At 50.0% G+C, this 141511-nt stretch overlaps 9 protein-coding genes across 12 annotated transcripts; 4 read left to right on the top strand and 5 right to left on the bottom strand.

Moving 5' to 3' along the window:
- Positions 1–280: 280 nt before the first annotated feature.
- On the bottom strand, positions 281–3159 carry LOC131210937 (uncharacterized). Its single transcript, XM_058204262.1, has 9 exons — positions 3102–3159; positions 2498–3024; positions 2260–2434; positions 2041–2195; positions 1872–1969; positions 1637–1782; positions 1440–1549; positions 845–1368; positions 281–764 (listed from the first exon to the last, which is right to left on the bottom strand). The coding sequence occupies exons 1-9, from the start codon at positions 3157–3159 to the stop codon at positions 281–283; spliced, it is 2277 nt and encodes a 758-aa protein (XP_058060245.1).
- Positions 3160–40530: 37371 nt separating this feature from the next.
- LOC131209100 (DNA excision repair protein ERCC-5) lies at positions 40531–45027 on the top strand. Its single transcript, XM_058202088.1, has 4 exons — positions 40531–40618; positions 40691–40866; positions 40932–42776; positions 42841–45027. The coding sequence occupies exons 1-4, from the start codon at positions 40531–40533 to the stop codon at positions 44863–44865; spliced, it is 4134 nt and encodes a 1377-aa protein (XP_058058071.1). The 3' UTR covers positions 44866–45027.
- Positions 45028–46590: 1563 nt separating this feature from the next.
- On the top strand, positions 46591–60946 carry LOC131212325 (sodium- and chloride-dependent GABA transporter ine). 4 transcript variants are annotated; one of them, XM_058206143.1, is made up of 11 exons: positions 46591–46726; positions 51471–52080; positions 52152–52380; positions 56368–56558; positions 56646–56780; positions 58465–58690; positions 58762–59029; positions 59100–59441; positions 59508–59849; positions 59922–60098; positions 60170–60946. In XM_058206143.1, exons 2-11 carry the CDS (start codon positions 51624–51626, stop codon positions 60443–60445), a joined length of 2643 nt encoding a protein of 880 aa, XP_058062126.1. In that variant the 5' UTR covers positions 46591–46726; positions 51471–51623; the 3' UTR covers positions 60446–60946. The 4 variants fall into 4 exon arrangements, with proteins under 4 accessions (XP_058062126.1, XP_058062125.1, XP_058062127.1 ...); XM_058206142.1 differs by having other exon boundaries at positions 51410–52080; XM_058206144.1 differs by lacking the exon at positions 46591–46726 and adding an exon at positions 47178–47292 and having other exon boundaries at positions 51410–52080.
- Positions 60947–61154: 208 nt separating this feature from the next.
- On the bottom strand, positions 61155–62725 carry LOC131208203 (sodium- and chloride-dependent GABA transporter ine-like). Its single transcript, XM_058200855.1, is given in 6 exon segments — positions 61155–61352; positions 61425–61766; positions 61833–61937; positions 61939–62181; positions 62252–62400; positions 62716–62725. Coding segments are annotated over 6 exon segments (1047 nt in total).
- On the top strand, positions 62666–64760 carry LOC131210111 (uncharacterized). Its single transcript, XM_058203311.1, has 4 exons — positions 62666–62848; positions 62962–63468; positions 63540–63977; positions 64048–64760. The coding sequence occupies exons 1-4, from the start codon at positions 62750–62752 to the stop codon at positions 64174–64176; spliced, it is 1173 nt and encodes a 390-aa protein (XP_058059294.1). The 5' UTR covers positions 62666–62749; the 3' UTR covers positions 64177–64760.
- Positions 64761–65021: 261 nt separating this feature from the next.
- Positions 65022–67243, bottom strand: LOC131209393 (voltage-gated purine nucleotide uniporter SLC17A9). Its single transcript, XM_058202450.1, has 4 exons — positions 66885–67243; positions 66033–66813; positions 65726–65942; positions 65022–65652 (listed from the first exon to the last, which is right to left on the bottom strand). The coding sequence occupies exons 1-4, from the start codon at positions 66950–66952 to the stop codon at positions 65405–65407; spliced, it is 1314 nt and encodes a 437-aa protein (XP_058058433.1). The 5' UTR covers positions 66953–67243; the 3' UTR covers positions 65022–65404.
- A 342-nt stretch (positions 67244–67585) lies between these two features.
- On the top strand, positions 67586–69455 carry LOC131210056 (elongator complex protein 3). The gene is made up of 3 exons (XM_058203247.1): positions 67586–67682; positions 67746–67987; positions 68066–69455. Exons 1-3 carry the CDS (start codon positions 67661–67663, stop codon positions 69449–69451), a joined length of 1650 nt encoding a protein of 549 aa, XP_058059230.1. The 5' UTR covers positions 67586–67660; the 3' UTR covers positions 69452–69455.
- Positions 69456–69523: 68 nt separating this feature from the next.
- On the bottom strand, positions 69524–70768 carry LOC131210583 (uncharacterized). The gene is made up of 2 exons (XM_058203852.1): positions 70124–70768; positions 69524–70053 (listed from the first exon to the last, which is right to left on the bottom strand). Exons 1-2 carry the CDS (start codon positions 70762–70764, stop codon positions 69582–69584), a joined length of 1113 nt encoding a protein of 370 aa, XP_058059835.1. The 5' UTR covers positions 70765–70768; the 3' UTR covers positions 69524–69581.
- A 7102-nt stretch (positions 70769–77870) lies between these two features.
- On the bottom strand, positions 77871–83768 carry LOC131211188 (uncharacterized). Its single transcript, XM_058204561.1, is given in 5 exon segments — positions 77871–79358; positions 79432–79881; positions 80616–80874; positions 81209–81248; positions 83288–83768. Coding segments are annotated over 5 exon segments (2718 nt in total).
- Between the last annotated feature and the right edge of the window lie 57743 nt (positions 83769–141511).

Genomic DNA, 141511 nt, shown 5'->3' with positions numbered 1-141511 from the left:
GCGGCATATAACTACATGAAATATCCTACAATGTTTTCCTAAAGTCAGCCTCCTCCATCCCGGGGGAACGTGGGGTGCCACCGTCCGAATGGCTAACGAAACCAAAAAAACTCCACCCGGCTTGCGGTGGCCCCTTTCTTCCAACGAGCTTCCACTGAGACGTTTCGACAAGTCTCTGCGGAGCACGATGGAGATTTACAATTACAAAAGTTCCGTTCCTAACGGGGCACGTTCCAATTCAGCTAAGCGTTGGCTCCCGCGGACCTATCGTGCGCCCTCGTCAATGGGACGAGGTCATGATGATGACGTCCGGGGCAGACTTCCGGATGTCGGCCCCCATTGGCCTCACCGATTCGAGCACGATTTTCTGCCCGTGCGGATGCTGGTGGCCGTGGCCACCGTGCGTATGCGTGTGGGAATGCGAGTGACCCCCGTGCAGCTGATGGTGATCCTCGTCGTGACGGTCGTCGAACCCGGGCTCGTGGACGCCCGGCGAGTGGTCCTCCAGCTCGAGCCGGTTCAGCTTGATGCTTTTGCCCTCGAGCGTTCCACCGCCGTGATGGTGGTGGTGATGGTGATGATGGTGTTTCACCCGCGGCGGCGGAGGTGTGACCGCCGGAAGCTGCTGAGGCTGATGCTCCTGCGGTGGCTGCTGCTGCTGCTGCTGACTCTCGTACCCGAAGGTGGAAAATCGTATGCTGTTCGGTAGCTGGTTGGGCGCTTGGTTAACTTTATTCTTAAAAACTGGCTGAAAGAGTGACTCCCTGCGGAACGGAAGAACGGAGAGAACATCATTAAACGTACGGAAGTACGGTGCAGCGGACTCGGACAACCGGAACCGTACCTTGTCTGACAGGCCATATCACACATCCCGCCGCTACCGTCACGGCCCAGTGTCCCGGACCGCGACAGGGGGTCCTCGAGGTAGCTGCCACCTCGCAGGATATCCTGCGGCTCAGCCTTGATGTCTATCCTACTGCTAAACATGGGTCCTCCACTTCCGGCGCTACCTCCGCCACTCATCTCGCGGTAGTAACCGCCGGAGACGTTCGTGTTACCAGCTCCCACTCCGCCACCGCCGCCCCCACTCCCGTTGAGGCTAGTCTCGAGGATGTTGATCGGTTCCTTGTCGAAGGCGGGCGGTGGCAGCTTGGTGATGTCCAGGTCGACCAGCTTCTTCGTCGAATGGCGGCCGAGTTCGTTCAGTTTGCTTTCGCGCGACTGCCGTATGTGCTCGCGAATGATTTTGTGATCGCGGATGATCTTCCGGCTGCAGTTGAATAGGAACAGCAGTATCATCCCGCCCAGGATCAGCCCGAACACGATCACGATGATGATGACGTGCTCCGACTGGGCAGCGGCCGCTTTCTGTCCAGCCCAAGGAGGAAGGGTTCGCATTAGAGATTGGCCGATTCGGGACGATCACCACTTGCGCTCACCTGACACTCATCCTCGTCCCAGCGAAACCGACAGTTGATGCGGCCGTTGCAGCGCAAGTCGCCCGAGATGCACGTCGCATCCTCGCAGTCGTACTCGGTGTCTTCGCAAGCTGTGGCAACGGGAATGCAAGGGATGGCAAAGTGTAAGTGATACCGGCGATTGGCGTGGCCGCAGGGGGATCCTTCGCTTGACTTACTCTCGCCGGCCGCCTTCTCGCGGAACGCGGTGAACAGAATGGAGAACGTGGAGTTGACGGCGGCCGCTTCGGCGAAGAACCGGATGTGAACTACGTTCGAGCGCGAAACGACCGAATCCGCAATGGAACCGCAAAAGTTTTTCAGTCTACCGAAGAAGGCGAGTGGAGAGAAGGGAAAGTGGAGCCATTATTGGGTTTCGCAAAAGTTTCGGGCGCGTTCCGTCTCGGGGTGTACCTCGAGGGTAGATCCGTGCGCTCGGTGAACACGTCGACGAAGTTGCTTTCGCAATCGTTCGGTCGCTCGAGCTTAAACTTCAGGAACGACAATTGAATCTGCAATGGAACGCAAGTTTTGGGATCAGCGCGGGTTGTATTTTCGGAGGGCGGGAGCTGCCCGGGCTTACCTTCCAGCCATCGGCCACCGTGACAACCCACATGCAGTCGAGCGAGAGGCCGTGCTCGATCACGGTTAGCTGCTTTTCGCGTGGCACATCGGACCGATTGACGAAACCCTCCATGCCGGACACTTCCATGCGGCAGCTTTCGTCATCGTAGATGGCTGCAATCGGGAAGGGACGTAAGAGGTCAATCATTTAGCTGAAAGGATGCCGGCGATCACATACATGACGTCGGCCGTGGGACGTAATCGTACACCACGACGAACCCGTTGTACTCGATGTTTTCGTCCGAGTGGAAGTGGAGCCACAGGAACCGCTCCCTGGAGGTGATCATCGGTGGGTACGTTTGGCCACAGTACTTGCCGATGAGCGTCGAGAATCCGTGCGCTCCGTCGCGAATCTGGAACGAAGATACGGTCAGCTTTCTGGGAGATGGTGCTGGGCCAACCGCTGAAAGCCGTACCTCCAGAAAGTCGTACTTGCACTCCTCGGACGGTTCGACGTAGAAGTGGTCCCGAAAGTCCAGCCGGACCAGGAACCCGATCGGTGCCTCCAGCACCACGACGCAGTCACTGTTGTTCGGGTAGTTGCCGGGCCACCCCGGGTTGTAGAGCGTTTTGGAGTCGGGATCGCCCATCGTGAACGTTTCGCAGTGCGGCAGGGCGGACGCCCCTGCGTACTCCGGCGGCACTGCCCGCTGGTAGCGTATGTCGCGGCGCGGGATAAAGCTAACGGCCCCGTCCCGGTCGAGGTTAATGATGTCGGCCGCCACGAACGCGTTCACGTCGGCCACTTCCGCCCGGGATGCCGGGTGGTGGGCCGGTGGGCCCAAACCGAAACCACCGGAAGCTTCTCGGTAGGCCGGTGTGGCGACCGTCGGAAGCGATACAAACGCCGGCGGCAGCTTGCTGCTGCTGTGGAGCTCTTCCGCGCCGCCGCCGTCGCCCTCGGGGCCGTGTCCGGTTTCGGTCGCTGACGTCAGCAGAATACCTAGAACACCGGGCCGGGGATGGAATTAAATTAAAATCTTCACCGGTCCGCTCCCCCCCCGTAACCGACGAGCTCACCTGCCAATACGTTGGCACCGAACAGGAACAGGAGCCGCAGGCAGCCATGGGCACTCATCGTTGCGCTCTTTCTTGCACGCGCCGCGCCGCTTCTTGTCGAACATAAAACGGAACTCCGAAAGAAATCACCTTCCTAGCGCTCCTTACCGGCGGCGGTCAATCTTTTTTCGCGTCCTTCTTCATGAACGTTCCTTCGCTGCCGCTTTCCGGTGGCCGTTTTACCCACTTCTGCCGTCCGTTCCCGCGCACACACACAGAGAGTTTGTGTTCCGCTCAGCTTGAGCCCGCGCCACTAAATTAGCTTCGATAATTTGGTAAAGCTAAATTCTATCGAACCCACCGCGCACCGCGGCCCGCACCGGAAGTGGCGCTTTTTCGCACTTCGGCGCTAATCCCTAAAGAACAGGAAATTGTTCTCCATTCATTCTGCCACCGCTAGGGGGAGATGGTGGTGGCCTGCGACGCTCGCCTAGGACATCCACCGGGTAAATCTATTTATTTGCTCGCACAGCTGGGGCGGGCTTCGGGAGCGCCAATTGAGGTTGGGATCCTTGGGCTGAGCCGGGGCTGGGCTTTTTGTTCGCTGTTTTCCCGTGGTGTTTACGGGCAGGAACCCACGGGGAAAGTGAACTTGGTGGAAAAGCGCCACTCGCTGGCCGCTCCGACACGGATGTCCCTGGGCGTGCCGGGCCTTTAACGATTTTGTTTCGAGCTTCTGAAAAATGCGAAAAGGAACAGCGATACCAATGTTAGTGTTTGTTGCAACTGGCAAACATAATGTGACACACTCAAAGTTTGTGCCCAAACTCGATTAAGTTATGCGGTCGGGAGCTGGGCGGTGTTCTTTTCTACTGTCCGCGGGACACTTTGTCACCCGGCGCCCTGTCATTTCCAACCAGCACTACGACGGAACGGTTTTTCTTTGGCGAAAACGACGGCAGGCTCGAGTGAGGCGATGGATTTTGAATATTTGGTCAATCGCTATACAGTTCTATATATTCTTGTTATTACTCCATGCGAACCATGCCAATTGAAAATCGTTATATCTTGATTCTAATTGAAGGACGATCACACTGATTTGCCGATGGACTTGGTATTGTTGGAAAGATACTTTATTGGCATTCATATTAAAAACTGTCTCTGACTGTGAAAACGCTGACGTGGTTAGCTTAATGAAGGGGGTAAATTGACACTATATTAAACGGAATTGTTGCGGTCTCGGAACACCATAACAACCTAAAATTCCTGATAGCTGTTGAAAAATGATGCCGATCGCTATGGCAATTTGTAGTCAAACTCAATCGATCTCGACCAAAACCACTTCATTTCTATTCCAGTTCAATTCGATTCCAATTCGATGCACAACGCATTTTACCGGCAGCATTTTCTCCAATTACCGTATTTTTCCGTGTATAACGCGCACTTTTTCCCCAATTTTTTTAGCTCTAAAATCTGGGTGCGCGTTATACAAGGGTAGTAAACATTTTGTCTCCTCCAAGCATACAAATGTGCCCTTTTAGGTACATATTCTATAGTATTATTGAATAAATTATAAAATGAAACACTTGTTAGGAATATAATTATCCATACAATATCGTTTTTAAGTCATGGCAGGGAGTTAAAACAGAAGTTGTTGTGAAATCATTTAAAAAATGTGGCATCAGCATGGATCTGAAGATGTCGCAATTTATGAGGACTCTTCAGAGAGTGACAATGAGGAGTACATTGAACAGCAATAGGAGAATATCAATTTGTCAGACAGCAGTGAATCTGAGTTTGAAGATTATTCCGAAATATAAAATACTAGTATGTCTTTTGCAATGTATACGCATTTTATCTTTAGTCTACTTTAGAATATTTATAGAGTATTTAGAGTAATACATTATTATCATTTGATATTTGTTGGATATCACATATCTGAAAAATGTAAAGTAAAAAATTTGTTTTCCAATTTTGTTCTCGTAAAATATGGGTGCGCGTTATACACGGGTGCGCGTTATACACGGAAAAATACGGTAATTAATAATTGTTCAACTTTGTTACATGGTTCCAATTCCAGGTCATAATTGGAACCTTCATTGGTCGAAATGGTTCCCATCCCGGGTGCAGATGGTCGGCGTGAAAGCGTCGCCCAAAAAAAGGCGAAGCTACCCATCGGTTCCCGAAAGTGAATCAGGCAAGCGAACTGACAGTCGGCCAACGGCCATCTAGAATCCGCGTTCCACTGATCGATGGGCGCCGCCGCCGATGCGAAATGATAAATGGCCGTAGAACGCAAAGATGAAGCGCCCCAGCATTAGCAGTAAATTGGAATAACGGCGAAACCGTGGTCGGCCGTCACCCGGCCCGGCGGTCGCAAACACGGACGACACGGCTGCCAGCCGTTCACGGCGACATGTGACACCGTGGCGCGTCGTGTGCCGAGCCCGCTAACGAATCCTTCCGCCGGCCGACGAAAAAAGAAGGGGCGCGCTCGGCATCACCGACGACGGTGTCCGGTGAAGCGCGTTTTTCGTGGAAGGACCCAAAACGCGGAACGAAAATTAGTGCGATAAATCAATTTTACGCCGTTCGGTCCCCGGTGCCATCGTTGCGTTCGGTCCGGGGCCGGGGTTCACGTGGAATCTGGAAGCTGCCCGCTGTGTACTTTGTCGATTGTCGACAGTTCTTGGAGTGTTTCCGATTATTCGACATCCGGCTTGCGTCGGCACCTCGGGGTGCTCTGGTACCAGCACCGGCGGGGCCAGCGGGGGGCAAAGTACAAACAGGATAAAGCTCGCCGGATTCGCCGATAGGCTGTGCGAGAACACTTTTCCACCATCGGGGGAAGGGTGAACCGAAAAAAAAGAAAAAACATGTTCCACAATTTCACGCCAAAGCGAGTCGCAGGCAACCGTCTGTCCATTCGGCCATCGGAAGGACCGAAACCGGAGAATGGTCTTTGCTTGTTTTTTTCCTCTTCTGTGTGTGTCTATTTGGACCTGGATCGTCTAAGCCGATTTGATGATGGGCCTTCATCGGCTCCCGGAAGTCGGTGACGGGAAGCACGTGGAAACACGCAAGCGGGGCTGACCGAGAAACCGAATCCTGCGCCGTTCGACGTGTAATAAAATTAGAACATCGAATTCCTACCCGATGGTGCCCGATGGCTACCGAACGCTGTGCCCAACTCCTGGCCCAACTTTGCCTGGCCCAACGGTGGCGGTTCGCCCGTTGATGTGGTCGATGTTTTGTGTCGTCGAAGTGCTTTGTGCCGTCCCGGAACCGGTTGCGGTGCCGGCGAGTGTGGTCGACTTTTGAAATATCGTTACAGGGGAGTTACGGCCGCAGAACCCGAGCAGCCTTTGTGGCAAGGGTGCAAGCTAATCCTATCCAGGGCTGTTTGCTGAACCAACAGCTTCGATAGAGTGCGGTATTGATACGGTGGATAAGGTTCTCCTTGGGTTTCGGGAGCAAGACGAACTCGCTCCGAACTGCCAGCTGGCTCACGGTGCGCCCAGCTCGAGAAGCGGCATCACCGATGGGGCTGACCTCTGATGGACTGACCGTACGAGACCACGGGGTGCATTGCATTGACCGAGGCCAATCATTAGCTGCCAGGTACTTCTTCGACTCGGAAACGACTTCAGAGCAGCACTCCCGCACGACGGACGAAGATTTAGGGCAGACGATAAAAATGTCATGAGCGTGATTGCTTTTCAAATAAATTTCCATAAAAAAGATATTATTAATTTTCTTCCAACACCCGGGCGGGGCCAGACAGTGCAAACACTTCCGGCCAGGTCCGGCTCGGCGTGGGTACGAAGATGCAAACCGAAACGATACCACTCACGGGACGGTCGGAATTTATTGTTCCGACAATCGGGACGGAAAATTATGTAAAACTATCACCCGAAGCTCGCCCGCCGGTCTAACGGTTCTGCTTCGGCGAGGGTGCTTTTCCCCAAAGCGGTACAAACATGATCCGTGCTCTCGGGTGTCCCCGGGACCATTCACCAGCACCCGGGTCCGACCGCAACCCGGATCGCTCGATTGGAAAATTGAATAAATATTAATCGAAATGTATTATTCGGGGGCCCAAATCTGCACCGTCGAGAAGTCCCGAGGGGGCCAAGGCACTGAGGCAGAACGCGACCTCCGAGAACCTTTCGGGACCGGTGTCCCGGTGGCGGGTAATGATGTTTGCCGAGGTTTTCCGGGTCCCACAATGGGTCCGGAAAGGCCTCCTCCCCGCACTAGAATTCTTGGAAAGATTTCTGACTCCTCGGCCGGCCGGTTCCGGTTTAAAGATAATAACTCACCCATCGACGCACTCTCGGTTGAGCTGGCTTCAAGCACCCGTGTCATCGGCGGCTACCAGACGGCTCTGAGGTAGCCGGCCAGAAGGTGCGAATAAGCTCTTTGACAGGTTCGGTCCACCCGGTGGGTTTTCCGGTGGGCGAACCCGTAGGGGTCGCGCCAGCAGGCGGCCGTAATTATACAAATGAATCACACATCGTTCGGCCCGAAACGGGACGGATATCCTCGCCGTAGGCGCCATGGCGGGTGGTTTGCGAGAGCATCAAATTAATTTAGCTCCATCGCTTCGGGCGGCGTTCGAACGAAGCGGCCGAAGCAGTCGTTCGGAACTCGGCCCCACCAGCCAGAAAGGGTGTGGTGCTCCTTTAGCGGGCATGATGGGCTTTGATTGAAACGGCAAACGAGCTTCAATTAGGCATTCGGACCCATTCGTTACAGCGTCGGGCGGCCGGCGCTAAGTGGCCAACGGAACAGACAATGGGTTGCGTTGTTCCTCCGGTTGATTTCATAAACTCACCACGACCAGCCCTGACCCTGGTGGGTGCCAAGCTAAACAAAGGGCCAATTAGGGTTGACCTCATGTGTGAGGCTCTTCTTTTCGAAGCTGTTGAGGGCTTCAATTAAAAAAAATGCTGATTTACTAGGTGCGGAGAAACCCTTGCCCGAAAGTTGCTCAAAACGGATTAACGAGTGTATATTAAAAAAAAAAATTGGATCTTTCCTGTAGTTCGACGCAAAAGGTGGTTTGTTGAAATTTGAAGGAATGAATTAATTTCATTGAATAGGCCAGCGTTGGACCAGAAATCAAACTGTCAACAATAATCAACTCAAGAAGCGAGGAGCTAGGGAACTCGGAGTGCTGCTGCATAATTTGCTGGACATCATTAATTCAATAACATTTTCCCGCTCATTGATTAATGTCCTGATTGATGGGCGTCTAGAGACGTTGAATATCTTGTGTCACTGTTCGGAGCCTGAAATGAACGTAGGAAATGGATGAGAGCCAGTCTTTAAGTGGTACAATAAGGATTCGCTGCCCGGCAATGGCATACAATAGTTGGTGGAGCTTTTGGGCCCATTCTTGTGCCACAGGCGGCAATTTTACTTCGAGTCTTGGATGCCCGTCTCAATGCCCGAAGTACTGCATCATTTGAGAGCACTGTAACTTTGCTTTAAATAGTCCAACTTTCGAGATTAATTTTATTGCGAATTTCATTTGATTTTATACGAAAACGAAGCGAAAATTCCATCCTGTTCAGCTGTGCGAAGACAGACGCCGGGTGCGCAATAAATGCGAACTTTCGGAGCGGCAACTCCTTGTTGCTGCACATTCCGGGGATAAAGTTTATTGTCGCCGTTCGGGGCTCAAATGAACCGCTCTCGGGTGGGTCGTTTCAAAATAGATTTAGGGTTCGATCGCCGATACCGCCACTGTGTACACCGGATTACGACGGCTTTACGAAACCATCGTTCATTTCAAGATCAGCCCGTTATCCTTTAGCGGCCTTTTACGTCGAAGGATATCGCGCCAAATCCCGGTCTAACGGCCACGTAAGCACAGCGAAGCGCGCGAGGATCCACCGGCCACGAGTTTGCAGCGCGCAAATTTCCTTTCACCCGTTCCCGGGCGTTAGTGCACCGAAAGTTGCTCGTTATGCGGACAATTTGAAACTAAAGTGTTGCGGCCCGTATCCTGCCCGCAATTCAGCGAGAGCGCAAATGAAAGAGAAACAATTCGATGGCGGAGTGGCCAAAAGGACGAAAAGTGCCGACGGAAACCACGACGACGACGACGAGAAAATAAGCCACGCAGTGCACGCCCGATGGAATTGTATCTTTCGATGAAAATCAATCCGCGAGAAAGGGGGGTTTCTCGGGAGCGCCTACACATGACGGAGCCGTGTCGCCATTTCCGCCATCCGCACCGCTCGTTACATGAAAATAAATCGCCAGAAAGGCAGCTCTGATCGATGATTTTCCGCAAGGGCGTACGCTTTTCTTCCGCGCCACCGCCGGCACCGGTCTAACCGAGCTTTAATGCCCATTTTCGTGCGCGGTCCGGGTTGTCGATTGCGAATCAATGGCGTTCGGGTGAAAAACTGACGATATCATCATCGTGCGCCCACATTCCGGGCGTACTTTCCTCTGGGCCCTCCCGGGGGCATCCCGGTACCCGTGTCTTTGTTTCTCCCGAGAATGGCTTCTCCCGTTCTGCGTTGGCAACGGTGGGGAATTTTCCCGGCCATCCCATCTCGACCGTTTTCATCTCGCTATCGGGAAAATTCGGCGGAAATCTCGGGGCGAGAGGGGATAGAAAAAATGCCCTCCCTTTTTCGGTACCGATCGGTCACAACATTCGACAGTCAGGTTGTGGTGAGAACTTTTCCCCCACGGTGGACACCGTCCCCGGGCAACGGAGGCTCTACAGACGAGTGACTTCCGTTCGGGGGCACGATTCTTAAACTTTGATCGAAAAGAATTCTAAGAAGTGTTCCACTTGAGGCTCTTTCGTGTATTGTTTGAATCTATTGATTGCCAGCGACCGACAGCGCTTACGTGTTGTGTTTTGTGGTGCAACAAACCGTTTAATTTTGGGCAAAGTAGGCCCTGCTTTTTTGACGTATTCAAACTGGGGCTTTTGGGTGGGGAGTTTGGTGTTTTCCTGAAAACATTTCTGGTAACTTTTTAACTATCCTCTGCTCGTTTTGGTTTTGTGACTTGTCCGTTGACAGAGGTGAACTGAACTGTCGGTATCTTAAAAGCCAAGCGATCAATTAACGGAATAGGGAACGAAAATGTACTTCAACACCCTTCCGGTTGAGGGTGACAGCTTACGGCTTTATTTAGGAAGCATCGGACAGCGGACCCTTACTCTTATCTCGTTAATATGACCATCCGCCGGCAACAACTGAAACGTAATGTTTCATCCTCCTTTAACAAGCCCCGGCATCGGGGAGCAAAGTCTTACCGTCTACCGTGAGCAGCGTTCCGCTTTTCCGGTGGTTCCCCATTCTTATTGCGTTTGAAATAAGATGTTGCCCAAGATAAAAAGGCCTTCGGAGGGTTGTGGAAAATAAATTTACTCCATCCAACGATAGAACAACGGGCACACATTCTGGAGAGTACGAGTCGGTTGAGAATCGAAGGCACGGCAACAGTCACTTCTTCAGAGCGGCGTTGTAAAAAACGGGTCCAACCGTTGGGCTACCGGCAGCCTACTGTTTGAAGCCCAGAATTTTAGCGCGTTTTTAAAGCGACGCAAAGTTAACTTTTCTTGCTATATCGGCTAATTTAAGGGTTGAGCTATTTTGCCAGCAAAACTTTGTACACCTTTTAAATGGGAGAACAAATACATAGGCTAATTAGGCTTCAAAGAAAATTACTCGATCGGGGCATCTCATAATGGACTGCATAATGCAATCATTGAAAAATCTAATGACTAACAATCGTTGCCACCTTCCTTCCAGGACCGAATCTAGGGCCGAAAGTCGTTTCTGTGTTCGCCTCGAGTTAGGAGGACGCAAAGTTTTGTTGGAAAAGGAGCACTTCAAGCGACAGCAACTCACTACACTGCACAGACCGTGTACCATCTGTGTACTTTCTGCTGTAATTATGAGTGTTCAAGTGGCCGTTTGAGGTTGAAGTAGGCGAGCATAGGCAGACTCGTCGAGTTTTCTCTGTTTCGCACTCTGTGCTGTGCAGTAGTTATCAGAAACATTTGTTTCGAATCACTGTTTGACACTTTGACTGCACGTTAAAGCGTCGAAAAACAATATAAACAAGTAGCTGTTGTGTTGATTGTTATTTGTTGTGCTCGGAGATGGTTCCGTATTTCCAGAAACATGGAGCGTTCCCGTTGGTGAGACTTTTTTATAATGTTTCTAGGAAGGGCTCAACCAACAACGCGATGAGTTTAGTAAAGTTATTACTTGGCGGGTCAAGTGAAGTTTCAGAACCATTTCAGTGGTTTGTAACCGATTTACCGTGCTTTAACAGGCTATCGGTTGCGGATTGGCAGCAAAAGCGGAAGCTACCTTTAAGTGCCGGAGCACTGCGAGCCAATCCGAGTTCCGATCACTGCGCGCCCGCGTAGCGAACTCATTTCCTTTGCAAACAAACAAAACTTGGTGCCAAATAGCTTCTCGGTTCTTGGAAATTAAAACCCAACCGGAGACCGGCTCGGCTCATTTTATGGCCCTCGAGTGCGCTCGCAAACAACCTTCAGGGTTTGCTCTCTGCACAGGAAAAAGACAAAACAAAACATTAATACATTTTGAATGCGGCACCGTACGCAATTTTCATCGCAATCCCCGAACCGGACCACGGAACCCGAAGCCTCGAACCTCCCCGGTGTGGGTGCCTGGTTTTGCTGAAAAGTGGCAGCGAAAAAAATCGTGCGAAAAATATGAATTGCGTGGGGTAATAAAATGTCGGTTTAATAAAAACAAGGCGAAGAAAAAGGCGAAAGAAGAAAAATGGGAAAAACCGGAAGCATTATTTATTGGAACGCGCATAAACAGCAGCGCGCAGGAAGCGGCAGGGAGAAGCCCGTTTCGAAGCCTCTGTCTCTAGTCCGGCGGTTGGCCGGGCCCGCCGCACACAAGGACTTCTGACCGGTCGGGGCCGTGAGCTTCAAACTGTGGATCATTTTCCGTTGGCCGCTTCCAAATTCAGTCACGTGCAGCCAGTGCGAACGTTTATGCGCTCCCCGTACCGTGGTCTGGCCGCGGGCCCCGTGTCTGCCCGCCTTTATGCTCTCTGTGTGGCTGTGTGGTGTATGTGCACGTATGGTGTTTGCCAGTGGCTACCGGAGCACTGGCTGACCAGGAAGTAGTAATTTTCTGCCTTCAGGCGAGTGAGAGGAGCGAATTTTCGCAAGCTTCAGAGAGTCCGGGAGGAATGCCTGTGCCCCGGAGGTGGATGATGTCAGCAAAACGGATCTTCTCTGCTTTTCTCGGCCGCACACATACAAATGGGCACATGGACACATGAGACTCGCAGAATGTCGCCTGTAGCGTCGTCTCCTCTCCTAAAATGACAGTTCCTTCGCTTACGCTGGCGTTCGTTTACTTTGGTCAACCTCTTGGTGGCCGTCGGAGGCAGTGCCTTACGGTGACCGGAAATCACTGGGCCGGCGGTCGGCCGCTTGGTGCAAAAACAACGGCCATGCACACGGCCGCCCTGACAGCCAACGAGGAGCCCTGACGTCAGCGGACTGCTGGTGGCAGGCGGCCCGAGCGCCATCGAGTCAAGCCGACCGAAACGGAGTGGAACGAAAATGCAATCAAACCGAATGGGTTGTGTGGGCCACGGGAGCGTGAGCGGAAAACACATTCCACCTCGAACACCACGGAGTCGGCCACGGAACCGGAGTTGGCACAAATGGCGAAAGTTCTTCGGAGTGTCGCTCGATCCCAGCAATCCGGACCGGAAGTCAAATCGAAAGCGAATGCCACCGGATGATGATGTCCCCGGGAGTGGTCGTGAACACAACACAGAGATAGAGCGGGCGAGAGCGAGCGAGAGAACGCAGGTGAGCGAGCGAGAGGCGCAACGGGAAAGTTCAGAAAACTTGTTATCGGTGGCATAATTATGAGTGAAAACTATTTTCATCCGACCGGCGGCTTGGATGAGGCCACGATCGACCGCCGACGAGGCACAATGTAAGGCATGGCCCAGTTGGTTTTTTTCTTTTACTTCTGCATTCCAGGACCAACCAGCCAGCAGGATTCGGTCGTGGCTCGGGAAACTCCCCGAATTCCAGTTGACCGCGACACGCCAAATGACTCCATTTTGTCCACCGTAGTCGCAGTGCGAAATATTGGACAAGTTCCCAAGTGGAAATGGGAAGGCAAAAAGCACTCACCAACACAACGACGTGCACTCGTGCACATTCGGATGCGATCATCTAATCGAAGTGGACACGGCCGCAAGAAATGCTTCATCGTTTGCCCTCTCGTTCCCGCTCACGGCCCCAGAATGCTGTGCCCATCTCGCTTGACCCTTGCAGGCAACCATTGTTTTCTTTCGGCCCATCATCAGCTATCTATTACTCTTGATTATTCCGTCGCTCGGTGGTGGCGGCCTGCGATGGAGGCGCCTGGTCGGCCAGCGCAGCGCGTACCGATGGAGGCGCCGGGTGCCCCATGCAATGGCATCCGCGCGTTCGATAGAGCGACAATTCATTTTTACGGGACACGATGATTTAGCGGTCCCAGCTAACGACACTAAGGGCCTTCCGGAAGCGGGCGAAGCAACAAACCTTCTGCGCGTTACGGATAGAGAAAACACCAAACGATAGAAATCACTCCTTTTACGAGAATAAATAAGGCTGATAGAGCCGGAAGGGCGGCGCTAGTGTAGCGCTACGGTTGGCCTTGGCTTGGATAAATCAGTTCGATCAACAAAACCTACCCGATTGGGCTGGAGTCAGCAGAATTTAGCGCGCGCTCGCTCGTGCTGGTGTTGGCGGCCACAGCTAAGCGGCAATTTGTGTCAATTTCCCAGTCCAATCGCGAGAAGATGGAAATGTCCCAAAAATTGGTTACTTTTACAATGGTGGTCGGGGTGTCCTGGGCCGGGAAGTGTTCATCAAAACTTTCGCAGGTTCGCAAAACCGAAACATGAGCCCGATAATGATATCAAATTGCAAACACTGTGCGCACGTGAAAAGCAATTTCCTACTTTTTTCCCAAAACGGTGACGGTGATATTGTTGCTGGTACTGGTGCCATCTTTTATCCTCAATCTATTATTGTTATTATTATCATTTTTCGCCGTGTCGGCCGCCCGATCTTCGCACGCCACCCCGTTGGCAATTTCGACACTTTACCCTGGAAACGCTTGGGTTTGGAGAAAGTTATCGCCGGGGAAAGTGCCGCGACTGCCACGTTGCCGACTTTCTCGATTAAATTTATGAAATGAAATAAAGGGCCCTCGGGGGAGGGCGGAGGCGAGCGTAGCACAACGAAGGACTCGCCTGACGAAACCCCGGGATCGCCGGGGTTCCCGGGAGAACGATAGTGAGCAGGGTCCCTAAACTGCGTTTCACTCCGTTTCGGCAGAACTAATTTCAACTAAACACACCCAGCACACTGCCGACTGCCGGTCTCTTCGCGTGGCGTTACGAGTTGCTGCGGATTGTTTAGTTGAGCGAGTGTTGTTTTTGGTGCCTGGGCAGGCAGGCAGGCAGGCAGGACGGCAAGGTGCTGCTTAACCACTTGGCGAGGATGTTTACGTACGTAAGGCGTTAGGAAAAAAAATCCCTCGAAGGAAACCCTCGCCAGTCGAGGCGAAGATCATGAAGATCTTGCACGTTTTGATGTAAACATTAACTGGCGCGGCGAATGGTGGAAAAACACAAACGTTCAGACCGGATGCTGTGGGGGGACCCCGGAGGAGGAGGATCTCAATCAACGGGGCGCATACCGGCAGGCCGGCAGGCAGACAGTGGTCGGAACTGCCCCTGTTTGTACCGTTTGTGCGCTTTGTTGTTATTCCTCCGCGGTACGGTCCGCAAATGGGGGGCCGTGCGTGTCAGGAGAGTGGTCTGGCCCGGATCCTCGGGTGGGGTGCGATTTGGTAGTGTAAACAATACGGCTTATCGACAAATTGGCAGCGGGAAGCGGTGGGTCCCTGGGAGCCTATCGCCGAGCGCGTGTTGGTTCCGATAGCGCAGATAGCCCGTGCATTTCATTCGCCCGTCGCCCGCCCGCAGAGGGAGGCGGCTTTTCCGCGAACCCATTTCCCACCCCGGTACCATTCGCCGGAACACGCGACTCGAAATTGCGGTAATAACAGGAATGGATAAATAAGTGTATGTTGGTGAGAGAGACAGAGAGAGAGAGAGAGAGTGAAATCGAGAGGACGAGTGGTATATCGTAAAAGTGTTAGCAAAACGAGGATCAGATAAAAAAGCTCCAAATTTTGTGACTTCCGCGCGAAAACTCAGGAGGGTGACAGGAGGCTCGAGGTTTTAGTAGTATTTACTTTGCCAACAATTTTATGACCACAAGCGTGCGCGTGTGCGACGTACGCTTTTCTGGTTTTAATTTTTAGTTGTGCAATGATGTGAGCAAAAAGAAGAAAACAATGGAAAACGAGGTAAAATGTCGAGACATCAACCCTTACAGGCTTGCGATGGGTTGTGAGCGGTTTTTTTTATCGGCACCGAAAAGCACAGTTTCTGATTCGGGTGAATTCTTTTACGATAAATATATGAGCTGCCGATTCCATCGAATTATCTCGCAAATCGTTTTTTTGTGACCCTACGATAATGATTTATTGATGTGCTTTTACTGACTTCCTTGCATTTTCACCTCAACATTCTGGTATATTTGTTGGAGCTTCACAATCGAGGAGCAAAGAGAAAACCAATTTTTTATTTATACCTATATTTAGATTTAAGTGGCGTTTAGTGAATTTTGTGAACAATTGGCTGAAGTTTTGGTGAGTAATTGTCAGCAAATTGACCCTCTTACTCGCACTTGTAACAGAGTAAAATATCTTGCCCCTCTGGATTGCTCCTAATTTAGCATAAATCCTAGGAAAGCTAATGAGTTACTGTTGGTAGTTTTGGAAAAACTGTATCAAAATCAACTTGGGCTGTTGATCATGGCACCGTTTCAACTTCGTTTAACCTACACCCTCAGTCTGATGGTAATCAGGTTAAGTTTGGCCAACATAAATACAGCCCAGACCGAACCAGTCTGATTGCGAGTGCATAAAAACCGGCCAAGAATTGCACTCAGTTGCGTCTACCACCTCGGCCCTGTTAAATTGCTCTCAGGCCCCTCCCGTGAGGTGTCTAAATTACGGCAGGAAAACAAGTGGATCGGGCATAAGATAATTGTTGCTAACCGTGTCCGCTGTCTGGCCGAGCTGAGCGCCCGTACGATGAAACTAAAATGCTCCGCACCCAAGGGTTTGGGTCGCCGGACTTCCGCGGATCGCGGAATGCATCCTGCGCGGACAAGCCGAGTGGAGCCTGCGGAAACCTGGCTGTCAGAGAAGCAACACTCCTCGGCCCCGGGGCCGATCAGAACGAAACGCAATTTTGCGAAGGAAGCAACGCACACCATTGGCGGCGACAGGGCGGAGGACAAACAGAGCTGTGCAAGGTGTGCGTGTTTGGCGAGGGCACTCCGAGGGTCCGAGGCCCCGGGGGGTGGCGGGGGTTTTCGGTGTCGCTTATGGTTCGCCCGCCCGCCCGTTTTACAGAACGCGGCAGCGGGCTGGTGCAGTGACGACACCGTCGGTGATGACGGTGAGTGAGAGAATGATGCTTTTGAAAATTTAATTTCGCAATTTAATGGGCCCCGACACGGCGCTGCGGTGGCGGTGCGGTGACTCTGCGTCACTAGCTCGAGGTGCCCCGCCCGCGTTAGTCCTGAATGTGCGAAAAAATGCAAACAAAATATGACGATGGCTCGCTCGCCACCCCGGCCGGTTCCGCCCAGTTCGTGCGCGTGACCATACGTTTTACAATTTTAATACCAGCGCTGGTCCCGGTCCAAATTATGCTGAGGTTTTTATTCCACTGGGTCGCCGCAGGGGAATGTCCGAGGAGCGGGTGAAAAAAAGGCAGCAGCGTGTCCTGCCCCCCCTGGGTCCTGGGAACTGGACGTCCTTCCGGGTTGGCGTGTGTTTGATTTGTAAGAAAGCGACGTCTTCACCGTTAAACGGATTAAGGATTCGGCGGACAGCGCTCGGCGCGGCCTTTGGGGCGGGCGATGTAGGACCCGATTAACACGAAATGGTGCGAATTAATTAGATGCCCGTGTCGCGGGGCCCCGGCCCCCCCTCCGCGGAACATAATCCGTTTCCGTGGCCGCCCCGAGCGACAATCGGTGCCGTGTGAAATAATAATAACATCTTGGAAATCGTGCGCCAAGGCGCGGCCGGTAGGCGGTTTTCTATTATTCATTTCACGCCGGGTTCACCGGATCGAAGGCGCGCCCTGGAACGCTAACCCCGGCGGCGGCCCTAGCATCGGAGGTGGCCGAAGATTAAGGGTGTGAGTCGAATGATTAAGTGAAACAATTCACAAACACTCGTCCCATCACCGCAGCGGCGCCTCGAGCACCGTTTGGCCGATGGAGCTGGGCTTTGATCTCCGCCGAAAAGCTCGCGCGCCGCGCTCTTCATTAAGGTGTATATGTGTATGTGTCTGAGTGTGGCTTGGTGTGAATAGCGGCAGCTAATCGAAAACCGGAGCGAGATGGTGAGGCGACTTGGGCCTGGCCGCCGCCGCCGATGGCTCGAGGTTTAAAATATCCATCGAGCAATCCTGCCCAAACCGGTCCTGATACCGATCCCACACCGCAGGAGTTTGATGGCGCCATTTTGTTCCTCTGCTGCGCCTGCTTCTTCGGTGGCCACCGAGAGGCCGAGTTCGGGTAGCGCAACAGGACCGAGGATTTAACACCGAAGCGGGTTATGATAATATGGCTGATGATGGTAATCTATATGCCTACCGAACGCCGTCCGCCAGCAGCCGGGTTCGTTGGAGGGTTCGTTTTTTTTCTTCTTCAAATATTATTTTGCACCAACCGCGAAACCGGGGAACACGGTGGGCACGGTGTTACGAGCGGCCAGAGCGGCGACTTCTTGCGCCGGTGATGGGTGTTATAATTTTTCGACATAATTCCGCATCGCGTTCGGAATCTCAGGCTGCGGATGCCGAAGGTGTGCCGGAAGCCAGTGGTGACCAAGTTTGCGGTGAGTTCGCAGTGCAACCAACTTTTTGGGTGAAACTTAAAACGAAGTCAGAGCTCGGAAGTCTTCCGCCATTTTTTTTTTCTTCTGTTATTAAACATTCCTTCTGAAGGCCAAATTGGGACCAAATTTTTAGTTGCTTCCCGTCAATGCTCATTATCTGGATTATCGCTGGCGCGACCTTTATCACGTTCACGGGTTTGTCACGAGCCTTCCACGGGGTCGATCTGTTTGATCGTTGGCCGTCAACATTGATCATAACCAATTCGACGGTGGGCAATTAATGATTTTGTTTTGCAAGAGCTAAATTAGAATTTACTGTTCCTAGAAGTGCACACAATCATTATTAATTTTGTCGCTTCATTTCTGGGCCAATGTTTGTGCCAATCAATGGCTGTTTTAATGCACACTATTGATTTTGAGCGGTAAGTAACTAGTGTTGGGATTATTTGCTGACTTTACACAACAACCGTTGCGTACGGTGACTGATTCACTAAAAACACAGTAAACTGTATTCCCGGAAAAAGCGGAGCGGAGCAGAACGGAATTCATGGCGTGCATTGTTTGGAAGTTTATTCGCGCGGACACAATGCACGGTTGGTCAGCACATCCAAATGCCGATCACAAGAATCACATCGTCCACCCCTTCGGCCGGCTGATGTGAATTTTAATTTGCACCACTGCCGATTGGGCCTCCGATAAGCCGCGGTTAGTGCCGGACCGGACGGACGGCGCGAAACATGCTTAATTTTATTTTACTCTCGGCATGTATCCTTGCACCGAACACGGAAGCGAAAAAGCGACAAACTAAACGGGAACGCCTGAGAACCGCTGTTTCCACGCATGCCAAGCGTTTATTGCCCTCGATGCCAACAACGGCACTCGTGGGGTCGGGCGAGGCATTAAAAAACGGCGAACAGATGGAGGGAGAAAATTAAACATCCCGCTTCGGAGCGAGCGCCAGACCAGCCCCAGCCCAGCCCAGCCAAGAAGGATGATGTGTTGACAACGAATTTTAAGTGGGCGCTTTTCGGAGCGGGAGCATTTTTAGCGCACTGCCACGCTCGGACCGGAATTATTACGGGCAATGAAACATGGAACATGCTCGGCCGCAGCGCCGAGTGACAGTCTGTGTTTGCTAAGCTGCACTTGATGCTGCCGTCGCGCATAAGTGCCTGCCAAAAGATTAGATGATGGCGCGCCCGGGCAGTCCTTTTGGGGCTCTTTACACCGCACGAGTGTGTCTGTATTTATATTGCCCTGTTGCAGTGGCGGGTCTCGGTGCGGACAGCGCTCGTGACGGGCACTCTGTTGCGATTTGACGGTTTACGACACCTTCCACTGGGGGCCAGTGAAACTGAAGCGATAACTCAATTTTTGTTTCCACCGCACAGTGAAATGATCGATTGACTTGTCCGGTCATGCCACGCATTGGTAGCTCCTCCCCACGGCACCCGCCCGACATGTGCTGACCGCGCGATCGATCGGTTTTCCCGGTCCATCATCATCGTCCTCATCATCGGCGGGCGAGCCACAACGGTCCCAGCCCCCCAACCGGTGTGTGGTCACACTTCTTCACGCACCAATAAACAGACTCTCAGGAATTTGTGACGACACCGCAGCCCACACGTGTCCCGTGCCCCGCGCAGCGTTTCGGGCCACTGCTGAACCATCATTTTCGGTGTCGGTATCGGTTTTCACACGACGAACAACCTCACACCGCCGGCGGTTCCGCACGCGCGCGCCGCCATGACACGGTCCCGGTGTCAGTCTATCGGGAGTGTCGGTTGTGTGGTTGATAAAGTGGAGTCCGTGATGTTTGCGCTTCGTGGAAACAAACAATTAATGTTCTGCGAACCTCTAAACATTAAATATTAGGGCCCACGTTCGAGAGCGCTCCGTCGCTCCGTCTCTCTCTCTCTCTCTGTCTCATTCTCGGGCCATTACATCCCGCTCGTCGGTTGCAGGAACTTTCAACATCTCAGCGCCGAGTGCTTTCCACTTTGGAAGAGTAAACGAAAAGGGATCTCCCAACGGGAGTGTCCTTCAGCCTTTGGCATATGAAGGCGTAGGGTCGTCTCGCAAATCTATATAAAGATCGCTGGATGGCACATCAAACACAATCAGTTGACCGGTTCGTCCGGAGAGGCTGTCTCGAGATGCCGCTGCCCGCCTACGAGGAGAAAGCCCCGTCGCGTGTTGCCGTGGAAAAACTTTTTTCTATCAACTTTAAGGACATCTACATTATTTCATCAGACAACACAGGTTCAGGCATTCCGAGCCGTAAAAAGAAGTCTCAAACTCTGGGGGGTTTGAGGGTCAGCAAAATAAAATATCGACTGCGAGAATCAAAAGGTACACGAAATATGTGCGAACAGTGCAGTTCAACGTTTGCTTATTAAATTTTGTTATTATTTTTCCATTTAAATTGCGTTGTATTTCGCTACCTGTCGGGTGGAATAAAATTCACGAGATTCCATGGAATTGAAAAATGGCGACACCCGCTGAAACGCGTCAGCGTCAGATGGGATGAAATGACATTCCCACGGTACGGAGGTACCCTGGAGGTATTTTTTGTAAATTACCAATATTGCTTCTCACAAAAATACCGAGACAAAATACCGAGTCACTGCACGGATTTATGAATCAGCAACTATTATCAAAATAGTTTGTATCGCTCTCCCAAAACATCCGCAACAAAAAAAACCTACTAAACTAAAACGAAGTTATCATTGATTTAGTTACCAACCAGTGAATGCCGGAACTCGGTTGTTGACAGTTTTCAACCTGTTAGTGGAAACATAATCATTTTAGCTTGATGAAGCTTGCTGGTCGCTGGAGATTCAGCGAAGGCTTTTATCACCCTCCCTATAGAAGGGCGTAGTAAATGTTACAGATAAAAACAGATACGTAAATCCTCAAAAATTATAACTCCAAGCGAACGTGGGTTGAACGGCGCCAACCTTCCATCGCCCATTAGCCGCCGGCACCGCCGTAGAGAGAAGGTTCGTTTTCCGAAAAGAGTCACTGCAACTGAAGGCTCGCTAATAGGACTCACACGCTCTTTCGCTGGCTCTAGCTCCCGAAAAAAAAACTAATGGCCACCAGGTTTTTGTCCCGACCGTTTTCGGTTCATCTTTCGCTACATTATGCTGCCGCCGAGCAAATTGATTTCACTCATTAGAGGTCGGCCGGGGAAGCACTTTCACCATGCCTGGTTCCGCCATGGAAAGGAGAGAAACAGAGAGCGAGAGAGAGAAGAAGAGAAACCCAGAATAACCCCGGATGTGGGAGTGGGATGTGGCAGTCGAAACTAAGTGTGTAAGCCGAGAAAACAAATCCCCGGCTCAGGCGGCACTAGCTCAGTGGGCCTCAGCCTGGCAAATCCTACTCCCAATCCACCGTCGGTGGCACAGATAAGCAACTTAGCGGCGACCCGATGGGCTCGTGAAATGCGATCCCGGGAATGGGGCGATCCTAGGGCGCAGCCTCCCGTCGGCTGGCCTCGAGTTTTCGCCGAGATTTAAGCCAACTGCTAAAGTTGAGGCTAAAAAACGGCCCCCGATAAACCGGCGGCAGCAAGCAGCCTGCATCGATTTTTCCGCTCGAGTGTGTTTACACGCGCCACAGCAGGCGCCGTGTAGCATAGAATGGCGTGCGACGAAAAAGTCCTTGACTCGAACACCCGGCGACGGCGACGGCGACGACGAAAACAGCAAACAAACGCCCCGGACCAAACGCCGTTGCATAAACAAATCTGCCATAAATCTCAATTCAATGAAGATCTTTGACCATCGCTTTGGACACGCCATCATTTATGGCGGGGTTCAGGCCCGATTATTCGCGTACGCCGTTGTCCTGGCAACGAACAACGTCCGAAGGTGTTGTTGCTCAGTCGCTCCGACATGCGGTGCTGCCGTCGGAAAAGAAAATGCGAAAATGGAAATGGATATTAACCGACAGCCGACGGGGACGACAGTTGGGGGCCCCCGTTTCTAGAGCGGTTTCCTAGAGGGGTCACGAGGGGTCGTAATCATGAGTATGGTTGAGCAGAACCAACCATTAACATCCTTCCTGACATCCTTCCCCTCACCGTCGGCCAACCGGAACGCAAATTATAAAGCGAAAGCGAACACGAAAAGGAAAAATAAATCTGGCACCCATTTTTCCGCCTACTTTGATCCCATTCTGTTTTTCTTTCTCCCTCTCTCTCTCTCTCCCTTTTGTTCCGTTCTGCGGTTCGAACCCGAGCAAGTGGAAAATCGCTTCGGTTTTCCCGGAGCCCCGGGGACGTTGATGTGTTCGCCCTTTGGGTGGGGGTTCCCTTTTTGGGGGCCGGGAAAAATAAATAAAAACCCTTGCGAAGGAGTCTGATTAAGTAATTTCTCCCGGCCCGGGCGGTGGGTTTTCCGTTTTTAGTGAATCATAATTTTGCCAGCGGTCTGGCGCCATGTAAAGATGGAAATGATCGAGCACTGACCGTCCGGCGATGGCTTCAAAGGGCGTCCTTTTTCAGGAGCGCGCACGTTGGCAAATTATTACAAAAACCATGCCACGCGTCCCGTTCGTAGCCGGGACGAATTCAGCCACAATCTGCAGCCGGCCAAGATCTGCAAAGCTGATTACGGGCATTTAAATTAATTTTCAAACGAGTTGCTCGTGTGTGTCGGGGATGGACCACACTCAACCGATTTGCATATGTATGGCCAGCTAGAGCTCACTTTGTCGAGAGAGTAAAAAAAAAAATGCCGTACGCTTGACATTCGCTCACTTCCGGTTGGCTTCACCGACTCGGACGAGCCGTCGCGTGGAATGCTGCTCAGAGTCCGCCCGTCCGGTGATAATCGGTCCAAAAGTGGGCTAGAAAAGGAGAGAAAGAATATGTTTTTCGGCATCATGCTAGGAAGAGGACCCTAGGCCAAGCATTTATCGGCGCAGCCCTAACCATGGTGCTGGACTGTCGCTTCCTTTTTTTGTTGGTTGGCTGCCACCGTGATTGGCATCCGTTCTTGGGGCTGGTGGCGCTCTCCTGTTGCTATGGTACGGTGGTCGTTAGACTTCATAATTACGCTCATCAGACCCGAGAAAAACAATACGAAGGGAACGCCCCGGGCAGATGAATTTGATCGACTGCAAACTGCAGACACCCCGAGTGGGGCCAAAGGCCGATTGACAGGACCCATCAGGGGTAGCATATCAATCACTGCAGTCGGTCGGTCGGCGTAGCAGGCTAAAGTTGACATAAATTATTTCAAGCCTCGACCCGGCCGAACCGGGGCCGGGTAAATCCAAACATTCAATTTCCGCTCCAAACCGGCCCAATATACGGGCGATGGGGTGTTGTTTTTTTAATCAATTTTATTTAGCGTATGATTGTGCAAAATTAATGCAAATTGCGTGGGTCCGATTTATTCATCCGCACACACAGGCACACACGCGCGGGCACAGTGCGCTTCCGTTGGCGTGAAATGGCCGTGAGCAAATAGAAGCAGCGTAATAATCGTAAAAAATCAAGGCACACTTCCAACAGCTCGTGTGCCACGCGTGTGCGGCTTCGGGACCGCAAACCACGTGGCCGAGAGCCTGGAGCCTGTGGTGCGGGCGACAACGACCTCCCAAAAAAAGGGCTTCACGGAGGAGCACGGAGGACGAAATGACAAAAGCCAACACCGTGCGTGCGACGCGCCGACAATGGAGGCCGTCAGTCAGCCAGCCAACCAGCCGGCCAACCGAAGGACAGCAGCTGTGCCGTGCCGTTTTATTGGGGGGCATTTCGAAGATTTGCGGTTAGTCAGTGAACCTTTTGGCCCCTTGGAAGTGGGAACCAAAAGTGGAGAAACCGAAAAGAGTAAAATCGACAAAAGTCGTCGGATGAAAGTGTAGCGCCGCAGAAAAAGCCAGGCGCCCGGCGCTGTCAGCTGCAAACGACCACACCCTGTAGGGATTGATTAAAGTTGTAAAAAAAACGGAGAAGCTTGTATACGCCACATACACCATAACTTCTGACGAGGACGAGCCGGCCTCGGAGAGAGCGGCTTTTTTTTGACGTCACCTCAAAGCAACGGGAAACCATTGTGCGGTCGCCGAATGTTGGAAGTTTGCTCGTCTTGCGTTAAGCAATTTCGATTCTCCGTCTGATAGAAAACACCTGCGCCACATGGCACAGGATGTGGATGTGCATTATGCCGGCACCGGAGCGTATGCAGAATCGGCAGCAGTCTCGGCCCCGTACCGTGGCGGCGTTGGCGTTGGGATGCGTTGCAAAGTTCTAATTCTATGGCCCCGTCGGTCGCCTGCGGTACGGATCGGGCTTTGTTGATCCACAGCGAAGCAATATATCGTGGGGAGGCCCTAATCGGTTTCTGAAGAACCGTGGCGTAATTGAGCACTGGAATGCATGGACCGGCTGCTGGGAACGGTCCATGCTTCGAGAGTCCGCTGCTCGCCAACGCTGCATATTATATGCCGAAGCCAAACATCTGCGTTCGACAGCATACACAATCCTTGACATTAATAACATTTCCCGTTCCGTTCGGGACCAGTTCGAGAGCGGTCTAAGAAAGCGGCTCGACCCTCCACCGGCACCGGCCTCCAACAACTAAAAAGCGAATAACATGGAAAAAAACAACAAAGAAAACCAAAAAAAAAACACGGCAGCATCGCGAGCACGGCACACGGTTCTGGCTCTCGAGGGCGGCGCGAAGGAACACCGACCGGTGCCGCTTCCGGTGTACACTTTGGGGCTTCCGAGATGTTTCGGGGAATTTGAATATTGACGACGGGGATATTTTGAGCGCAGGGCACCGGGACAGAAGCATTTTACGTGTAAGGTAGCGGCCGGTCGCCCGAAGGCCAAGTGGCAAATCTCGGCATCAATTTTTCCGCATTGATTCCGGCAATCGCTTTATGCCCTTGCCGCAGGTTTGGCTAAATAAGCCCTGCCATCGTCCGGGGGAGGGGAGCAGCCGGTCTTGTTTGCAAGTTAATGTCCTCCGTCGCCTGTGGAATACGTACATCCAGAGGGGCTTCCCAGTCCATTGTAAAACGTTTCTGTTTTGTGATCCCTTCCCGGAATAAACTCCTCTGAAACAACCTATCTTTAGCATCCATTAGTGGGTCGACTTGGAAAAATATAGACAATGGTTCCGGTTCCGGTTGCATGCAGTGCACAATAATTGAACCCTTTCAAACTTCAAATCTCATTGATGATCATTTTAAAAGTGCAGATGTCTCCATTCCACTGATTCTTTTCATTCCAAGGGATCCGCCATTTTAAATTATGATACTGTCACTTTCCTGCTCGACCTCTGCCCCTAGGATGTCACAACCGTGGGAATGCATTTGGAATTCAAATCATGTTCTGATACATCAAGATTTTCCGGCTAGAGCAAGACTTGCAAATTCGGTCATGTTATTAATGCAGCAGCGGAAAAATCGGAATGACTTTTCGAAACTTTTTATTTTAAATCATATTTTGTCCCACGGAATGGCCAAACTGTGCCACCCCGGAGTGTGTGAAGCAAACGGGGCCTCTCTCGCTCGAATTACCGATTTCCCGAGAGTCATGTCGACACCAGTCGGGGGAAAGGGTCACGTTAGGCGGTGGGCTCTTAAAAAAATTGAATAAAATAAGAAACACGGCGTGGAAAGCGGGCAAAACTTTCCCCACACGTACCCGGCACGGAACGGCACGGGCCGGGACGGGAGGCGGAAGACATCAGAAAGTGAACGAACGGGTCACGGAGATCGTGAGCCGCCGGTGGTCGGCAGCCGGAGCAAGAAATAAGTTCAAGTTACGTGAAAGTAGGTCAGCGCCGCGCCACCAGCGTCGGTGCTGAGCGGAAGGAACGAATCGTCAACCGACGCTGTTGACTCGGTTCCTGCTCGGTTCCCCGAGGCCGGTTCTCACCACTTCCGGGGCGAGTTTTTCACGTCGCAGCACGGGGAGCGATTTTGCTGCATCTCTCGTGTTTTGGAATCGATAACGAATATGTTAGCCATTGTTCCACGCTGCTGCTGCTGCTGCTGCTGACTTTTCTGCTTTCGGGAGCCAAACGCCGGTGCCAAGGATTTCGGTGGCACCGCGAACCGAAGCCCAACTCTAACCAATTGATCGATGAACATTGTACCGCCGGGAGGGGAAACTTATAAACACACGCGATGGAAGAACACAAAATGACTGCTTTTCGGCCAGGGGACTCCGTGGAGCTTAAGTTTGCTTTACTAATCAAGGCTGTTTGGCTTGGAGCCTGCGGAACAAATAAGCCGAGCCGAGTGTGCCTGTGTGCCGGGAACTTGGGGATGGTGTTTTATTGTGGGGCTTTTCTAAGACCAACACCATTCCCGGAAACTATGCTCAGTTCCAGTTCGCCGTCAAACACCTAACGAATGTGGAGTGCAGTGGGAACGGATGTTTGGGAATTTGCTTTGGGTCCTGAGTGATGGTGATGCCGTGGTGAGAGTAATGCCTTCGCGTCACAACGATTTAAATTACTTACAGCCAAACAAAACCTCCCGAGTGGTGGAAAATCGCAGCTGATTGCATTATTGTGAGACATATTTGGGCGAAGTCAAACGATGGCGTCCAATATGGCGTCTGCGAACGTCTGCGTTCTGCAAACCGACGGTGACGACTTCTTGGAAAATCCCAACACAAACACAGCATTCGAAGTCTAGGGCCACCTTGAGCACGCTGAGTGAGAGTTTGCTTGATTCCATGAAGCGCCTTTTGAAATGAAGAGAATCTTTTTATAATACTTAGAATTTTTGAAACATTGCAGTGCCATTTAGTTGGATATTTCACAGCAAAACAAAAAGGGTGGTTTAGGAATCTGGAATCTGGAGGAATCTGGAGGAATCGGTCCGAGAAGTGATTGAACTACCGATAAATGTCAATGATTGTTGAAACATCATTTTAAAGGAGTCTCAGCACTGATAATATCAGACCTCAGAGTGGAAACTCAAACCAAACCACAGAATGTGGCGGAAAATTTGCCAAAAATTAAATAAAACCGAAATTTACGACACATTTCATCGGTATTCAACAGGGTGGGCGGCAGAAATCGACCACCTTTTGCCCCGAAATGTTAACCCCCCAACGAGCGCGAAAAAAAAACATATTTGACCCGGGCCCCGGTGCTTTCTTATGGAGATGTGCCCAACCCATTGTGCGGGTTCGGCGGGTGGCACAACAATCAGGCACAACACACAAACATACTGTTCCGCTTTTTCCCCACCCACACCCCACACCCGTCCCACGTGGGGGAGGCCGCCCGCTGGTAGCGTGCGTGATCGGTTGGTATAAATAGGGCCGGGATGGCGGGAAAAACTGGTATAAAGAACCTGGGAGAGCGGTGTGGCGGCATCGGCCGAAGAATACTTCGTTAGAGAAGGTCCTCGGCGCCACCACACATACAAATAGCGGCGTAGATTTGGGGATCAAAAAATAAACCACGCCATTGAACACCGGCCCCTGCAACCATGAACGCAAAACATTGACAAACGTCTCTCACGCGCTCTCTCTCTCTCTCCTTCTCTCTTTCTCTCTCTGAAGAACGCACCTAGCTCAACGAAAAAGATCGCTCTGCTGCTGGGGTATTTGGGACTATATTTATCCACCATCAGCATCGCCATCACCACCAGCAGCGGCCAGGCTGCCTGTGGCCAGAATACGCACCCTGTCGGTGGTAGCCCCCGGGGCGCGGCCCTAGTGTCCGCTGACACCAATTTTCACGTTTTACGGTCCCAATGCACCGAGCGAGCGGCGTCCAGCAAATGGGCCGAGACACGTTTTCGTGATCGTGCCCGTTCGTGTTCGAAGTGAATGAACAACGGCCACGGACCGGACCGGACCGACCGTCCACTTCACGTCTAATTTTCCGAGAACTCCGGCGACGGTGGGCGCGACCCACCCGGGAATTACTAGTAACGGCGGCGTTGGTGGGGGCAGCGTCGGACATTCCTCAACAACATCATCATCAACATCGTCGTCGCCGGCGTCGTCGTCTTCGTGAGACCGCCCGTGGCCGGTGCGAGCGTGAACGAGACGGAGCTTGGGGAATTTGAAAAATAGCACACGCGGCGCTCACGGTCAACGCGATTCGTGTATGTTTTGGTGTGGCTACGTCAACGCGCTGCATGGCCCACGGTCGCAGCCGCTGCAAGCCTTGGCTTCCCTGACCTTTTTAGACTTCGTTCTGCTCGGTGCACACTGCCCCGTCTCTCTCTCTCTTTCTCTCTCTCGCGCGCTCTCTCTCCTTGTCCGGATCGGCCACTCGGCAACGTTGTCCCTGTGACGGACCAGCCCGCCAAGGACTGCCAGCGAAAGGTGTGATCCTTGCACCGACGCCGCGCGGATCGATTGCAAAGGTCAGTCGGGCCTCGGGACGGGGCGGCGGTGGTGAGGTGGCGCGACGGCGATGACGACGGCAGACATTTGCCATTCGGTGGCCTCGCGTCTCAGGTTTAGCGAAGCGAGCCACAGCGAGTTTCCTGTTTGACGCTGATCACCTCGATCGTTACCGACCGTGAACCGGTCCGGTGCTCTACTTCGCTATTCCGCCACCACCACACCACAACGTGCATCGCAGCCCCACTCACACAGAGGCGGGGCGTACAATTTCTCTAAATTATTATTATCCATTTCGCGCTCAATTTGCCACCATTTTGTTATCGAGTTTTCCCCTGGGGGCGAGGGGACAACGACCAAAGAACCGGGAAGGAACCGGTGCTGGCGGGCGGCTTTTATTAGCCAGCGTATGTTTTTGCTCCTTTTTCCTTTCCGTGGTTCATATTTTTATTTCGGCATTTATATTACCACGCGCGCGGAAGGTAGCAGGAATCTCGGTCCAAATGTCTGTCCGGCACGGTTATCGGGTCCGGATCGGAGTGAAAGAGGGAGCGAGAGAGAGAGAGTGAGCGAGACCAAAGGCGAATAAAACATAAAAATAAAAATAATCCTAAAACCGGTGGCGAGAGTAACGGCAGCACGCCATCAAGGAGAAGTGAAAAAAAAACGGAAGATGAACGAAGGTCCGGTGTAATGGGTGGGTCAATAAGTAGCTAGGCTTCCAAGTTTTTTTCCGTTTATTTTGTGCGAAAAGTCTACTATTTGAAGAACACAACAGGACTACAAAGTCTGCTTCAATTGCTGTTTCGAGCTTCGATCGAACTACAAAAAACGGTAGCAAAATACTAGCGACTAATTTCAAATTAGGACTAGCTGTAATACTCATTGACCCACCTGGTACAGTTCGCACAAAGATCCCCGTCAACGTGCCGTATGGCAATAGGACAAACCGACCATACCTAGCACTCCGACACCCCTTCACACCGCCGATGGCCGGGGCGTAGTAAAATTAGTATTCAGCCGAATTATTAGCCGTGTGATTGTGGCCTTAACGGTGGTGGCCCCACTAGCAGACGCCAAGATGACGCGATGCTGGCCACCATCTCCAACTGCTAGCCCACCAGACGACGGCGCGACAATTCACATTGTCAAACATGTTAACATTTTGTCTGACACTTGAGCTGGTGCTGGTACGTCCTAGAACCTACGTCCGACGTGGTACGCCCGAAGGAACAATGGTTGCTTGCAGAAGGATAATCCACGGCGGGGATTCGGGATCAATATTAATCATCGTCCACATCGTCCGCGGCCGGAGCGAGCGGACCAGGAGGAGCAGCTTTTGGACCTCGGTGATGGACTTGGACCGGACCCGGCACACTGCCGGTGTACAGTGCGGGGCAAACAAAACGAGTGACAAATCTATTTGCCCAAGTCAAACAGTGCCACTGCCACCGAACCACTCGGTCGTCGAGTGTCGAGAGAAGCTGCAGTTCCAGTTCCGACGCCGTGCTCCGCCATCACCGCCGGTAATCGATTGCTTCGGCCATCGAAGCGGAATAATCGATCACGTTTAAGTGTGTCCCCGGCACAAGGGGACCAAGACCAGCTGACATCCGCGTGGCTACAGTCTTGGCCAATAAATCAGTTCGATTTGTGGAATAATTTCCAACGAATGGGTTCAAATGGCGTAACCGCGACTTGGTGGATCGTTCGCTTTCCACAGTCAGCCAACGGCCACCGTTCACCGTTTGCCAATTGGTTCGGTGACGGAACCTGCGCTCGAGAAGAGCTGCCGTTTCGTGTGGCGTGGGAATATTGAAGATTGGTTAACATTCGAGTGCCTCGAGCTGGTCAATTGTCAAAAGGATTCCACCTTTCGACTGCAGAAACGGGCACGAGTCGCTGGCAATGTAGCGCAGTAGTGCTTAGCAACTATGGGTCCGGGGTTTGTAAATTGGAACGAAGAGATTTGTTGGTAAAAAAATAGATCAAAACGTTGTAAGAAGTCCCGCTAAAGACCGGCGTTTGGCAGCCCTGGGTTCACTCTTTCCTGTAGGTTTATACAATTGAACAACTCTTCGAGTTAATGAGCTGATGAAAATGAAAACAAGTGGAATACTTATCAAATGTTTATTAACTCAACCGGGTTGAAAAAGCGTATCCAAAATATAAATCAAACGTAAATTAACGAAGCGCGAGTTGCGAGAAGCATCCATTGAAACTTTGGTAATTTGGTAGAATTTGCAGACGAAAAGGCCAAAGAATGCGTAAACGAAGCGTAACATTTTGTTTTCCCATTTTATCACCGGTCCAAAAGGACCTCAATGGAGAAAAGCGGTTCCATAACACAAGTAAAGAAAGCCCTACGTAATCTTCTTAAAAAAAGCGTGGCGAAACCAAATTGGTAGCAGAATGGACCGGCAGCGTGCAAAGTGCGCAGGGAAGGGATTGCGTTGGGGGCCCTTTTGTCTATGGAGCAGGCGTTTTGATACTTTTCCCCGGCACGTCAACGGCCTTTCGTCTACCTGTCGCCCGAAAGGACACGCCGATCATGCCACCCGCTGGCTGGCATCGGCGGGCCTAAGCAACAGTTGAAAAGAGCAAAAATGACGACGGCGATGAGTGCCAAAAACCAAAGAAAAAAGAAACGCCAAAAACGCTCAGCGCCATACTTTGATCCGACGGAAGCCTCTTGCCGAAGGGAGCGGGGCTGACCGTGACCGCGGGCGCTGGTGGAAGGCTGGGGGGGCGGTCTTCAACCCATCCATCTGGTGGGCGCTTAGAGCGCCTTTCCCCGTCCTGCCATCCCGCCCATCCCGTCAGAAAGAGGTGCGCTAATGAGCATATTACGCGCGACCGCAAATAACCGAAGCAGGTGGAAGCCACACCACACGCTGTGAAGAAATTATTTTTGTTTCCCGATCGTGCCACGCCGCCAGTGTCGGTGGGTGGGTGGCCAACATAGCCCCGCCGCCGGCCGCCCCAACCAGCCTGCCACAGGCCACATGCTCAATATTTTGCTGCTCCACACGCAACGGTGCGTGCGTTTTGAGGATTCACTGAACCGAAGCAGCTCGGGCAAGGAGCGGCCTTTTCTAGTCGTGCGAATGCGAGTGTCCCTGTGTCCCCGGGACACACCTATCTTGATGCCACGGACACGGACACAAACACGCACGCTCATTCGTTGCGTTCGATATTTGCAAGCTAATGCTACGCGCCGAAGCCTCTGGCCCGTCGGTCGGTCGGCCGTCGGCCAATTGGTCACGGTTTGCTTACTGACTGACTGGCGGCTCACCCCGCAGGATCCACCGCCTGCGGCCTGTTGAGCGATGGAATTAGCGCAACAGCCCCGTACTCCGGGGCCCAATCATCAAGACGGAGCGCCGTCAGCCGGCCAACCGTCATGGCTATGATTTTCGATCGACCACAGTGAGATTAAACAGGCTCCCTGGCTGGCCGTCCTGCTTCGTCTTTCGTTCGCTTTTGCCCGTCCCAATCATCAATCTACGTTCGACCCATCATCTGGGCCCAGCTGGTGGCCGACGAACGAATCCAGCGCCGGAATTCGTACTCTCCAAAGTGCCATTTGCTGGGGGTACCACTGGGACCGAGACCTTCGATAGGAAACCTGAACCGGTTGGCATGCGGTGAAAAAAATATAGTTAAATCTTGAACCACTCCCGGTCGCACATCACCTGCTGCCCGATCAGGCTGGCCAGTCCGCCGGCGAAAGGCGCGAGGCAATGTGTGATGTGCGGCCAGCAGCATAAAGTTTAATAATAGATGGCCATAATGCGGATGATGAAAGGATATTTATTAACTTTTATTACAGCTGTTACGACGGCGACGACGACGATGAGGCCCACTTCATGAGGGTTTCAGGGCCCGAGCATGTGTGTAGATGGGCCTGAATGCAATGAAATTATCCCTTCAAATTTCCGGTTCCCCATCGTCGTCGTCGTCGTCGTCGGCTCGACCCAATTCCAGCAAACGGCTCGCCACGCCTCGTCTGTGGACATCATCACCATGGCTGGCGTTGATGGCTTTCCCGGCGGCTTCGGGATTCGTTTTTCGACCCCCACAGCCCTCACAGCTCCATCCGCTTCCGGGAGACCGGGGTGGGCCCGGAAACGGAGTGGGATAACCTTTTGCTACGCTCCGGATGATTGCGCCGGAAGCGCACACTCGCAGCGAGCGAGCGAGTGAAGGGGTCTGGAAGGGGCCAGCTTAACGACAAACAGCGCCTTTATATGATAATTCTGAACAACCGAGGGGAACTGGGGCACGGGGCATCCGCGGGAAGGAACAGCTGGCCGGGGTCAGCCGGCCGGTGAAATGTGGAAAATTATTGCTTCCGTGCGGCCGAAGCGATGCGTCCCTCTTATGGTGCCAGCGAGGTAAATTAATTAAGATGTAAAGCCACCGCACCGGAATGGGTGAAGTGGTGATTATGCGAGCGAGATAAAACGGTTGACGAATGCTCCAAACTGCAAGCTGACAATCGAATCATCGCCCACCGGCGGGCGGTTAAAGTGGATGTTCCGTTTGCCAGTTCACCGCCGCCACCAGATAAGGGTGAGCGATGCGTGCCAAGCGCCAATGCCGACGCTGCTGCTGATGATGATGATGATGGTGGTGGTGGTGGTGGTGGTGCTGGTGGTGATGCAAGTGCACTTCCGCCCCGGCTATCTCGCGTTCGGATGCCCTTCACTTTCATTAGCCGGATTGCCTTTGTCGAGACCGGAGCCCAGCATAATGAATCATAGCAGGGGCGATGGGTGAAGCGATGGGCTTACGGGGTGAAGTGAACATCTGTCAGGATAATAGCCAGAGACCGCCAGAGGTTCGCTCGCTGGCTGGGGTCCTTCCCCCCCGGAAACTCCACTCCGGAGCCAGGACCCGAAAGGGGTTCAGAACGTGTGTGGAGTGTGGTGGATGATGCTAATGTTTCAGTGGCGCTGCCGGCATGTGCACGTTATAATTCATCCATTTCATGAGCAACATTCCGACCGGGTCCGCGGAGGGCTGATCCGTGACACAGACCGGGGAGCGAGCGGGCGTTTTTTTCCCTCGCCGCCACCTAGTGGTCGTGAACCACCAGGCGGCTCCATCGGTTAATTGAGGAACATTTTTGCGCTCCCTGGGTACGCGCGCACCGTACTCTCGACCCGGTGCTCTTCTTCGGCTTTCCCATGATTTATTAGCATAATTTATGGCCCCAGCGGACACGCTTTCCTCAATTCGGTGCCATTGGCTCCCAGTTGTGTTTTTTTTATGCAGCAAATCGAGCACCGCCGGTCAACGGAGGGAAAGTGGCGGTAGCCCAACGGTGGGATCATTGAGTTTTGCGAAAGTGCTTTTTTAATTGTTGTTGATAAATAAAATGCAACTCGTGTTCGCGAATCAACCGAGCGCAGTGGGAGCTTGGACGTTTGGAACCGACAGCAACGAGCAGGGAAATACTTTTCCAGCAAATCTATTCACAGCCCCATCTAGGAAAACCGTTCCCGAGGTCTTCATTATTCGAAAACAGCGAAACCAACTGAAACCCAATATTTCGACGGCGAGATTGGGGCCGTTTCAAACACATCAACTTCAACGGTCGTTCGGGGAAGTGTTTTTGGCTCACAATCGCAAGGTTTTTTCGCTCGTCTCTTCATTCGTTTACGGTGCTTAATTTTGTAGCTGATTTTGCAACGGTAAAGTTTTCCAGAATGCGGAATGGCACGCCTATTGAAGCGTATTCCAAACCCATCAGTACTGTGGTCGGGGATGATAATGCCCTAATGCGGTGGCCCAAATATTGACAATAGCCATTTTAATTGTTCATTTAAAGTTTAATAGGAACACACTTTTGGCATAGATCGACGGACAATAGTAAATTGCAGTCACCGCCGATCAATCGTGTGTAATGAACAGTCTGTTTACTCCTCATTAGGCCTCCAATGGCCTCTACTAAAGCTACACAAAGTTGGATTTTCATCTGTGTTTGAACAGGATGGGTCACTAATCCAGACTTTCCCATGCATTCGATGAATTCTAAACGCATCTGCGAGTTGCCTTCCACGACGTTTTCTTTGATCACCCGGAAACGATATGCTAACAAACACGGACCCTGGGAGCTGGGCGAACCCGGGGTAGAAGCTTAGCTTGGCTGATAAATAAATGCGGTGCATGATCCAGCTCTCTTCCGGTTCGCACGGGTAAAAAAAGGCCCCAAAGCGAAACTAAAGCCATTCTTGCGCTGCAACAATCGTCGCACACAAAAACGAGGTGAACTGTTATGTAAAATTGTGCGATTCAGAAAACTGTAACATTGAAAAATGGGTATTGCCTTCTGCAGTGCCGGTGTGGAAACGGTGCTGGCAAAAACCGCTCGCTAAATAATACCCGGCAACCCGCTTACTTCCCGCGCGAGTGTTTTCTCATCCTTCAGCGCTCGAGAGTCGGCGAGTGGAGTTTAAGTCTGAAGGGCCACTTAAGGGTAGCGAGTTTTCTGAGCGAGCACTAGAGCTACGTACATCACTGTGTCCGTCCGTCCCTCTCGCTCTCGCTCCTGCTCTCTCTCTCTCCCGCGGTCTTGCTTTTCTGTTTTTCTCCATCTGCCAGCCAGCCTGGTGCGCTATTGTTTCGTCGCTAGCACCACCACTACGGCCAGCAGCAGCCAGGAGCCATTGTTCCACGGCAACGGCTGCCAGTGGCTGGCTGTTGCCCCCGGAGCCAGAAGCCATAATGCACGGGCACGTAACTCCGCGGAACGGTCTCGCAAGTGCACTAAAGCGTTGCAAATGCACAGCAATCGACGCCATTCTTTGCGAAAATCTGAACCATTTTTTTCCCCGGTCTCCTTCGCCCGTTGTTGTCGAATCGTTCCGAAACCTTCGTCCCGGACCTCCCCCCCGGTTTCTCCTCTCCGACCGGAGCAGCTAAAACGATTATTGCACCCCGATCCGGTACAATACCGTACCACGGTACGGTTCATTAATTTTAAATCCCTTCTCTCACTCTCGGGGGGAGAGAGGCTGGGCGGTGTTATGCTGCTTGAGCGGCCACCAAGAAACAGTAGTCACCGCGCTCGGCGTACGACCGTCACCACGTGTCCTGTCTTCGGCGGCGAGGCATTATGCTATCAGATTAATTGAAAGTAAACAGCTCCTTTCGAGTTCCGCGGCACTTAACCACATCCTGCGATCAGTGGTTCACATTTCCGGGCACACCCCAGCCCCGGCCAAATTTATAGCGCCGTTAGGTGGCGGGACACTACTTACGGCGCAGCGGTGACGGTCGGACGACCCCCCGCAATTAGAAGCGTTGATGAATGGAAGTCAAGCGCCTGATGTCAGCAGCGTCACTTGCGTCGGTATGCCGCTCCGACACCGACTTTGTTCTTGGAACCGATTTTCCTGTTATTGCTGCTGCTGCGGCCACCGCACTTCCCCGGGACCACTTTATTGCACCATTTACACGCACACAGACACACACTAATGTAACCGTCGTGGGGCGAGCGAGTGTCGTGACTTTTCACCGGAAACTGGAAGCTGACTACAAACCGAGAACCGCCACGCAATTAAATTTTCCGCAAAACAGGCAGAACATGCCCACGTACACAAGTACACACCCGAAGGGACGCGATTTGACGAAAATCGTAATTATTATTCTATTTCATGTGAACTTGATTGAATTTCCACTTTCGAAGGGGTACCGACGTCGTTAACGACTTTCCATCGGTGGGCCCGGCTGGGGGTCCCCCCTAATGGGCTGTCGAATGGAGTGTGCTGTAAAATGTGCGTACGCACACAGTGATTGTCGCCGTGGGCGCACGGGGACGATACGGCCCGATACGGCCCGGAACTTCACGGCAACTTGGTGGGTTTTCTTCCCGAGCGAACGCCACACGCGCGCACTTGCCACGTCACTGAAATTGTAAATTAGATTTTTTCTTAAATTTCATTCCGTTGTTAACTGGGGAGCGAAATTGTGTTAGCGGCCGAATCCCTCCGGTGGGACGCGCTGCGAGCTAAAGGGGCGCCCCTGGTCCTGGTGTGGACCGCCGCCGCGGACGGTGACGGATACCTACATTAGTTACATAATAATAATCCAAACATTTCAGGGACCTCTCGCACTCGCCCGTTCTGGCGCTCTGGTGGTGAGTCGAAACTATTTTAGAAATCGCACGCCGCCGCACGTCGAGGACGTCTGGCGACGGCGTGCGGCCGACGCCATCGTTTGGCGCGCTCGAGGACGAGATCATTTGTCAACTGTTGTTACCTGCCCCTGCGCCACGCCACGCCACCGGGCGGCCGGTGGTCTCCAAAACAGATCCCGATCCGCGCCGACGTCGATGTCGATGTTTGTTTTATTTTCTAAATTGCCTCTAGCGGCGGCCCTCGCTCAGAGCTTAGTTAGTTAGGCAGCTAGTTACCCGTCTGTCGTCGTTTTATTTTTGTTACCCCTTCTCGAGCATAGCGGGAAGTCGGTTCCCGTCGGTGACCAACAACACCAACACAGCAACATGTTTTTTGTCGAGCATGAAAAATGAACTTTCTGGCCTGGTCGGTCCGATCGTTTGCTTTGATTTTGGACGCTTCTACCCCACCATCAGTCATCTACGGGCGGTCTGGCCCATGTTGCTGGGCAGCAGAAAAAACATATTGACCGCCTGTCCGGCGCGGGGTTACTAATAACGGTCACCTTCGCCATCATCGGCATCGTTCCATCGAACGTGAGACGATCGGCAACGAAAGAAAGCACAAGGGCCGGGTGCCGCCTGTCAGCAGCCTCGACTTCAGCTGTCTCGCCCGGCCATCGTGTGCGGGATTGTTTCATCCGGGTCCACTCACTCGGAACGGGTAAACTTCCGCTTGTCACCTTCGGTACACACTCCGGCCAACGCCTTCGAGGGCGACCCACCCAGAGACAAAGTGGAAGGTGCCATCTGACGCGTTCCGTTTACTTTAAATCATGACAAGTTCATCTCACGTCCAACCACCGAGGCTCGGGTTGGCCGTGAGGCGGAGTGCAAGGGTCGATGCAAGGGTAAAGGATGCGGACGGCAGCGGAAGGCCAAGTTCCAAGAAGTGAAGCGCGAAACCCCAAAAAGGCTGCGGGCGAAATAATGAGAAACGGTCACTTCTTGGACCTTGGAGAAGGCCGTGGAAGCACACAAAGCCAAAACGGGCAAAGAGAAGAAGTGAAAACTATCACTTAAGGCGATTGTTTGCCAGCCGGTACCGCGGTCCACGGGGGGAAAAAAACGGCCGCTGTAAAAAGTGAAAATGAAGTATGAAGTCCGGGTGCTCGCCGACCCGGCCGGACCGGGTACGAGTTGGGCAAGTTATTTCGTGTGCTTTCTGGGGTTATGCTTGCCAACTTTTAATCTTGCCGCGCTGCGCTGTGCAAAGTTCTTCCGCCCCGAACGGAAGGGTGGCCGCGGTTTCGACATGGAACGTAGTATTTTATCTTTTCGGCCAAACCGCGTGGCGAGCTTCGCGCTCCTTGTTCCGGCGAGGGGCGAAAGCCACGATACCGCAGCCGTTTTGCCGATGCAACTCCCCGAAACTGGGCGCAACAACAAAACGCGGAACCACACCACCGGTCACGTTGTTGGCGGAATATTTGGAAGGGGAATTAACAAAAAAACAGATGAACCATCGAGCCGGAAACGGAGCAGGATCGGTAGTGGTGGCGCTGGCGAAACACGCCGCTACATAGAGTCATTCATCCGCACTCTATGCTCCGAAATTAACGAACAGAATATCCGATTATGTTGGCCCCACCGCACCATGAGTCTGTTGGGAGCTTGCCACGCTGGGCCAAAAAAAAAGGGTCCGTTCCTGGTCGTGCCGTATTTTCCCGCTGTGTTTGTGTTTTCAAAAACATTCTTTTCCGGGCGAAAACAGATCGACAGCCGCCGAGATATGGTGCGATAAAAAAGGGGCCCAGCCCAAAAGCGGGGCGAGAAATGGAAAGAAAAGTCAGAACGCCCCCGACTGGGTGGCGGAAAATCACCATTATCATTAGGATTAAAGCCGGGCTCTCTTGTTGGCGGGTGGACCCCAACCTATAGGGACTGGCCGCCTGGGCCATTCATTCGCTGTACCGGTCGCCCGTTATGTGGTGCGAAAAGTCGTTGGCTTTTGGTGTGTTTTTCTGTTTTGTTTTTCCTTTGCCATTCATTTCCTCGGTCACCGTGCGTTCGGCAGTCCAGTCCAGTCCGGTGGGGCCGTTCACCCGCGCGGCGGGGGGTTTGATTTGAATAAACGGTCGATGTGTTTTGCTTTTGGGGCTCCGGACGGAGTGGAGTTCGCGTTCCCTGGTCATCAACAACAAACCGCACGTCCGACGCGAATCGTGCCGAATGCCCCATTTTCTCCGCTCCGGTCACTCACTCGTCTCACTCTCGCTCGCTTCATCGCGCCGCTTTTCTCACGCTGTGAGCAGCGGGCAGCATCCGAATTCCCCCTCTTCACTTGCGCTTGATTGGGCCAAGGAATTTTCACTCCGTCGCTTTCGCGGACGCACAATCACGGCGACGGTACCCGGGGGGTGCTCTCGGTGGGTAATGTCCGATTTGTATTCCTCGCCGTCGGAATGTCGACGGGACGTATATCATAATTTTTCATTCGTCCCAAACCTTCTGTAGGGCCACAGTTCGAGAGAATGGCCGAAGGAAATAATGATGGCATTCGCAGTGACGGCGAGGGACGTCGGGAATGTTTGGGACGTCGTCGGCCCCGAAACGGCCACCGACGAACCGAAAAAAAGCAACCCAACGATGAACGAACGGTTCAGAATGACACTCATTTTAACACTCTCATTAATCTCATCTCGCGCACCTCTCCGAACTTCGTTCTCGCTCGCGCACGGCTCGCTTACAATGGGATTTAGAAGAAGGAACGCACAGAAAAGGGGGGATACGTTTGCACGCACGAAACCGATTTTGACACATCAGCCCCACCACCGTGACTGTGGGATAGAGGGTCGCAGTACGGAACCCTTTCCCTGTCGCTCGTCCGCGCCAGTCAGTGCCGTGTGCGGGACAGGAAAAAGGGTCGAATTTTCACTCTCCCCACAAACGCGGTTCGCGCACCAACAACACGAAGATCTAACATGACCCAAAACGGGCTAGCTTTGTCATGGCACGAACACCTGCTCCACCGACCATGTGGTCGGAAGAGCACAATCCGCGCGACACCGCAACCACATCCGTTCACCGAGATTCACCTTGCACACAGCGCGAAAAGCGACCGCGACCTCGACGATGGTGGCGGTTCCGCGTTTTCCCAGGACGACGGGACGACGGGAGGATCGACTTATCAGACGACGACCGGACCGAGGATGATGATAATGAATTGTCGCCGGCGACAGCACACCGCGTCCGCCGTTGCAGAGAGCTCGTTGACGTCTGGCGCTGGTCTTGCTACGGACGGTGGGCCTGCTAACCCGCTAATGTGTTCGAAAGGATGCTGCGAGAGAGTGAGCTCCACCGTGGAAATGAGCGGTACAAGAGAGACCCCAACAAAAAACAGTTTTCTCAAGTTTCATTCTCTTAGCCGCCGATCTCACTATGCCCGTTTTCCATTTGAAATGTTTTTTCGTACTATTATATCGCAATATTGTGCTGTGATTTCCTTAAAACACAATTTCTTAACGTAATAATTCTGGTGAGCTGAGCGTGAATTTCTATGTGAGATTTTCATCTCATGTGTATAGTAAAAAGGAGCGAATCAAGCGAAATTCATCTCTTTTACGCGACAATGAGAAGGTCCCAACCGCTATTTAGGTGTGTTAAGAGACTATGGTAAATACTTTTCTCACATAACCATTATTTGCAATACGAAAAACATTTTAAAATCCCATTTTTTGAAACTAACAGTGATCTCACTTGCCTTCTCGCTGCTCACCGATCACATCTCACCGACGCTTGCACCGTACACTATAAACGCTCGCGGTCTCATCAGTTTGTTTTCGTTCGAAACCGGCACGCCAGCTGTCAGACAGGAATATTCGCGTTCTCTGTGCAACAAATTCGGTGAAGCGCGCGAATGATCTTAAAAACGATTTTACGATGGGAGTTTTAGGGTTGTGGAAGCTGATTGAGCAATCTGGCAAACCGGTTCCATTGGAAACGCTCGAGAACAAAGTGCTGGCCGTGGGTAAGTAAGGCAGCGTGCCAGCGTTCCGCTTCATTCACTCACTCGATTCTGGGTTTTGTTTTCCGCCTTCAGATGTGTCGATATGGTTGCATCAGGTTATAAAAGGATTCCAGGACTCGAAGGGCAGCGCTTTGCCGAACGCGCACGTTTTGGGCTTATTCCATCGGTTGTGCAAGCTGATGTACTATCGCATTAGGCCGATCTTCGTGTTTGACGGTGGCGTTCCGGTGTTGAAGAAACAAACGATTGTAGGTTTCAAACGAGCGATTGAAGGTTCCAGGATTGCTGACAAGGTTTGCTATCTTTGTTGCAGGCAAAGCGTAATCAGAGCCGAAATAACTACCAAAATGAAGCGGATCGTATACAACAGTTGCTGCTGGAAACACTCGCCAAGGAGAAGGTTGTTCAGCAGGCCCTCGGGTCAGCCACGAACATCCTCATTACACCGGGCAAAAAATCCGTACCGGCGAGTGGTGGCAGCACCAGTAAACAACAGACAATCGAGGAGCAGGATGAAATGTTTAAGCTGCCCCCCATGAAGGCCCCCGAAGAGCCAATCGAGCTGGACAAAAGCGACAGTTCGATGGACGAAAAATCGTCGCGCAACTACTACCACCTGAATCTGAACGCCATCGACGTGACGAGTGTGTACTTTAAGAATCTTCCGGCCGACGTGAGGCACGAGATTCTGAACGATATTAAGGAAACGCGCAAACAGTCGTCCTGGGGCCGTCTGCACGAACTGCCCGTCCAGAGCGATTCTTTTTCATCGTTTCAGATGAACCGGCTTCTTAAGCGTCGCCAGGTACAGGTGGAGCTGGAAGAAGCCGAAAAGGAAATGGGTGGAAAGTGTCTGTCGCTGGCCGAGCTAGAATCGCTACTCAACGAGGAAGGTGTCGAAACATCGTCCAGTCGAGCCGCCCAACAGATTGCGTCGGATGAAAACACGCGCTTTCTGCTCGTCCGGGACGTGCAGAAAGCGATCGAGAAAGCGAAGGCACGCGAGGAGGAGGAAAAACTAGCGCCAAAGGTTCCCAAACTTCCGAAACTGGCGCGCCAGACAAGCGGTTCGATGGATGATGACAAAGAAATGGATGCGGAGCTACAGATGGCGATAAAAATGTCTCTTATGCAAGACGAAACTCCAAACGCGGTTATCGAGCTGGATGAAGACGATGTCCGGATGTCGCGGCAGCAGAAGCAAGTATTGGGAAGTGCTGCTCGCACCTTAGCCCGTGGCTTTATGCTCGAGTACGGAAGGCTTACGAATGAGGAGTTTAACGAGTTGTTGCACCAAACGCAGGATGTCGATTGTGGAGACGTAAGCGATTCGATGTCCGAAATGTTCATCCTTAATGGTGCTTCAATGTTGGAGCCAACAAACGAACGGGTTAGTGAGCATCCACAGCTACCAGAGTCTGAAGAAGAAACACCAATCGAGGTGAAAAATAGTAGCGCGTCGGAAACTGAATCCGATTCCGATTTCATCGATGTTCAGACGGACAACTTGAGCGATTCAGTGTCCGGCTCCGCTGTGTCGCTGCCACTCAACCAATCCAATCATCTCAAGCCGCACTACAATCCGATTGTGGACTTTACGATTGATGACCTTAAACAACTCGGTGGAAAGCAAAGCAAGAATCTACAGAAAGGCGTAGAATTTTTCATCAAACAGGAAGAGATGGGAGTTTGCGATCAAGACGACATTTTTGCGGATGTTTTCAAGAAGGAACACATCGGCGATGAACAGAGAAAAGTAGAGACACCACTTGCGATGTGCACTATACCGGTGGAAGCTATGAAAAATGGCATAAGCGAGCGCGAAACCTCCAAAGAAAGTATACCGCCCGCTGAGGCTCCTGTACTGCAACCGGCTGTAGGTTTAAAGATAAAAAAGGTTGATGATATCAATGCGCAGCTGAAAGAACAACTTGAACAGCTCCGGAAGGGCCTTCCGAACATGGAGCTCGATGGCATCGGCGCTCTCGGACTACCACCTTTGGAGGGTGTTTTGCCAATGGGAAAGGCAGCAAAACCCGTAGAGGACTTAAAGAGCATAAATGACACATTAAAACAACAACTGGAAAACTTGAAGACCAGTTCCATCGCATTAGATTTGAATGTCATAAGTGTGGATGATGTGGAGCAAGGAAAAAAGGTAATTGGAAGGGAAGCAGATGTAAAAAGTTAGTAATATCATTGTGCAACAACAATAATTTTAGGTTGCCGCTGAAGAGGATGTTGACAGCGATGCCACAATCATCAACGATGCTGAATCCCTGTGCACTTCAATGATATCTCCCTTGAAGCCAACCGCTTCTGAGTCAACGGTAAAGGAGTCGCACAACGCAGACGTGTCGCAGAACGATGTTGACATTGTTGAGCAGACGGTGCCAGTGATCGAAATTCTCAATAGCCCCTCCAGGAAGGGTACACTGGAACACCTGGTCGTTGCTCGCACACCGGGAAAAGACTCCAAAAAGCAAGATCAACCCGAAGAGCAGTTACCGAATGTACCGAAACCTTTCTTTGTCAACAAAACACCTCCCTCGGTATCGCCATCGAAGAGCGGGGTGTCGACCGAAAACGCGCCCATACATGCTTCACCCAGTGTTGTAAAGCAACTGTTTCCGAAGATTGTAGAACCGGAACCACAGCCATCGACTAGCAAGCGCTCAGCACCTGCACAACCATCGGTTAGCGCTGATGCGATGATTTCTGAAATGGCTTCCAACCTTAAGGATACCACAACTACGGGCGAACTCAAGCAGATGGCGCTCGATTTGGCCCAGAACGAGCGTGAGCTCGAACGGGAAAAGAACAAACAGAATCGGCTTGGAATTTCGATTACCGATCAAATGCGTAACGATTGCATGGAGCTGCTGCAACTCTTCGGTGTACCGTACATCGTGGCACCGATGGAAGCCGAGGCACAGTGTGCATTTCTGAACCAGATCGAACAGACGGACGGCACAATCACGGACGATAGCGATATCTGGCTGTTTGGTGGTCAGAGGGTGTATAAGAACTTTTTCAACCAGCAAAAGTTGGTGCTTGAGTTTACCATCGACGGTATCGAGCAAACGTTCCAGATGGACCGAAAGAAGCTAATTCAGCTGGCGTTGCTAGTGGGAAGCGACTACACGACGGGTATACACGGTATCGGGGCCGTAACTGCGCTCGAGATACTGGCTTCGTTCCCAGCGACTCCGGAACAGACGGGGGAAACATCGGAGATGATGTCGATGCTGTCCGGATTGCGAAAGTTCCGGGACTGGTGGCAACACAGTCGCACCGGAACCACCACAAGCGGCACGCGCATTGCACTAAAATCAAAGCTTAAGAACATCGACATCGGAGAGAGTTTCCCCAGTTCGGGTGTTGTCGAAGCGTACCTGCAGCCAACGGTAGATTGTAGTGATGAAGAGTTTACGTGGGGCTATCCGGATGCGGACCGTCTACGGGATTACGCCCGACAAAAATTTGGCTGGACGCGTTCGAAGACGGACGACATATTGTTACCGGTGTTGAAGCGAATCGATGAGCGAAAATCGCAAACATCCATTAAGAACTACTTCAAGGTTCATAGCGCCATAGCGCAAACCCGGTTAAAGGTCAGTAAACGCGTGCAGCATGCGGTTGATACGATGGCTGGAAAGATTGAAACCAAAGCCGACGAAGCCGGTTCGGGTAAAAAGAAAAGCCCCGGGAAGAAAGGAGGTCGTAAAAAGAAGGTTGCAGCTGAAGAGGCAGTAGAATCGACAGCAAGGGTTGATCAGGAGTCGAATGATGTGAATATTGTAACGGAAGCACCCAAAGATTTTGCTGAAAAAACTACCAAAAGATTGGCTGCACGCAAAAAAGTTGGTAACGGTGGTGCAGTGGGAGCTTCGGATAAACCGAAACGTGGTCGCAAGAAGGCTACAACGGCACCTCAAGACGATACGAATCAGGCCACGCAATCTTCGTCCGCCAACCCAACTCAACCGGTTCACTCGTTAGCGAACATAGGGGGGATCATTGCCAATATCAATCAACAGTCGGCAGGAAGTTTGGCGTCGGATAAGGACAGTGCCGTCGGACGGCGGAAGCGAGCGGCAAATAAAATCCCCGACTTTAATCCAGCCATTCCGCAGCGTGTGAAAGATGAAGAGGAGATGGCCAACCGGAAGCAGAAGGCAGCGGAACTGTTCAAAAAGCTTCGAGCGGAGGGAACGATAAAGAGTAAGAAAGGAAGAGACCAATGAATCAGCGTAATGAAACACACCATTTTTTAAAATCTGAATTAAAATTGAAAATCTCGATATAATCGTGTTTTGAAAGTTGTGAATCGTTCTTATAATAGAATGCGATTGAAATTGTAATGCATTATTATTTTGATTAATAGTTTTTTTTAGTTTCGAGTGGGTAGCACGTTAAACGTATTTCTAAAACATCCAAACCAGGGTACAATGGTACAGCATCACAAATTCAATAAAGGCTCCCTTCTGGTTATATTCGAAATGCCTTTTGGTGTCTTTTTGTCATGAAACGATGAAACCTCAGGATAGGAAAGAAATGTCTCTTGTCTCTTGGATGCATTGTTACAATAAAAGATCAAAGGGGTACACTGCGTTCCCGGGCCGTTCTGTTGCTTTATCGAGCACCAAGCGTCTCCATGTCCAAGTAAGAAAGGAAGGGATCAATTTGTCTTAAACGGACAAGAAAAGGAGCCTGCCGTGTTCCCACCGTGCAAATTGGTATGACTTTAAGTGGCCGCGCAACCCTTCACATCACGGTGACATTGTGGTCAGCCCCACGGATCACCGGCTTCATCGACCGAGTGACGATTTGAATTGTAGATTGCAGAAAATGAGCAACATCCCGAGGTCCGATCGAGCACAACGGTGACGATGATGGTTTTATTTCGTGGGACTATTTCTTGACCGACGGTGAGCGATGAACGATGCGTCGAAAGCCGTAAGTCCGCCCCCAGAGCGGACGTATGCTAATCGTTCGCTGTACTCTGCGCGCATCTGCGGCGTCCGGGAGGAAAATGGCAATTAAGTCATTTAGAGTCGACAGAAAACTGCTGCTGTCTTCCACGTTTCAAACGCCGTCCCGGACCCGGAATATGCAGCTGGCTCGCTGGTGATTAGGGCACTGCTTGTCGGACAGGTGGGCCAGCGAGAGAGATTCATTTCCTCTGACTTGTTTATTAGTCATCCGGTGGATAATGGAGATTAATGCTTTTCTGTTATGTAGCGCTTTGGAAACATTGCTCTCAGTGCCATTTCGTTCACCTTCGGAGCGGTTGAGGAACATGTTTCGAACGATGGTTGCATCTAATTTTCATCATAGGGCAGCAGATTCCATTGAATGTTCTTTAAGGGAGCGCAAGGGAACGCACAGAAATGTAGGCAACGGAAAAACCAAACATGAACCGAAAACGTGATTATATGAGTTCATTAATTACTAATATCGCCATGAGGGTGATAGTGAGGTTCTAATTACTTGTTGCTTATTTAAATCAATAGAACGTTGTCCGAAGAAATGCGCTATGATAACCCCTGGGTCAGAGTGTGCGTATAGGTCAGATAAGCGGATAATGTACACAATTAATATTTGGTTCATAGAAAATATCAATTAATTTATATTTGCTTCCTATGCTGATAACATCACAATAAAGCTATTGTTAATAAATAAGTGCAAGAATGCACATGTGTAAATTATATTAATGCTAAATAAAAGGTTTCTATTTAGCCATCGCCCGCTTCTGGAGTGTGAAGTTTACCGATGTTCGCTTGGACTCTAACAACTCCGGTCCGTGAAAGAACTCACAAACAATAAAAATAACAGAATAAGAGAGAAAATAGAGAGAGAGAGAGGTGCGAGATCTGGCGAGAGTGTGATCTCCTGGTCCGCGAACCCGCGCATGGTTAGCGATGCGCTAGTGGCGGTTAGTCGCTAGTAGCTGCTAGTAGCGATAGCACGAATCGGCCAGCGGATCGCGCTGGTTCCGCGTCTCTCCATCTCACTCTACATTTTCCCATTCTCTCTCGTGATCGTTCCGTGTAGTATGTGAAATCGCGAAAGGCGTCCGGTTAGCGCAGAATGCTGATCGTTCCGGTAACTTACGCTCGATCCAGTTTCGCAAGGAACTGGAATTCTGTCCCACTAGCTGTGAATTTTGGACATCATCTGCTTTGTTCGCACATTTCGTGCGGCTATCGGTTCGGTCCGCCAGTGCTCACGGAAGCGCTCCTCTTACGCTTTCAGTCTTGAGTCTTGGTTAGTACTGATAAGAGAATCTCCAGTCAAAACAGATACGGCCGTTTGACGGACGTGCGGTTGCGTCTGAGGTACACACCTGGGGGAGGGTATAGGTGACCATGGCTAAGGCTGGAGGCCATCTTCGACTTGCGGTATTGGTTCGAGGTTGATTACCACCATCCTTGGGTAGCCCAACACGGAGAAGTGTGCGTGAAACGGTCGTGCGATAAGGAATATGTGACCGACTAAGACGGTGCACGATTAGATAGCCGTGTTTTGCAGTCGCTTTGGAGTCTTCCGTTTCGCGTAGTGCGCCGGGTTCAGTCGCAGTCTTGCTGGAGGACACCGAAATCCCGGTTGTTGATTTCGTCAGTGCGTGAAGGGGTGTACAGTCGATCATGCCCGCACAGGATCACCAGCGTGTGAGTATGATCGTGCAGCAACAGGTTGCCCGAGGATCACCAACCCCGGGGGTGGCCCCCGTGGGTTTTTTTAAATCCGTCAAATAACATCAACTCAACTCTCATTGTGTGGCGTGCGTTGCGTGCGATAGTGTCACGTTTGGGCCACGCCGGATGGTTTGTCTGTTTTTGTGAATGCGTAGGGACGACCACAGTGGAAGACACAACGGGTTTTACGGTGTCGGCCCCCGGCCGGCTGTGTGGCGCGAGTGGCTGCTCACACCCATCACCCGTCGTTGGTCAGTGGCCGGTCGTAATGGACAGCGGTCGTGATGCGATCATAAAAGTGGTGTCATCCGGGCGACCGGCTCGTGAGTGAGATCTAGAGTGACCCCCGACGACCTGACGATATCCGGGCCCGGCAGACGAGCTCACGCGAGACGATTTTTATTTTGTCAAATCGTTTCGAGAAGATGGGTGGGAATTTAAATACCAGCCAAAGAGAGTGAAAATGTCGCGTAAAAATAGTAAACCGAAAGTGTTGATGAAAAAGCCGATCGTAGACCAAGGGGTGAGAATTATGTTGGCGACAATACTCTCCAAGAGTGATACTAAATCTACGAAATCGGAAGCGAATATTTTCGTCATTCAAAATGTGCTGTTTGAAGATGAAATTTGAGTGTGTAGCTACGGTATCCCAGGTCCGGGTTAAACCACCGCCGGCTGTGAACCGTGTTGTGATCTGTAAATTAATGTCAATTACGGCATTAGAATGACCGGTGGCCAGTGCCTATTCGTTGGTAGTGTTGCAAAGCCGCGGTTGGCGATCCGCACGCCCTACGCCACGCTGAACCTTGTTAATCGATCGTACGCGAATTAATGTGGGACTTTACCGTTCCGTCATGGAGAAGATTCCCTGGCCATGCCGCAGCAAGTCATCGGATGCGCCGATATGCTAGTGTACGATGCGGCATGGTCGACTAGTAGTGTGGCAGTTACACTGTGTGTTAAACAGCATTGTCATGTCATTGCTGACGAAGCTCTAATTAACTATCTTCAATGGAGAGATTCGTCTTGCCTCATGTCGTCGTGTGCGCCTGCCCATACCTGTAAGAGTGCGATTATTGGCCGATGTCCGACAAGTTTCTCCGTATGAAATGATCACGAGAAAAGAAGATACCGGCCAAAGCTTCGTTTTGGTGTGCGACGTGCGTGACTAGTTAAAAGTGAGATTCCTGCATACTCATCGGATCTGTGATTGATAGAGAGGTCACCCTTACACGCGCTTCCGATTAGGATGATTTATGGCCTTCAAGTCCCTCTGGGAAGCTCTGACACATCCTTCACAATGTTCGAATGATTTGTTCATCCGATTGCCATCGATAACGGGCGGATTACTAACAGGAGGTTAGCGAAACCAGCCTGAGCAGCCAAAAGCTTTGAACCAGTTATGGATACCAACTGGCCAGCTGATTAACGTTCTCCTTAGTCCCAGGTGCTAGATACGGTCCGCTTATCGGCTAGCAGGAAGGCTCAAACACACCCAGCACGAGAGTTGCGGTGTGACTTGTGACAAACCTCGCAGGGTGGGTCAATATCACGGGCAAGTCGCGTCAAGTGTGAAACGCCGCCCCGAACCCGTTCGGGAGGCGAAAAACAGATGCGTCCTGGCATTGGCAGGATGAATTGTTTAGTCTGGTACGGTAGCGTAGTATTCTTCGCCGTGAGGGTCTTGTATTTCACTCGAGTTTTTGTTTCAAGTTGGCGATACGCGCCGTTTCGGGGTTTTTTGTTTTGCTCAAGACATTCTAAATTTAGACCCAATCTTCGGCTGCCCAGTGGGGCGTTTGCCGTTCGGCGTATCGGACTTGACACCGATCCCTGATGGATCTGACTGGCGAATGGTTCTAGAACCGAGTGAGCTTGGCCACGGTCGCACCTTCCCTTTCCGGAAGGGTTACGGTTTCTCTTGGTTTGGCACGGAAGTGAACCGTTTGGGAAATTCTTATCATTTACGACATGACACCACACGTGTGATAACTATGATCGGCAGACGGTGTTCTGTCCCGGTCTCAGTTTTACATCACTACAATATTCCCCGTAGCGAGTTGGTAAATTTTATGAATCATTTTGTTTTAACTCGTGACAAAGATAAGACTTATCAGCAGGTGGAACTCAGTCGAACTTTGAATCTGACTTTTTCTGATTTCGCGGGAGGCACATGGCGATTGATTTGAATCACCATAGGATGACGTAATTTAGCTATCAATGCAACTGAGCCATTGTTTCAGCACTTGATTCTTCTCTCTTTAGATGACCGAAGTCCTAATCATTTAATGGAACCCCCGTTGCAAGGCGAGTGTAATAAACAGTACCGCTTTATGACCAGTTGTACCTTAGCAAGTGTGAATAACGGACAGGCTTAGCAGAGATAGTGCATAACCTAAACAAATGATCACAAGCCGCCAAAGGTGATAAGCTGACCATGCACGCTGACCGTAGTAGTTCCCTCTAAAAGTGGGCCAACCGCCTTGGAACTATTAAGTACGCTCGTTAAACTTACAGCTGTCCATCAAACGACTTGAGACCGCTCGCCAAACCATTACGCAGGAATGTGTGATAGGGCCGCCCCGCATTCACGTGCGGGCCATTGGACCTGCCTTATCAGTGCTTCTACTACCGCGCCAGGAATCGATCAGCTTGGGTGCGAAACCTTGCCGAAGATCAAAAAAACAAAAGCAGGGCGATATGAGCGAAGAATCAGGTCCAATGCTGTAAAACAACCCATTCCGTAGTGTAGTGTGTTGGGCGCATGTAAATATTGAGCTACGAAACACGCGACACGAGATGTCACTTCCGAGCGGAGTTCCCGGACGGGCGCGATTTGTTTGGTTTGTTGGTTCTTGATTTGTTTTCACAAACACTTCGCCGTCGTTGAGCCATCATGTTTGGCATTTGTTCAACAGCAACCTCCAACGTCCACTTCCACCGAGTGCGTGATCAAGGAGCGATCGTTTCGGCGCGCCAGATGGTAGTCAATGATCGTTGCTCCGAATTTCCTTTATTTTCCGACCATCTTGTATCTCGGCCGATCTGTTAGGTGGACAAACACTGTGTTCGTAGACATCTTAAATATATTGTTCTATGTGTTGAGCAAAAGTGTGTCTACTACAAAACCGATCTAAGAGAGAGAGAGAGAGAGGCGAGACAAAGGCATACGTATATCGGAGCGAAACACAACGTAGTGGTGCGATCTTCGACTGTGCAGTTGGAGCAACGAGCGAAGTGCGAACTCGACGATCGCACGCCTGCGATCGTAAAAACGAAGACATTTTATAGTCCTGTGTCACCTCCTACGCACCGGCGGATCGCGTGACAATCTGTTTACATGTGGCACCCCTGGTGACCAAACGTTTGTAGAAGAGGACGATGACAAAACATGATGTGGTGAGCTCTGGAGAGAGTTTCTGTAGGTCGTAGGTTAGACCGAGCTGTTAGAAAGATCAGCTAGATGGTTTGCGGTGCGAGAAATGCGTTAAATTCAAGAAGCGATGAACACGTGATCGTACGATCTTTTAACTGGTTACTCCAACGCTAATTGTCGCGGGTATCATTAACGGTGGATCTTCGGCTTATGGTAACATAGTCGGTGTAACATCACAGCGTCTTCGTGATCACCCTGGCCACCGAGAGGCTTGATCGGCGCGATCTTTATCGGTTGATACAGGGGATTTGCACGCTGATTTACGATCACCACAGAGGACGGAATTTTATGTACTAGTAAAAGTGCGTTAGCGCCAACGGGGGTGAACACACCCACCCGGCGGCACTCGCTTACCGACGGATGGTGTGTAGCATATGCAGACGGCTCCTGTTTCTATCCTTCTTTTCTTGTCGGTTTCGAAGTACAGAAAAAAGGGTAGCATGACGATTTATGTTGTGTTATTTTTAACACTGACGCGTACCGTGACAATAAAATTTCCGAGAACTTATTGCTTCGAATGCGAGTTAAAAATATTTGCGCTACCATCTTCCCCAATTTTATCACCGTGGGTTGCGGTTATACTTTATGAAACTGGCTCTCATTAATTGTTGCAAAAGGTCACCATTGTTACAAAGAAGAATTCGGTGTTTACAGATTACATGCTCTAGACATAATGAATAACTTCGTTCAAACGATTCGGATCGGTCGAAAACAGGAAACAAAGACATCCGTGCGTGGTGTGAAGAAAGTACTTGAGTTGTGTAAGTGAGCTTTAGTGAGTGCCATTGAAACCGGAACCAGCGTGGTTCCGTGTCCGGTATAGAGTAGCAGCGCTTGGGAAATCGATTCCCGAGCCGAAGGCAATGTCATGGATGCACAGGAGCAAAATCAGCTGGAAATCCAATCGGTAAACCCGATCCCGAACAGGCGTCCCATAAACGATCTCCATTTCACCGCGATCAACACCAACTACCGGCAGCAGAACAAACTGAGCGGCAACAGCAATGCCAGCACATCGTCCGCTTCCGGGGGCGAGGAAACGAGAGCGCTTCTGCCAATGACGGGACCGAGTGGCCGTAAATTTGTGATCATACCCTGTCAGACCAACGTAGCGATCGGTGATCCCGGTGGAACACCATCTGGAAATGGTGGGGTTGTGGCAACAGCAGCAACTGCTGGCACGAGTGGAACCTCCGCTGGAAAGATGGAACCAGGTGAAGGTTCCACATCTAGCGGGGTCCCAAGTCCCATTACGGTACCAACGGCACCGGTAGGGTCCTACATTAAGCCAAAATATTTTAACAGTCTGCGATCGGTACGATCAGGTTAGTCCGGGTCCTAGAAAGCGTGAGTCTTGGTAGTCTAAGTTTGGTTCCTTTCTTTCCACTTTCTTCAGCAAATGATCCGCACTCGCTGGCGATCGCACAGCAGCATCAGGCGACGATCGCCCGAAGCGGTTCGTACATCTTCAGTGACGTCGGTGGATCACCTCGGCTGTTCTCCGATGCCACCTCCATCCGGTCGCTGGCATCCATCGGTATGGGTTCGACCGACGGCCGAAGGATGGTCATTAGGCGGGTGCCGAACTCCCCGAACGAGCTGCTGACCATGATCAACCCTCCGACGTAAGTTGGCTCCATGCTACGACGGAAAATCATTCCCTTTGCAGCATAGATCTTATCGCACATGGCACACATTATTCAATTGAAAACATCTCGTGAATTTCGGGTAATGTCCACGGTCTTTGAGGTCGAAAAGATTCAAACGGCACCGATTAAAGGCCGGACACGCGATCGCGTGGCGACATGTACAGGCATAATGCATACATTGATCCGATTCAGAGTATGATGTGTGTCACAATGGGCAATAAACTGGATATCATTTGGCCTAGAAGGCCAGCCATATTTACTGTGTAATTAGCTTATGCAAGCGTTTCCGATAAAGAGAACTAATTGAGCTGATCAGACCACATAATGGTACGACGACAGCATCCTATTCTGCTCACTTTCGATCACATGGCGAGAGTAACGCGAGACTCAGAGCTAGCCATGTTCGCGTCACATCCGTTCTCGGATTACATTTACTGCAAATGATCGCTACAGTAACTTCGTTTTCGGGCCGTGAAGCCTTCAACGCGATCAACGGTTGATTGCGGTTTTCACCGCCATTATGCGCCGTGTGCATCAATGCCGGCTGCACTGCAATTATCCTCCTCGTCGTTGGTGGTTCACCGCAAGTCCATTTACGTAAACGTTGATGAAGTGTCCAATCCGCCGACAGATGCACCTTCCGTGCGCCCGTAACCGATAGGACCGTTGGGAGCCCCTCCACGCACAGGGCCATGTGGGTTCGACCTGGTTCCGACAACTTGATCTGCCTGACAGCGTCACGAACCACTGTCTCCAGAGTCTCTCTGCTTTGAATGCTTAAATTCACGTCAGCCCACATTTGAGCAGAGGTTACGCTGAAGTCACTGACCAGTGCGGATTGAGGTCAGCCGTACGGGAATTAAATTGGCACAAAAGTGCGGTCTGCCTCTCGGGGCTCTTCGGATGAACAGATTTAGCTATTTCTACATTCTAATAGCGCTACACGGCAGGGGAACGTTTCGACAGCGGGCGGACGTGACCTCACTGAACATGATGCTCCATTCAGGGCCCACGGTACACTTGATGGGCCTTTGTTGTCCCCTGTCGTTCCAGACCGCTCGGTAACGATAATTCTCAATTGAGGAAGTTGTTATCAATGTGGACTTCAGCTGTAGGAGCAGACGTAGAATTACGTTCGATTAGCTTCCACGGATAATAGTTCTGTCCTTTCGTTTGCACTTTGCATAAGCTGAATTTACATGAGTGGAAAAGGTGCATTCACTGCGATTTGATAATTAATTGACGAATTCCCGACCCAAAATCGCATTTTCAATAGGGCGATACGAACTCTTACCGTTGCGTTTCTTGGGCTGGCTTCCAGTATGCGTTAATAAAGTTTTCTTAATGTAGTGTTTTGCACTTTCAGTTTCGGCAATGGTTTATCTCTTATCTTTATGGCCGGAAACAATGCGAATTCGTTCCACTTGGACAGACGGTATAAATCAATTTAACATATTAAGATTACTGTGAGGAGTCGGCGAAAAAGAAGAAGTTTAATCCATTCAAACCAATTTTTATTTGACCGCTTCGTTATTTGGTGAGGTCTCGACAAACAAATCACGGCGATTAGCCTGCAATAAACAAAACATGCGAATTTTATGGTCGGTATAAAATGTAAATTTGTGTTATAAAAAGTATATTGAAGCCCAGTTCACCCCACACTAATTACGAAAGGGTTAATAAAGCGAAATTAGGCTTCCATTCGGTGCATAAAACACTAAACTCCCTATCACGACAGCCAATGACGTCGCGCGGCGAATCCGGTGGAATGCTGATGGCCGACCGGTGTTTAATGTTCTATAAATTGTCCAGAAAGAAGAACAGCATTCAACTGGTACGGTCTCCCTGAGACTAGGTCGTGAATTGGTTGGTCAAATATTTACTAGATGGCCATAAACTCACCGTGCTGTTTAGCGCGTTCAGTGCTCCTCCGGTGGCCACGGGCTCTCGGCGCCGGTGTTAAAAGCGGCCGTTACGTCGCTTACGATTAAAGTGTCTGGATGCGATGATAAATATCGGATACGAAGAGTGAGCCTCGGCGAGTCGACAACAGCTCGGCTAGGAGATGCAGGGTTTTACCGGACTGTCTTCTTATTAGAATGGAAGTAAATTAATATGTGATCATATTGTTAAAAAAATGAATATAATCTGACAAATTTTCGTGGATTGGGCTGCTCTTTCGTAACTGTATGAACTTTGAAAAATTTTAACATTCAAACCCATGGACCCCCTTTGGTCCAGGCGGGACTTCCTTCCCGGCGGGCCTTGGCCTCCGGAGCACGAAATGTTGCCTCAAACCATTATCACCTGCGAGGATGTGACGTAGAGTTGACGGACAGGTTGCTGCATCGTTGGGCCTGCGTGGGCGGATGTTGCCACGGGCTATCAGAGCAAACTTTAGTACGATCGGGAACGTGAAACGGAACAAACCGTCACCGTGGTTGATCCACTTTCGGATCAACGATATCAGTTGAAATCCTCATACCTGCCAGTCGCCAGTCAAAGGCTCACCGTTGACCAGTCAGTTCGGTCAGTCATAGTGGATATGCTCCCGGATCAGTAAGGAGCCGTTTGGAAGTGTTTTGTGTTCAACCTGACACCAAAGCTATGAGTACAACGAACCAGAAGCACGAACCTGTTCCCACCGGTGATGATCCTACGGATCATCGGGCGAAACGGTTGCAAGCGAACGGCACGTTGCCGGCTACCACGGATCGGACTCCGCTCATGACGACGATGCCGAGCTACCCGAACAGCCCGGTTCTGATGAGGCGTTTCGGAGGAGAGTAAGTGTGTTGGCGAATTTTTCGTTGCATAACGAGCGCTTCACGTGGCCACAGTGCGGTCGTGATTGGATGGAACAGTGGATTACAACTTTATAACCTAGCAAAGTGCAACAGTTTCGTTGGCAGAGTGATTCTAAGTTGTGTGATGTAATCTTCAGGCCCCGTGCAAGCTGGATCAAGTCACGCCATGGCGTAATTAGTTTGATACGTTTCTAATGATGCAGGGCAATACTGGTAGCAGTGGTTGTGGTCCTACGCTGTGACTAAGTGTAAACAAAAGATTGTACCCGTATTTCATACACTTTTAACAAATGTCATGATCTAGGAGAAGATGAAGGTAGAAAGATTACTATTCTCGCTCTCATACGATCCGATGGCGTAGCGCGGACATTCGTCACGTGCTAATATCAGTTTGCATGCTGTCGTGAAATCTGGAGCTCGAAGCATAGCGAACTACACGATCCACATTCGGCAAGAATACTTCCGGTAATTCGAACTCGAAACCGATCGAGGAAGCCTTGGACGGAAGTGCTAATTGTGAATGATCTTTTAAGAATTTCGTACACTCAGGTTTGAGGACTAAATAAACAACCGAAAAATGATCCCTCGAGTCGGAAGGGACTACGGTTGGTTGAGAAGGGCATAAAAATACTTCAGCAAACATGGATTGAACGTGCTACAAATTGAACTATTATCACTCACCTGGTGGGTTTGTTTGTTTATCACCGAATGTCGCAGTTGTAAGGCCAAAATAATAAAAACGATCGATTAGGACTGAAGAATGGTGATAATTATTTTGCCAACAGTATCATACCACAAACACTCGAGTGGACTGATACTCTGAATATTTTTATTTATTTGATTAACAGTTAGCATGTGATACCGTAACGTAACGCTCGTCACTATCACGCAGCTGGGCTGGGTTCGAATCTCGTACCGGGAGTTTTAGAAAATCACTTAAATGCAGCGATAGGAAGTGAAAGAAGAATATTTAGGACTACTCCGCTAACTCCCAGTCAGCGTGAACCCAATTTGTAAAGATGCAAGGAAATGGAACCTCTGCCGAAATAAAGCACTTTGCCGCCCAATTGGCACATTGTGAATATCTGTTGCTAGTGTCTAAACTGACGATCGACTGACTTTTGTCACCTTCCTTCCTTGAATCCTTCCTTTGCAGACCACCGGCAGAAGAGACGTACGACAATGAGAGTTACGGGGGCCTGTCGGATGACTCCGATCTCGATAATCTCAAGCCCCGCGCGCAGCATTGGTCCAACAAAATGCAATTCGTGCTCGCTTGCATCGGCTACTCGGTGGGGCTCGGCAACGTGTGGCGATTTCCGTATCTGTGTTACAAGAGTGGTGGAGGTAAAGCTGCCAACCTACTCGCCAGAGGGCACCTCAGAAAAAGTGTACTAAATCCGATCTCTCCCGTTTTCTAACCATCACCCACAGGAGTGTTTCTGGTGCCTTACTTCATCATTCTGCTGATCTGTGGAATTCCAATGTTGTTCATGGAGCTGGCCGTCGGGCAGTACACGGGCCGGGGTCCGATCGGTGCCCTTGGGCAGCTGTGTCCATTGTTTAAAGGTACGTGAACTTGAAACACAAACTGTCGCCGCCAAGAGAGCAGTTCGTCGCTTACGGCTCACACCAAATCGTTCGTTGGTTGGGAGCGAACGAAATTTCCCCGAAAATTTATTCATGTGCCTTCTAATTGGGCCTTCCAATTAGAGAGATGAAAAGTTCGCCTATCCGCTCCGGCGGGACAAAAATCAGACAAATCTGGCATGAATGAAGCTCGCTCATGGCAAGAATGATCGTGTCGAGATCTGATCATGAATGGAACACTTGGACACGCGGGCGCTCGGGATTTCGACGGTGCAAGCCCCTGACAGTGCGACCGAGGTCAGTGGGGCCATAAATCTCTGCCTCTGCTCTCTGCATTTCGATTCGCTGACGGTGGGCAAATGCGAACTACTGCCAAGATAGTTCACAGCTTCCTGCTTCGTGGAGTCGGCGTTGGCAGACATGTTAATGGATTATAATTAGATATCAGTGAGATGAGAATCGCACATCGGAATGTTGTTCCACTATGTAATGCTATTACTCCATTTAATTCTACAATGATTTTTGACAAGTCTGAGTCTGATTGCTGAGCAAACTTTGTCAACACATGCCGTATTGATTGATGATTCGCTAATGGAGCTCCACAAATTAACGTCGATAACATCAAATGTGTTCTTAAAGCTTGCAGTTGCATTCCCTTAAAAGCACCAGTAGCTAGCGCTTGCGTATGCTAATGAGGAACCGGCGTGTTGATGGGTGCGCAAACAGCAAGCCCTCCGCTCCGGCTACCTGTCCTCGTTTTCCGCAACTAATGAAGTGTCAATCATCAATCATCGCCCCATTCACGACACAGGCCGGGTAGTTCGTTGAGGCATTTTAACATAATTGTCGCTTAATCAACCCGACCATTAAAGAGGGGTCTTAATCGTTGGGTAGTCACAGTAGACAACGTGGCACCCCGGGCACACCGGTACTGCTTACTCTCAGGAACCCTGCTGATCAGATCCTGGATTCTGTTTCTCCTGACACACAGGAGCGCACGACTTGGACCGCCCTATTTTTCTGCTTCGTTTTTTTTCTAACTGTTTGCCTTGCAAAATGGCGATCAACGGTTGATGAATAAGTAATGCCAGGCGACAATACGTAGCCGATCGTGTGCCGCGGTTTCGATAAATAATGCATAACATAAAACGGCGAAGGGACGGCACGCAGTACGCGCTCTGGACTTCATTCATTGTGTGGGCTGGTGGGCATATTTGCATTGTTTCTCATAGGGTACGACTTAACGGGGAAAACTGTCACTATAAATCATGAAAATTTAAATATCACTTAAGTCATAACAGTCGCGACACGTGCCCGGTGTGCGGTGGAGGCACGACCAGAGACTAACTTTTTCGCTGAATGTGCAGCCCAATATGAGTAGTAGATTAGAATAGAACACCGCATTTGAGGAACACTGCTTTTTTGCTGTTTTGTTGTAAAAAAATGGAAAAGGGAGAAGGAAACAAGAAGTTGGGAAACGTTACAACAAGTAATTAGAATCCTTAATGAGCCCCTTATTTTCCTTCCCATTTTACTGTAAATGATGTTATGAATGACTGCTAAATACTGTTTATTTAGAGAACAAGAGTATTTTTTGTTTTCAAATTTGTGAATTTAACTAACCGGATTATTATTCACCTTCTTAAACGCATTTTTGTCGCAGGCACCGGATTGGCGAGTGTGGTCGTTTCATTCCTGATGTCAACTTACTATAGTGTTATAATTGCGTACGCAATCTACTACTTCTTCACCTCCTTTCGGCCGGACCTACCGTGGACGGACTGTTCGCACCGTTGGAACACCCCGGACTGCTGGGTGCCGGAGGGAATGAAGGCAATGAACCTGACGCGACCGGAACTGTCCCGCACTCCGACAGAGGAATTCTTCGAGTAGGTTACCGATCACCAGCCGTGCTGTTTCGATTAATCACCATAAACGTGTTCTCCTGATCATCCTCAAGAAACAAGGTATTGCAGATAAGTCACGGTATCGAGTATCCGGGCGCGATGCGCTGGGAGTTGGTTGCGTGTCTAGTGTGCGCCTGGATTCTGGTGTACTTCGCCATCTGGAAATCGATTAAATCGTCCGCCAAAGTACGCTACCTGACCGCCACGCTCCCGTTCGTGCTGATCGTAGTATTTCTGGGTCGGTCGCTGACGCTGGAGGGAGCCGACAAGGGCCTGCACTACTTCTTCCGGCCCAACTGGCAAGAGTTGGGTAGAGCGAATGTAAGTTGGAGATAATTTATGCCTAGGGTGCGGTAACAGTTTTGCGGCAATGCTATGTTTCCGTTTGCAGGTGTGGATCAATGCGGCTGCCCAGAACTTCAACTCGATCGGCATCGCGTTTGGGTCGATGATTTCGTTCGCTAGCTACAATAAGTACAACAATAACATTCTTCATGACACGCTGGCAGTGTCGTTCGTCAATGCCATCACAAGTCTGTTGGTCGGCATCTTTGCGTTCGCCACCATCGGCAACATAGCGCTCGAGCAGAGCACGACGGTCGAGGATGTGCTCAGCGGTGGACCGGGTTTAATATTCGTGGTGTACCCTCAGGCATTGGCAAAAATGCCGGCCGCACAGCTTTGGGCCGTACTGTTTTTCTTCATGCTACTCTGCTTGGGTCTGAACAGTCAGGTACGATGCCGAGGATAGCGATAATTTTTTACAAAACTCACTAGCTTCCTAATGCTTTCGTTTTAGTTCGCGATCGTTGAGGTGGTCGTTACTTCTATCCAAGATGGGTTCCCCCGTTGGATCAAACGGAAGTTAGTTTACCACGAGCTGTTGGTGTTGATCGTTTGCGTCGTATCGTTCTTCGCCGGCTTGCCCAATCTGATCCAGGGAGGGATCTACTTCTTTCAGCTGATCGATCATTATGCGGCATCTGTTTCGATCATGTTCCTGGCGTTCTTCGAGACGATCGCAATCGCCTGGTTTTACGGCATCAATCGGTTGTCGAAGAATGTGAAGCAAATGACGGGACGGTACCCATCGCTCTACTTACGGTTCTGCTTGCTGGTGGCCGTACCGTTATTGTTGATCGTAAGTAGCCGAACTTGAAGCAACTACACAACTTATTACATACCCGAAATTCATTTCTTTTTCGTCCTGCAGTCATTGTGGATATTCAGTTTGATCAATTACGAAGCTCCAACGTATCATAATGGCAAATACAGCTATCCTGGCTGGGCCCACGGTCTTGGATGGGCTATTACCTCAGCTTCGCTGGTCTGCATTCCATCATACGGCGTATATCAGATCGTTCGTGCAGAAGGAAACACATTCGGCGAGGTACGTAATAATAATAATTGAAGGCAAATCTGAAGGCGAATCTCTAAAGCAATCCCTAACACCGTTCACAGAAACTTCTGAACACGTTAAAACCCAACATATACGAGTGCAAAATATGTGGCGAGCATCATTGCGACCATGACTTCCCCGAGGACGAGATGGGACCAGAGATGGCCATCATCGAGTCAACATCGGGTGTGCCGCTGATCCTGCAACCACCTCCCATCGGTCACCACCAGCTGCCGGTACAAACGCGGGAAGAGGCGACAGCGCGCGATGCAGCAAATAGCGGTCCGGTGAATAGTTCAACTGCACAAAACTCCGGAAACAATGGTGAAGCCCGGTGAATTTCGCAAACATCGTTTAAACATATGTAGTGTGTGGCTGGCCGAGGTGGTGCAATAATAATTTGAGCTGGCGATAGCGAGCATTACGAGCAATACTTTTGCAACGAACCCTACAAATGAACAGCGTAAAAGACAACTCAATAATTTTAAACAAAGACTCACACGTTTTAGTTACCATTCGAACGTGATAGGCGCAACGGAGCGACGGTAGCTTCGCTTTGTTCGCCGCGTTGAACGTTAGAAAGTTACGGGCGGATTTGTGTTCAACTTCTTGGCAGCGATCGTCCAAGAGCAATCAATTTTAACGAAACATGTTTGCTTCGACGTTAAAGAGTAAGGTTTTCACGACTTCCAGTGTCCAACAGCAAACCCTCGATTGTGTATAGATTTCACATGCGTTCGATTGAAACATTAGCTGAATTCAACGCGATTCCGAAGATGTACGATATTTGTAAATCCTTTCTCGATTCGTTTCTATCGCAATAAACTATTCATAACTGATGGTGGTTGGTTTCGAATTCATTCCCTTCTAGCCCGTTCTAGCGATAAAAATGCCCGTTAATTTTTCATTTCATGCTTGTTTTAAGGGCGGTTTACACGCTGCGATCTGCAATGCAATATCGCTCGAAGTGACATCTCCGGAGACGTCATAAATGTCACTGCCGCGGGTGGAAATCTGAAGACTCGACATGCAATTTGTGAACAAATTTCAAAACAGGGTCGTACGTACCTCGCCGAATGTGTTTCCTTCTGCACGAACGATCTGATATACGCCGTATGATGGAATGCAGACCAGCGAAGCTGAGGTAATAGCCCATCCAAGACCGTGGGCCCAGCCGGGATAGCTGTATTTGCCATTATGATACGTTGGAGCTTCGTAATTGATCAAACTGAATATCCACAATGACTGCAGGACGAAAAAGAAATGAATTTCGGGTATGTAATAAGTTGTGTAGTTGCTTCAAGTTCGGCTACTTACGATCAACAATAACGGTACGGCCACCAGCAAGCAGAACCGTAAGTAGAGCGATGGGTACCGTCCCGTCATTTGCTTCACATTCTTCGACAACCGATTGATGCCGTAAAACCAGGCGATTGCGATCGTCTCGAAGAACGCCAGGAACATGATCGAAACAGATGCCGCATAATGATCGATCAGCTGAAAGAAGTAGATCCCTCCCTGGATCAGATTGGGCAAGCCGGCGAAGAACGATACGACGCAAACGATCAACACCAACAGCTCGTGGTAAACTAACTTCCGTTTGATCCAACGGGGGAACCCATCTTGGATAGAAGTAACGACCACCTCAACGATCGCGAACTAAAACGAAAGCATTAGGAAGCTAGTGAGTTTTGTAAAAAATTATCGCTATCCTCGGCATCGTACCTGACTGTTCAGACCCAAGCAGAGTAGCATGAAGAAAAACAGTACGGCCCAAAGCTGTGCGGCCGGCATTTTTGCCAATGCCTGAGGGTACACCACGAACCACGAATATTAAACCCGGTCCACCGCTGAGCACATCCTCGACCGTCGTGCTCTGCTCGAGCGCTATGTTGCCGATGGTGGCGAACGCAAAGATGCCGACCAACAGACTTGTGATGGCATTGACGAACGACACTGCCAGCGTGTCATGAAGAATGTTATTGTTGTACTTATTGTAGCTAGCGAACGAAATCATCGACCCAAACGTGATGCCGATCGAGTTGAAGTTCTGGGCAGCCGCATTGATCCACACCTGCAAACGGAAACATAGCATTGCCGCAAAACTGTTACCGCACCCTAGGCATAAATTATCTCCAACTTACATTCGCTCTACCCAACTCTTGCCAGTTGGGCCGGAAGAAGTAGTGCAGGCCCTTGTCGGCTCCCTCCAGCGTCAGCGACCGACCCAGAAATACTACGATCAGCACGAACGGGAGCGTGGCGGTCAGCGCGGCAGTGACATTTATGACGTCTCCGGAGATGTCACTTCGAGCGATATTGCATTGCAGATCGCAGCGTGTAAACCGCCCTTTAAAATCGAATTACTTTTCTTTCTGTTGACATTAGAGTCCTCTGGCGGAGGCAGCCGAAACCAAGAGACGTCAAAGTTTTGAAGGGGTCGCCAAATTGACAGCTTCTTCGGTGGGATCTTTTTGTTTACACACATTTTCACCGCAGATCGTATTCGCGTCCGAAGAAGCGCCGAGACTTATTTTTGTCTGTTTTCTTTTGTTTCGGAGTGGGCCGGAAACCCCCTCGAATCAGAAACAACTTAAGCACACCGCACCGCACAGCATCGCCGCACCAAAATTGGCGGAGCGATGGCTGCCGGGTGTAGCAAAGCATTCGCCTCGAAGTACGAGGAGGAGCTCTATTACGACGTGGAGTTTGAAGAGTTTTGCAAGAATTTCGAGTTTTCGGTAAGTGCTCTGTGAAAAAATGCTTGCCGTAATCACCCCACAGTGTTGTTTGCGTAACCGTTGTGTGATTTCCTCTTTTGGTTTTGCGGCGTTCATCCTCCGGTTCACAAAAGAACTCATCGACCTGTTGGATATGCAATGGATATTACGGTCCCAGCTATGGTGAGCCGCTGTGCGGAACGTGCCATTCTTTCATCTTCCCGAACCGTCCAAATGGCGAAGAGGAAGGTCTGGTAACGCTCGAAGACGATGACGAAGATTCCGGTAACGACGAACCGCCCGAAAATGGGTCCGAAGCGAAGGACCGCTCAGACGACGAATCCGACGATTTGGAACGACCGCGTCCTTCGGCACCGCGCAATTTGGGCCAGTACCTGGACATGCTTTCCCAGCCACGCGAAACGGATGAATCGCAACAGAAAATTTGTGTGCTACCAGTCGAGGTGCTGCTGTCGATTTTCTCCTATTTGGACGATCTATCCCTGTGGAACGCGAGCGAGGTATGCAAACAGTGGAAGCGCATACTGGAGGTCCACGTGCCACAGCAGATGTGGAAAAAGTACACCAAGGAGCGGTGGCCACTGTTCCAGCAGATCTCTACCATTCCTAACTGGTTACACGTAAGCAAGAGTCGATGGGACAACAGAACCGCGAACTAACGACTAATTATTCCTCCTCACCAAACGAACAGATGTACGGTGCACTGATGAATTCCTGCTTCTGTCGCACGTGTCTGCTGCAGATGGCACTGAAAACACCGATGCGTGGCCGTGAGAATCTTATTCGCGCTAATCGACTGCGAGGCGACATCCGATCGCTGGATCGTGACGCTACCGAGGGTATCGACGCGGTGGCGCTCGACAATCAACTGTTCCACTGGCAGGCGTCCATCCTCGGCCCGACGGGTAGTCCGTACGAGGGTGGCAAGTTTTTCCTCTATATCGTCATACCCCTCTCGTACCCGATGCTGCCCCCACAGGTGCGCTTTCTCACGAAAATCGTACATCCGAACGTTTCGCGTCATGGCGACGTTGGGATCGACATTATCCAGCACAATTGGTCCCTTGCGTTGACCATCTCGAAGTTGTTGTTGTCGGTGCAGAGTCTGCTGACCGACCCGTACACTCAGGTATGAGCGGTAGAGTTACTATTTTCGACATAGAAATGTGTCATTAAAGACAATCCGCTTTTATCTACAGATTTGCATGGAACCAGAACTCGGCCGAATGTACGAGAATGATAGACCAAAGTTTGAAGCACTCGCCAGGCGCTGGACGTGGAAGTACGCTATGTACGAAGTGTTACCGCCACTGGAAGGCCTCTCATAGAACGGGAACTGAGCGGCAAACAAGGAATTGCTCCGTTTTATGAAAAGAGTTCACATGAAATGTGTGAGAATACTGTGTACAGAGCCAAGAAGCGTGTGAATAGCTTCAGCGCATAGTTCTTCATGTATATTTTCTGATAATATCGCGTCCTGTGTGGTATTAAGAATGGGAAGAATGTAAGGTCTAGAGCGGAACAAATATTCATTTGAGAAATGGTGCGAAGCTATGGCCACATTGTAACAAGTTTCTATACTGCCGGCATGTCAGGCAAGGGATATATATACTATTATTTTAAGAAACTCACGGTCACCACCCATGACAGCAAATGCTAGACCCATTCATTCCCTCGTTTCCCACGACAGTCACTAAGGAGTTCGCCCCATAGAATCCTCTTTAGGCGGGATAAATTCTAGCTTTTAAGCAATTCTTCGTCGAACGAAGCAATGTAGTGTGTGCATTGTGGCGGCCAACGGTACGCAGCGTTTCTGTGGAAGCCAATGGTACGCAGGAGCACTTGTAGCCCTTGAAAATAGTGTAGTACTATGACCAGCATTAAGGTACCTATTTATTTCACACCTACAAAGCGGATGGTGCGGAAGCAGAACTAATTGGCAGAGACAAAATAAATATTTAAAAATCCAATTTGTTACGGCATTCATCTTCCTTCAGGCGCAGTTTCGCAACGGAGCCGGCAGACATATCGGTAAGTTTTTTTTTCTTTTGTATTATAGAGACTTTGAGCCGTAATGGCCTAACATTCGTCTCTTAACCATATCGGTAAGTGAATTCGCACGAAGCGCCACAGTTTTACATTGATGACTTCTTTTTATTTGTTTTTTGTTTCGTTACTTTTAAAGGTATCATTTTGTCACATTATCTAACAGCTTCATTTACCGTCCAGTTTTCTTCTACAATGACCAGGCATTTTTACGTCTTCCTTTGGCGTTAGGCCCTTGGACACACGGGATCGGAGAAAACGATACGGTTTCTCCGCGGGAATGAACGTCCCTCTCAGTCAACGGTCCCCCGGTCCAGGACACGCTCTCTTGAATAAGTTATGTTAGGCGAAGTAAACAGAAAAGAGTAGGGGTCAAAGAGTACGATCAAAGATACACCTATAGGATTGATCAAGATTTGTTTAGTTTGTTTTTGGTAGCAGTTGGTTGGGGGCTGTTGACACATCCGCTTCCGGATGCCTTCCTCAGTCCGAGTGATGTGTGTTTGTTCGTTAGACTATCGTTTCGGCGGAACCGAACACGGAAAAGATGAGCCACCCGAAGGTGTTGATGGCGGCGGCCGTGCTAAAAACGGCCGACCACGATTGTGTGAGTTCGAGTATGTGGCCAGCCAGATATACGCCCAGAAAGCCCGGTATCGCACCGACTGTGTTCATCAGACCGAACACACTGCCGGAGTGGCTCGGGGCAAGATCTTGAGGGTTTACCGTGACCGCGTTGTTGTGTAGCCCCGATAGGCCTGCAACAGTGAAGGAAGCAATAAACACTTAATGCATAATTAGATCTAGGATCGGAATTCCCCCCACACTTACCGATGATAATTGACATGCAAGTAAGGGCCATATTAAAATCCTGCGTGCGACACATCACAAAAAGCGCACAGTTCTGGCCAAGAAAGCAAATGCTTTGCACGACTTTGCGGATGCGTGTTAAGCTCCACTGTTTGGCCAACAGGTGCTCTGTAAGTAACTTTCCGGCGAACGTGACCGGAGGGAGTGCCAGCCAGGGAATCATATTCACCACCCAGCCCTGTGGAAGAGAAAACGAAAAGCGAGTACAATAAAACAACGTATCGAAAAACATGGCCATCGTACGATGTACGGAATCCAAAACACTGACCTTGGCATGAGGAAAGTTTTCATGAAAATAAGTCGGCAGCCAGGAGAGCAGCACGAAGAAACAGTTCATTTCACAGGCGTGCGCCAACACGCAGGCCCAGAAAGAACTGCGCTCAAACAGACGTAGCCAGGGCACGGTTTCGGGTGTGCCCAGCTTCGAGTACATCCGGCTCGGGAGTGAAATGTTGATGATCCGACTCCGATCGGACGCCATTGTGTAGTAGCGCAAGAAGAGTGTCCAGGAAAGGCCGAGAAAGCCTATGACCCGGAAGGCGGTTGGCCATCCAAAGTAGTCGAGTATGAACGAACCGACGATGCCGGTCAGCAGCGTGCCGAGGGCCGATCCGGACGTAAGTATGCTGAAGAAACTGGCCCGTTCGGTGGAGCTCAGATTTTGACTAGTGATGCTGATCATGCTCGGAAAATGGACACCCTGGCACGCACCGTTTACTATCCTAATGGTAACGATGAAGGGGATGGAGTGGGATGCAAACAACGATGACGAAGTAATGATGTTCGGCATCCAGAAAGTGATCAACGACCAACCAATCGCGGCCAGCAAGATCACCTTCTGGCCTCCGAATTTATCGCTCAGATACCCTCCGAGCACCTGAGTTAGTGTGTAGCCCCAGAAAAACGAGCTGAGCACCGTGCCAGAATCGGTTTTGCTCCACTTTCGTTCCGCTGCGACGGCCGGAACGAGCAGTGGCATAGTGGTCCGTGTGGAGTAAAGCATACAGGTCCCGGTCAGCAGCGTCAGGAACCAGGTTCGTTTCTCGTTTCTGAAAGGTAGGCAAGGTTTAAATCACTGACCAATTGCAGGTTTCCCCGGAACGGCGGGATGGTAGACTACCTGGTCCATATGCTTTGCCCGTCGTTAAGGTCGCGAAGAAAAGAATATTTTAACTTTTCCTCCATCATGGGGCCTTCCCTGAGAGTCTAGTAAGGGCCAGCTGCTGGGCTGACGTGGTGGTATCAAGTGGCCTTGGCGTCTCGGGGGACGCAAAGCGTAGTACAAAAAAGACAAACAATGTACCCTTGCCAGGCGCCAGGCACAGGGTAGCTGCCACGGAGCAGCACCACTTTCTCGGAAGATATCGAGCACTTTTATCGGCAACAGTGTAGCAGCATGTTTATGTTTTGTTCTTATCAGTTCACACCTCGTGCCTGCACGCCACCCGGCGGAATCGCTGATTTTCTGTAGCCCTTGACGCGATGGAAAAACAATTCGGAGCAAAGGAATTTCTGGTGTAAATAAACGTTTCCAGAATCAGATAGCCAATTGTTTTGACAGCGCCAATCAGCTGTCAGTGTAGTAAAATTTTTCGGGAAGTTGATTGTGAGGGCATAAAATCAACCGCAAGACTTGATAGTATTTAAGAAAATCAACGGAATCATCACATGAAAAAAGCACGATAAAATATTACAATTGTTATATAGTTTGATAAGATAAAAATCGGTCTAGTTTCGTTTTCCAGCTTAAGCGAAATTTGCCCACTTTATTTTTCCGCACAGTGTACTCTGACGTTCGCCGTCAAACGTTTGATGTTTTGATTCGTTGCCGCACATTGCCAAATTCAGCTCGGTTCTGTGTATAATTATTTTCTGCAATTTCGTCGTTGTTGCAACATGACGAAAAAGAAACCGCTTGGTAAGTCGAAAGAACTTTATTCGTTGGGATTGCGATGATTTCGGTGCGTCATTTGCTGTGTAGGAATCGGATTGAGCCGGGATGAGCGTATGCTGATCGTGGTAGGCGAGATCATCCAGGAGTTGTTGAAGGCGCACCGCGAAGGGAAAGATGTTAACCTGAACCGGCTAAAAACGCGCATCTCTTCGAACTACGGACTCGAATCTGCCCCGCGACTAGTCGACATTATCGCGGCCGTTCCGCATGATGCTAAATCGATTCTGTTACCGAAGCTCAGGGCAAAACCAATCCGAACGGCTAGTGGTGTAAGTTTGGCTGAATTTCAATTTGTTTGCTCATGTCAGAAGATGTGTTGTGTTTGTCTTACGGCTCCTTCGATACAGATTGCTGTGGTCGCTGTGATGTGCAAACCGCACCGCTGTCCGCACATCAACATGACGGGAAATATCTGCGTGTACTGTCCAGGAGGACCAGACAGTGACTTTGAGTACTCCACCCAGAGCTACACTGGCTATGAACCGACGTCGATGAGGGCAATCCGTGCTCGGTACCATCCGTTCCTGCAGACGCGCCATCGGGTGGAACAACTAAAGCAATTGGGCCACTCAGTGGACAAGGTAGAGTTTATAGTGATGGGAGGAACGTTTATGTGTCTGCCGGAGGATTACCGGGATTTTTTCATCCGCAACCTGCACGATGCTCTGTCGGGACACACGAGCGCCAGTGTGGTGGAAGCGGTAAAATATTCTGAACGTTCGCACACCAAGTGTATCGGCATCACGATCGAAACGCGTCCGGATTATTGTCTCAAGCGGCACCTATCCGATCTGCTGTCGTATGGATGCACTCGGCTTGAGATTGGCGTCCAGTCAGTGTACGAGGATGTGGCACGCGATACGAACCGTGGCCACACAGTGAAAGCAACGTGCGAAAGTTTTCAGATGTCGAAAGATGCTGGATTTAAGGTGGTGTCACACATGATGCCCGATTTGCCCAACGTTGACATTGAGCGGGACGTGGAGCAATTTATAGAGTTCTTCGAAAACCCGGACTTCCGGGCCGATGGATTGAAGATTTATCCGACGCTCGTGATCCGCGGAACAGGGCTGTACGAGCTGTGGAAGACAGGCCGCTACAAGAGCTATCCGCCGTCGACGTTGGTGGATTTGGTGGCGAAAATTCTTGCCCTTGTCCCCCCCTGGACCCGTGTTTATCGTGTGCAACGCGACATCCCGATGCCGCTCGTAACGTCTGGCGTTGAGCATGGAAATCTCCGCGAACTGGCACTGGCACGCATGAAGGATCTGGGAACCGACTGTCGGGATGTGCGGACGCGCGAGGTTGGCATTCAGGAGATTCACAATAAGGTGCGACCGTACGAGATCGAGCTCATTCGGCGGGATTATGTGGCGAATGAGGGCTGGGAAACGTTTCTTTCGTACGAAGACCCAAAGCAGGACATACTGGTAGGGTTACTGCGGTTGCGTAAGTGCTCGCCAGACACCTTCCGACCAGAGTTGCTGGACGGATGCTCGATTGTGCGAGAGCTACACGTTTACGGATCGGTGGTACCCGTGAACGCACGCGATCCGACTAAATTTCAACACCAAGGGTTCGGAATGCTGCTGATGGAGGAAGCGGAGCGTATTGCTCGGGACGAACACGGCAGTCGGAAGCTAGCCGTGATATCGGGCGTGGGAACGAGAAATTACTATCGCAAGATGGGCTACGAACTTGACGGACCATACATGTCGAAGATGTTGATTTAATAAAATGGCAAGAATAAATGCGTTCCTGAAAGTGTTTATTTCGCGTTTCAACTAACACAACCGAAATGTGTTGTAATGGTGTTTTGCGATCTACAAAGTCCAATAAATACTTTTAATGTAACAATCATTCTTAGAGCAGGGCATTTGGAATTGCGAGTTGCTCCACGAAATTATCGAATGCGCGATACGAGTTCGTTAGCTCGCCGGTTCCGTCTGCGGCTTGCAATTGCCCAAGAAACCATAGCAACTCCTTACAAACGGGCACCAAATTCGCTACCGCACACTCGTTGAACAGTGTGGAAAACTTTAAATACTTTCTTTGAAGCAGGTAGTCGAAGATTACTCGTGCATAGGATCCGTTGGTGGCTACGTAGTGGGCAAGCATGCGAATACAGAGCAAAAGCGATGCGGTTTGCGATTGAAAACATTTGCCAAGAACGCTCGCCAGATAGTCGAGACATCCGTGACAGATACTGATCGAACATTCGTCCGGCAACGGCTGCTCCGAGGACGTTAAACATTTGTACAGCAAACGAAGTGTGCTGGGATGGAAGGGTTTTCCTTTAACGCTCTGCACGATCTGAGCAAGCGTGTTGTCGGTTCTAGCAACGATAAGAAAAGGAAACTTGTTAGCAACTTGTTCGTTGGCCAATTTTGTACAGAATAGCTTACTCCTTGCCGTAGTTAAGCGAAAGCTCGAGGGTGAGATTAATTTCATCCGCCGCTTCCTGATCAGTGACGGTTGTGAGCAATCGAACCAACGCCACGACCAAACCTTGCGAGAAGAGCACCTGAGAACCTTTCGGGCTCGATCCGACGATGTTCTGCAGAATCCACATACACGTTTGCTGAAGAGGACGGCAATTTGAGTTTTCAACCAGTGTGATCAGGTAGGTGCCGGAAAAGGTTGCGATCTTTTCGCAGCACACATCATCGCCAAGCGACAAGTTGCAGATACATTCAGCGGCCAGCAACTGCAGGTTGTAATCGTGACCCGTTAGCTCCTTTACGATGACGTTGATGGCGCCGGTGATGCGCAGAAAGTGGGAAATATTTTCGCGGCTCTGCTGAAAGCCGTAACTGAGCTGAACCAGATCCATCGGTTCGCAACGTTTCCGGCGCTTGATGCGGCCGGCAAGGCCTTTGATATCGGCTTCGGTGACATTTTCGATCATACTGGTCGCATGGTGCAACTCACCCAGTCCCGCTCTGTGGCGATCCAGCTCTTGCTTGCGTTGAGACTTCTGGTCCCATTTCAGTTCGTTTCGCCGCAGGTTACGATTTACTTCGACAAATAGGCGGCTGTTGTCCATTACTTTTGTGGCTTCTGTTTGGAGCCGGCGTTTACAAAATGACAGCTGTGGCGCGCGCTGTTGATGATTGTTTAAGATCACTCGAACAAGGTGAACCCAAGACCCCGCTGGTTCGGACGGGTTCATTAAAAAATCACTAACTAATTTTATAAATATAAATATATTTCTATAATATAAAAATCTGAAGCGCATGCGATGCCGCAAAATAACATCGTGAGTACTACACATCACGCAGTTATGAAGACGGAAGACGGAAAGTACTACGGATTAGTACGATTGGTCAACGGGGATTTTGCTCCGAAATAATCAATCTCTGAATCACGTTAATTATAAACTAGACAGGGAGAGGGAGAATATTATTTTCATTTAGTTCCTGGTCACGCACGTCTTTATACTGTGAGTGTAATTTGTTCGAATTTAAATACAGCTGAGCCCAACGGTGGGTTCGAATCGACGTACGATTCGAAATACTGGCAGCACTGGTTATTCGAGCACTGCATTTCGTTTGAATAACCGTTGGTTAGTTTTGAATTTAACGCATTTTTCAACCGATTTCACAACTGGCACAGCTCTCGATGGTACTCAGTGAACGATTTTATCGAACTGTTGCCCCCACAACTAACCCCAAGTTCGCTACATGAGATAAAATATGAAGGAATATGGCCCAAAAACATGAAATAAAACCACTAGTGTTTGCCATTGGGTTTTGTTTTATTTTTCACATATCAATTTGTAACACATGCTGTACCTCTTAGCCGACCGCGGATTTCTGTTTGCCAGTTGGTTTACTTTCTTCAAACTCTCGAAATCACTGAGCGGCCCTTTTATCGACGGCTCTAATACAGTGCAAAACTCAAATCGGTAGTGGAATTGTGTGTTTCATTTAGGTTTCTCTCTTTTATACAATTTATACAGCACTAATAATAATGTTTAAACAATTCGGGTTTCTTATACGACATTTGCTTTTTATTCTCATTAGTGTTGCCATTACGATGCATCCCCTTATTCGATTCACTTTCATTGTGTGCTATATTGATTATGCCTTACTTGCCTTGCTTTGAATTGTTTTTGTTTTTTTTACTTTCAGTATTCTACAAACCTATAGTTACTTACTGGTTATATCTCGCCCCGCCACATGAATTACTTGCACTACTTAATAATAGCTTAAATAGGGTTCGTCAAGTCTTGTCGCAAACGTTCGCAACCGAGCCACGTGCACAATCAATTCTGTGAAAGCTTATCTCGCTCTGCTCCGATTCAACTAATTACAGCTAAAAGTAGCATAATAACAGCTAAGATAACGTGTGTAGCTCAAGAAAAGTTTTGCATGGCGTAACTTTAGTCCGTCGAAAAATGTTTAGCGCAAATTGGGCAGCGTTCCTACCGTTTCTGTAGCCAATTGGAAACAAACCATTCGGCCGGCCATTTTGCTGCGAGCCCAGTAACAGTTACAGAGTGGAGATTTCATTGGATGGTTTTGGATTTGTATATTGTTTTGCTGGTTGCAGGGGAAGCTTAGAGCAACTTCTGGGCACTCCAGTCGCGGCGATGCAATGGAACTGATGGAACGCTATCAGTTTCAACGAATTACATACAGACTTCTGCACGGGCGCATCCTTACAGGCGTTTTCATGTAATGGGCAACAATAACGGGCAATGGAATCGGCTACAACTCCACTCTCCATGCTCTACTTTTTTGTTTCAGAACAATAGTGAATATCTGCTTTATTGATCAACAGTCAGCGGCTATAGTGTTTCATTTCGTTCTAAATGTTTGTTTGCTATGCTATCAATTTCGTTTTTCGATTTCGAATTCTACCACCATTTATGCGCGTGTTAACAAAGGGGTGTTCCTAACAGAATCGGCAAACAAAACCATGGCGGCATTTTATTCGCAAGCTCCCATTTCTGTTGGAGTAGATCGGTTGTGTTTTGAAACAATCACAACTCACGAAGCACGTTTTTTTTTCTGTTTCGCTGGATAGATCATTCCGATTCGTTATCGATCGACTGTAAGCTCAGTGTGAGTTGGTGTTAATTCCGTGTTTCAAAATCATACATGCTTATGATAGCGAAGCAGTAGCAAAGGTCATACTCGCCTCTCCTACAGAGCGTCGGTAAAATTAGTTTCCTAGAATGGATCCAAGATATTTTGGGACTCAAAGGGGGCGAACTATTTAAAATGTCTTAGAGTTCAACAATGTTACTTAGTTCCAGCTTTGTGTGTGTCTTCTTTTTGATTCGTTTGACTATTTATTATATTGCGAGATTATGTATTTGTTTGAGCTATTTGTTCTATTGTTATCTCGTTCGATTCTCGTCGAAACAACTCATTCGGAACTGTTTGTCATGTAGTAATGACTTACTCTTCCATTATTATAACGAGCGTATAACAATTCATATCGTTTACCACCGATGCTATGGTTTACAAATGCGTTTGCAGCCTATTGTGCCGCATCTATTAAACTATGTGCCAACTCGTCGTAACGTTTAAGATATGTCCGATACCACCCAGTGACTATAATATCGAATGCAAGCCGGTGTTGCCACTGTGCCTATGTTTCTCTTAACAAGGGGTTGATCGTTTGCTTCCGGTTTGATGAGAGTAAGTAGTTGGTTAGCTCCATGTTTCCAAGTGGTTTGGCTTATGGCCTGTTCCAGACAACCTGTATCGTAATTCAGTTCTACCATTTTAAAATGTGTGCGAAAGAGGTTTCCTGTTTGCACTACGGTAATTGATTGTTTCCAGCGTTCTAGACACAGTGAGAGAGAAGGTGTATCAGAAGTACCTAAATAGCTGCAGAGGTATATTGTCAGTAGTTTGACACTCGATTAGTCCCATTATCAGTAACCGATTTTTGGATGACGGTCGGAGGCGCCTGGCCATCCCTCAATTCCATCTCATAGCTCCAGCGTCGCCCCGAAGCGTTGTCCCAATTTTTTGTTCTGATTGTTGTGAAGCACATGGCATGAAATGTCTCTAAAGCCTATTTAAAGCTACTTCATGAAATTTGCTTACATATTTTCGGTCTACTATCTCTGGCCTGTTTGTGGGCGTTAATGTAGGGTTTTGATTGATTTGATTCGGTTCGGTCTCTCTCGGTTCGAGCCTAAGGTTACATTCTCCAGCGCTGGCTTACATTTTAATTTCGTTCGGTCGGCGCACCAGATATTAAATATTCGGCTTTTACTGTTTTTGCGCTTCACCCGCACTGTACATCATTGTTGTGTTGGTTCTGATCTGTGTTTTATTTGCTTTCCCCCTTCCTTATCTCTCGTTCCTTTCTTTGTTATCAATTTCTAGCTAAATATCAATCGCACCACTTGACAAGCACTTAACAATTTTGAAAACACTGCTACTACCGGAGCTCCGCCACGAGCTCGACCCCTGTCCAACCTGTGTTTTAATACTGTAACGTAAAACAATCTACTCACCAGTGTGAGTGGAATATTCGATTCACAATTTCCGTCATTTTTTGGCCATTTTCGTCTCACAGAAAAAACGTGTGTGTTGTGTGGAACTAAATTTGAAGCACCAACGGCCACAGTGATTGTTTGATCCTTCGCACAGTAGAACACTGTGGAATCAATGGAAATTTGAGACCATGTTTTATTGATGCTCATCTTAGCATGATTTGATCGGTGATTTCTGTTCGATGCTATGTAACCACTTGCTTAGCAGCGACAGCTACGGATTCGCCCTACGGACTAACGTGCTGCAAGCCATGCTTGTAGCACCGGAACACTCAGTGACGCTTCGCCGTAGTACTACCACAGGATAGAAACCAGTATTATGCACAGTTGAGCTCGCGAGTATCGCGCCTAGCAGCCTAAGTGATCGCTTCGACTGCGATCACGATCGAAATCGAGCCCCAGGACACTCGATAGTAAAGGTAGAGCAGTATCTTGAATTTGCAATAAACAGTAGCTAAACGGTAGTATATAGTTTCTACATTATCCTACGACTTGTTCCGCCAACCCGCTTCAATTCCTTACCGTACGAAGGTAGAAAACAAGACAAGACAGGTGTTTGTATTTTCTTCTGCTTTGTTCCGAAATTGACATTCTGATTATCGACCGTTGCGTATGTACTAATTTCTTATCCCAGCACCAGCTTGTGTTAGTGTTTCGTTTTAGATTCGCCCCGCCCGAGGATCGGCTTTCGCGTTAGAATTATCATTATTATTTCACTTTTGCATCCCCATCCCGGGTACGTTAATTTCTTAATTCCATTAAAACGGGTTTTGGTCGTTCACAGTTCAACTCCGAAGGCAACATAGGATGTGTGTATGTGTGTATGTATGTGTGTATAGTACACTGAATCATTCGTTTCAAACGCATACCTTACGATCACCCACCGGCGCACCAGAAGATGGCGCACTGCTAAGATCGCTACTTTAATCATTGTCTTCATTAGCTGAGTGATTGGTTGTGGGTATTACTAGAGTTTTTCAACGTCATCTAATTGTTTTGTTTTCACTTTAGCCTCGAACCGTGTTTAATTCAGTTATCGCCATCACGACAGGGTTAACTTTTGATCTGATAGTTTCGATTTTAGTGTATCGCTTTTTTAGCTCACCAACAGGACTGAAGGACTACATCGCTCGTTACTAATGGACCTGGGTTTAGGCATCTTTATCAATTCTTCCATGCTTGTGGTTTCGTTTCGTTCAACTTCCTGGTCGCTGTCGTTAAGGATCGAGAAAAAGCAACACAATAGTAGAAACTAATTCCACGATTTGAGATCATCTATATATTCGGCTCGGTTTGGTTCGGCTGCCCAATGATAGCAGGCAACCATCAAAAGAACCACATTAAAGAACATGAGTGGCAACCCAGTAGTAATCCGAAGGTGAATGAATTCAACAGTCTGCGCCACCGTACCGTGCAGGTGGTTGTGACTGGAAAACGCACGAGCCCGAGCTGCGGAACAATTTATTTTTCAATTACCAGCGCTTCGCGGAAATGTTTATCCATGAAAAACCACGGCGTCAACAGTTATACGGAAATGGTGATTAACTTTGCGTATGGCTGCAGCACCAGCCAGAGCACAGAGCGTCCCTCTACTAGGTGAGGAAAAATTCTCGGAAAATGCATACCGTGGTTGTTTTATTACGCCCCGCCTTGCGCTGCACCGAGCCATGGAAGTGTTACAGAATCATCCTTTCTCAGTGCGCCCGGACCACCGTCGATAGGTGCCTTTTCTCAATTTCGTTTCCAATTTACCCTTTTGCTGTTTCTTCCAGGGCACTCCACTTTCTTGGGCTCCGGACATGTCTTCGTTTGGCGCTTTCCGAATTCGGTCCACTTCTGGCGAAAGGGGAAATCAGATTCGCCGAAAAACACAAGTTTCTGGTACGGAGATCGTTCGCTCGTTCTCATGAATATTTAAATCATCCTCCAGCACGGTTCACTTTCTGCCTTTTGCTTTCAAATTATTTTTCCACCCCCCTTTCGGTGGCCTTCGTGCGCGTTCGGGCACAGTTTCCGGTCCGCCCGTGTCAACGCTTAACGGCTCCTTCCGTCCGGGAGACAAACCGTGCCCCGGTTTCACTTTGCAGTTTGCGGGCTTAATACTTTCAAACTTTACCACCATCGGAGGTTATAAGATTTTAGTACGTTCGTCGGCGAAGGGATACTTTCAGGTTCTGGGGACAATCCACCGGCAAGCAATAATGTCCCCGGGGGTGCGTGGAAGCTGCCTTTTTTTCATAGACTAAAAGGTGTTTGAATGAGCGGTAAAAGAAGGGCTTACGGATGGAAATGGCTGCTTGATAGAGCGGGTTGATTATGATTTGAAGCACCTTTTCCGTTTCACTTCGATTTTGATTTAATCCGGCAGACGACACTTAGACAGGCAATCGTCAGTAGGTCACTGTTCTGTCCACCTAATTGGGTGAGAGATTCCAAAGCGGTCTAACGTTTTTCCGGCGGCACTAGCGATAGTAAACATGTCAGTGATTGGAGTTGATACACTCTCGTTAGTACACGTTGTGTGGAGCGCATGGTGTGTGCTTACAGTACCGTATTAGTAATTCGCCCAACGAACCATCGACCCTCGTATTTTTTACGTTCTTCGGTAGGCACATATTTGCTACTTATACATACTTACGCCCAGACCCGTACGTTTGACGCCCTCTACGTTTTATCTTTTTTTTGTTTGGTTTTGCTGTTGTGCTATCGGGGTTTTTTTCTGTTTAACTCATTAAATGGTCGCGTTTGGCGCGATCGCTTTGATTTGCTTTGATTTTCCGTTGCTGGCGATCCTCGCATCCATGGTCCAAAGTTTGACTTTCGTTTACAAGGATTTCCACAAACAAACCTCTGATTGGATGGAGTTTTGTCAACCTTTTGTTTTTATCTGATGGTTTCCAGATTGCGGACCAGCGGAACTGGTAGTGTTGGTGAACTGAAACGATTGCCTTTGAACTTGGTAACCTCAACGGCTAAAAGCTGGACGCGACTAAGACAGGAAAAGCGTATGATTTAGGGAAACCCCTCTTCCAATAGTCCGCCCGCGGGTATGGGTATTGTCATGGGTGCATTCTAGTCCCCTTTACAGATGGCCTTTCGCTTGGTCCTTCAGAGTGAGATGTGGAAGTGAGTGAGTGAAACGGTGCGTAGAGCGGGATGGTTCGTAAGATGGTTCATATAATGTACAGCTTTGGCTCGTAGCGCGCTACATCTATCTTAAATTCTCCGAAAGCTCTCCGGGCGGCGGCCTGTTCGCCTGTTCGTTCGTTGTTTTCCCTAAACACATTGGACCCACGGATCGGCGCGCGCTGATCGTAAAACGCAAACTAGAGATCGTTCGTTCCTAAATGCACTTCTATAACAGTAACAACGGCCTCCCCCCTCTGCAGCTCGCTCGGCCCTCGGGTCTGCTGGGCGTGAAGTCGGAGGACGACCTGGAGGACGTTCCAGATCGCTGACGCGGCTTCCAGAGTTGGACACAGCTTTTTTAGTCTGTTCTGGACGGATCGATGGAGTGGCTGGATCAGGACATCGACAGAGAAAGAGAGAGAGAGAGAGAACTGGAAGGCGAACCACAGAGCGGCGGAGTGGGCAAGGAACGGAGAAGCGGGATACGGTGCGGGATCCATTGACTAGAACAGTGTCTCCTTGGACCACTTGCGGGACGGGCCCGGTATGCAGGGATCGTTGGCCGGTGTGGCGCCCGACGAGGGGTCGTCCTCGTCGTCGATCGCCAGTATCGGTAGCTCGAGAATCACAGAGGGACTTTTGGGGGCACTATTGCCACCGCTGCCACTTCCACTCCCCTTCACGATCACGTTCACCTCCACGTTCCGCTGGCGCGCGGTGGACGCGGAGCTCGAATCCGTCACTCGTTCGCTGCTCGATTTCTGCTCGATTGCCCGGATGCTGTTGCGCGTCCGCGCGGCACTACAGGCGGCGCCCGTCCGGGGGTCCGCGTCGGGCGGGGCGTGAACGGCCACGATCGGAGCCCCTCGGCGGGCCGCCACCGCCACCGTCTTGGGAATGGCACCGAGCGGTGATTGTCGCTGCTGCTGCTGCTGCTGGCTGCTGTCATTTGGATGCTGTCTTTCGATGATTGCTTTCGTTTCGATCCGGTTCCCCACGCTGTCGGAGCGATTGCTAATTGAAAGACTACTTAAATAGCTAGTGTCAGTGGTTGGCTGTCGCTGCGGTGGCGGTGGCCGCCGCCGCCGCTCGTCCTGTTCGACTTCGTACGTCGTCAACGGAGCGGTCGTCACGGTCGTACCGATGGCGTATTCCTCGTCCTCGTCGTCGTCGTCGTCGCACTGCGCCAGTGTGGACTGTCGCCGGTAGAGGGCCAAACTGCGCCCCCTGGCGTCCTCCGCGTAGCCCGCCTCTTCCTCGTACGGCATCGTGAGGCTCAGCTCGTCGCTGTCGGTGCTGAACTGCTGCAGGTCCTCGTCGGTGTCGGCCCCACTGTCCTCGCCGAACACCGAGTCCGAGCCGCAGCTCTTCGGTTCCGTGTCCTGGCAGTCGGCCGACGACATCCGGAACGAGCTGAGCGACGCCAGGGGTGCCCGGCGCACGACACCGGCGCTGCTGCAGCTGCCCGGCTGAACGGTGGTGGTGGTGTTGGTGCTAATGCTACTGATAAGCGCACTATTGCTAGGGTCCCCGGCTGGGCCACCGGTGGCCCACAGCGGGCGCCCCACGGTGCCCGCTATGCTCGGGTCAACGAGCCGCCCGGGATGTAACGGGCCGAACCCGTCCCCGACCGGGTACTCCGAGATGCAGTCGATGGAGCTGTCGTCGTAGGACAGGGCGGCAGACGTCGTCCGAACCCCGCCGGAAGTCCGCGCCCGCGAGGTCGACGGCCGCTCGAAGTCGAGCGCGGCGCGATGGGTGATCCGCTCGCTCGGACACGGCGACGATTTGGGCGTCGGCTCGATGATGTTGATCCCCGGGTAGAACGGTTCCCAGTCGGCGGTATCATCGCGGCTCTGCTGCCTCGACGGAGACCGCGAGATCGGTGGTAACGAAGAAAGGCCCAGCGTAATGGCCGAGCACCGCCGCTCGAGGAAGGAGCTCTCGGTGCTGCAGCACGTCATGGCGCTGCTACGCCGGGACTCGTTGCACTGACGGGAGAGAGAGAGAGGGAGAGGGCGAGTTATTGGCAATTGTGGGGGGATAGAGTCAAGGATCCAGTACCTTGCTCGGCACGGACAGGTAGTTGCTCGGGTAGCCGATCTCGGCCGTCGTGGTGAACTGGTCGAACTCGTCGTCCGCCTCCTCGCCGTCGGACTCGAGCACGTAGTCGTCCTGCCCGAAGCTGCCACCCATGTTGTAGGCACTGAGGACCCGCGACGACACCGACACGCTGTTCCGGTGGCCGCGCGTGCTGCTGTACGAGAAGCGCCGCGACGGGTTGAGCAGGCTGCTGTAGCCGCCGCTGATCGAGGACATGCGCCGGCCGCGGCTCAACATCGGCGGCGCACTCACGTTCCCGAGCGACATCAGCCGATCGCGCTGCAGCCCCGGGTAGTTGATGTTCAGCTCCTCCTGCAGCAACGAGAACGCCGTCGCCTCGATCGCCTCCTGCAGTTCCCGTTCCTCTTCCTCCTCTATTACCGCCGCGGCGACGGCCGCTATCGTGGGGTCCTGCAGAGAAACCGAGAGTCAACAAACAGAGGTCACAGGTCAGTCAGCAGTCAGTGTCAGTGGCTGGGGGAGGGGATCCGTGTAAATAAAGAAGCCTACACGGAGAAGTTCCGAGGAACTCCCTTCACGTCCTGGGGCCGTTGTGCTTGTGGGCCCCGAAAACACACAACCGGAGCTCGGTTATTTCGTTGTCGTTCAAAAATTCATCAACGCATGTCGCACCGGCCTGGGTTGCGTAGGCTGAGGGGACCGAGAAAATAACATTCGCTTTATCCTACCGTCAGGCGGAACACGGGATTCCTTCATTGAGGTACACTTCATTGTGGTGTTTTGATGCGTAGACATGAGCGGCCGGGCCAATCTCTCTGGCAACGAGTTTATCTAGGGAGGGGGGATCCAGATCTGGGACCGGGTAAAGTTGTTGTAACCCTCAGTTGTACGACACACCGGGAGCGGGATCCAGAAGAATCAACATGGCAGGGAAATAATATGCTAATTGAGGTTGCGTAACGAGCTTCCAGGCGGTCGGGCGGGAACCCAACGTTCCGCGATGAGGATTAAGCTTCCCTCGTTCTTTTTGAAGCCCACGGAGGCTTCGCTTACAATTTGCGGAGAAGCAAATCCTGTTGGCTTTCCGGAAGCCATCGGCAGCGATTCGGGTTCAAACCGAACCCGGGCGCTGATAGATTTCCTGCGACTGGATGAATAATGACTGCGAGTCCGGGGGCCCTTACCTTCAGTGCTTTGGCCGTCGACCGTGTGCGGCTCTTGTAGATGACGAGGAACACCATTAGGCCGAAGAAACCGCCGAGCGTGGCCGCTATCCGGACGCCAGTCATCACGTCGTACGTGGCGTAGAACTCCATCCTGAGCCGCTCGCGTTCCCGCTCGACCTGCGTTTGGTTGCTGGAGAGACGAAACGACGGTAACAGGGTGGCTTGAGGGGCCAGGGAGGGTCCGGTGACGCCCGGCGTTTCACTGGCCTCACTGGGCGGCCAACGCAACATTCAAGGAAGCCATCGATGGACAAGCCCCCGAAAGAAGGATGCTCGTTTCGAAGGAGTTGAGGTTAGGTGGCGGCGGAGGACACAATGGGTTGACATCGACAGAAAATAGTGGACAGTACAACGGAAAAACAGCCACACACCCACACATTAAACAGGACAGGATCGAGATAGAATGAGAGAGAAAGAGAATAAGAGAGAGAGAGAGAGAGAGTGAGGAAGAACGAGAAAAATAGAAGTAATGACAGATCGACAGAATGCTGAGCGGTGGCGAATGTTAGTTGACGCTCCGTGACGCTCACCACCTGAGGTCCCGGCGGGGGCTAGTGCCAAACGTGTGGGGTTGCGTGGGGGGGCGGGGTGCTATTTTAGTGTCAGCAAAAGTAGCGCATTACGGTTCGGTCAGGCCACTTTAATTCCCATTTTTCCCCCGATCTCGTCGGTCCAGCACCGGCCAGATTAGCATTGTCATTTACGGTGCAGGGGATGCAGGGACGGTCCTTTCGGTCCGGGTGCTGGCGGCGTCAGGGCCGTGGAATTTTGGGCTCCCGGAGAGGCGAAGACGGACTGCTATTTGCTGAACCAAAGGGAGGCAATCCGACCGCGGGGTCGGTGGGATTAGTAGCGGGAAGATTTATGGGTCAGCAAACAGCAGGTGAAGTGCTGATATCCGGGATGGGCCCGGCCCGGCTCTGTAACGAGACGAACGCTGTGTAAAACCAACAGAGCGGGCAAAAATGGCCGACCACCGACCGTCCCTCTTAAAATGGAGAGAGTTTCGTTTTCCTTTTTTCCCAGCTGCCTCGCGCCCAAGTGGGCCAAGTGGGTGAATTTAATTCGAAGGACGGTTTATTATTGAAAACATAAAATTATGACTGTAATATCCAATTTATTGATGCCCGTGTTTTATGTGACCATCGTGGCCCTTCTGGAAGGGCAGTAAATTTTGCCAAGTGAAGGAGCAAAAGCGATAAACTTGTGGCGCGATGGTCGAGTTAGATAATTATCCGGTGCACGAGAGTGCGCCGTAAAAAGAATTGCTTCCGGTGGCTTCCTACGGCCGGGAAATGATTCTGTCGAGTAATTGGAGGCCCTCGGCGGGGGCCAGTATATTAAAATGTGAAGATCTTTTAGAGATCTGCTGAAAGGGGGATAGAAGGGCTTTTAAGGCGCTCTCCGGAACGATGAGATAAGGCATATTTGTACGGAGCACCAGGCGTCTCCATTTGGCATATTTTTGAAGCGAATTTAAATGGGAGGTTTCGTGCACAGTGTCTCGACTAGCTTTAGCCGAGCTTTATTTGGGGTTGTGGTGAGTTTACATAGTTTTCTGTTTCTTGCAACATATGTATTAATTTTATGGCATCGAGCCATGGAAGATTCTTTTGAACCCGTCGAAAATGTATTGCTTGCCAAATAACATGCAGTGCAATGAGATAAAATCAGCTTTAAGCTATCAACGAACCTATTCAAATATATAATGCACACATAAGGGAAGCGTGAAAGATAGGTGGTCTATTGGCTTCTTCAATTTACAAGCCACCAGGCGTCTCCATTCACTCAGAAAACCAGGCGTCTCCATCGCACTCAAATGTACGATGCGGTAGAAACTACTTGCATGAAGGTTTGTGTTAAAATGGCCATCTCTCGCTCTCTCGATTCCCATTGCACAGGGTAACCTGGCTATCTAGCGCTCTTCCTTTCAAAGAGCGACACAATGCATCCTGCGCGTAATGTAGCGGAATGATCCAATTGGAATGCGGAATTCGCCGGTGTCATTGGCGTCCGTGCAAAGGCAACCTGGTCAGCATGTGGCCGTGGGAAGATGTGCACTAATGAGACCACACGCATCGCTCCCGACGTACGCCACGTTTGGCTCGGACCAGGAACATGATAATCCGCACCGCACCGGGCTCGGCTCAGGAGTGAAATGTGAATTAGATTACGAAACCGTTCGTCCACCGCAGACGGGCAGACGCGGCTTGTTAATTTGTTGACGACCACTGACCGGGGCGGATCGAACGGACAAGCAATAACGAACACAACATGCAACATGCGGTTGAAAATGAGCTCCGACCGGCCAGCCGTCCCGTTGTTCCGACTTCGGGGGAGCAATCATCACCGGCGGGTCGGCCAGGTGGTGTAGCGTTAAAGTTTGTGGTCGTGCCCATGCCGTGGCCCAGATATTGATCCATCTGGTTGATTTGAGGTTAAGGGCGAGGTTTAACGTTTCACCGGACGGCCATCGGATGGGTCAGGATGTTTTTCGTCGTCGGGTCTGTTAGCGAGACGTCAGAAGGCTGGTCGATAGGTGGCCATGCGGAAGCGGATACGGGCGGATAGAGGGTGTAACTCAAAGCGAATCTACTGAAGCGGGGGATCGGGAGAAGCTCGGGCGCTACCGTGTTACCTGAACTCCGGCGTGAAGTTGTTGTTGTTGGTTGGTGTGGCCGCGGTGGAAGAGTGGATGCGAAACGGTTCGCTCGCACCCGAACCGGTCTCCGGGGCGTCCCGGGGACTGCTAGCGGGGGCTAGCGAGGAGGCGGCTGGAGCCGACTGAAGTGTTGCGGTTCGGGGCGCCTGTAGCTGCGGCCCGGTGGCTGCGGGAGTGGAGGACGACGCGAAGGCTGCGGTCACCGAGTCGCGACCAGGATCGGCGCTCGACGACGACGTCGAGAAGGACTCCACCGGCGTAGACGCCCAGGGCGACCAGGCTGGCGACGAGTAGGGCAGGGAGGGCGATGGGTGATAGTAGGGCACTTGCCGTTGATGGACAAGTGGCTCTGACTGCTGCTGTGGCTGCTGTTGATGGTGAGGTTGCTGATAGAGTAAGGTCGGCGACGACGGATCTGACGCAACTGACCGTCGCGCGGCTTTTCCCATTGCTATGGAAACATTCTCTGGAAAGAAGCAGAAGCAGCACGGGCGTAAGTAAACTGGCCGATGAAACAGAATTGTTAACAAACTACGCCGCGGTCGGCAGATTTGGGCCCTCGACCCGGTTTTACGAGAATGGTGTCAAAAGTGAGGCTATGTTATGATTAAAAGGCGCTACCAGTGCCGAAGGTCGGTGCCATAACAGTTTACGAAACTGTTGGCGAAGCCAAAAGTTGCCCAAAACTTTCGTTCAAATTTCGCAACCCGGCCCCAACCTGGTTGTGCTTCTGGGGGTTTCTGGTGGGTTTCGGTTTCAACGTTCAACACAATCCCCAGCCCACCGTCCATTTTCTATTTGGCTCAACATCAATCTGTTTGGACAGTTGCAGGATGTTGCTGTTCGGTTCGGGTTCGTAGGTTTTTCTTCTTCTCGCGATCGCTGAATCAAAGGCAAAGGCAAACGAAGCGCAAATGGAACGCAGCATATGGGCGCCAACGGCCTTTGGCTGCGGTGTAAACAGCAAAGGAATTTTTGTTTACTCCGAGCAACTATTTCTATTATCTGTTCGAATTCGGTTCTTCGGTGAAGTGTGTAATATTTCCTCTGACTCAGCGGGCGCGGAGCTTGATTTGTTTTGTGGAGTTTAGAAATGGTTTAGAGTAGGTTGCAGATTGCCCGTTTTTCAAAGTAGCGTCCAAATGGGACAAAGATGATGGTTCATTCAAGATTCACTCTTTCATTTGGTTATAGAAAGATAACGGCTAAATATTTGTAGATGCTCGATCGATCGATCAATAACTTGATTTCTCGATACTTTACACGCTCATGGTTTCTGCTTATTATAATCCTTAGGTATCTGTTAGAACGCCCAAAGCCGTATTAGCACCAGTTTCAAGTTTTTTACTCAAGCAGATGCAATGTTTGGGTTCAAACTGACGTCTTTCGCTTGAAACCCGACGGGACATTGGTCACAGTTTCGCCAATTGTTGAACAGAGCGAGTAATTAAATAACTATCGAATATAACAAATATATGGATAATGGTTGTTTTAATTGTTAGCAGTCATAAATATTTAATTTTCTGATTCTACTCAAGATTTCAATCGCCACCGGTGAATAGATTATGCACTCGGCACAAAAACTAAGCTCCTTCGGGAGATCGAGGCGAGTAAATGATGCACAAAAGCGATACCAATTAAGACTGCAAACAGTGACCGCACTCGAACCATTAGCGCAATTAGCTCGGAGACAAGGTCTAGGACCCTTCTGCTGCTTCCACCCCGGCCCGGCCCGGTCAAGCCAATCGAAGCAGAAAGAGTGGCCACTCCGCTCTAATGAGTGGCTCCGCTCCGCAGGACGAAGACTCGGGTGCTATTGGTCGATTTTGCAGTTCCGAAATCTCGTGCCGGTGTGCCTGAATTCGAGCTGCCTTTGTGTTTGTCGGACACACCGACAAACTCCGACCCGGGACAGTTCGTATGACAGTCCAGGTTGGCTAACAAAATGCGCACAGGACTCATAAATCACCGGGCGAGCTGTTGGGCGCTCTGGGTGAGCGGTCTCTGGTCCGTGTCTTTCGCTTTCTGAGCTCGGTAGTTACTGTACGTGCGACAGGTCAGGGGGATGCTACCTTAACGTATCCAGATTTGTCCAGAGTGTTTAACAGTCAGTCTCCAGTGACCATGGTTGCCGTGTCGCATCAGAAGCCAAATGAATTATGGAGCTACGTTCCACACGATCCGTGGGGCACTTTGGACGATGAAGCCGGGGACAGCTCGTCGCCCAGTTTAGTGGCTGTTGATGTTTGATAGTGCCACGGTGTACAAATTACTGCACCAGGCACCAGGGCCAGATACTTTTGGCACCTCTCCCATCGTCGCTCGGCGAGGTTTTATTGATTTATATGAATATTCATCGTTGTCCCTGCAGTTTCAAGCACACGGGCAACGTATGTACTGCAGCCGGTGCCACAAGAATGGCGACAAACACGGTTCATGCATGTGTTCCTGAGTGTGTGCGGAACTCCGGTGGTTCCGGTGGTTGTTGGTGGGTTAAAATATTATGCTAGACGGTTATTAATTCAATTATGTTCGCCAACGTTCGCGGTGCTCTACGACCGTGACTCGCCTGCCGTGACCGTGGCTGCGGTAATGGCCAATGATCAGGACAAATTAAAGGTTATCGTTGATCACGAAAGAAGTCAATTAGCGTTAGCGCTTGCGTTGCGCTGCGGGCACCGTGGCGGCGGCCAAACGGGCGGAAACATGGTGGCAAATTTGATAATAGCGATAAATAAACATCGATAAATGGCAGCCGCACTGAATAATTCATTAGCGGCGCAACACTCGCGCGGACGGTGAGCGTGGAAACTGACACGATAATGTGCGCTCGCGTATTAAGGGATTCGGAGCAAATTTACGAGAAGTAATTGTAATGCATTGCCACTGCAAAAAAAACACGGTTTCCGGTCGCTTCTGCAGCTGATGCCAATCAGATGCCAGGGCCGGGCCAGTGACGCCATCAAACTCCATCCCATAGCGGAACGGAATGATTGGCAATAAATCACATCGCTCTGTGGTTGGTGAAAGAAAACTGGCGACCAAGCTCAAGATGAAGTGGAGAAAATTGCATCAGCACCGTTAAAGTCGTTGTAACCGCAATCTCGTTCTGGGATTCGGCAACGGGACCCTGAATCGTGCTTTCTGCTGCAAAAAAATGTCGCGAATCGTATAATAGCTCGATGGAAACGAAAAAGGGAAGACTCTACCTACCGTGCCATCGTTTGCCATGGCCCAGGTGCTGAGCACTGAGTATTATTAGCTTATGCGGAAGAGAAATTGCGGAAAGATTTGAAGGATAAAATGGATTCAAATTGGGATTGATTGGAAAAATGCTGTGCAAAAATCAATAACCCCCAGACGGAGCGACTTTCGACCTTTGCCAATACCGGGCCAGATTATGGGGCGAAAAGGACCAACCAAAGGGGATGTCAAAGAAGAACCGTTCCGTTTCGTGAAAAGTACTGTGAGCGAACCGGGGGTTAATAGAGCAAGTTCCCGATTGCGATAGTTATTGGTTTTCCATTCGGTTTCGAAATAAAAACAACTCTTGCTACATAATGATTTTTTCGCTGCCAAAATAAGCGACAGCAACTGATGGGGCAGCAAAACATGAAAGTCACATTAAATAAAAACGGATTTTAAAAGGATTGATTGGGCAGGGAAAATGCAAACCAAAATTGCTTCGATTACCGGCACCGGTGCGTGGATCAAATAGGGTTACAGATAAATTGATTGATGTTTCATTTTTGTCCTTTTCTCTCTCTCTCTCTCTCTCTCTCTCTCTCTGTGTGTATCACTGTGTTCAGGTGCTGTGCCGGTCAGTTCTTTCATTTATTTAAAACGACCGGCATTGATGGGCGATTGTTGCTTAACATGCACTCAGCGAACCATCGGCAGCATCCGCGGCAAGTTGACAAACGAAAGTGGACATTAAACACGGGGTACTATCGATCTCGTTTCGCGTTTCGCTGGGTAATGGAAAATGCGTGTACATCCTTCACTTTGGCTTATGCGCCAAGCGAACGGCGTGCAGCGCTTTAAATCCAACACAAACTACGTTCGCGTTGACTTATACCCGTTCGAAGGACAAGTCGACCCCGGCGAGTAAAGCCTGCACCAAAGCGTGGCTGGGTGGATGCTCTACCTTAGAATCTGGGTCAGGCTTCACGAATGAATTTTACCATACATTCATTAATCATACCGCGGGGTTCGGAGTCGGGCGAAGTTGCGAAAGGATGGCTTTTGTCTCAACGCGTGTCTGCCACTGACGGCGACGAGTCTGACGACCGGCAGGGATTCCCATTGCGCGGGGAAATCAGGTGCACGACGGGTAAGACAAATACCCTCCTTATCTTTAGCCAGCGTATGTGGGTCTTGAGGGAGAAAGATGACTTCTGCAGGAGAGTTTAATTTTTTTTACTGCCACTCGTTTGTTTTCTTCTTCGGCGGCGTGTTAATGCGGGTGCTCCCTTTGTTTGCCGTCAGCTAACGTGCACACCATTTACTCGAAGAACTTTTCCAGACAAGGTGCGGCGGACGTCTGAAGCGATCAGTCTGTCAATTCCGCTACAACTGCCGGGGTTGCCGAAAGGGAGGAAAAGCTGTCCTTCAATGGAAGCGCGCGTCAAGCGTGGCAGGTGCTTGAATGGTTCGATTTGAAACAGAGATATATAAGGAGCGCTGGAGACTCCATTGCAGGGCCCTATGTATCGATGGATTGATTTAAGAGTCAATGTGGAAGCTACATGATTCGAAAAGTTACAACAACAATTTGAAGAATGTTCCATAAGACTTATTGAAATCTTCGACGTAGCCCAAGTACGTAATTCGACGCTTTACTCCTGGTTCGCAATTGGCTTCGGGCTAAGTAATGGATCATTCATCATCGTCCGCTAATAGAAAGCGCTGATAATGAGTGACGGTAGAAGTGTCCTCTCGCAATCGTCACCAATTGATTGAAATCAAACACCTGGCGGGGTACTAACGTCAGAGACCGTGCCAGGACGTCGGATGGCTTCCCCTAGAGTATTCTCCTGCCTCCATGCAGCCCATGTTTTGCCCGGTCGACCGCCGTTTTACGGGCCGCGAATCGAATCCCGACGGTGGGCCAGATTAGAGTAAATCGAATCGAATGCTAACCGAACCCGAGGAGCAAGGACGACATCGGACGCCAAGTGCGTACCATCGTCACTGTTATACGCTGTTATTGTTTCGCCACCGGAATAACGCCGATTTGCCGCTGATGTAAATAAGCCAGCAGCCACCAGCAGGTCGACGGGGAGGACCCAGTGCCGAATGTTCGCACTCGGTACACAGTTTATTCGTTCCCAATCACCATTTTGGGCCGATGTAATCAATAAATATGGCAAAACGGTGTTCCTTTCGTCGTCGTCGAGCCGAGCCGAGGAGCAGGTTGAAAATTGAGATCGATTTCGGTGGGATTTCGGTCGGTGATTCCGAAAACCTGGACCGTACCAGGGCAGCAATGATAACAGATCGGACGGTGTTTTCATCCTGTTTTGGTGTTGCCTTTTGCGGAGTGGAATTGGAAGCGTAAATACCACTCTTTCTCCTGCGGCTCGTTAGTGAAGTATCGTAGCATCATTTTCACGGCTTTCCAGGTGAAGCTGGTATCGAGTTCGGAGGGAAAATGAGCTTAGAGGAAGAGTGAAGGCAGGGTGCAAATTGTCTACAGGCGGTCCGTGAGGTTTTCTTCAGCATCGGCACAGCTTTGAAGGGCAAGAGACAGGCAAAACAACGACAGCATCACAGACGAAACATCAAAAATCGGGACCCACAAAAAAGGGAGTATTCTCCCGTTCATCACACATACGGTACGAATTTCCCGTATGCGAGTGAGAATATTGGGAGAATGGCTACCCTCTCGATGTGGGGAAAAGTTTTTCCATTTACGCCATGTGTGGATAAAATCTGCTTCCCGAGAAGGTCCTTGTGTGAGAGGTCCTTGGCAAGATACGATGATCGATATCGGTTTCAACTGTTCAGGCCACCAGATTGCGCAATGAATATTTTTGGATTAACATCTTTTTTGCCATACCCAATCGAAACTCCATTTCGAAGTTCATGGAGTCAGATTGAAGCGTCATTGTAAATATCGGCACCGGCTCGATTTCGTCACAATTTTTATCCAAAAGCGCACAGCTTTAAATCGGACGGCAACGGAGACCGGTCAATAAACGTCCTATTAAGATCTAACGCGTGACAGATGATTCGGGCCACAGAGGCCCGACAGAGGCCGATTCGATATAAATATATGAAAGTGCCCGGTAGGTGACAGTTGATTTATAAATCATTCGCGGAGACGCCAGACACCGAGAGATATTGTTCGCCGACCAGCGACCATTAATCACGATTTCTAAAGGAAGCGCCCCACAATATGTCGCCGAATGAGTAGACGAATGCTGCAAAACAACCCCGAACCGACCCTCGGATAAAATCAATTCAATCGAAATTTATAGCACATGGCCCTTTTTGGGGTGGCGAGGCCCAGGGGAGACCGTCGAATAAAAATGTGGCCCACGGGCGGTGATTTGGAATCGCGCAACGCGGCGATTCACATTCCTTCGGTAACGAAACCAATCTAATTCCGGCGGTCCGTTTTGACGACTGCCGCGACGGGTCCTTTGAGACCCGAAGAGCGAGACAGTCAGTGAGCGAGCGAGAGAGAGAGCGAGAGAGAGAGCGAGAGAGAGCGAGAAAAATCTGGAGTAGAAAATCTGAGTAGAATGCGCGGACGCGACAGACAGGCGGAAAATAAATGGCGAAAATCTGACAAATGATACCGATCCGTGGAGTCCGTCCCCGAAGTGGGATCTCAGAAATGCCGCGAGGTTTTCGTTGAAAGGCGAAAAAAATCAAATTACGAGTGTTATGAAAACTTGACCCACTTCGTTCGGGGGCATCATTAGCGACGAAGGTTGGGCACTTCATCAGCACAACGGCGCCACGATACAAGCGAGAAGAATCCTCCAACTAGCACCACCCAGAACTAGTTCCTTGACAGTCTACGGGAGTCGTTGCCCTGGGCGGACATGAAGACCTTGCCGCTAGGTCTGTGGTGCTCTTGGAGACAGCGATGACTTGGTGGCTCCCGACTCAATCCACGCCTGTTCTTGTGTGGCGTTAATGTCTTTACGAGCTTGTCGCCTGGAACGTTCGCTTTATGGAACGTTATTTCGCCCAGTTTGATAGTCATCGTGGCGGGAGAAACGGCGAAGGACATTACAACCTCGCCGTGTACCTGGCGGGCATCGTTGCGTTGATCATCGGTTCGATGATAACAGCAATTTTCGTCTTTTTATGACCATTTTCTATTCCCATTGCACGTTATCGATAGTCCCGAGTGCATGGGCCGATCGGAAGTGGATCAGTTTTTCCCCATTTCCCTGTATAAATCAAATCTAAATCACATCTTTTAGTGGTTGATAGTGTTGCAGTGCTTCTGTAAGTAGCATTTTCGTCAGCCAGTGGCCATCAGAGGGGTCGATAACATCATTGGCAGAAAACGAAGAACCAATAAAGATCACCTCATCGCTGATTCAATGCCGGTCCCAGAAGAGTTATTTTCGATCGTTACTGACCGTATCAGATTGTGTCACTTGTTCCGGTAACGGCCCCAAGCGGGAATTCGTAACGCACACCTTCGGGACATGTTCTCTCTTACCGTTGAAGTAGTTTGCTCAAATTTTACACTCGAATGTTGTCAAAATGGCGTCCGAAATGAACAGGACCAAAACGGTGATGTTGCCGCAAAGCCTCATAAATCTTACGGGAACTTCACCAATATTGGATCATCACTCACCGGGCAGGGGGTGCGTGTCCTGTTGGAGAACTTTGGTGAACACCCTGGCCCCTGGCACCAATCCGGCGGTCTTCTCCTTAGAGGCAACGGGCTGCAGTTTAGTTGGTGGTTGGTGAAAATTATTCCAACATTACGGTGAGTGCAGCGAGAAAAAAATGGTTCGCTCGCGTAGCGTAAAGTTTTGCAAGTTATGAGAAAAGTTCCCCGGCTCCTGGGGTAGGGCCACGGGTACACCTGGTGCCACAGACGGGATGAGCCTCCGGGACGGTTTCCAGCACGCCCAGCCGGTAGTCTCATCCATCTTGCCCATCATCACCAGCGCCACGCGTATTAATACAATCTGACAAATTGAACGGACTTATTTCCGGCTTCCGGCAAATTTGCGACCACGAACCGGGCTCTGGTTATGATAGTTCCGAGTTTGCTGGGCGCTCCGGTTGCCCGTGTTATTGTTTCATCTGGTAAGCTCGTCCGCATTCGCCGGGCCACGGGGAAGTTCGCGAAGGAACGAGCTTCCGGAAAATTAACCCGCGCAACGAATGGAATGGAAGATTATTTTAAAGCCGTACGATTGAAGCTCGCCTTTGCCCGGCACTCTTCGTAGTGGAAGACTTTCTTCAGGGCAGGGCTATTTTCTCGGCCACAAGGTGCCGCGACGCCGTGATTTTAAATAAGTAACGCCGGTTGTTTAATGAAATATTAACCCTACTCGATGCCGGCGTAAGCGAGACCCAAAGGGACCTTCTGTTGCTCCCCTCGCCTGTAGGCCACGCGAGCGAAAATCGGTAGATTATCGAATTAAACCTAACGATGATTGGGTGAGTCACGGTCCCGAAGCAAAGAAGTAGCTTTCGGTGGTGGCACCAACCAAAGAACAATCGACTCTCGCGACCAACATAATCTCCGGTGGGTGGGGATCGATTTCTCTGAGAGCACCACGGACCACGGACCGAGGGCAGTATCAATAATCCGATAAGGCTTCGTTTCGATATTTCCGATTCCCGGTGCAAAAGTGAACATAATTCGAGATCCCAGTGGGGCGCTTTCTGCTTTCCGATTTTCCGATCGAGTTTCCACTCGATCGCCCTGTGTGTGATTGGTCACTAGCCTCTTCCGGCGGGGCCTTTGGCCTGGAGCCCAACGGCGGCAGTCAAGTCAGCAGAATGGGGACCGCTTTTGCCGACTTCCGTCTGAGAAGCCGATGGCCGGCGTCTTGAAGTATCGTGCTGACGATGCGAACGCCTGGTCCAGGAAGCCGCTTGTGGGACGTTTCCGATATTGATTTCTCCGCAAATTAGTGTCAACTCATCCGCCACGACCGCCGGACGTCGTCGGCCGGTGGCGTTCGGGTGTATCTTGTTATTTCAGAAAGTCCTGATAAGTTTTCCCCGGGAACCTCCTCGGGGCCCTGAAGCGAGAGATTTGTTTTCTTTTTCGCTCCTTTTGATTGATGTTTTCTCGCTCGCTCGCGTTTCCCTTCTTGATGGTGACGGTGGCGATGATTGTGAAGTTTACATGGGCAAGATTGATGGGCACCATGGCCATCCGGGAGCCATTGTGACGGGAAAACCCTTTTCCGGAAAGGGCGCAATGGGACCGCTTGCATAGGAAATTGATAGCAAGGATATTGAATAAATCTCGGAGGGCGACACAACGGCAACATTCGGTTTGACACCGGCCGGTTCCGGGCAGGAAGCTATAGTTTTTAATTGATTGTATCGTCATCGATCAAACTAAGCGTTGGGTTTTTTTGTATATTGCTTCGTTAGTATACTTTACTAGGTTGACGAGGCACTAACTAGCCACGAAATTTGGTGGACTTTTTGCTCCTCAAATCATAAATTAGTTAAGTTACAAGATTAGGGGATTAAATAAACTTCGGTAACTATATTCTGAAACAAACGGTTTGGCAAATAGTTTTAGGACCTCTCGTATAGAAAAACAGACCTCTCAAATAGAATTGATAAGAAGTGTAATTTTGCATTTTTTGTATAAAGATGTCAAATCAATCGGAACCTATCTTTAAAAAATATAATCAGTCAAACATCTAAACTAAAAAAACACTTTACACTGGAGTCACTTGTTGGACGAATGGAAACCATTTGAAAATATTTATCGCTTGTGCAGCGGTAGCTTAGGAGTACGTTCCTTGGTTCTGCACGGTCCTCTGATCGATTGGGTACTAATTTTTCACAAAACGATGCAGGCACCCAGCCCGGTTGAGCCAAATGGCGGCATTAATCTTGTCTGCGTCCCCGTTACTCCAGTGATTCTATTTTCTTCGACATCCATTTTCCGGAAACGTACGCATATTAGCGTAGATTCGAAAGGAAATTGATGCAAATCGATCTAGAAAATGGGTCAGCGGAACGGCGGCCACTACTTTCTCAGGTACCCGCGCCGCGGAGATCTCAATCGCCATCCGCACACCAGTAGCGATGCGTAACTGCAGCAATCGCGCAAATGTAAAATCGATTTCCAATTACCGGAAATGCGGAATGAAGGGGGGCGGGGGGGAATTGAAAACTGTAACTAGGCGCCGCGCACGCACTGGCACAGCTAATCATGAAGGACCCGTGCCACCAGAGGGCCAAACGTACGGCCGCATTTAGAGTCGGAAGCCCGGAATTCGTTGCCCGGATCGAAGTCACGGTGGTGATTGGCCGGATGTGCCGGCCATTAGGGTACCCTGTGCCGACAACAATCCGTACCGCTGGCTGCAGGTCCGCAGGATTAATGGGTACGTGAAAGCGACCACCGAAAGGAACGCGCTTCATTCTGGCGTCCATTACGTGCGGAACCTCTTCCGATCTACGGGCCCCCTACTCGTGGAGGCAAACGTTCAGAAAAGCCAGCTAATTTCGTTACACCAATGGACGGTCAAGTCCGATAAGGAATGCACCTTTTCAACCGTGCGATGCAACGGCTTATCTCGCTCGAAGCGCTTATGCTGCCATTCATCGTTTTGGATCTTGCCGTATTTGCGTTCGCTCTACTTTTATTGCGCTTCCATCAGCACCGAACCCTTCCGGGCTTCCCCGTACACGGAACCATTATTTTGAATCCGTTCGCTGCGAACATGAAAGGACGATTAATTAAAAATGCAAACATTTCCAATTATCCTTCTGCAATCTTCTATCATTTCGACCATCCGTTCGGTCGGTGGACGACGGAAGGCGCAGTAGTTCGCATCACAAGCGGGGAATTAGAAGGAGCGAAGCGAATGGACTGCTGGCGAACGGGTGAACAGTGGCCACTGAAATTTTAATTAACCTTTCCCACTTCAGTCAGTGAAGTGGAAAAATGGCTTGAATAGAAGTGGAGTGTAAACAGTTGACGAGTGCGGGGCAAAAGCGTACGTACTTTTGCCTTGCCCAAGGTAGCAAATAATATTAAAACCGGGAGGTAAATAATTGCATCTCCGCGTTGTAGGGGCCATCGGAAGCCTTTTCGCGTGAAAATTTGTTTTGTTTCAAGTTCAAAGTGGTAAGCACCCAGGAGGGCCCTCCAATGGTCAACTTTGAAGGTTACATTCCGTTCCCGTTTAATAGCTGTTTCAGCCAATGGGGAAATTATTTTGGATCCATTCCGTAATATCACTGCATTTACTAAAAATAAAATTATCTTGCTGTTCCCAGCATATCACTTTCCAAATATAACAAACATTACTCGAACTGTGCTTGAAAGGTGTCGAAGAATCTGATCGACACCCAGTGCTGTGGTCAGTCGCAATTGGCATCCCTTTTGAAATGCTAACAGTGGCACAAACTTCGAACATAACTCGACGCCAGGCACCGATCTTTTTCCTCCGGTCATCTCGGGGGGCCTTTCCAGGAATATCTGGGTTTTGGCCGGACAAAGTTTCCGGTGTTTCGGAGCCGACAAAAACTCGAGTTTGAACGGAAATTGTAACGCTGACCAACACACCCTACCCCGGCCTCGGTCGGTCAGTCTGGTTGCTGAATCATTTATCATCGGTTCCGGAAAAGCTGTTCGAAGCTCCGGGACCGACGTTTTGTGAGGCGTGCAGGGGAAAGATGGTGGTGTAGTTGTGAAACATTAATTTAGATGCACCGCAAGATAGAGGAACTTTGTGCGATAGGAACAAGCGGTGCTGCACTTGATGCGGTTCGGTGCACACCGATGACTATTAGGGTCAGCTTCGAAGTGCCATTAAAGTTCGGCCCGTGGTCAGCGTGAGGGGGTAGTGATTGGGAGCGTGAGCGTGCATTTTCGGGGCAGAGCTAATTCAATTAGTGTCCTTGCCGTCGCTCCGGCTCCGACAATTAGCCGCCGATTAGTGGCGGCTCGAGGTGATGGACCGTTTGATGTCGTGAGTCATGCAACGCCAACAGTTTATGTTGCACTCAAGGAAGCTTTTAACCCAGCCGGCCCAAGTCAACACTTTCAGCTGCGGTTGTTGTCGTAAAAAAGATGCTTTTAAAAATGGCACACTCGGCACTGGAAAGGAGTAGTGCCGGAACGTGCCACACATCCGTTCGAGATCCGTCGGCGAGATACATACATGTGCCGCACCGCACCTTTAACCACCTTGTGCGATCTTTAAATGGTGTTTGACGAAATTTCATCTTCCCGAAAGGGCTTACGCTCAGTGTTTTTTGCTGCCATCATTAGCATGACACCACAGCCCCACCGAAAAGGGCAATTTGACACAATCCGCCAGGGGGTTGAAGTTGACCGAGGGACCGCAATGGAAAATAAAAAGACGGGAAAATGGCGCACACCGTACACTGCAACATAAAATGCGCCACGGCGGCCGCCAGTTCAGCCGACCGTAGTGTCGTTAAAATTACATACATTCTCCTGGGTGGGTGGTGAATTTTTTATCATCTTATCGCTTTCTCTCCACCCACACACCCACACACTTTCATCAGCGTGATGTAATGGAAAATTATGCTTCACTTTTTATTCCCCATCCTTCACGGGACAGGGCCCTTTTGTGTGGCCAGCACTCTGGAAGCGAAAAGGAAAATACACCTCAGGTGAGGCATTTCCGGTTTTCGTTTCTCTCTCTCTCTCTCTCGCTCGTTCTCCCCTCTCTCTCTTGCTCTTTCTGCGTCGGAAAGTTATTTCAACGTCTGTGTCGAATGCCACCAGTTCGCGTTGAAGACCCTTTTCATCGCCGCAGTCAGTCCAGGTCCAGGGTCAGTCGCACTTCACACTCGTATCGCTCTCCCGGGGGAGGGGGGGGGGGGGGGCTTCCGGGGGCCCAGCAGGCGCACAAAGTGGCCGGCGAGCGCTAAAGCGAATAAGATTATTTTCTTGTGTTGGCAGCGCAAAACTTTCATTGTCGTTTCAGTGTCGTTCCGTGCCGTTTCTTCCGTTTTTTTTTGTTACACTCTCAAATCGGCCATTTCATTACTCTATTTCCGCCACTGTCGCTGCACCGTGCCAGCTTTTATCGCTTTTAGTGACACCAACAAAAAATTGGTTTTTATTAAGTCTGGGGACTCCGGGGACTTTCGGTGATGGCGAATGGGTCGATTATTGTGCGGAATTTGCTTGTAAAAAATTAAAATCATTGAAACACATTGAATTGCGCATTGTTTCGACATAGAAAACTGTTGTTCACTTTCACTCAAAGAGTATTTTAACAGACTCAACGGGAGTCACATGCGGCAAAGCATGATTGAAAACGGGGCAGCATGACTAATGGTGTGCCGCATAAAGCAATAGACCCCAAACCGATGACACCAAAGTCCTTGGGCGGTACTTCGATGTGCTTAAACCCTGTTTACTGGCTGATGAGCAATAGGAGCCTGAACGTGGCCAGCGGAACAGGACACATTCACACGCTGTCGAGTCGCGCCGACTGTGGCGCCGGAGAGGTTCGACCCAAATCCTTGACAACTTGGGTGACTCTCGGGCTCTTCGGAGGTCGCGACAACGCTCTCGACTGCCGAGGGTTTCAAGCGGACCCCGTAAGGGTGTAAGTGAAAAAGTTTCTTGCCCAACAATGCAATCAAAAACTGTGTGCCGATTGAAGGGTGGCACCGAATGAAGTCGGAAGTTGCATCGCATTGAAACATTGAGAGAGAGAGAGAGAGAGAGTGGCTTAGGTGGGATGGTATTAAGAAGGTATTCGTCGGGTTGTAAGCCGCAGCCGTGTCTGATGAAGCGGCAGAAAAGCTTCCACCGCTTGGCCTGGCTGTGGTTTGTGGCGGCGGGACGGTTCGGGAAACTTTATCCTCTCTTCGCATGGTGCTCCTCGGCCGGGTCCGTTGGATGGAGGTATTCGGCAAATGGAAACCGACAGGACAAGTCAACAGGCTTACAGTGCCTGTCGCCGGCCAACTTATGCGCTAATGCCCCTCTTTCAGCTGTGTGCATTCAGTGGGAGTGGGTCTTAGTCTTTGGGCTTTATTCTCCGTTTGCTGCGAAGCAGAAAAACCGGAAACTCACTAGATAAGGTATTAGAGGTTCACTAAACTTTGCACCTCGTAAACTTGGCCATAGCTGAACGCCATGCCGTAGTTGACATGCAGAATTTAATTGAAACATTAAACACCACGAAGCCCATTTGCCATGCCATTCAACAGTTTAAAGTCCACCGATGATTGCGCTCCCGGAATTTATGAAGCGGACAATGGTTGTGTAATGGAGAACAACAAGTTGTAAAATATGGAGTCCCAGCCGCCAGTGTCAGAGTCTGCCCGCACTGGGGTCTGTTTATTTTCATTTGTCATCCAAAGCACCGGCCACCAGGCGCCTCCATTACTCGCCCCAGGTCCCTGTTCCGTAGCAAGCGCACGAAGCGACGCTCAACGCAACTCCGTTGTTTGTTGGCGAAGATTATGGCCGAAGGCCGCCGACACACACTGTGGGTGTCGTTTGAAGTGTTAATACTTACCAATCGTGTTTGCCCGGCGAGGGGTCGAGTGCATTGGAACGCGATGCACTTCAGGCCACCGAATGCACTCCAATGCATACACGCGCATTCCAGCCCTCTTCAAAGTTGGCCCGTGGCCAGCCAAGACCGAGGTCCCGGGCGAGATGCCGACAAGATCAAATAAGCAAACCGGGCGATTGCGATTCCGATGGTCCAGTGAGCGCACCCGCCGGCGACGACTGGCCTGGGATGGTTTGGTAAGATTTATGAGCAACACTAATTCCTCGTGCATTGAAGGAATTTAGCGGGCGTGGATCACCCGCCGCGCTGCGAGGTGCAAATGGAGTGAATCGGTCATTAATCAAAATTCGGATCACCCTCCTTTTTTGCTCTACACTTGTCGCGTCGGTTCCAACCGTTTTTTGCCACGTTTGCAACGTTGTAAAACATGACGGTTACATGAAAGCGAGCGATGACGCTTGATTTTGTTCGTGGTTCTTTTTGGCACATCGCTTGCACTCTATAACTCATTTCTTTTGGCGTCGTCGGTCGGAATTGGACAAGATGATTCCAATGTGATGCATTTGTAACATGGTTTAAGTGCTTTTAATCGACATGAAACGACGGTTAAATAGCAAACGGAACGTTTTGATGGTTGAACTTTTATCACCTGATTTAGATTAAATTAATTTAACGATGCCTCAATCTTAAGCATACTTTCTCTTATGTGGCCAAGGACCTCGGTACGGTGTGTGCCACAATTAGACCTACAAATGTTGATGATCCGGCCATTTATCGCCGGCGACCGACCGGAATCAAAGTTGCAGTTTCCGGCTGGCCATCTGTTTCACGCCAACGTCCAGCGTCAGAGCGAATGTCAAGGGGACCACGGCTCGACACCGAGCTGAAGGGCACGAGTGAGCGAGTGAATTAATACGGCCGACGATGGGGCCGACGTTGGCGATGGGTGGTGATGATGCTTTCGACACCGTGGAATAAATTGAGAGGCTTATTAGAGCGGGTGTGGCCCCGTTCGTCGCGGCCAAGGCGAGTGGCGATACGATCTCATCGCACTTGTCATCACCCAGGCATTCATCTCAACAACATTGCCAGCCCCGAGCGTGGCGCAACGCCGGGAGATGCTGCCTTTGCGGTGAAGATAAAATTAACGACCAAACGTCAAACTAGACCGAAGGTGCTTCGGGACTAGCTCCCGGTCCGGGATCTTTCACCGAACCGGGTGGCGCTGGTAGAGACGCGGGTACGATAGAATCAATCTTCCTTAGCGCACTTCCGGCGGCCGGATGGCGGTCGGACAGGCAGGCCGGCCCTGTTTATGCGCGCTGACAAATGGTGTTAAAATCGTGAGGATGGATTGATAGCAAGAGTGAGTACATAATTTATTTCGCCTATCAAATTTGATGGAGGTGGATAGCTTTTGGAGTGTTAGGGCGAAAGTAGGACGAGGTGTAGAGGCGATGTGAAGAGCTGTAATTAAGCGATTGTGCGTGGAATATTGTCCCACGCTTGGTTCGTTGTTCTCGAGGGTGGTGCACACTCTAGTTTTAAATTTAAAATACAATCTTAAATTTAAATCGATAGCAGATGTTGTCATATTTTCTTTATCTATCAATCAGTTATTCACTTTTATTCCTTCAAGGTCTAAAAAGGCGTAAATCATTCAAACACAACCCGGGAGTTTCGCTGATTTGTATCGTCGCTTGACAATCATGACCACCACGTGTTGCCGTGTCATTGTAGCGTCGTTTTATGCTGCATTTTATCGTTCCTTAACTAGGGCACCGAAAGAGGGGGGACAACACGACAAGCTGGAAATAGAGATGTTTTAAAAGTAGGGCGAAGCATTATCCGCCGACCGTGCTCGGTACTCTAGGGGCTCCTCCTGGGATGTTCTTACAACGTAGATATTACCCCGTGGACCGCCGGGGTTCTCGGGGATACCGTCGAGCAGTACATAAATCCCTGTCTAGCATATGGCCGAACGTGGTCTCCGGACGGCTGCGGGAATCGATGGCCATGTTTTATGGCCCGCCCTTTGGATGCTTCGGATGTCTGCGCTTCACCGGTACCCGGGTTTTAGTGCCCGTCGTCGCCACATCCAGTTGGGCGACGCCATAAAAAGCGTTCGACAAAAGTCGTTTGTGACAAAGTTGTCCTCCGGCTGATGTGGCCCCGAGGCAGGGGCAGCTACACGTTGTCAGGAAGCTTGTCGTAAAGCAACCAACGGTCTCGTCCACCCTGCTTATAAAGAACACCCAGTCCCGAAACAAACGGTCGGTGGAACGGTCGCCATTTCGCGGCCTCTGCCACGCACAACATCGTCGTACCATTTTTTTTTTGCACCTCCGACATCAGATTCCGCGGATTGTCCTGTTAGGTTCGGGTGCTTTTTGTTTCTGAAGAATTGGTGTGGGTTTTTTTGCGTGCCTCCGTGCCATTCTACATTTTTTATTATGAACCTCAAATCACTTACGCTCTCGATGGGTTTTCTTTCTCTCTTTTGGACACGAGATTCGATGTCGAATCAAAAATCGATCAATTTTATTTCTTTATCGTTCTTTGCGGGCACAATCGGAATTGTGTTGTTTTTTCTAGGCCAGCATAGTCCCACCATGCTTCAAGTGGAGTTTGGCCATCCGTGGTGTGCTTTTAATGATTTCCGTGTTGTCGTCGACGAGGAAATAGATCGGACCACTGATCGGAACAGGCGATTGAATATTATTTAATTAGGAGCGATTATTTTCGCATTCATTTAATAGTAACGTTGGCGTAAATAGGATTGCCTTTTTGGTGTTCTTCTACACGTCCGTTATCATCACATTGTGGCATTAGCGATTGACCTTTGGCAAAAATAATCTAAATATTATGTACTCGTACATAAATGAATGTTTGTCCGTCGTCTGTCGTCTGGTGGCTCTCATACAAACGTTACATAAAATGCAGTATAATTTGTGCTTTTTTTCTAAACAAATCGAACCAAGTGCTGTTGGTGAGAGTTTTTAAGAAGCGGAAATCGGATACAAGGAAGCTGATCGGATACGTCACCGCGAGCTGAAAATAAAATGAAACATGGCGACGCACGCCGGGAACAGTTAGTACAAGTATAAATCCCCCAACGGTAATGCCACTCGATGTTGAACGCGTTATGGAGTAATTTTTTTGGGGTGTTTTAAGTACTTCAACCCACTCTCTGTCGCACAAAACGGCAAAGTCAACCGTTTCCCCGCAACTCGACTGTTAGCTGGTCAAAAGATGGATCTTCATTTTATGCCGTAACTCGACCCTGACGTCACTCCGCAGGGCAGGGCAAGATAAATTTGATGTGCAGTAAGTGGTTCGTTGGCATCTTTTTAGTTTTCAACCGGTCTGAGTTTCATCTCGGTTATATGTGGCTCGTAACCGGCACCAATGAGCTGCTCGGCATCCATCGCTCTGAAAGCCCTGACTAAGGAACGGTCTTTAATTTAGAAAAGAGCAATGTGCGATTTAGTATACTGTACAGGATACCAACGGTTGGTTGGTTCTGAGAGGCAGGTTCGAGGAAGACTGGGTAGAATAAGTCCTCCGCATATGTTTTATGAACTACAACCACTCGACGTGAGTCATTGCCATTGTTCATTTTGAGTAAAATTATTCAAAAATAATCTTTTTAAATGGTGAAGATTTATCTCACCCGATGAGAGTTTTCATCGATCGGGTGTGAACATTCGTCGTGCCATCTTTAGTTAACATTCGTAATCCTCACCCAACATGACACTAAGCAGCGACATTGATGAGGTAATGATCAAACAGTCGACACGGAGTTCCCGGAGATTCTGGCTGTTTGTGTAGTAAATTGAGATTTTTCTTTCCGTGCCACCAGGCGCCCCACCTGATCCTAGGGCCGAGTCCTGTCTGTGTCATCTGACACGAGGCCCATTTGCCCGCGAAAGCATCATCCGTCAGTTCGAGTCGAGCGTGTAAACAGTTTTCGCACCGTAAACAAATCGATCAATATTGGCACGCACGCCAGTCAAATATTGACATTTTTGGCTCGGCAAGGCATCGACTTGGGTCTTCTGTCTAGCACTAGGACTAGTGTTCCTTTCCGGTTCACAATAGTCTCGCTTGATACCCATTTGCTGGTCCTGCTGGTTCCTTGCGAGGAACAGCAAAAAGTCAAGAGCCAAAAAATCTCAACAAAACCGAAAGATAAAATGCCTGGCATATGGGCGACTTGCTGGCGCATCGTGGTCACCGTCGTCTACGCGTGACCGTTTTTCATTTTCCTCCTAAGCTCGTAACATTAAGAGGTTTTTCTTTCGATGGAATTTCGCCCCGGTTTCGGTGGAATTCAAACGAAGTTGGAGTGATTTCGTTTCGTTTTGTTGTCCGGTCGTCGGTTTCGGTTTGACGGTATTATTTTGGTTGGCCAGTTCAAATATTGTCCACTGCCGTTTCGTTGATAGACTGGTGGCCTTAATGATGGTTCCAGCTGGACTGTTAGGCACGCTGTCACCGATACCATCTATTTGTCAATGGGCACAGCGAAGGTGAACATAAATGTTTAAAGAATTGACATTTTCCTGTGGGTAACCATCATCTTTCATTCATCAACTTCCTTCGCTCGGCTTCCAACTTTGGGAACCTTTATTTTCCATTATCAAGCAGCACTTTGTTTGGTAACTTGAGTGGCCTTTCCCCAACCGGCCTCCGGTGACGGGCGTACGCGTCGAACGAAAGCCTCGGGATAACGCAGATGAAGATGTGGATAATCCGAGGATGTTGACCTTTCTCCTCAGTGCGGTTACATTCGCTTTTTTATTGTTTTCTGGACCAACGAAATAACTTTAAACGGCACGCGCCCGTAGGTTGGGGAAAATATTTGGCAAAACTCGAAACAAGGCTGTTCTGTTTCTTTACCTTACCACGGTTTTGGTAGCAAACTAATTCTTCGGCTAACAAACAGCTGACATTTATCCTCCTAGAGAACTTGGGGCCATCCCGTACGTAACATTGTGTCCAGGCTTTGGCAAGGATCGCACACTGCCCTTTCCGAGCGAAACATTACGATTGTGACGCACGCAATCGCTTGTTCCCAAACCACTCGGACAGGGGCACTGGGGCAAAATGGAAAATTGTCTGCTCAAAAAACAAGCATCCGTCATGAGAATGGTTTTCAGCGAATGTTAGGGTTGAGTGTGAAAAAGGCGGAAATTGGGGTTGCTCGCGGAAACGGACAGTATGTCACCGATCCTCTACCTACCAACGGTTCAGCTGCATGATGTGGGCCAGCGGTTAACCTGTCGAGAACAGGGTTTTTTAGCATTCTCGTTATGTTTTTATTTTGAGTAATAAACCATTTTAGAATTAAGTCACGGTAACGAAACGCATATAAAATTTGCTTTCAAAGATTCCTTTCAAGTAGTTCTAGAGTTTTTTTTAAATTGAGAATAACTTCAATAATGTTACGATTATTTCTTTTTTTTTAGTTTTATTTGGAATCGGCCGCATTTCATTGTGGAATCTAAAATAGTCACCAAACAGTAACTAAGATCAATAAAAGCAAGAGAAAGATCTTTGTCAAAAATACTAATCGAATGGTACAGATTTCTTTACGCCAGAAAGCAAACATTCTGTTTATACAAATGTATCGATGTTGCTGTTTATCCAACAGAAACTGGTTCATCGGTTCAGAAATGAATTCCAAAACTTTTATTTGACTCAACTTTTACACCCCCCAACCGCCCACCGTGCCACGTACCCGGCACAGGAAACTTGACGGGCAGAGTTTTTGTTTTAAAGTTGGAAACTTTGTTTTGTTCCCCTTTTTTTCGCTTCGATCCTCGGCTCGGTGCTGTCCTACGTGGTAGCCACGCAGATGACGTATCAAGAACTAGGTCACAACACACAGATCATGCCATCAGAAATGCTGCCCCCGAAGCAACCCACTGTCCACGGGGGCGCTCGAGCGGGATGTTTTAAACAACAGCGAGGCCAACGGAGTGGGAAAAAACCAACAACTTCGAAGCTGAACATTTCACGTGATTTGCCCTTCCGCGTGGTCGTGGGATCTACGTGGGATCTGGGAGTGAACCCACGGTAGGCTGGACAGCTCGGCCCGTCCGGAACATACTCCTAGAACACCATAAAACCCATGCAAACCGAAATCAGTGGAATATGGCGAGGGCTAGGCCACGGCAACAGCACCCCTGATCCACGGCGGAGGAAAACGAAATCACAGTTCCACAGTTCCAAGATGGTTTGCCGTCCGGGAGTGCTGGGGACCGGGAGTTTGGTGTGTTCCAATTTGGGTGCACTTGTTCCGTGCCGTGCGGGATGAAGAATGAAAACATAACAGCATAGCCCGGCCCGGGGCCACAGGGCACCACACGGTTCCTTTTGTGCGCCTCCCCAGGTGTACAGCAGCCGGTTCCGGCCACCGGTCGACCGGCAGACGACGGATTAGCACGTGCATCGGATTGTCACTTCCGGTCGTGGGGTGGCCCTGAAGCGACTCACGGCTCGGCTCAGGCATGACTTTTGCCGGAAAATCGATAATCTAGAAGGTCCGGGACCCGCAGCGACCGGGCTGTCCGAAACTCCGGCTACGGTTTGCAATGAAATCACCGTTTTTTTTTGCAACGTTGCCAACCGCAAACAAGTGATGCCTAATTTGATGGTGGCGTCGAATTGATTTCTTTCCCCGTGGCCCTTAATTTCGATGCCTTCAAAGTTATCCAATCAATAACAGGGACCCCTCGGGGAGGCTTCGGGTGTCCCACTAGCCCACGAGGTGGGGTCATCAACACGTTCCACTTCCGGTCGGGCCGGAAGCTTCGCAAATTGTCGGATGAGCATAGAACAATATTGTCCCGGTTGATGCTGATGACAAGCGAACCCGGGCGTTTGTAGCTCCTGCACGTCACCGGCGGCCACTGTTGTTCTTTGCCGTTGTTTGCCGTCGATTAGCGGGGTTGATGCGAACAGTGAACCACTATTTGCCGTCCTGCAAACGATGCCATTTTGGTTTGATTCCTGCGGTGTCGTTACGCGTTGATGGCATTTGTCGAAGTCCTGTCACTTTTGGGCAGAGCGTAGCAGAAACTTCACGCAAAACTGCTGTGTGCCGACGGCTACGACAAGGTGTCAGTCGCTCAAGGGAACACGGGAATGCACTCCGGTAGAGCCACAGAGGACAACTTCTTAATTCTATTAAGCCCTTTGAGATCCGTTGTGGTGAGGCGTCGCGGGCCAGGGAACTCACTAACTTTTACACTGACACCAAACTTCAAACTAGTGGGTCGTTTGCTGGTCACCCCATTCCTTGCGTTCTGGCCCTTCGGCTTCAGACGTCTCCTGAGCCACTCCATTCTCGGCAGTCGGCCAAAACCACACCAGGACACACTGGCTTAGGGGTTCGGGTCGTCTCTTTTTAATCCAACACCGCACTCGTCAGGGCAGTGGCGCCTAGCCATTGAGCCTTGTGGCACTTGGCTCAAAGGCCGCTCTCCGCCATTCATTGCTTTAGTTCGCTTTCTTCTCGCACGCTGCCGCCCTGCCGGAGGGTCTCGCGTTTAAGAATGCGCACTCCGGCATGCTGCATGACGAGTTCCCCATTTGTTCCACTATGTTGAAAATGAGATTTCAGCGTGTTACCCCGGACCAGGCCGAAGGGCGAGTCCTGTGGCGCACCGTGACGAGCAGCGGCAGTGCCGGAGCGAAGAATAACGATCGTGGGAACGCAGTTGATGAGAGTGAATTGTGTCGGATTAATTAGATTGACGTTCTGGGACGGCAACTTAATCACGACACTACCCGGCCCGGCCACGGTACGGTGCGTTGCCAACGCGTTGGCCTCGGGTTTCTGGGAACGCCGTCTTTGTCGTCCCCGTCGCCGTCGCCGTAATAAAAGGATGCCGGGGAATGTTTACTGCTCGGTTTAGCGCTTCGTGCATCCATCCGGCCGGCAGACGATGGTGGGCTACTTGCCACTGCATAGAAGAGCCTGAACCGTGGTAGTTCCGTTCGTTCATGGGTCGTTACGCTGCGGTTAATGGGCGCGTCGCTGGCAACGCGACGGCTCCCGGGAGGGGGTTTGAAATTTTGGTTATTTTAATTATGGACCGAGCTTTTGAAGGACGTTCCCCGTGCATATGTAATTCGAGCGACACGCCCGGGCTGCAGGTAAGAAGTGCAGTTTTTAATAAATAATAACGATGTAAAGTGCTCCAGGCGTGACTTCCAAGAACTGTGGCGCTTTGGAACGTTGGCTTGGAAGGAACGAAAAGGAAAATGGACCTGGACTGGATTGACTTGTGTTGGAATAATTATTTTGCTGTCTAGTCTGAAGATTAAATTAATAAATTAGCGACGGAAAAGACTAGGAAAGATGTTCTCAACCAAAAACAGAAGGCAATTGAGACATTTGCAGTTTTTAAATCATTTTTTTCATTGAAGGTTTTTGAATAAATACCCAATTTCGTTTAACAAATTTTTAATCAAAGATTTCGACGATCGATGGATCAAGGCGATAGATAAATTACTAGGCCGCGCTGTCATTCAAGTCATTTTGGGCGAAACGCAACACCAAATTACCCGTGACCGTTGTTTGATTTTTTAATGCCAATGTCAGCCTTTCAGTCGGCCACTGCATCAACAACCCCTCCCCAGGGTCGTTCGGTGAGTAGAACGGTCCAGAAACCGAGCTCCCCGAACAGGTGACTGATTGGAGGGCATCGCTTACGCCCAGGGATTTGCACCGGAACCGTCCGTTGAATCGCAAAGCGCAGCCCTCGGCCGAAGTGTGTCGAATCAATCAGCTTAACACCACACGTCACGTATCGCGTGGAAAACGTGAGTACTCCGAGTACAGCCCCTCCGGCGGGTCTCGGATGTAATGAATAAATCGCCAACCGTTCGTTAAATTCATTTCGATTTTCCAGCTGGAAAATGGCGCTTCACGGTCGTGCCTTCACCAACGTCTTCAGTGTGCGTGGTAATTATTTATTCAACCGGCACTGAGTGCTCGCAATTCGGAGCAGCAGTGGCCCATGTTTGCTACCTCGCGCGAATCCGCGTTCCGGTACGCGTGGCTTATGTCGAACGAGGAGAGTTTTCTTTTTCGCCCCCCTTTTTCTCTAGACAAATCCCGGCCGTCTTCGGGGGCGGTATTAAAACTTAGGTGCTATTTCAATACTTTACGATCGCCAATTTAAAAGTATTATTTTGCAAACCGAAACAGTACGGTACGTTTCTCGGCGCTTTAAAGGCGGTGCCAAACTTCCAGGAGGCGGAAGAAGGACCCAACGAAGGTGGTGAAGGTGATATAAAATAATTTAACTACCCAGAATCGGCCCTCGGCCTGCGGTGCGGTTATCACGATACGGCCACGATTGGATCGTCCTATAAATACTTCGCTTACGTACTGTCCCGCTCTGCCACGTGTCCGGGCTAGCTTCGTTCGGGTATGCGTAATGTTTGAATCAAAGCGCACTTTTTCAACCACCAACCAAACCACACACAATGGCCGGTCCCGGTGGAAATATTTATACAATAACGGCCCCCAACACCTGCGTGAGTTGGCTCGGACGAAGGACAAAAGGGCCATTAAATCCTCGGAACCCTCGGAAAGTAATTTTCTACCACCGTGGCACCCGGGCCAAAACTGGTCCCGTGGGAAGTGTAAGCAGTGGATCAGGAAAGCAAACTATCGCCACCCGTCACGATAAGACTCGGTGGTGCCGTTTGGATTGATTTTTAATTCCATTCATTACAGCTCCACTGGGGAAGGTTGTGTCACTATAATGCCGTGCCATGGCGTTGATTGTTTTTCCCTTTTTTTCTGCCTGGACCGCGAGCAATGTTCAATGTTGAGTTTCTATTGCGAGTGGCCTATCGTACGTAATGTGCATCCGATGGAGACGCCTGGTGGCCGACGACTATATTCAACTCCAGTGAGACGTTCTGGTGAACCACCAAAACCACGTCCCGTTTGGTGCCACCGTCGTCCCGCTAAACTGACTCAATTCGGTGTCGGGACAGGAAGATATTGGGGGGTTTTACTTCATAAAAGGGTTTCGCTGTTGCTCGATAAAAGTATTTCGTCGGTAATAGTGGCTCCGGGCGTCTTTCTCCGCGCCAGCACCGGGAATTGGAATGCAAAAACGAAGAAAGTGGAATCGTGAATCCGTACCGACCGGTTGGGCCCAGATAGGACGTTCCCACTGGTCCAGAAAATCCCGCTCTCCACATACCCGAAAGAATCCTAGACCCGCAGGTTCCCCGGCGTTCGGATCGGGTGTATGCGGGTCGTTTCTCCAACCCCCGTCTGCGGTGCTCGGAGCCGGACGAAGGAAATCTTTTGTGTAAATTGCATTTGACAATTTTATTGTTTGTTATCTATTTCCGGCACCGTTATGCGGATGTTTTTCTTCTCCGCTCTCCGCGGGGCGACTTCTGTTCCTGGGCACGAGCGGGATCCACGCTATATATCTGCGTCGTGCCGTGACATTTATGGTACGCTTGTCCGCTCAGTTTTGTGCCCATTCCGGGCGCCCATGTCAACTGTGGGCGGGTCTGGTTCGAGCAGCAGGCAAGATTCCAGTCATCCGTTCAATGTTTGTGGTCCCTTCGTCGGTAAGCCGGGCACCGGAAGCTGTTCCAGAAGGTGGACGGTTAGGAAATGGGACGCAAAGAAGGGATTCCATTGGGGACGGAAATGCTGATTTCACGCCACTCTCGTACTCCGCACTCTGTTTGTCAAACCTTAAAGACCTCTCGCCGCGGATCGATTCGCTAGACGTGGAGCTTTATGAATATTGATAAAATGTATCTGTTATGTGGCCACGCAATAAAACCGATCCCCTTGCCATGGGGCCAGTCATTAAATAATGATACGTTATTCGTTTTTCCTTTTATCTTCATTGCCAGTTAATCTACTGTGCGCTGTGCCCTAGTTTCCGCGAAGGACGAAGGGGCGCCCAACAAAAAAGCCTCCGTCACATTCATTCGCCGCCCTCGGGGCGAGATTTAGCATCGGAAAGGTTTTACTAGATTTCTCTCGCAGCCTTGCGGGCTTGATGGGCTAGGGTTGCTGGCTGCCTGGCCAAGGGGTTTCATCTTCGTGTCGGCCGACGCAACGCATGAATGTGGGATTATCATTTGGAATTTAATAAGCCCAGACGTCTTGCTGGTGCTTGCCACCGGGCGGTCCCTTCTGATGGTCTGACCCACATTTTTAGAAAAAATCCTTCTCTCTCTTTCGCCATAACAGGGTGTCCCATAATAAACGGATCATAAAGCCAATCTAATGGGGCTCACATTGGGCCGGCACGCATCGTCTAGCAGCAGGGACCCGTGGAAGGGAATGGCACAATCAGACCCGCACCGTTTGCGCTGACGCTGGTGGACACGATAGCCTTCGGCACGCTTCATGAAACTTCATGCCGTGTTTATGTGCAGCGCCGGTCCAACCGGATGGTTCCCACACGATGGCCCATATAATTATGCCCGGGAACTCGTTCGGACGGCCGTCCACTGCCGGCGACCCGCAGCATTCCCAGTCCGGAAGGAACTTTACAGCACCCAATGCCATGTTCAACTGCCGAGTGTTGGTTGAGCGCAATGTTGCCGCTATTATGTCGTAATCTCGCACGCGAGCATACACATAATTTGAAACTTCACGCTGACTCTCTCTCTCTCTCTCTTCGGGTTTCCTCTTCTAAAGTGTTGCTGAAATCTGGTGGTTAATTATGTCGTTACGGGGGAGCGTTAGTCACAGCCGACGGCGCTGACGCTTGATAATGGGCAACTCGCGTAATTATTCCCGGAGTCACTTAAAAGTGTAGTAATTTTTGGCAATTGAGTGAAATTAAGTTATCACCGGCGTGTGGCGCGTTCGCAGGTTGAATCGGCACTCACAAACGTGCGCTTAAAGTAAATGTCCCCACGGGGAATTCACCTGAAAAGGCTTACTCCCGAAGACGTATACAAATTGACGCACCAAAATTGATCCACGCATTACGATTAATGGTCGCAGATTTGGTGGCTCATTTATTTATGCATTCTGGCTGTCTGGGGCCCCTGTTGTCCTACCGCAAAGAAAAAACCACCACGAAATCCAGTTCGTATCCGGCGCCCTACCTTCTTAGAGTCCTTGCAATGGGTTTATTCCTCCGGGAGCATACCTGCGGATGAGAAAGGGAGAAAAGAGGCATTGAGTGGCGGTGGTGGGCTAAAGTTGATTAGATTGCTCCAAGGTAATCTATCCTAAACACCCGGTCCGGCTCTCCTGTACCGGCGGCGGGAGGGTGTATCGTCCACCAGCCTATTTGCAGTGTGTGTTCCGGGTCCCGGTGAACGAAACGGCTAAGTAAACCCATTAATATCACTCAAAAAGGTTACACACTTTCACGGTCAAAAAGGCCGGCCTGGTCCGGTCGGCCATTAGCTGGCTAAGGACACGGAGCGGCGGGGCGACCGATGGCGCTATTTGTCGTCCATTGTTTCGCTGTCTGGTAACTGGCACAACTCCCGGCCGAGTGCTACTTCGGGTGCCACCGGAGCAACTATTTGACGAGAAAAGAACCGGTCGGCCGGCCGGCCGGTAACGGGTAAACACGTTTGACCAAATAAACTTTCGCCTCGATACCCATCGACCACACTCTGTTCCCCCGAGGGGGGCCGCTCTTTATGCTTTATGCTTGGCATCGGCCGTGGTCCGAAGCGGAAGGGGTGAGGTCAGATGGCAAACAACGGCGTCTGGACCAAGACCCCTTAAGCTTTCCGGGTTTTCGGTGTTTTTTTTACCTTCTGTTGTCCGACCACCGTTGGGGGCCAATTTTTCCATGATTGGCGCTCTGGGGCTCGTTGTAAGCCCGCAGAGACGGAAAATCAATAACTGGCCTTTGTCACCGGCGTGGCTCGGACTTTATTTCGGAGGATTCTTTTACACGGTAAGAGCCAATCTTAACAGGTTTAAAGCATTCAGCGGTACAAATTTAGTTCAATCGGCAATTTTGGGGCAACTGAAAAGTAGAAACTATTCACGGTAGGTAAATGGCATGATAAGCAGGTTGGGAACGTGAAGCTGAGCTTTCAATGAAATCCCACAGAAAGGTCTATTTGGTCTAGTTTTACGATTATTATGGCACTTCATCTAGCTTAGGTCCCTAATGGTGAATAAAGAACCCGAAGGCCATAGCATCGGAAGAGATTCCTTTCCAGTTCGTAGGTCGCACGTTGAACTGAACAAACCATCGTCAGCATACACAAATCTGCGGCGAATAAATTACCATCGGAAGCCGTCGCAAGCCGGAAAGGATCAGCTAATATAGCACACGGAAGAAGGACATGAACCATGAAGGGCTTAATTGAGAAAAGTGTAAACAGTCTAAACTATCAAAGCCATCGCAGCAAAGCCATTTGTTCGCTGTCAGTATCCTTGTTTCATCCTGTTCCGTGTGCAAAGGGCCAAAGAATCAGGACCCCTATGGGACGGTGTGAGGGGCACCTCCCGGGTCGAGGGATCCACATTACTTCCGCCGTTAAAAGCACGGGACGTGGTGGCACTTGAGGCACAGATGGCTTCTAATCACAGCACCAAATCGATTAATCCCCAGCACCGCCGGACGGAGACCGTCTCCAGGAGCCCTTCGATATCCGGTGGCACGGAAAAGTGACAGTTTATTTAACGACCTTTACCCACATCAAACGGCAATCGCCGTCGCCGCACAGGAAACATCTGAGCCGTCCATCCTTCATTGGAGTGGATTTTTTTGGCACCTCAAGTGGAGCGAAACTCTGTCCTCCACGACAGTCGCTTCTTACACGCATACACCAGGACGGCCGGTAGAGGTTTCTTATCTACGTTGATATTAATTACACCACCTCCTGTTCCGAGGATCGAAACACGCCGCAATCGATCGTCTCCAGCAGGCGGACCGGAATTTCCACGGCTCCATGGCAGGCAGGCCATCCCGGGCGGGGTGGTAATCAAAAATTGCTATAATTTCTTCAACAACCCCCAGCCGACCTCAGGCCGCACCGGCACCGCTGGCAACAGCCGCGAAGTGAGCCATTAATTAAATGCCAGAAAATCAATAACGCCAAAGAAAATTTAATTTCTGCCAGATCCTGCCCGAAGCCTGCCGTGCCGGAGCACTCCCGACGGCAGGCAGCCGGCTGGCCAGGGCCGCAAAAGGTGAAATTTATAATATTCAATTTAGCCAACTTTGTCCCATCCATTTTCTCGCACGGACCAGGCGTACTTTCACTGACGTGGCTCTGAGTGGCGTGATCATTGTCCTGCGCCGGAGCAACAGGATACTGTGTAACCTGTGTGGCCTATCCGGGGCACGCTGGGTGCAAAGTTAGTAACCGACCATAATCCTCAACCACCTGCCGGGTGCTGATCCACCGGCGTCCTGCTGGCCGAAGATTGGGCGAAGAGAGTGATTGAGAGCAGAAAAGAGGCCGGAACCGGGACGGAAGCGAGGATGGTGAGAAAGTTTAAGACTTTGGCGGTGACCCCAATCGTGGTACGCATTTTTGCTGAAACCACACGAGGGGGGTTCCGTCACCCCGGCGCTAGGAGCGTAACAAATGGTTCACGATAATTGCTCGATATTGCGCTCGGGGCAACAAATGAGTTGCGTTTTTCTTACCGCAAGGCTCGGGGGGCGCCACGAAAAGTCACTTGCAGATGCCAGAGCTTGCCGATCTCGAGCCTTACACCTGTTGAATGCCTGTTTCAAAACTTCAATGCTTCAAGTACTTAAGGGTATACGTTTGGCATCTCAAACTTTTCCCCCAATCGGTCATAATAATTTGTGGTTGGCCTCAGTTCCCCTTTAAAGCACCTTACTTGGAGGAAAACTTTTCGATCGTCCCACTTTACTCGGAACGCGTATCTCGGTGTCGGGCCCGCCATCTCGAGAATGATTGGTGGGCCAATTTCTTCCCCAGGATGGTAAACTGCCGAGGCAATCGATTATTTATTATTCGTTATGAGCACAGAACAGCATGAAACGGAGCGAACGTAAGGGAGGCCACCGGCTGGATGATAGGGAAATGAGGCAAGAAATACTGAGCATTCTTGCTGCGCAACAATTTGCGGCCCGGTCGATGACAATTATTGGCCGCAACCTCGGACTCGGACTCGGGACTGGGTTGGGTAATTGAATAAAGTTGATCCTGGGACCCCGGATCCTGGGCCAGTATGCGAACTAGAACTTTACGACTCCAGGAGACGTTGGCAAGCAAACCATTAACTTCTTGGCCGGATCTGGCCCGAGTCCGCATTCACTGCGTGTAAATGAATGCCGGTGTCGGAATGTTGAACGTTTCGAAAGTGGAGAGATTTTGTTTACAATTCCGTAAGCGGGGTGAGTTGTGTTGCTGCTGATTGAACAGACTTATGTTGATTTAGCATGTTAATTAATATTTAATCGCTAGTATTACGTCCGTAGAAATATCTTGCGAATGTTGATTATGGCCAAAAGAATTCTTTTCTGGTAAAGAAACGCGACTTAAATTATCAACAATTATCTTTAAATCAACAGAAAGTTTGCTATGGGTTTTTCTTCCATTTACGCATACAAAGTTGTGCTCCGAGAGCTCATATTTTATGCGTTCGGAATGTAGAAGGGGAAGCGAAGCAGAGAGAAACCCACTGGCGGCCTGAAATCCAGCGCTTATCAGTGGAAACCCGGAGCTGCTTCGTTCGGGCGAACCGGCTTATGTTGCTCTGCACGGCAAGACTTCTCAAATTGCCGGTGGCACACCGTAAAGCCACCCGAACGCAGGACGGCCGCCTGCTGGCAAATGGGATCTTCTTGTAAACAAAACCGAGCACCATTAACTTTAATATTCCCTCACCCGGCGCTGCCATAAAGTTTAACTAACTGAAACATACGATTTTTTTACGACTCTTCAGCCGACTCACGGAGGGGCCCTCCGCTGGCCCTTTGCGGCTCCGGTCGAAGCCGTGCTGATGGATGAGAATGTCAAATGGCCGCGTGCGGGTGATAAGCGATCCAGAAGTAGTCCACAGCCCGGAACCGCATCGGTGGTGCTGTGGCACTAATAAAAAAACATGAAATCTCTATCCCACAATAGACCGCTCTCGCCGAGCGCTCGGCGAGTTGTTTGCATATTTTGCCCAAGAAGCCAAACATTTCCCGGTTTCTATTTTGTCCCTCAAGACATTTGGGTCACGAACGAATTATGTCATAACGTCTCCTCCGCCGGGTGGCCCGTGGCTTGGGAGGGTACAAATTGAAATGGCTGCAAATTGAAAACGACAAATGGGGCAGCATAAATCTCGCTCCACGCCGTTCCAGCTTCGCAGGTGCAGAGCAGCAGAGCCAGTTTGCACCAACACCCAAGATCAAGATCCGGAGTCTCACGGGGGTCACGGGCGACCATTAAAACCGGCGCCTTTCATCGAAACCGGGGAGGCCAAAACTCCTGGTCCCCTGCCGGTGTCTACGATGATGAAGCGGGAGTTAATTTTCGCGCTCGTAAATCTGTGCCATGAATGGAGGGGAAGCGCATAGTTTGCAGGGCGGCCGCAGGGCTACTAGTTGCAGCCTGCGCTAATGATACCGCTGATCGCCGGCACGGCACGGTGGCCCTGGTCCGGAATTTAAATTCACGCCAAATTAGGTTGCCCTGCCGGGGCGCACAGATAAACCGGAAGCGGGCGCATAATGCAAACGAATGGCGCGATAGTGGATTAGGGACGACCGACGCTGTCGTTTGGTGAAGCCGCTTTTTCGGCGAATGGATTGCCCCCGGGGAGCCTTGGCGGAGTGTCTCATGGCTAAGGCGGAAGCTTGCTTTCAGTGTTCCATTGTGCGCTGTTTAACAATTGTTTGTGGTTAGTTAGTCTGTTGTGGTATTTATTGGGAGTTACGGTGAGTATTTGTGGAGCGCTATAAATAATTTAATGCAAATTGCAGTTTATATTGGCCGGGGGGAAATATATTCGAAGAGCTTTCTGATAATAGCTGTACAGGTTGCTTGAGGGTTACTGTTCGGTTCCAGCCAAGCCGTTTGCTGAATGTCATCGAAGAAACTGATAAACACAGTGTCGAAAATAAATATTTACACATTGTGAAGCAACGATTGTCGATTAACTAAGCAAAAACCAGAGAGAACTACGCTAACTTGAAAGTGTCAGTGGCATCTATTTTCATTACAATGAGCACATCATAAACAATCCGACTACAGGCTCATGAAAGTAGACCGGAACTAACGAACGATAAGCCCTACCCATTCACGCTGACCGTTTGGGTGCACCGGAAACCGCAACCAACTGGCCACTCGGTCACAATCAATGTGGCAGTAACAATGAGGATAATGTGCTGTTGATTATTATGTTGAAAAACATATTTTTCATTGCTACGCTCGCTTCGGTCCTGGTGGCCGGCGACTGAATGTGTCCATCCATGGCACTCCCATCCTAAGTGAAGCGAGAGCAGTGAACCGACACCGAAAAGACTAACGATCGTGTCGCACGGTTCACTGCTTGACCGGTGGCCACTCGGACTCGGATCGGGAGGGGAGGGGTGGCATTTGGCGTTTGGTGGGGTTAGCTGCTCGCTGCTGACTGTGCGGTTGGAAGGAAAAACAGATCCTTCGAAAAGTTGCCCATTCACGTGCGCCGGACACGTTTCGCTGAGTCTGGCGGAGACAGAGTTGTGGTCGACGTTCTTGATATTCGGTGGTCGAGTTTCTGGCTCTGGCTGACTTGGCTGACTTTGGGTTGTTCGACAGTGGATTGACTTATCTACAGGGTTTCATTCTGTCAGTTCCGAAGCAAAGTTTATTCATGTCTACAGGACTGGCCCTGGATAGATAGTTGTGGGTTTATCACGTTCACTTCCCTTAAAAGTTTTGTTTTCAGAAGTTTGCAAGAGATAACATATGCTCTTTTTTATGTGCAGTCATTTTGTGCCGTGGACCAAACATTTGAGGCGAACTGAATAGATTCGTCTATTGTGTTTCTAAATGCCCCATTAAATGCTGAACGGAGAACTTATATATATGTGACATAAACAATGTTGGATCGTCTAATAGCAGCAGCTCATTAGCAGTCGTTTAAATAACTCTCTAGAAAGCGGCTGAAGCACTGTCCTCAACCCAGGAACAACGACCACGACTATCCTTTCGGTAGCTATTATGGTTGGGCCACGAAAAGGGATTGCTGAGAAAAACGGAAGCACTCATCCTTCGGGTGAACACGATGTCCTCTCAAAGGACAAGCAAGCCGGCACTGCTTTAGCTCGATTGTACTCGATGCAGGATGCTCGGCGGATAGTTTGCCGCTGTCCGGATGCTATGGAACGGAGAGTGTATGGTTCCCTTTGTGTGACATTGTAAGCCGTTGTTTGACCAGATACTTGAATTTATCACATCAAGTGTGATGATCGTTCATTTTGTTCCCATTTACCATACATATTTACACGAGACTAATAAAAATGTAAATGCATTCCCAGGATCAAAGCGTCAAGAAATGCAAAATGATTCCACAGAAGTTACCTCAAAGCATTGCCAGTGTATCCTGAAATTCTCGGAAGTGGTTTCTTTGTTAGTATTTATCTTAAAACCGCGCGTAATTGTTGTCCCAGCACTCAGCTCATCAATTTCATCACGAGCACCTCTCCCATGGCCAATCATAACACTTCGGGCATTCTCACCAACTCCACCGCTCCTGGGTCCTACTTGAGTTTCGAACGCTGTCTGTGGTGTCTTCCGCCTTTTTTGCCTCTACTGTTTACCCTCAGGTTGGTGGTTTTTGGCCAATGAACATTAGCAGCGGGCCCTATCACCTACGCCCCAACCAAAAACCATGACTTCTGCAGTTCATCGTGCCGCTCCGAAGTGTCGAGTAAATCTTGTTTACACTCCACACGACGGCGAACCAGCTTTTCATTCGTTGTTTTTACTGCTTCACTCGGGCCGTAGAAAATTCCTCGGTAGCTCGGAAGCAGACCCGACCACCAGAGCTCGACAAAGGTTAACGGAAAAAAGGCGGAAAATAAAACTCCCACAAACAAGCTCAGTGGTAAATCATTTCCAACCCATTCACGGCTTCCGCCGCGACCCCATATTGGCCACCGATGGGCACGAGTGTCATTTTACGGCCCCAGCCCGGGCCGAAAGCGTGTTCGGGCAAAGCATCCATTTAGCTCTATTACCATTTTCAAGATGGGCTATCAAAACACAGCACTTCGGCCCCCGGCGGCTGGTTGTTTGCTGCTACCGGCCAGAGTGATGGCCGGTTCGCCGGCCATCATCATCATCCTGAAAGTGATGGCCGATGAAACCGATGGACGGAGGACAAAACCCCGGGACCAGACATACGATGTCCAGTGACATTTTAGAATATTTATAACCTCACTTTTTTTCTCTTCGGAAAACATGGCCACCCGACTTTTTTGTTGAACTTTGAAGAATAGCTGGAACCGAACTTGGACATGACGTGTGTGGGGGTTTGATTATTTTTTCATTCGATGCTGCCGCTGCCGTGCTTTTCGAATCGAGTGTCCGTTCGTCCTTTGGGAGCAGGGCGTTCGGATATGTTATACATAATGCATATTATTCATTTAACCAGCGTATGGAGGAGTCGAGAGACCTTCAGTTTTCGGATGAATCCAGTCGGGCGCCCTGAGCCGTCCAGACATTTCGATATGTTTTTTATTTATTGTAAATTCATTTGCATACTTTCGTCGGCCGTCGGAGAAAAACTTGAGTGACATGCTCGAGACTGACGACTGAGTCTGCGTTATTATTTTGGTGTAGCAACGTCTCTATCCACAATGCTGACTCTGGCACAGGAAATTTTCTAAGCCAACACCCGACATGCGTGAGTCCGAAATCTGCCCCGAAAAATAAAAGAAAAAGAATGCCTTCCCAACGTATCGCCATCACTGACCGTATCGTGTCATATTTAATTGAGCGTGTAATGCGGAAAAGTTTCCCATTGATTTGCTACCACTGGACCGCAGGGCGGACGGGAGCATGTGTCTCGCATCTTCACGACATTCCGGGTTAAGCTCCGTAGGATTTCGAGGGTCAGTTTTGGTATGCCACGCAGCGATGCGTACCAGAGCCAAACGGGGAGCGTCGACCCGTCCCAGACAGTCTCTGACCCAGAGAGGCCGCTTTGGGCGAATGTTTTTATCTCCCGTCACGCACCGTACGCCCAGCTGTCCGACAGTTGGGCCCGTAAGTCTATCCCGAAGAAGACGTTACCGACGGAAGTAAAGTGAAATTTTTACACAAGGAAAAAAGTTACATCCACCTTGGTTCGAAATATGTTCTCGTCCTTTAACTCCCTGGTGGGTCGGTTAGTAGAATTGAAGTACAAATTGAAGTGTTTTTGAGCGAACAAATATGCAATTCACGTCCGGATGGCAACGTACGTGTTCCGGTCAGTGCAGCAGCCACGTATCGCGCTATCCTAGACCGCTGAGCGATGGTTCCTGGCCGCAGATGGATAAAACGCGGCGTCGCTTGTGTCCCAAGGCGGGTTGGCAGATGTAAACATTCGACGGCGCGTCAATCACGGCGGGCAGGTTGCGGCTGTCGGGGAGGCACTGGCACGGTGATCGACAGCACGACCACGACAAGGAAACGTTTGCCAGCAGGTTTGTCGGGCGGTCACGCTAAGCCAGAACAGCAACACGCGGCAACGGGCAATCTGGTTCACCGGGAAACGAACCGAGGACCTCCCCATTGTTGGCGGCCTCCACGGGGAAGATATGAAGTAGTAATCGTCCTAGTTTCCCGACCCATGGTGCATGCCGCCGTCCATCAGCTAATGACGCTGCATCACGCGGTGCACTGCAACCGACCGATGATGATCAGGTCGCGCGGCCGTTCGTTGATGACGGCGATGATGATGCAGCCGCGTGGTGGTAGTTCAATCTTTCCGTGAGATAAACTAACGAGTGGGAAAAATAAATCTTGTCTAAAAATAGCATTTGTTTTGACAGATCATATTTTACGCCGCCTTCGCTACCGGGGGGCACCGGGTTCTCGCGATGGGACCACCGACCCGAAAATCTATCATCGAATTTCGGGTTGAGGTTAGGAACCGAACGCGAGTGAACTGGTTGTGCCTCAGACTAAACCACCCGGCGAAACGGCGAAAGAAGTAGAAAAGTTTGATCGCTGCTCCGTATCTTGATGCCATCTAATCGCACGGTCCGCAGGATGGTGCGACGAACTGTTGGATTGTCACTTCTACCACCTCTGAGTCTATCTAGCGACGGTTGTGTCATTTATCAACCAGGTAATTGCATTCAGCTCAGACACGTCGACGACGGAAAACAGCTCGTTTGTCGGTACGCGAGATGCGATTAACATCGTTCAGCAGCTTTGCAACTGATTATCATGATCGAATTCGGTACCGACCTCCGTAACATGACACGGTACTCGGGTCGCTATGTAATCGTTCGTTGAAGCGGATAATACTTACAGATAATCGATTTTATTTAGCATCCTATTACAGCGGTGGCATACGCAAATGTTTGAACGGTAGAACAGGCACCAATCCGGCTATTTGTGTTCGTACGAAGTAATTGAGTTTGCGCCCGATAGCGGAGCGCTGAATAGGAGATGTTGGCCGATCTCTATCCTGTGAAATTGAATTGTCAAAACCATAACGCGATGTTATCTGCTACAAAGAGCGGCTGGTTAAGTTACTTTCTGCCGCCAACGAGTCAGGGCTTCTCGTGAACTCATAGGTTTGCACAATCTGATTCGGTAGAACACGGCAAATGTAAGCCGATTCATGATTCCCGCTTAGTGCCGACTACATAATCTGGGTCAGTGGAAACCCCAAAGAGTACCAGACGTTAAGACCGGTACACGATTTGCACAATAAATTCCCGATTAGCTCGGCAGAACTTCTGACTCATCACAGGCCGTCGAATCGAATCGCCTTCCGTAATGTGCCTCATCATCGTGCACCCGCCGCTTCGGCTGCGACTTTCCATCGCCGTCATCATCAATCCATCCAGACCGTGCTCCCCGTGCCAGCTGTCGAAATGACGAAGCGTCCTTCAGTCCCTCGGTCCAATGGGGGTAGTCCATTTCATTCCCAAAATCAATCGTCGTTCCACAGACCGACCGATCCGGACCCGGTTCGAAATGTCATTAATCGTGGTCCATAAATTCCGTCCAAACTTCAGAACGCGCCAATTTTACTGTAAACATCGCGGTGTAAAAATATTTGATTCCCGAGGACGCTGCGATCGATGGTGTTTTGGGGGGGTGGAAGCGGGTTTGTACCGGGGTGGTAAAGGCGGCAGGCAGGTGGCCACTGTGGGTGGTAACTAACAATAACATTCCCCAGCCGCCGAACCGTTTTCTGTCCCACTGTTGGGCCCACGGTACAAGTGATTAGAACCGTTCGGGAACAAAACACCGCAACAGGCCGGATCGGGACATTAATTCGGAAAGAGTTTGAATGTTTTAATGTTATTTAAAAGGCGTAAGAATATTCAGATTTCGTTTGGTATACGGATTTCCCATTTCGCTTATTCAATTCAAGTTTCATTCTGTCACCGATTAAAGTTGCGATTGACTTGCCCCTTTTGACTAGTAACCATATCAATTGGGAAGGATCAGAATGGACTATGAATCCAGTTTGACAGCACGACCGCTTTCATCATAGTAAGCTGGAGAGTTGCGTGGTGTCATTTGCTTTGTGCTTATTCGAAAGAAAGTGTGAATTCGTTTTCTTAGCAGCTGCGTGCTTTGTCGTTTCGAATGGAAGTGTATCGTTCGTTAACATTAGTTACTTCTCGTCGGCATCATCAGACAACGTTCTCGTGAAATTACCAAGGTAATAGTTTTATTATACAGGACATCCATTGGCCCGTGGAAGATGTTGCTCAACTTTGTCGTGTGCGTATCCGATGGACGCGTAACGCTCTAATCTCTAGTTTGCGTTGAGAAGTGTGCCGTCTGCATAAAGGCGAGTCTAAAGTCCATATCTTGATAGCTGATTTTGTGATAAATAATGTAAGGGCTGATCTTGCTGCTTTCTAATTTGAACACCGAATTTATCAACTTTACTTGAGCTTGAGCTGTATTTTGATGAGCTCTTCGATCGAAAGTTCCACTGTCATCGAGCTATCTTTCATTTCAGTCGTATTGCAGACGATCGAAGATGGCTAGGAAGGAGAAGCTTGAGGCGATATTGATACGACACACCCATTTTGTGGGCGCGATTTCTTTTCCAAGTTGAAAAGAAACGTATCGAACCTTTGAAATAGTTTCGGTGTGGATCTAACGGCTACAATAGCCATTGAATGCAACGGCTCTCCGTTGAGCTAGTGCTATCAGCCAAAAGACGCTTCGTCAAAAGCTACAGACGATAGAGCTCTTGGAAAACGAAACATCAGCAAAATGATGTCGCCCATTAGCTAAGCATACATATCCCGGAGTGTCGTACTGCGCCCGAACGAGCCTCGAGAACTCTCGATGTGTCTAAGTAGCAGCCCATCAATGTCCCTTTTCGTTCCCATAACCGTTCCTAACGGCAGATGGCTAGTTTGACGATAACTTCTATGGCCACCTAAATTGAAATTCGTCCAACGAACTGTACCATTTTGTGTTGATTTGTTCGTTTCTTTTACCTCCACTCCAACTTCCGACCGAGCTGGACGGACTCGTCGGACGAACCATCGGCATCGCAAACCTGTCCGTACGGCGGCTATCTTCAGCACCATCACACAATCTCGATAACGACATCGGCTAGCCCACTCCCCGCCCCGCGCTGCCACACAGTTACGGTCGGTCTCCCGAGCCCGGAAGGAAGACACTAAATGGGCGAATAAAAGTGTAGTCACGTCATCGGCCCCGCAAACGCTCGGGCAGCTTCTGAAGGGTCGTCTGGATTTGCTGTTTTTTTTCGCCCTTCACCGATCATTATCGTGTTGTATTTCATCGTGCGCCGTCCGTGCGTGATTCACGAATAATTTGCTTCGTGTGTCGAAAGTGGTGGCTCGTCTCGAGACTCGGACCCGCCCAGGTTAACAAATCCAATAAGTCAGCTCACATTACAACGCTTGAAAAGGATCATCTTTTGTGACTAAGATTTTATTTAGCTTAACACGGGATGGGCAAGGATGTAGATTCACTTGGAATGCCGTTTTGGGGTACTGTGCGATTGCCACCAGTTAAGAACATCAATGAATTACAACGACGCGTCTGACTCGGTTAATCGTTTTTCGGTTCGATCTGCTACCAAGGTAGTGGCCTCGGCCGGCCCAGTCATTATCTGCTAGAACCGGACCGGCTCTAAATAAACGGAAGTTATTGGGTCGTAAAGTTGCCACCATGCCTCTGAAATTCACCGGCAGCCCGTTACTGTGGACCGTTAACTGTTTATTAAGAAGCTGGATGCTGGATGCCACTTTTTCCTCGCCCCTTATTATATATGGCGGTGACAATAAATTGCCCGTAGTCCGGCCTAGTCTTCCGGGCCATCGGCCACGGGTTGGAACCAACCAAATGTGCCCAATTTAATAGCCAAATAAACGATGCTCAACGACGACGACACGGTGTTTATGTGGAAGGTTGTGTTGCCGGGGCACGCAGCGCCCGGTACATGTGTTTGTCAGATTTATTGCGGAGTCGGTTCGGGTTTCCGGCTCTATACTGTACTAGGGATACCGATGGTAGTCTTCGACGACGGAGGAGTTATTGTGTGGTGTAACCTCGAAACACACCAATTTGTACACAACATCTGCCCGGACTGTGCGCATTATGATTGCGTTTATAGCGCCGCGCTTGATAGGACGACATTTGATTTACGAATGATGTACTCACACATATACTGTGCCAGCTCCACAATGGATGTCTATTGGTGTAAATCAATTTTATAGTTTTTATGGCTCATCTAATCGTGCCCGCTGAGTACGTGTTGTTTGAAAGTGTGAAATTTAAAAGGTTCTCAGGAAGATTTACAATGTTTGACGAACTCGAACTGTGCGGAGAACCCGTTCTCGGTACTCTGGTTGAAACATTATTGCATGAAAATTTTATCACCACCCCCGCCTGACATGCTCGATGGCAGATGGCAGCTTGTAACACAAACTTTGAACACGTTGTTAAGATCTTTCGCTGTTGCCTCGTTTGCTGTCGTCCGTAATGGAAACGAGAGCAAGTTTCTTTCGCTAACTTTCGGCAGATGAAGTCGTTCCGCTGCAAGAAAATCTGCGAACCGGGCGAGCGAGGTCGAGGTCGAAAGGACCCGCACTGGCCGAGCTCCGAAGTCTGTCTAACGTATCTCAATTATGAGCACCTCCGCTCGAGAAAGGAACGAGGTCACCAACCGTAGACTGGCGAGAATCCCTAGACTGACGGGTGACAGTCAGGTTGGGTTTGAAAGTTTTATTTTTCGAATCGAGACCCGGAACGGCACTGCATTTTGGCACAGCTTTAAAACCGGCCTCAGTCCGTGGTGGCGAACAATCGTCGTTACGTTGTTGGGGCCACGTGATGAACGTCTTCGTCATTCCCAGGATCGTGTATAAATCATTGCCGACGGGCATTATGATAGATGTGCCACGTCGTCATCGTCCCGCATCGGGCCATCGTTTTGCACTCGAAACAAATGAATAATTACACCGAACTGCCTGACCGAACAGACACTTGGCTGCAGAATGACCCGACGCCGTCCCGGGTCTGAAGTCTAATTCGGGGTCTGTCGGTAACCAGACGAGCAAGAGGCGAGCTGGCAGATCGTTGTGGTGTTCTAATATTGTTGGGGAAATGAAAATCAACAAACTTGTTGAGCCTTCGGTCTGCGTTCTCGGTCTCCGACAAATAGGTTGTTTCCGGGAAAATAGAAACCCCATTAGCAGCAGCCGAGCATCGCTGTTTGACGATGCCGGTCCTGCGACATTGCCACCGTAGGCCAACACGACGGCGGAGACAATGATGATGATGATGCTGGTGATGACAGTGATGGGCGATAATGTTGATGGTAATGGTGATGTGTTTTTCGATTATCGTAACCGTGTGAGCGGCTCGTACCGCTTCGTGTGCAGTCGTCATCAAACCGGTCACCGACTCACGCTTGGAAGTGAGTCACCTCGGTCTCTCCGGTGAAAATCGTTCCGGCTATCTCGGATGGTTCCATCATCCCGCACCGCGGGCCCGCGATGTGAGGTCGATGATTTGCATATTTTTATGCTACTTTCGAGCCACTCGAGCTCACTCGCTTACGATCATCGTCCTCGGTTGTGCGCCAATACTTGTGCCCGTTTCCGATGGCGAACCCAAGGAGATATGAATATCAAATCGAGTTCCAACAAATTGGTCCTCAAGAACGGGTCGTCGGGGGCCCGGGAGTTGTATCGTTTTCGCCGGTTGGACCACTTCCAAGGATTCTTCCGAGGGTGCTCGTTACACACGGGTTGGCTCGAGTTGGGAGAAGCACACACGTGACGAGAAATTGGAGTCACGGACACGGGGCGAACCGGGGCGAATGGCGAAGGACTTGATTCAATTTCCTCCCACCCGGTCCGAGGCGGGTGTTTTGGCTACAGCCCACGAATACGAATTAGCGAACCGGCTGTGGAACTTTTCAGCCCTCGGTGGCCAAGGACCCACCGAGCGGATATTCAACTGGTGATACCAGAGATTGAGCGTGTCTCACGCACCGAACTTGATCATAGATCGAGCTCGTAATCACCTCTGTCAACGTCGCCAACGGGTGTCCCACCGACTGCCTGCGGTCCGGAAAGTTGTTCGGTCATAGCGCCCGCCCGCCAACGGTTCCGTTCCGACTTTTTGTGGATTTTCTACTTTGCCACGGTGCGATTCTCTTTCTGCCTGTGTGCTCTGCTGGTTAACACAAATTGTTGCCTGTTGCTCCGGCGGAAGTAGATTCCGATGTGCGGTGCTGTTGGACAACGGTGCCCACACTCGTTCAGAAGTTTTCCTTGCGGTGTTTGGGGACGCAAACTTTTCGATCGTGTAACTAGTTTAGATAAAAGTTGTATGTCTGGTACACAACGACACAACCTGTAGCTCGTCGTCTGGGGTGTGGTTTATCGGATCGGCTGTAAGGTGCCACGCCTGTGTCGATTCAAATATTGATTTTGTTGTGGCGTCCGATTGGCAGGGGTTCCACTTTGATATACGACTCCACCGGTACGACAGGGATCAACATCAACCCTCTGGAGGTGACAGTTCAAAGAAACATAACGACTGGGCAGATAGTTAAATTGCACCTCGAGAGGGGTCCAGCTCGTACCGATAGATATCGATACGTATTAGCTCGACACCGTCACGGCGTTGTACAAATAAATGGCCGGCTGAAAGATGAACACTTTGGCCGTTAAGTAGCTAAACCGTTTCACCACATCTCCGACATCGCCCATCAAAGTACGGCCGCTGCTGTCAGTCATCCCCGCGGTTCCTCGCTAAGCCGAGCTGTCCTCACCAGACCAGCTTACAGAATGGTTGAGACTGTCGATGGCCGATCAGTCGGAGTGCACGGCCAGACCAGTGACTAATTGCTCGAACCAGCCCCAAGTGGAAGTCGGGACAGAAGCCATCTGGTCGGACAAGGGCCCTGAAATCCGGAGAACCGTAACCTAACCTCAGGCAGCGATCGAAAAGATTAAGTACATCGTTAGCCAGTTTGCGGATCGTGTCACAGCCTCGACCACACACTCCCGGTGCCTGGGCTGTGGGTTTGAGTGGTGAATGTAACCAACTTCCCGGTGATGTGGCCGATGACTTTCCGTCCTTCGACCGGACTCCGTTTGCTGGACTCCGAGGTTTCGAGGTTAAACGCACTTAAAAAGTTGGAAAGCGACGAAGGTCGTGGCCGCTTTTCGTAGCTCCGGCGGTCCAGCGGCCACACTCGTGGTGTGTCTGGTTTTCTGATGTTTTTTGAACTTTGTTTTCAATGCCGTACCCCTCAGGCAGGCAATGCTGCTGCTGGTGCTGATAATGGCACGGATGCTTCACAGTTGATTTTCTTCGACTTTGAGCAGCCGTTTCCGCTCGGCACTGGGCCCCGGCAGTGCCTTATGGAGGTTGGTTCGGGAAAATGAAGGAATGCGTGGCGGCCGTCCGGCTTTCCCGTGATGCCTGTGGCTGATTGATAAACATCGGAGTTGAAGTTTGATAGTAATTAAAAGTTAATTTTAAATAAAAACATCCCAGAACATCGCATCCCGAGCAGCCGGTGGCGGGCCGGTGCTCCAAATATTTGCGCACGACGCCGTCCACCGGCCGACGGTGAGTTCGGGTGCGGGCCTATTTTTAGCGGCGGTCGGCTGGATTTCCGATTTTTCCGATGCGCCCTCCGGTGCGATGATTGAACTACCTCCGGCCACAGCGAGGCCCTGACCTGGCCCCCCGGTTGGCTCGGGATTGTTTAGGTGAACTTCGGGCGAGCGCGGCGAGCGTGAATGAGCCGTGTGTTCTGGGAAGACCGATCGACCGGTCCGTGATCGTGGACACAGGATCGCTACGACAGTCGGGCTCAAATTGCAACCCCGAGTCGTTGCGATGCGCGAGATTGTATTTCTGATCGAGGTTTTTACGTTGGCCACGCGCCACTATTAGCAGCAGACGTAACGGCAAACGGTTTAAATTACATCGTGCCGTGAGGCGGTAATTCGATAGGCCTTTCCCCGGCTGACCGGGAGAAGGATGTCCTGCGGCACCTCCCAGCCGCTCGGTGCGCACCGCGCATTACGGTGGGGTCTGGCCTTGGGCTGGGAAATATAGAACTGCATTCCTGTTGGTATTACGCTTCGGCCTTCGGCTGCCGGTGAATGTACTTTTGGCGCGTGAGTAACATTTTTCTCGCGTCTTGCGGATGTTTCCGTTTTTGAGATGGTCAACATTCTTCTGGCGGCCGGCTTCGAAGGAGCCATACTTTAGGCATAAAATTTTATTTCTGCTGCATTGTTAATAATTTGAATTTAGCGCCGAGGCAGTTTCTGTAGGTCACTGTGTTGGTTACTTTTGATGGGTATATTGGGATCTCTGGAAACTGTATTTCGTAGTACAAATATTCATCAGAATTCCGTGTAACTGACGAACGGAAGCTGGTTCGTTCCGGGACCCCAAATTTCTTTCATCTGTTCCGATCGGCCGATGTTCCACAAATTAATATCGCAAACCACGCACCGCACCGCACCGCAAAGATGGGCAATTTCCCCGTCAAACGGTCCCATTTTCCACCAAACGAAACAGAACGGGAAATGGAGAAGGGACAAAAAACAAAACATCAACCAAAACCGTCGGCGCACGTGTTGCGCTTTTACCGCATTTCAATTTATCAATTTCGGTTGCTTACTTTTTGCCAAGTCCCTCCAGACCACTGTCGGGAAATGTTGTACCATTTTGTTGCAACCATCCGTTCCATTTCCACCCAACGCCCGCCGGCACCCGGCATCGTCGCGGCGAGCGGGTCGACGACGATGATGACCGCTTTTCGCTTTCCCTTTGGCAACCAACTCGATGGAAAATTCAATTTCAATATTTTCAAACCATTCAACCGATCGCACCGGAACCCACCCCCGGGCCTCTCGTGGGATTGTTCTGTGGCCGGGAAAAGATTTACAGAGTTTTATTTTTCTCGGCTTCCCCGAGTTCCATGGCAGCCGCCATCTTCTCTGGCGGAGCAAAGAGTCGGGCGGGGGCAGAAACGGAACGGCGACCGTTTCCTGCGCTTAGTTAGCATAAACCCGGTGACAAGGAATGCTCGGGGGTGGCATAATCTTCTTTTCTTTCCCGGTTCCGGACATTACCGAGCGCGCGACAGGAAACTGGATCAACGACAATGACAACATTAAAGAAGATGGAGACACTACTCATTGGAGGATGATGACGACGATAACAACAAATCTGTTGTGGGGCAGATAATGGTGAACGAGGCAGAATAAGAATTGGTCTCGAGATCCCAATAATTGATATGATTAAACTAGCTGTAGAAGTCCACGTCGATATGAGGAGGGAATATAGCCCATAGCTTCACTTTAAGACTTTAAATCAAGTTGAAATAGTTATCTTTTCCAAACCTGAGCCAATAAGTGTTTCAGTTCCAACAAAAATACCCTTAATATGGTTAGCTTCTTTTCGATACAAGAAATACATGATCTACACATAATTTATAGTCCTATATTCTACATACAAACGGATAAGGATTAAATTACAGCAATTTGACGCTTTCTGGGCCCTGCAATGCGCCATGTCCGGAATCCAGGGAGGCAGGCAAATTCGATCGAAATCAATGCTAAAATACTTAACGAACTTGAAACCACTCTGGGCTGGCCTCTCGCTGGCCGTATCAAAATGGCGCACCGCATAGCTGAAAAGGTCAGCCATGGTACAACAAATAAACATCCAATCCGACCGGCCCGACCGGCCCAACATCGGGCGACGAACATTTGCAACGCGCGCCGCGATCGTTACATTAGGAAATTGCGTTTGTTTATTTTCGCAGCCGAATCCGAAGCAATTTAAATACGCCGAAAGAGATTTGGGTTTTGGGCGTCCTTAGCGGGCGGGCCCGTGGGCGGGAGAGAGTGAAAGTATATTTTTCGTTCCGTGTTGCTCTTCGCCACTACTCGGCGTATTTGTTGACACTGTCGTGTTTGAAACACGAGAAAATTTCGAACCCAGCTTCTTTTGCGGCCCACTCGCCGGTTTACGGGCTTGGTCGAGTTCGAGAAAACCAAGCGTAAGAAAATAAAGCCGTTTGCTTTTAACGACTCCCGACGCGACTCCAAATTCTTCGTGCTTCAAAGGCAACGCAACGCGGAAGTCGGAAGATTCCATCAAACCCGTCAAGGTCCGTCCGTCGGTGGGGCGGGTAGAGTTCATCTTCGGACAGTGGGTTAAATTATGTCGGTTGTCTGGCATTCGGCGGAACAAGTACTTTGGCTATGTTTTTCCCCCTCTTCCCGTTTAGCTCCGAGAAAGCGATGGTAAACGGCAGTAAACAGCTTATTTGCTCGGAATGGGATTCCCAAAAACCGCTACCCAAAACGATGACCCAGCAGACTAGAGAAATTACTTTAATGGCGTTCCATTTCCGCCTGTTTGGCGTAGTTTTTCAAGCGTCATCTAATGGAAGCAACACGAACAATTTTCTGGCAATCTGTCCCGCACAATCATCGATTAGGGTTCGGTTCATAATTCAATTCTGCTCTACACATTTTATGCTGTTTAGAGTTCGATTCGAACCTGCTTGAGCGTGCATTAATTTATGACTTCATTTTGCCTACGGATCAGCTCAGCAGTTTTCTAGCGCGAGTTTCGTAGCTCCAAATTGAAATGCTAAGCGAAAACCGGAACCAATAGAAACCTCCAACTGGTGCCACCGAGATGGAAAACATGCCCGTCAAGTCAGGCACGCAAATCACGACAAGCTGACACAGGGCAAATAAATTTCACCTTCCGCAAACGTGGCCGTGTTGCGTGACGCTTCGCCTATTCTTCACCGCTTAAGCTATTTTATTTCGCTGTTCGTTAAACGTTTCAAATCACACACGGTTTCGTTTTGCTTCTCGGTTCACCGCAGGCGAAGTGGAAAAAATGAACGGTCCAAGCCACGAAGGAGGGAATTGTGCTTCGTACGGCATTCACGCCAAGCAGCTCGTGTGTTGTCGTCTGTCAAAACGCTGAGCGTCATCAGGTTTAAAAATTCGCGTGTCGTGTCGGGAAAATGTCCGGGCCGTGTCCGGGCCTCGGTCGCGTTTGATCCTGGCACGTTATCCGCGATGGTTGAAAGGTGTCATTTTTTAATGATTGATTACACCTCGTCGGCCTGCCACACGCGGCACGTGGCTAATCATTCCAGGCCACGCAAGCCTTCAAGCTTTAACCCATCGTCGGGCGCAACACGCTGGCATCGTTCCAACCACGTTGCTGGATCTAGGTTTGGAACGGTACGAGCATGAGCCTACATCATCATAGGCCAGGCTGCCATCAATGGCTATTTTCCGGTAGATTTCATACCGCTCAAATCAGAAAGCTGCCTCGTGCCGGGACCATTTGCGAATTGCGGGACCAACTTTGCCATTGGTGACTGTATTCGGATAGAGTTTTCAGGCAGAAAAAGATGTCAGAGAGAATGGTAGCATACCGAGCGCCAGCGCCCGATGATGTTTCAATGTTGGAACCATGCACTCCCGGCAGCACGTGGCACTGTAGAGAGCGAGAACATTGCTCTACAATGTTCTCTGCCGCACGGAGAGATAAATCGACTTTGACACAAAAATCAATTCTTCACTATCTCTCCGGTGCTACGTGGCTCCAACTTTTGTGTCCAGCCACCGAAAGGGAAGGTGCCCCTCGCTGCCCTGCCGGTGGTGGTCTGTAGAACAAAGAAAGCAACTGGTAGCACTCACAACCAGTTGTGGGCCGCCGGGTGATTTATGGAGCAGCTTCAACAGGTTCCAGCTACCTCCCGGGTACCCTGCTGGTTTCTCCAAGACCCGGGCCCCGGCGATGTTTTACAGCAATTTCAGCGGCACGAGCACTTCCTTCGGTACGGCGACGGAGCACACGGAGTCTCACACGGGCGGGAACAGTAATTTATTCCTCCCCCAGGTTCAGGAACCCAACCAAGCGTGTGCATGCGGGTGCTCAGGCGATTGTCAGATTTACCTATGATACGGCTTCAGGCAACAGTTGTATCTGAGAAGGGGGTTTGGTGCAAAAATCGGAACGCAACGGAACGGAAACGGAACTGAAAGAGCCCGTAAATGTGCAGGCAAAACGGAGGTTTGCGTTTATTAATACACATTCTGTAACGGATCGGCACGGCCAGACGGACGGACGTGCCTAGAAAAGTTCTGTTCCTCATTTGCATTAGGCACGGAATTGTGTTCTGCTTGCGGGGGGATTTACAGAAGGCACCAGGACAAAGCGTTGTGGACTGAAATCGATTGCTGCGGGAGCGTCTTGTGCTGCGTCTTGTCTGCCAGCATTAGGAGCATTAGTGCCAAATCGAATCCCTGATTGTAGCGAAACAATTCAGTTCCCGGAACGGCATTAGGATGGAAATGGCCTGGCTTGTAATAAATTATTCCGAAAATGTTGATTATTTATTTCCAACTTCTTTCCGTCCAGACCCGCACCCCTAATTGTGTGCCGGTGTCTGAGCTTAAAAGTTTCTCGAAGCATTCTGTCGACCTCGAAGGAAGCGATATTGTCGCTGGCCGCTCCCCCGGGTTGGCTGGTCAAAGATTAATGTGCTCATTTAGAGCAGTGCAAATAGAGGAGCGAATTTCTTGGGCCCCCACCGAAACAGTGGATGAGTTGATTTGTGGTAGTGGACGACCAGTCGACGGGGCGCAGACTGTCGATGCAAATGGCACTTCCTGGGGGTCTGAGAAGGGCACGATATTCGTGCCGGAATAGCAAATTCAAAGTTTCAGAAGCACGCGATGTTTGGAAATTCAGACAGACAGAAAGAGTGAGAGAGACAGAGCGGTAAAAAAGGGAACTTCCTTTGAACATAATTCTAGGGCCGCTGAAAATGGTTCGAAAAAGCATGCTAATGAAGAGATAAGTTATGTTGGGAATGCTCAGAGTTCCTCTCCGGGCTGAGGCTGAACTTTTGACGGCAGGCCCCCCCGTGGGAACATAGAGTCTTTAAGGACACCTTCCGGAAGCTCACCGTAGCGAACGTTACTCGGCGTGACTCAAGGATGATTGCCGGAGGTCGCACACAAGCAGGTGTCAAACACAATTTTGGTGGTTCGCCTTCAGGCGTCAAAGATTTGCAGAGACTAGTTTTGACGGTAAAGACGATTAAAGCAAGTAGCTCGTAACCTGACACAGGAAGCTTCATTAAAACTATCACTTTGGGGTCGGTATTTTGAATAAATTTTAAAACATCTCACTCGATGGAGTAGGGTTGATTATTTTAACTCTAACAACAAAAGTAACTCTTTTTTTTAAATGGTTATCATTAAAGTTCGAATTAAAGTTCTGCGGATTTAAATGGATATATATTCTGCGGATATATCACTCCAACTGCATCTCGAAAAACATCTGATAAACAGATCACACATTTCAATACATATCGAGTGCAAATGGTATGTTTAAACTAATTTAATTCGTTAATGGCCAACGTTTGAACGCATTACGCTACGGTTTTTTTGCAAACCACAGTAAAAACAACAAACAATGGCACCGACAGTGATCCTTTTGAAGCTCAACTATCGCCTAACACAGCCACAAATCAAACCTAGCCTATTGAACAGTATGGATTTCTACCCCAATTGGAATGTTTTGCGATTTTCTATTCAGGTGAAAAATAGCACATTGGCCACAAAAAAGCTTGTGCCCTTTGTTGTGTGTTGTTTGCATAACTTTCGCTACCATACATGAAAGATTCAATTAACAAGCATCGGGCATCAAACCGAAAAGAGACCGAACCCAAAAAAACTCGGATAATACGAAACCTCAACACGCACGCAAACAAACAACTGGTTAACCGGGAATCGTTGGTGGAAAATTCACGGGCGTCATATGTGCGTGGCTCCCGTGCGCTGCTACGAGGACAATGCTTCTGCCTCCTGCTTCGATTGTTCGAGCGATCGAAAACCCACCAAAGTACCTCACGGTGACCGGAAATCCGATGGGTTTTCCGGTTAAAAAGAGCCAGCTGGTATTCACGAAAAAAGCATCGCTCACGGATGGACGAAAATACTATCCGGGAATCCGGGAGAAAATGTTCGCCACCGACCGGGGCCGGTCGGTCGGTCGGAACACTCGAAACAATATGGTGCATTCTCGTAGCAATTAGTCGGCCCACGATTTGGCAACATGCAACAGTGCCTCCTGTGCCGGGCAGGGTGGGACGCGCGCGAGAGGGGAAAACCAGAGAGAATGGCAACTTTTGGTGGTGCTGGTGGTGGCCGGAAAAGCAACGGGAAAAACGTGGAATAAAATTTCCCAGCCCCGACCACGCTTCGCCCGCCAGAAAATGGGTGGGAAACATGCGGGCGCCGTTGTTGCAGACGCTCAATTTTCCACTCGACCGTCCGGAAAGAATGCCCGGCGCGGTAGACGGTGGCGTGGCGGGGTGATTCCGGTCTGGCCGCAAATGAAAATGGTTGCATGTCATCGCGCCATCAGCCGCAGGTGCAGAGGGATGCATTTGCAGCAGCAGCTGCCGCCGCCTAACATTCAGCCGGGAATTGCCCAGCTCCTGAAGGGACTGATAACGCGACGAGTGCCCGAGTCCGGTGGGAACTGTGGGGAAAGCGTGAATGGGTAGGGAAATAATTAAAATTGGAGATTATGAGTTTGGCGCTATTGTGAGCTATTATATGACACAATACGATATCATAGCCTCACCCAAACCGTGGAAAGATTATTTTATTGTATCGTAAGCTTTTTTTGGTTTGTTGTTCACTTAAAGAAGTGATCGCCGTGTTCGATTTCTTTATTTATTTGAATAAGCATCGATAAAGACCTATATTTTTATATCATTTTAAAGCACTTTCGACCTTGAATTAAATCGGAATCTAGGATTTGCAAGCCAATTGAAATTAAACACATCAAACATTAAAGTGAGTTCCATCCCAATAATAATGTCCTTCTCATAGACCACTGACCCTGAGCTTCACCTTAATGCGATAAAAACTCGAAGCATCGAACAGAACAGAAGTTGGTAATGAATTAAATCCACTGGACCAAAAGTCCGACAATGATTAGGTGGCTCAGATTGGAGACTAGTTCCAGCTCACCGGACATCCGTCCCACATGTTCTCACGGTTAGTCGAAGATGTCACAAAAGAAACCCGAGGTACCGAACTTTTTCTCCCTCGTTGTGGTATAATTTTCCAATTCCAACTGTGGACCGACTTGAAACAGAGTTCAAGTTTTCTTTCAATTTCCGTTTCATTTCTCTCCGAAAACCCAAACCCAGCGCTTTAAGGCGATGGTTCGAAGAAAAAAAAGCAAAACGCTGGTATTCTGTAAAATCTGCCGGAGGACATGGAAATGGAACCGTGGGCCTTTGTTGACTGGACCACACTGGACAATCCGATACACGGTACATGGTGGCGTTCGCGATAAGGACGACGGTGGCCAGCCAGGACGCTGCTGCTCCGAATGCTGCGTGGTCGAATGAAACTGCGTTCGCAGCAGGTTTGGCGGAGGTTTATTTTTGGCTGGTTTCGCCGACCCCCGAAGCGATCGAGACCTTCACCGGTGCCCGGTTCGGTCCGGTTTGGGGCCGGTTCGTTGCAGTTGGTAAAAGTTTTACGCTTTAATATTTCAGGCTGCCTCTTGCGTAAACAACAAGCGTGGCCGGGGCCACGGGGCGGCCACAGTGCGTTCAGTTTTGCGCGTGTTCCGCGTTCCGTGTGTTTGGTGAAGGGATTTTTCCATCATAAGTTTACGGGTTGTAGTGTTTTTCCTTTTTTCTCATGAGCCTCTTTTGGCGGCCACTGAACTCCGATTGCTTTAAGGGAACATGCTGTAGGCGGCCAGTCCTGTTGCTATCGCTAGACACGCCGTGGCCGGTGGGAAATCTCACATTCGGCCAGCTTTATGGGCTCGATCTGCCCCGAATGGGCGGCCAAATGCTAGGTGAATCTCCGTACAACTCCGGCAACACGTTCACACGTTTGCGTACGTACGCTGGCAGTTGGCAATAAAAGTTGCAGTTTTACAGCGCCCAAACGTCCAACGGCTGGCCCGTGATAAGGTAGCATAGGGGTGTGTTTATGCAACACACCTTATGCTGTGCGGCCCGGACACTGAGTGGCAGCGTTGCGCAATTATTCATGTGGGCAAAGTTTACTTAGGACCCTGCCGGTGTACGAGTTGGTGCGCTTTTTGTAGTGCGCACTTCCTTTCCACCGCTGTGGGCCTGTGCCTCTCGCAGCATACGAAGGTGTCCTGTTGCTGAATGCCGAGTGTGCAAAATGGACCACTCTCTGGCACTTCGGAAGTGGTTGGGTTTCAGAATTTTAAACTTACGTGTTGACGGACGATAGGATCTCATGTGACTGGGTTCGTTAATACTCTTAAATTGGCGGATGATTTATTGGCGACCTTTTTCGATGCGTCCGCTAAACACTTTAATGAAGACACATAGCGTCCACGCACTGCACGCACTGCTGACTTCATTAGGCGGGTATAAACTAAACCACAAATCCGGTTCCTGGATACTTTGCCAGTCGGGCAGGAAATTTGAAGCCACATCCCCAAAGCGACGCTGCGCCAGGGCGGTCGTAAAAAAACAATGGCGCGCGCAAAGTTTTGGCCCCAAAAACCGCCATTCCCCAGAAGCCAAATTATTGCACACCGAGGAGTTAACGGCCGCGCAGAGTGGTCGCCGTTGGGCCGGTTCCGCCGGAAACGGAAGAAGCACCCAATTAAAAGTTCTCGGGAATGCGAAACCAACTTGGGGACCCGCTCCTGATTAGTGGGCCTCGCTCGAAAGAAACAACCAACAAACCCGACCCGAGTTTGCAGTACTCCACCTTGCAGTCCTTGTTGCTGGTGATCATACACGGGGAAAGATTCATCCGACAGCGTGTTGTGTCGTTATGCGCGTTAGATATTTTATCACCATTCTCGGGCGGTACCCAGCTGTTGAGGCTCTGTGCGAGGCATTCGGCCGGTTAGGAATTATACCGTTTGTTCCACTTTCTTCGTTTTGTGTCTGCAAAAAGGGATTTCTTCTTCTATTCGTTCAGAGTTAAGCTTTTTAGTTGTATGCAGTTTGTCCTATTAGTACGATCTCGTAAGCAGGTGTGAAACATGCTAGCTCCGTTACGGTCGTTACAGTCAAATGGCGTCGACGCAGCTTACCCGAGTGAAATGAGAGCCACCAGGCGCCTCCATCGGGCATCCAACTTTTTTATGACGCCCAGCTGCTGACGGCTAGCAGTCGTGTGGGATTTTTTTTTGACCTGTCATAGCCACCGTGAGAAGCATGAGAATGGCCATCGCTTCATGACGTAAACCAGTAACACCGGCCCTCTCGCTATCGCTGGCTGACCACCGGCTTGTCGCTGAGTTACTGGCGATAACTTTTTACTTTCTGCATTCTGCACCAAATCTGTCAACGCTGCTTATCGGTGGTAACCACAGTGGAGGGAACAGAACAGAGCTGAAACGGAGCATTGCAATCAGTGGCACAGTAACGAGCCACCGTCATACGTTGCGGTGCATATTTTCCCGTTTTCGCTCGTTGCCTGTAGAAAGGTTGAATTAACAACATAGTTTCTATCCCCACTAACTAGCGAGGCCCATATTTTGTGACACAAATTGGTCAAACCGACGATGCAGATAACGATGGCAATGATGCCGTCAGCGTGGTCGCAATGCAGTTTCCGCTTTTTGATGCCGTGTGTAATCCAATTAAATTCAATTCAAACACACAAATTACGCATCTGTGCCGGCGTTCGAGCAAAACTCCCGGCGACATAAATCTGTCTGCTTGCCGGGGCCAACTTATGAGCCGCCTATCATGCTAATCGCTGTATGTGCCGTTGTTCCGTGTCCGATGCCACGATCAGAAAAATCAATCTTCATTAATAATAATCACTGTAACGTTGTGCGCCATGTGCGCTTTCATGTCCGAGGGTATGGCTGGCTGTCCGCGAAGTGAATCCCGGGCAATGAAGATTCCGGCTGAAGCAGGTTGTTCAGGGCTCTGATTACTCTGATCTCGCAACCCACCCGAAGGCATGTGGAGTGTTTTAATTAAATTTTAATTAGCCTCAATAATCAACGATCGAAAGAGTAATGGCGGCACGATTTATGGCCGCGCGCAGCACAGCAAACATAACATTTTGATGCCGGCTGAGGGGCTGAGGGGCGGAGCAGCCGTGCCTCTTCTCGCTACCAATTCCGGGTTTCGGGGTCCCCATAAAGCAACGAGGATGCGATTGTTTCACCCGAAGTATCTGACAACTGCCAACCGTTTTGTTCGGCTGCTAAATCGTGCGACGGCGTGCGCCAACCTCGTGCATGTTTCATGTCCGGGATTCAGCTGGAGCTGACCAGCCTGGCAATGAATCTTTCGCTGCCGCTTTACCCTACGCACATCTCGCACTGTGAGCAGCCCCATTTCGATCCAGACCAACGGCAACGGCCTTTTTTCGGGCTATCTTACGAGGCCGGCGAAAAAAGGACACACCTTACTGCCGCCACCGAACCGGTCGATGGGTTGCTTGCGGCTGTCAATGAATTATTTATTCCCTGGGAGCATATTTCGTTGCTCCTTGATCCTGTTCCTGGCCTGCTGGCTGCTGCTGCTGCTGTTGGCTGGCCCGATGCCAAAGGGGGCTGGACTCCACGGTTCCATGGAAATGTGTTTTCTTCGCTCCTCTTGGATCTCCTCTCTGTTGACGGCTTCGCTTCCGAGACCCGGGGATTAGTGTTGGCCGGGAACGACCTTTTCTGGAGTCGCGGTACTTCTCGGAATGGTTCTCCGAGTAAAAGAACACTCCTCAAAAAAAACATTAAAAAAGAAGCCGAAAAACAAGCGACTCCATTATGCTGGGGCTTTTTTGCAATCCTATTAAATATTGCTGTGCGCATCGCGGACCTTCATCGCGTGGCGTGGCGAAAATCAGTGAAACGATTCCACCATTCGACAGAATGCTTCAACGGGACGAGGAAAAAGAAGTGCAATAACTAAAGGCGGACCGACCGAAACGGAGCGCGGAATATTAAGTCCACCGTCTGGAGGGCCTTCGGACCCGCGAGGGATGTTCCGTTTGTTTTTTTTTTTGCTTCATCCTGCACCCGGCGGGGAAAGAGAGAAAACTAATTTGCAAGAATGATTAATCCCGATGGAGTTATTTTATGTCTGCGTTTTTTTACAGTGAGCCCCTAAAGTTATTTGATTATTTTGGGGTGTGATGTTCTTGTTTTTTGTAGTTGACGAAAGGGCGTCACTAAATTTGGAATGACGAACGAGTGGGATGTGGTAGCATCAAATAAAGAGGCAGCCACAAATCCGTTTCCATTTGTAGGTCTCATTGGAATATTTTTACCAATTATGAAAGTGTCTTCGTTTGTTTCTATTTTTGCTACTTATTACTTTTAATTTTGTATTTTAGCTACCTTTTAACTTTTAGGTAGACGGTTGACGGACAAAATAAACCTTGCCCAGGAAGGCCCGATGATAAATGGACTGAACTGGTAGCCAATGTTGCGGGGAGTGTCGTCCCAGGTCGTTATCCCAACTCGATAAATAAGAAAGACACAAGTAACGGGATTATACAAAATAACCCGTGTTATCCCACGAATACCAATTTCTCCCATTTGCTATTAAGAAACCAAAATTCTGCTATAGAATCTGTATCAAACTCGAACTGGGCACGTCTGTTAATTTCACTCTGACTACGCTCAAAAGTATCCTTCGTAAGCCAGGAGCCAGGAGGTCCTTTTTTGCGGGGACCTTTCTTCGTGGACGTCCAATAACACTAGCACACGCTCGCTGCAGGGGCCTTAAGGTACATCTTTCTCTTTGCCATCGCCTCCGGTTTGTGGCACTAAGATTCCACAAAATGTGTACAAAGTATGATACTCAATAGGAAAGATTTCTTTGTTGGTTGGCCATATTTAATTAAAATAACAAAAGAATAATGGAGGACCGTTTGTGCGAGATCGTCGCCGTGATAAGCTAGCATAAGCGCAAGGAATAACACACTCCATGTAGCAAAACGCCGCTATCAGATCGCGAAGCTCGTTACTCATGTTCCTAGCTACGGGCCACGCAACGAAAACTAAGCGTAGACACTGCGCCCGAAACCATTTTCCACTATGGCACGAAAATCACTAGACGATTTTCCCATACATCAACCGTACTTTTTCCCCCTGTTGCCGGGCCCGTCTCTAGGCCATTGTTTCGCCATTTGCTGGCAGGAAGCAAAAACCGCCGATAGACACACCAGCGGCAGCTCCGGCCGGCTATGACAGAGCCAGATAATAACGAGAACGAAGCCGGAAAAGCGCTACTGGCTAACGTTTCCCCTACACAAGCGCTTCCCGCTTCCGGTGAGTCCTTCTTCCCGCACCGTTTCTTTCAATTCACTGACTCTGGTGGCCGCGGCTGGAATCATGCTGCGGTTAGTTTCGTCTTTTTCACACTTCACTCATACACCGCACGCCGGCAGGACTCCATCACGCACTATTCACAAGCACCCAGGCACAGTGCGGGACACTCGACCCAGCGTCGTCGTTCGCCATCATTTTCTGCCTTACCCCCCCCTGATGTGGTGGTGTCCGTGGTTTCCTTTCTCGAACCGTGGCGGTGAAAAAGCCCCACGGCCCGTTTCCGGGTCCGTTGTACGTGGGGCTGCGCTTTCCATTGTTTTTCGTCGCTCAACACCGCCGACGTCATGCCGACGACTGTGTCGTCGTCGCCAATTGTGTCGCAGCGTTTATATTTTCACGCCGATGTTTTTCCGGCCTGCCTTTTCCGGCTGCCGCCAGCTGGCGCACCACGGTTCGGCTGGTCTGCGTTGCACTTTTCCATTACTGTGCCCTGGTATATCCGGATTCTTTTGAATCACCCTAGCTCCATGCAATCAGTGAAGCCAAGGTTCGTCGGTTCTGTCTGTCGCCAGCCACATTTCACAGGTGTCAACGACGCATGAGGCAACGGAAGTGTCGATGGGAGCCAGGAGAGTGGAAATAATGTTTACCCCGCCAAACATCCGTCCGGATCCGGGTGAGTTAATGTACTGATGATAATCTCCTGATTGGAGTTGGAAACGCTCGCGATGCGTCCGATTGGCCCGAACAGACAGGTTTTTAATTTGCAACCGCAATTGGCTGGAATTTTCTGTTGGCAATTTTGTCGTAAATCGTTGGCTTTTAATTATCAGTGTTGTAGCCTTAAATTAAAAGTTGTCTTAAATTCAAATCACAGTCAAACGATTGCATATGTCCAGCACAATCAAAACTCCAGTGGACAGCAAATCTGAACAAACGTAGAAGAAATAATTGCTTTCGCCGGAAACCCTGGAATCACATTTCAGATTGTGGTGACAACAGGGCAGATGTGGAAAAAATACATCCATTTCCCTTTCCGATTCGGTTTCGCTCGCTGATAATGATGTTGCCAAATGAACAACCGAGCCGCGACTGTTGGTTAGCAGCTGTCAGGATGCGAAACATCGGGGACCGGCAAAAATCGGAAAAGCGGAAACGCCGGCCAGCATGATAATTACGAGTCACTTCAACGGCTAGACTAACGAACGACCGAGGCGAAGTTCGTACCGAAACCGAAACCTGCCCACCCGAAACTGACCGCGGTTAATGATTTTCCGTTTCTCTCTTGCGACATTCGGCATTTCGTAACCACTTCGAGACACGCGGAAGGAAGGGAAAAAATATCACTCCAAAATGATAAACAGAATAAAAAATTAAGCCCCTAACCAGGGCCAGAACCGAACTGTTGTCCGACCGCGCTAAGAAATGGGACCGCCAAAAGGTTAAGGAGTTTTTTTTTCTGCCCACGAAATGCCATCGTCGTGGAAGCGGAATAATGATAACTTGATGCCGCTCGGAGGAGACGTCTGCCGATCTGCGGGAGCCTAATTCTGTTGGCTTAGCTGTTGGCCAAAAGAAATTAAAAGGAGTATCTCCTCCGGGCTGTTTCTAATGAACGGCAGTTTTGGGGTGGGCGGGTCACGTTCAACAAGTTTGCCCTTCTCTGGGGGACCCCCTTGAAGTCGGGCCCCTTGTTAACTTGTTTTCTTTCTGTTTTTTGCGGTCTCTCCGGGTTTTTTTACTTCGTCTCCTAGAATTTAAGTCTTTTCTTTATTCCTTCTGGGGCCGCTTCTGGTGTCTTGGGATGAAAACAACTGAACGAACGTTCTGTCTGGGGTTCGTGTACGGAGAGCGAAATGGAAATTGGTTGGGTAAGCCATTCACGGACCTACTGCTCCGTGCAATCCCATAAAACCCCGATCCGGTTCGAAGGATCACCATTGGAGCCACATAAACCAACAGGTCGTTACGTTGTCGCAAAAAACAGTACAAGCAAAAACTGACCATCGATCGAAGTGAGGGTTGTTTTGTGTTTGAGCCCCCGGTCTCGATAGCTTTATTCTTTCACCCGAGCGGACGCGTATCCGATATGCTATTTGCGTTCCATATTTCAATCCTTCGGCAAACCATGAAGACAAAGTGTACGGTGCCGCTTCAAAGCGACAGTGGCTTAAACAGCACAATCGTAAAATGGATTCATTTCACTTTCACTCTGACTCTGATCGGAGACCGGCACAGACCTAGAGAACGTTCGTTTTTCTCGGTGGTGCCATCTTCCAATATAGACGCAAAACAAATTTACATTCCAACCAAATACACCCACCCAAGGATGCGGGGGAAAAACGCGCCGAATGTTTCATGCCCATCGGCGTGCCAGTGGGTGGTAGGAAAATTCTAAACCAACACGCAGCCCCACGAGCCTTTGACCGCTTCTCGCACCGATGGTTCCCACCGGTTTTTGGGGTTAGTTTTTTATT

This window comes from Anopheles bellator, chromosome 2 (assembly GCF_943735745.2).
Source record: "Anopheles bellator chromosome 2, idAnoBellAS_SP24_06.2, whole genome shotgun sequence".
Classification (NCBI taxonomy): Eukaryota; Metazoa; Arthropoda; class Insecta; order Diptera; family Culicidae; genus Anopheles; species Anopheles bellator.
Note: the sequence above shows the minus strand (reverse complement) of the source record. Positions and strands in the feature narration are given on the sequence as shown.

Excerpts from the sequence above, each read along its gene's own strand:
- LOC131210583 (XM_058203852.1), bottom strand. The coding sequence starts at position 70,764 with ATGGACAACAGCCGCCTATTTGTCGAAGTAAATCGTAACCTGCGGCGA. Across the intron at positions 70,054-70,123 it reads TCGCTTAACTACGGCAAGGA|AACCGACAACACGCTTGCTC; the intron begins GTAAGCTATTCT and ends TATCGTTGCTAG.
- LOC131209100 (XM_058202088.1), top strand. The coding sequence starts at position 40,531 with ATGGGAGTTTTAGGGTTGTGGAAGCTGATTGAGCAATCTGGCAAACCG. Across the intron at positions 40,867-40,931 it reads TGTTGAAGAAACAAACGATT|GCAAAGCGTAATCAGAGCCG; the intron begins GTAGGTTTCAAA and ends TCTTTGTTGCAG. Across the intron at positions 42,777-42,840 it reads ATGTGGAGCAAGGAAAAAAG|GTTGCCGCTGAAGAGGATGT; the intron begins GTAATTGGAAGG and ends CAATAATTTTAG.
- LOC131210056 (XM_058203247.1), top strand. The coding sequence starts at position 67,661 with ATGACGAAAAAGAAACCGCTTG. Across the intron at positions 67,683-67,745 it reads GACGAAAAAGAAACCGCTTG|GAATCGGATTGAGCCGGGAT; the intron begins GTAAGTCGAAAG and ends TTTGCTGTGTAG. Across the intron at positions 67,988-68,065 it reads CAATCCGAACGGCTAGTGGT|ATTGCTGTGGTCGCTGTGAT; the intron begins GTAAGTTTGGCT and ends CCTTCGATACAG.
- LOC131212325 (XM_058206143.1), top strand. The coding sequence starts at position 51,624 with ATGGATGCACAGGAGCAAAATCAGCTGGAAATCCAATCGGTAAACCCG. Across the intron at positions 52,081-52,151 it reads TCTGCGATCGGTACGATCAG|CAAATGATCCGCACTCGCTG; the intron begins GTTAGTCCGGGT and ends CACTTTCTTCAG. Across the intron at positions 59,442-59,507 it reads GCTTGGGTCTGAACAGTCAG|TTCGCGATCGTTGAGGTGGT; the intron begins GTACGATGCCGA and ends CTTTCGTTTTAG.
- LOC131210111 (XM_058203311.1), top strand. The coding sequence starts at position 62,750 with ATGGCTGCCGGGTGTAGCAAAGCATTCGCCTCGAAGTACGAGGAGGAG. Across the intron at positions 62,849-62,961 it reads GCAAGAATTTCGAGTTTTCG|AACTCATCGACCTGTTGGAT; the intron begins GTAAGTGCTCTG and ends GGTTCACAAAAG. Across the intron at positions 63,978-64,047 it reads TGACCGACCCGTACACTCAG|ATTTGCATGGAACCAGAACT; the intron begins GTATGAGCGGTA and ends TTTTATCTACAG.
- LOC131210937 (XM_058204262.1), bottom strand. The coding sequence starts at position 3,159 with ATGAGTGCCCATGGCTGCCTGCGGCTCCTGTTCCTGTTCGGTGCCAAC. Across the intron at positions 2,435-2,497 it reads GCAAGTACGACTTTCTGGAG|ATTCGCGACGGAGCGCACGG; the intron begins GTACGGCTTTCA and ends TCTTCGTTCCAG. Across the intron at positions 1,783-1,871 it reads CGCACGGATCTACCCTCGAG|ACTGAAAAACTTTTGCGGTT; the intron begins GTACACCCCGAG and ends CTTCTTCGGTAG.
- LOC131209393 (XM_058202450.1), bottom strand. The coding sequence starts at position 66,952 with ATGATGGAGGAAAAGTTAAAATATTCTTTTCTTCGCGACCTTAACGAC. Across the intron at positions 66,814-66,884 it reads GGGCAAAGCATATGGACCAG|AAACGAGAAACGAACCTGGT; the intron begins GTAGTCTACCAT and ends CCTACCTTTCAG. Across the intron at positions 65,943-66,032 it reads AAAACTTTCCTCATGCCAAG|GGCTGGGTGGTGAATATGAT; the intron begins GTCAGTGTTTTG and ends TCTCTTCCACAG.